A 144,179-nucleotide genomic window follows, 5' to 3' on the forward strand; every position below is an offset into this window, starting at 1 on the left:
AAAAGCGCAGAGCGGAATTCATAGAGGTTAAGCGTAAACTCCAGAAACTGGACATCACATATGCTTTGTTGTATCCAGCACGACTTCGTGTAATAGCACTGGGAGAGATGTTATTTTTTGATTCACCGGCAAGTGTGATAACCTGGATGGAGGAAAGGGGGGATCAGATAGGAAGGAAGTGAAGGAGTCCTTCCCTCCCCCCCCCCCTCCTCTTTTCTCTTTTTCTTTTTGTGATTTGTGTGATTGTTTTTTGTTTTTTGTTTTCTTCTCTTCTCTCCTTTTTTTTGGGGGGGAAGTGAATTACTCCCCCCCCCCTTTTTTGGGGGGGGGGGGACACATATATATATGGGGATGTGCTGTAATTGATATAATTGTCGTAATTGAAATAATGTGCATAATATGTTTGTGGGGAGAGAGGTGTGTCACAAGAAGTAAGATAATGTTGTTGTATAAATGGGGAATAGGGGGGAGGGAAGGGAGGGGGGTAGGATTTAATAGGAAAGGGAAGGTGGGGAGGGGGGGTATGATTGCACAGGATGGTATGTATTGGAAAAGCCCCTAGGGGTAACCTAGAATGGTACAAGGAGGGGAGGGGGGAGGGTTTGAGTAGTAACAAAGGATATAAAAGGCAGGAAAACAGGGTAGATCGCACAGGTGTAACTGATAAATTAAATTTAAAAATTAAATATAGGTTGAAAACACGTACAGAGGGGAAATTTATAGGTTTTATCTTGACGAGTAGTTTAGCACGGGATGTCACAGTAAAATATAAAGGGATAAACAAGCTTATAGTGATTTTTTTTTTTTTGTTCAATGGGGTTCCTCCCTCCTTGTCCCCCCCCCCCCCTTCTTTTTTTTTTCCTCTCCCTCCTGTTGTTTTGCTCCTCTGGTACCTTTAGGGAATACTACCTTTAGGTATGCATGAGTATTTTTTTGATTGTTACAAGAAATGCAGACTAGAGTTTTGAACATTGGGTCATGGAATGTGTGAGGGATGGGTACACCTGCCAAACGAGCAGCGGTGTTTGACATCCTCGAAGGTTGTGATGTTCAGCTGATCTGCCTTCAGGAGACGCATTTAACTGAAGAAACGAAGCTACAAACTCGAAGTAAGAAGTTTCAATTTCAATTCCACTCGGTCCACACCTCCTATTCAAGGGGGGTGGCAGTGTTGGTAAGGAAAGAAGTTGCGTTTGCGTGTCGGCAGATCAGCATAGACAAAGAGGGGCGATATGTCTTTTTGCAATGTGTAATAGAGAACCGGGAGTATATACTTGCAAACATATATATCCCCCCTCCATTTAAGCTAGAAGTTCTTTACTGCTTATTGGAATTTATAGTGGATAAATCTGGAATTCCAGTTATAGTAGTGGGGGACTTTAACAAGGTTATTAATAAAAACCAGGATAGGTTTCCATCAGGAAGACATACGCAGAAGGGAGACGAGAGTTGGTTGTCTTAGTTTTTACAGGAAGGGGGGTTGTCTGATATGTGGAGGGTACGAAATCCAACCTCGTTACAATATTCATGTTATTCAAGCTCCTATTCCTCACTCTCCAGAATAAACCTGGCGCTGGGGAATGAGGAAGCAAACCGAGTAGTGAGGGATATAGTATATCATCCTAGGGGGGTGTTCACCACTCCTTATTGACAGTATCAGTAAATTTAGAAGTAAAAAGAGTATGGAAGATGAACCCAGTATGGTTGGAAATAATTGGTGAACCAGATGGGGTGCTAACTAGGTTAGAAGAGTTCTTAGAGTTTAACAAAGATACTGCAGCAAGAGGAGTGATATGGGACGCATTAAAGGCCTATCTCAGGGGAATCCTCATCCAACATGTTGCGAAAATTAAGAGGACGTTAAAGGATTGGGAGAATAGAGTAAAATAGGAGGTAATGGAAGCTGAAAGAGTATATGTGGAAAATCCCACCCCAGAGAAACAAAATATATTGTTAGAAAAACAACAGGAATATAAAGCGGGGATTATTAGGAAAATAGAGAATTATTATTATTTCAGAGACAAATTGCTTATGGGGAGGGGGAAAGAGTTGGGAGAATGTTGGCACATTTGGTAAGTACCAATTCCTTGCCGTCCGCTGTCCCCGTGATCAGGACAGAGAAAGGAGAAATTACAACACAGGGCTCAGTGATCATAGACACTTTTAGAGCATATTATGAGAAACTATACAGATCGCAGGGGGCGGCGAAAGACAAGGAAATGGATATATGTTTTAATAGAGTAAAAAATAGTGTAGCGCTTCAATGATAATAGATATAATCAACATAAATTATAAGGATGATCGTATAACAGAAATCATATGAATAATAAAGATGCCTAGAGAAAAAAGTCCAAAGTTAGGCCCACATTCCACAATGTAACTGGCACGGGGGTGACCGAACCGTCACAGAAGAGGGAGGGATCACACTAGGCGAATGTATTCATGCAGATCTGCTTGACTGTAAACATCAGGGAAAGTAGATAAATACTTCTTACCAACTCTGTTGGACTCACACAGTCATATGACAGTTGAGTCGGAAAAGGCTTGAGGTCACAATCTGGGACCAAGGAGTATAAGGAGGAAGGTCTGTTGAGCTGATAAAGGAACTCCAAACGGCTGTATGCCCGGTGATATATTTCTCAGATGGAACATCAAGGTTGTTTGTAGTCCAGCTCAGACGCGGCCCGTTGCACTGATACTCCAATCTCCCCCGAATGGGGAGGAAGATAATTGGGGTTTTAGACCAAAGAAACGGAAAAAGAGAACAAAGGGCTCCACATGGTGCGGGTCAAACGGTATAAAAAATGGTAATTTATTGAAGTCAAAAGGTTAATAATGACTTTGTGATCACAAAAATAGAGTAAAATGAAATTAAAAGCAATGTGGGGTGCCAACAGCTAGCCCAACGCGTTTCGACACATATGTCTTCGACAGGGGCATGTCTGGCGTTGGGCTAGCTGTTGGCACCCCACATTGCTTTTAATTTCATTTTACTCTATTTTTGTGATCACAAAGTCATTATTAACCTTTTGACTTCAATAAATTACCATTTTTTATACCGTTTGACCCGCACCATGTGGAGCCCTTTGTTCTCTTTTTCCGTTTCTTTGGTCTAAAACCCCAATTATCTTCCTCCCCATTCGGGGGAGATTGGAGTATCAGTGCAACGGGCCGCGTCTGAGCTGGACTACAAACAACCTTGATGTTCCATCTGAGAAATATATCACCGGGCATACAGCCATTTGGAGTTCCTTTATCAGCTCAACAGACCTTCCTCCTTATACTCCTTGGTCCCAGATTGTGACCTCAAGCCTTTTCCGACTCAACTGTCATATGACTGTGTGAGTCCAACAGAGTTGGTAAGAAGTATTTATCTACTTTCCCTGATGTTTACAGTCAAGCAGATCTGCATGAATACATTCGCCCAGTGTGATCCCTCCCTCTTCTGTGACGGTTCGGTCACCCCCGTGCCAGTTACATTGTGGAATGTGGGCCTAACTTTGGACTTTTTTCTCTAGGCATCTTTATTATTTATATGATTTCTGTTATACGATCATCCTTATAATTTATGTTGATTATATCTATTATCATTGAAGCGCTACACTATTTTTTACTCTATTTGCTGGACTTTGTTTGTTTTTGGTGTTGGCTGCTGTTTTGGCTGTTGTGGCCTTTTACTTTACATACATCTAACTATAGCGCAGTGTTTTCCCCCTAATTATATGTTTTAATAACATTAAAATTCTGTCCCTCACTGAAGACGAGAAGGGGGTAATGGAAGCTCCACTAACATTAGAGGAAATTCAATCAGCGGTGGTAGAAATGGCCAACCAGAAATCCCCAGGTCCGGATGGTCTGCCAGTGGAAACGTACAAATATTACGGGAAAATACTGCTCCCAGAGCTCCTTAAAGTATTAAACTGGGCAAAAGAGGAAGGGAGGTTGCTCAAATCAATGACTGAAACAACAATAGTTGTTCTGCATAAGGAGGGGAAGGACCCACTAGACACGAAATCCTATCGACCTATATCTCTTCTTTGTTCTGATGCTAAAATATTAGCTAAAGTGTTGGCAGCCAGATTTAATAAAATTATTACAAGACATGTACATCCCGATCAAACGGGATTTATCCCTGGTAGATTCACCAGTATGAATGTCAGGAGGCTTTACCTAAACCTACAGCTACCAACAGAAAATGTGGGTAAAAGAGCAGTTATGGCTTTAGATGTGGTAAAGCCTTTGATAGTTTAGAATTGGGATATATATGGCGAACACTGGGTGCATTTGGTTTTGGCCCTACGTTTATTGATTGGGTACAGGTGATGAGTATTCAGATTCTTTCTACTGGAGAGGGGAACAAGGCAGGGGTGCCCACTGTCACCCCTGATTTTTGCTATCGCTATGGAACCATTAGCCGTTGCAATTAGATCAAATATAAATATGGTAGGCTTTCAGAGAAGGACGGGGGAGGAGAAAATTGTATTGTATGCAGATGATGTCCTCCTCTTTCTGGGGGACACAGAGCAGTCCCTTAGGCAGGGGATGAACATCTTGGCTGATTTTGGTAGTTTTACTGGACTGGTCAAAACTGGGAAAAGTCAGCCCTAATGCCGGTGGATCCCCTAGGGAATCGAAGCTTGTTGGCAATCCCGCAGATAGGGTTGAACAAATAAAATATTTAGGAATACTTATTAAAAGAGATCCTAACAAATATATTAGTGATAATATACTTCCACTAATAGCTAAATTTAAAACTAAAATTGAAATATGGAAGAGGCTCCCACTATCAGTTGCAGGAAGACCCAATTTGATCAAAATGTTGTGGATGCCCCAGATGCTGTATTTGCTGCATAATTCCCCGATATGGGTTGACAAAAAATGGTTTAAGAAAATCGAAGAATTATTTAGAGAACTTATATGGAGAGGCGGAGTGTCAAGGATTAGCCTCCAGACCTTACAACTACCAACTAGGAAAGGAGGGGTGGCAGTGCCTCATCCACTGAGCTATTTTTTAGCAGCTCAATTGCAGCATCTGGGGACAAGTAAGGATGGGGAAGGTGTCTCGAGGGGCGTGGCTGGAATGGAGGTGTGTGAGTGAGCGAGAGCGAGATGAGAATGCCCCGGGCTCTCTGCCTTTGCTTCTCCCTGCTCTTTTTGATGGGGAAAATGCACGCTGCCTGTGTGGCTACTTCTCCTGCAGCCTGATCTCCTTGCCCTCGCTTTCTATTGAGTCCCATGGACCTTGGGACGATTGCGGCGTCTATCTCCGCCTATCTCTCCGAGAGCAGCCAAAAGTACCCGAAGGAGGTCTCGCCGCCGGCTCGGGTTATCTCGAGATCCCGAGCAAGCACCCGAAGGAAGCCCGAGGACAATCCGGAAGAGGGTACGCTGCTGACTCGAGCTGACGCGAGACTCCCCGTGGAGCTCGGTGGAGCGGGGCCACCTCAGCCGAATAAGCAAGCCCATTTACTACAGAGCATTGTGGAGGACATGGTTTAAGCCCTGAGCCCTGTATGACCCGTGATTGCCACCGGAAGGTAGCAGTGGAGCGCCTGGATAGCAGAATAGCCTAAGGCATCAGCCTGGGCGAACGGTAACCCGGGAGAGTGAGGAGGGGGAGAGGTGAAAGCTGGGGACTATGGACTCTAATGTTTGAGAGCAGGAAAGTGATTTAATACTCTCCTCCCTGGTGGAATGTTTCTTCCCCCCCTCCCTTCTTCCCCCCTTAGTGGTCAGCTTGTTGGAGCCTTGGACTAAGGACATTACACTCTACTTACCATATTACTGCATTGATTATAGAGGGGGGCAAGCGAGGAATCGAGCAAAATTAACAAGGAAGTAGCTGTTGTGTCTCCCCTCTTCTCCCTCCCCTGGTGGACTGCTTGGTCCTTTCCCCTATTACTGGTTGTTCTCTTCTTTGTTGTGAGGGCTTGTTACACTGCTATATTGCCATATTGTTGATCCAGCCTACACTACGCTGATAACATCATGCTTAGTAAAAGAGCCACTGAGGATGTACCGTATGGGGAGGGGAACCAAAAAACATGAGCAGCCAAGGAAAAATTAAATCAAGCTTCTGCGGCAGCAAAACTTGAGCGTTTTGCTCATGTGACCTCCCCAAGTAGGAAAGGAAACTACCAACCAGCAGGGCAAACAAAGTCGCAGGGGACAACCGGGGATAGGAGAAGCACTGGTCACTTGGCATTATATCCTGTTACTCCATCTTTAGGAAGTAACGCAAGTAATTTACCCCCAGGGGAGGGTAAGACGATATATAGCCCCGTGGATCTACCAGAACCCCCTGTGATGGGGACTGGTGAACCCACGCTGCGAGAGATATTGCAGGCAGTTAACGAATGTAAAGATTTTATTTCTGGCCTTGACAATCAGCTGATCAATATTAAAAATGAATTGCATTCCATGAGCCAACTGCTGAGCAATACCATTGATAGAACGACTGTACTCGAGGGAAGATTAAGTACGGTGGAGGACGAGCTCTTCCCATTACAGCAAAAAATAATTGGATTACAGAAACAAATCGCTACACAGGCATCAAAAATAGATGACATGGACAATAGAAATCGCAGGAATAATGTGTGTTTAATTGGCCTGCCAGAGGGAAGCGAGGGCTCTAATCCCATAGCCTTTCTGGAGAGTTGGTTTAAGGAGCTATTAGGAGATACCCCTTTTTCTCCACTTTTCTCCATAGAAAGGGCCCACAGAGTCCCCTTTAGATCCCGGTCATCAGAGGAACACTGTAGGCCATTGATATTGAAATTTGTCAACTACAACGATCGAATGATCTTGATGCAAAGAACCAGAGAACTGGCGGATATTTTTTATAAAGGGACTAGAGTATCATTCTATCCGGATTTTTCACTGGACTTGCAGAAACAGAGGGCTGAGTTTATCCATATCAAACGCACTCTTCAAAAATATAAGATAACGTATGCATTATTGTACCCTGCCCGACTATGAGTGTTTGCTTTGGGCTCAACCCTGTTTTTTTTTTTTTTTTTTAAGAACAACAAGTTTATTGGTGGACTAGAACAACATGGCATACAGCAAATAATGTACAGAGGGTAACAAGGCAATCAAATCACATACACAGATGTTATACAATGCACATACATACATTATGGCTTCATTGGTCATACTGCGTACAAGACCGCCCCCAACAACCCACCCCCCAGACCCTCCAGGCAACCGCCGATAGGGCCCGGGGAGCAGGGCTGCCCGGGAGGCCGCACTCTGAAGCAATTTAGACCAAGTCTATACCACCAGTACCTCCACACCACACCTCCATCCCCGCCACCCACCGGTCAGCTCCCCCAGTGGACTGAGACTGCGGGTAATAAATAGTTTCCAAACCATGACCACCAGCAGGTCACTTAATGTATTTCTTTAAGTAGACTCCGCACAGGTGTCCGGGCTAGCGAGCCACCTGTCCCATATCCTGGTAAACTTGTTGGGGCAACCCCTATGTGCGTAAATAACCCTCTTCAGAGGCAGCGATAGATTCACCTCGGCTATCCATGCTCTAATCGTGAGAGGTGCTGTGCGTAGCCACAGCCTAGCAGTTTCCTAGCACTAAACAGGGTTTCATGGAGAAAAGCGGTATGACAGCGAGTGTTCCGTGTATCGGGCAGAAGACCGAGTAGACAGATTTTGGGGTCAACCTGTAAAGGAGAACCCATGTGGTCATGTAAAAACTGAATGACGCGTAGCCAATAGGCCTGAACGTCCGGGCATGCCCATATTAAGTGATAGAATGTACACGGGTGATCCCCACAGCGTGGGCACCCCGGGTCCTGTGATGTGCGGAATTTGCTTAGTCTTAGCGGCGTGAGGTATGCCTTGTGTATAATGTAAAGTTGGGTCAGTCGATCCGACAACCTAGGGGAAACCAGTCCAACATTGGTGAGAATGTCCTCCCATTCTTCAGTGTCCAGTGGGCCTACCTCCTCCTCCCATCTATGCTTAGCTACCTCCGCAATCCCGGTCACCGTACGCGTTCTAAGGAGAGTATATATAGTAGAGATGAGCTTGGCGGGATCCTCCCCCACTATAACACCCACCAGTGGCAGCTCTTGGGCACTGGGGAACCCGTCCACGAATTGGGCCCGGAGGGCATGCGAGAGTTGTGCATAGCGAAAAGCCATGTGCGAGGGTATTCCAAATTCCACCTGTAATGCATGGAAACTGCAGACCCCCATCGGGGGGACGACCTGATGTAGGTACACCACCCCCCTAGATGCCCACAGCCCCACTTCCGGTATCGATCTGAGCTCCCCCAGTTGGGGATTGTGCCACAGTGGGGTGTGAGAGTGCACCCTATCGGCCCCGACCATCCCCTGAGCAACATCCCATGTACGCCGGTGTTGGTCCAGTAGGGGAGTACCACTCAACCCTGTTTTTTAATACTCCACTTGAGGTTGCAAGGTGGCTGGAGGAACATAAAGGGGCCTTATAGAGCTATTTAGCATTGCTTTGCTTATAAAGTTAACTTTTGTGAGAGGGAGGAGGGGGGGGGGGAAGGAATGCACTATTAGTATATTGAGTTTATGAATTGATGTAATTAACCACTTAAGGACCGCCGTATTGCCATTATACGTCATCGCAATGGCACAGGCAGGCACAAGCACGTAGATGTACGTGCCTGCCTTCCAGCGGGTGGGGGGTCCGATCAGACCCCCTCCCGCTGTATACGGGGATGGCCGTTGGTTTCTGGCCATCCTCTCTCGATCTCTCCTGGCCAATGACGAACTTCCTCCCCTGTGAAAATGTAAACACAGGAGGAGGAAGTGATGTCACACTCCTCGTGGCGGTCTTTTTGACCGGACAGCGCGGAGTGAAGACATACAAGTAAGTGCACCAACAGTCCACTGACACATAGGTACACATAGGCACACATTTCACCCCAGTCCCAGTGTCCCGCTGCCACCAAGAAGACGAAGACAGGCCCGTCGTACCCATAGTGCCCTTCCTGATTGGGTGCCCACCACTTCTGCAGCACCAGTACTTCCCCCATTCACTGCCCAACCCGGTATTCAGGTGGATACAGATGATTTTACGCCACTCGATTTTTATTCTCTGTATTTCACGGAAGATCTCTATAGATCTATTGTGGACCAAACCAATTTATATGCTGGTCAACACATCGCCGCTAATCCCCAGTTGCCGTCTCTTGCCAGAGATTGGAAACCAGTTACGGTTTCCGAATTTAAGACCTTTCTGGGCCTTTCCCTCAACATGGGCACACATAAATTCATGACGTTGCGGGCTTATTGGTCCACGCATCCGACTGACCACATGCCCGTGTTCTCTAACTCCATGTCCAGGAAACGATACGAGCAGATCTTGCGGTTCATGCACTTCAGTGACAATGAACTTTGTCGTCATCCTGGAGACCCTGAATACGATCGGCTCTACAAAATTCGGCCCCTCATAAACCACTTCAACCAACGTTTTGCAGACTTGTTTACTCCCCAAAAAGTTGTCTGCGTTGATGAGTCCCTGATTAAGTTTACTGGTCGCTTGTCAATCAAACAGTACATTCCCAACAAGCGTACCAGATACGGGATCAAGCTCTATAAGTGCTGTGACAGGGCCACAGGCTATGCATGGAGCTTGACCAGGGTAGTCTAAAGGCCCCCATCATTACCTGTTGCCCATTACACTCCAACCCCCACCCCCCCATGCTATTCCCTAATTAAGAGACCACACCTTGCTTTGGAGTAAAATGGCCACAACAGCCTTTATTATAATCCTCAAAATACTCCAACCAAAAATATATAAATATATATCTCCATAAATATATATATATAACCGAAAGAATGTACAATATAAAATATACTTATAACATAAACATATAACCAATAACACACGTCTGGTAACGAAATAGCATATAGCTAACATGCCCGGTCTGGTGATCTCTGACGGTGACCCATAACTTTACCAACCCAACAAGTCACTGCGGTACCCACTTCCCACTTCTCCAGGCCTCCAGCTGTGACCGCTCGGAGACAACCTCCGCAGCGACAACCATACCGGTATTCCCTCCAACGTTCAGGAATACACCGGAGGGACCCATCTTAGCAATGGGCCCCCCACCCCATATCATATGACTTCTGATTTTTACCGCCAACCGTCAAAGACCACCAGACACACACCGCCAGCATCCAACTCCGACTCCACAGCTGTCATGACATGCGATCCACGGCCCCTGCAAGAAAAAACACAACAACCAAACACCCAACTGAAAAAAAAAAAAAAAAATTATTAGGGAGGGAGGGTGGGACAACTGCCTCCTCTCTGGTTCACCTCCGTCGGACTGGCTACAAGCTCCGCCCCCTCCACATTTTATACCGCTCCGCCCCCCTCCAGCAACAAGTTCTCCCAGCTCCTCCTCCCAGCCTCTGAATCCCAATTAACCCCCTGCTGCCCTTATCCACCCCTGTCATGCCCGGCCCTCCGTTATTCTCCTTGCAGTCATTTCACTCCGGGCCTCACTTGACCAGGGTAGTCTAAAGGCCCCCACCATTACCTGTTGCCCATTACACTCCAACCCCCACCCCCCCATGCTATTCCCTAATTAAGAGACCACACCTTGCTTTGGAGTAAAATGGCCACAACAGCCTTTATTATAATCCTCAAAATACTCCAACCAAAAATATATAAATATATATCTCCATAAATATATATATATATAACCGAAAGAATGTACAATATAAAATATACTTATAACATAAACATATAACCAATAACACACGTCTGGTAACGAAATAGCATATAGCTAACATGTCCGGTCTGGTGATCTCTGACGGTGACCCATAACTTTACCAACCCAACAAGTCACTGCGGTACCCACTTCCCACTTCTCCAGGCCTCCAGCTGTGACCGCTCGGAGACAACCTCCGCAGCGACAACCATACCGGTATTCCCTCCAACGTTCAGGAATACACCGGAGGGACCCATCTTAGCAATGGGCCCCCCACCCCATATCATATGACTTCTGATTTTTACCGCCAACCGTCAAAGACCACCAGACACACACCGCCACGGCCCAAAAGGGTGACTACCTTACCCTTGCGGGCCACCCCACACCCGCAACGCCCTTCGGATGCCCTCCTGTAAACCCAAGGACCACAAGTCAATCCCCACATCAGACAAATGCACCCCATCCCGCCTAAGGTACATGCCCACATTGCACTCCAGTTCCCGGTGGCGAACCACGATCCCGCCCTGACTAGCCACAAATCGCCCAATAACCTTGTTGACCCGAATACGGGTCCTCTGAATGCTCGACACCGAACGAGCCCACCGCCACGCCGTCCGCGCCACGATGTCCGACCACACCAGTACCGTACCCGGAAAGCGGGAACGCAGCCGCAGAAAGTCCGACTTGATATCCGCAAGCAAGTCCCGGATCTTCACGACCCCCAGGTCATTCCCCCCCGCGTGAATCACCAGCACCGCCGGGGGACCCCCCCGAGACACATGTCTCTCAATCTCCGCCACCAAACTACCCCAACGCAGCCCTGGGACGCCCAACCACCGTAAACACGCCTCCCCCCTAGAAATACCCAGTTGCCTGCCCTCTGGACGCTGATCTCCTCTCCTGGCCCCCCAACACACGTAGGAGTGGCCCACGATCCAGACGAGGCGAGCCGGACCTCCATCTGAAAGAAAAAACAACACGTAAAAGCATCCCAACCCCAGCGTAACCCCAGCGAAATTGACACCACCTCAACCACCCAAACAACCCACCCAGCAAAAAACCCCCAGGGAAAGGAACAAAAACATCGAGCAGAGCAAACATTCCCACACAGTAGCAAACAGATATGAAAACAGAACCACACCCGCAATCCCAGCACAGGTAGGGCAGGAAAATCCCCAACAGAGTCCCGTGCCCATCCTACGCTGGATTGCCATCCCCCTTTTTTTTTTTTTTTTTTCTTACATCAAAAGCCCATACCACTATAATTAAAGTAAAACCAATTGCGGCCTAACGTAAGAACGAAACCGCCGCGACTCCCACCTCCCAATCCTGCGAACCGCAGCTTCATCCAAACCGCACCGGGCCGCCTCTGTGGCCGCCCCGATCCGGAACGAATGGGACGCAAATTCTCTCCCATTCAGGCCCACCGCCCGTAAACACTTACGAAAAACCGAAACAAACTGGTATCTAGACAAGAAGGACCCCTCCGCGTGACACAGGAATGGACCCTCCACCCCACCACGGACAGCGCGAAAATCCCGCACCGCCGACACCGGGCACACCCCGGATCCTGGTAAAGCAAACAGCGACACCAGCACCCCTTTTCCCAGCTGATCCGTTTTGGACCTGCGCAGCCAGAGGCCAACTCTGTCCGCTCCTAAGCGAACCTCCCCGTCAAACAACCCCCCGGCCACGTGCTTGGACGGGCTAACCAACTCACCGACGCGAAAAGCCCCATAGAACGCCAAAGAAAAAGCAGCCCGAAACAATCGCACCTCATATTCCGAAGAACACACCCCCCCCAACTGAGCGCATATCGCCTGCAAGATAGCAAACGTCACCGGCCTCCTCGTATCCTGCGCCCCGCCGCGCCTGCGATAACCCTTCAACGCCTGACGCACCCAAAAATCCTTCGTCCAGTCCTCCACCCGCAACAGTTTAAACAAAAAGGCCAAACCCGCCAACTTCCGACCGATCGCAGAGACCGACGCCCCACCCTCCATATTCCGAGCCAGAAAGTAGATTACTAACAACCGCCAATCAGCGCCCTGATCGACCACCCCCGCCTCCCGAACCAGACCATACCATTCCGACCAAGCCTTGGAATAGGCCAACCAGGTGGGCCCACTCACTGACCGCCGAATCCATCCGGCCGCGACTCCAAGGGCAGCTTCCAGATCCACTCCGGGCAAGGCGCCCCGTCCGCCTCCGCGCCCGGCGCCAGCTCCCGGAACCGGTCCCACTGAAAACGAGACAGGGAGTCAGCCAACTCGTTTTCCACGCCCGGGATATGCACAGCGTAAACAAAGACATTAAGCTGCAAACAACGCAGGACCAACTGTCGCATCAAACGAATAACAGGAGGGGAAGAAGCCGACACCCGGTTCACCACCTGCACCACCCCCATGTTGTCGCAATTAATGCGCAACTTCAAATTCCGACACTCCTCCCCCCACAGCTCCAAAGCCAACACAATCGGAAAAAGTTCCAACAGGACCAGGTTGCCCAGGAACCCCGCCGTCCGCCAAGCCTCCGGCCAAGGCTCCGCACTCCACCGTCCCCGGAAAAACGCCCCGTAACCCGAGGAACCCGCCGCGTCCGTAACCAAGTCCAAATCAAAGTTACTGACCGGGCCCGCCATCCACATGGCCCGGCCATTGTAAGAGGCCAAAAATTCATGCCAGACACGCAGATCCTCACGATGCTCCCCCCCCAGCCGTACGAAGTGAGTAGGGACACTGACCCCCGCCGTCGCCGCCGACAGCCGCCGGCAAAATATCCGCCCCATGGGAATAATTCTGCAGGCGAAATTCAGTTTACCCAAAAGCGACTGCAAGGTCCGCAACTGGACCTTACGCCGACCCTGAATCTCCCGAATCTCCCGCTGCAAATCCAACAGCTTGGCCTCTGGCAGCCGACACTCCATTGCCTGTGAATCAATCACGATCCCCAGGAAACTCAGTTCAGACGTCGGACCCTCCGTCTTATCAGCCGCCAGGGGAACCCCAAACCTGCCCGCGATGTGCTGCAACGTGGACAACAAGATCGCACACACAGCGGAGGCAGGGGGGCCCACGCAGAGAAAATCATCCAAATAATGAATGACCGACTCCAGACCCGCCGCATCCCGCACCACCCATTCCAAAAAGGAGCTAAACGTTTCAAAGTACGCACAGGAGATCGAACACCCCATCGGCAGGCACATGTCGACAAAATACTTGTCGCGCCAGCAGCATCCCAACAGCCGAAAGCTATCAGGATGAACCGGAAGCAGCCGAAAACATCGGCTTTGGCCATCAGTGCCCCCCGCCCATACCGCCGCACCCACCGGACCGCGGCGTCAAATGACGTGTAAGAAACAGTGCACACCTCAGGGTCGATGAAATCATTCACCGAGCCCCCCTTCGGAAAGGACAGGTGATGAATGAGCCGAAACTTCCCCGGCTCCTTCTTGGGGACCACCCCCAAAGGGGAAACCACCAAGTCGGGCCAAGGTTTGTCCGCAAGCGGCCCCCACATGCTCCCCAACGCCACCTCCTTCCGCAGCTTCTCGTCCACCACCCCTTGACGTTCCAACGCCGACTTCAAATTCCTGGCAACCCGCGGTACCCCCGGCAACGAGCACGGAATCGGAAAGCCATCCCGAAACCCCGCCTCCAACAACCGAGCCGCCGCCCTATCCGGATACCTACTTAGAAAAGGGAGCATCCTTGCCAGCATCACCGGCGTCCTCCCTCTTCTGAGCGGCATCCCCGGCACGCTTCCCTTTTCGGAAACAACGGGACAACGCGTGGGCCCCACCGCAACCGGAACACTCGTGCTTGAACTTGCACGTGCCCCCGAACTTGCAGGCACCCTCGTTATATTGCCAGCAAACCCCCCACTTTTTTCCGGCCGACAGTCCCGAGGTAGGCGCACTCCCGGCCCCCCCCTGAAAAAACTGTGGCGCAGCCCTCGCCGAAGACATCAGCCTCATCCAAAGGCTGATGTCCTTATGGTCCCAACGCAGTTCCGGCCGCACCGCCTTGCGCTGCCGAAACTGCTCGTCGTACCGGAGCCACGCCACCCCCCCATACGCCCGATGGGCTTCACCGATCGCATCCATGTAACAGAAAAGCGCCGAACAATGCTCGGGGCTTTTCTCACCGATGACACTCACCAAGATGGCAAACGCCTGAAGCCAGTTGGAGAACGTGCGCGGAATCAGCCGATACCGCCGCTTCTCTTCGTCCTCCTTCTTGGAATCGTCGGGCTTGACCCTATCCAGGTTGAACTTCTCCAACGGGAGAAGCGAGAAAATCTCCACAAACTCCCCCTTCCAAATTTTTTCCCGGACGTCCTGTTTCAAATGAGCCCCCAGTGGGCCCTCAAAACACACGTAAACCTCGCACCGCGCCGCGTCAGCCAACCGCACGATGTCCTCACGCACAATCGCCTCCTTCTTCCCTCCGTCCGCCGCCGCCACTGGCGCCGACGCGGGCGCCTCAGGGGCCACCGCGGGAGCTGCCACGGCGGCCCCCAGGGCCGTCTCCGGCACCTCCGCCGGGGGAACCCCCCACGGGGCAACAGGCGGTGGGGCCTGTCCCCGGTCGAAGCGACCAACCAACGCCCGCAGCCCATCCATCAGATCCCGCAAAGCCCCGGCAGGGTCCCCCCCCCCCCCGGCACCCCCCCACCCGAGGCGCCCGCCCCCCCCCCAGCTCCCCCCCCCCCCCACTGGCGGCACCGGCCACCCCGCGCCCGCTTGCACTCCCCTGCAATGCATGCGACAGTGCCAACGCATCAGGGGACTCACCTGGCGGCCCCGGGGCGTTCCTCACCGCCGGACCGGCGACAGCACCGCTAGGATCCGGTATTTCGTCCTCGTCCGAGACCTCCCCTTCCGAGCGATCCTCCGGTCCCCACGTAGGCGGGGGTGTAAGCCCCCCGGGGGAAGAGACCCCGGAGGCCGAAGTTGCAGCCCGCAGGGGAGCAGCCACACGCACGGCCGATCCATCCGCAGCAGCTTGGCGATGCGGACCAGCCCTGCCAGCCCCACGTGCAGCAGACCCCCGGGCGCTCCCTGATCCACGCCGGGTAGAACAGCCCACAGGCGATCCACGCACCTGCCCGGGCCCTGTGACATCCTCCCTGTCCCGAGCAGCCGCAGCCAAAGTTGAGCCACCCCGAGCCACCCTCCCCCCGTCAGCAGAGCGTTCAGCAGCAACCCGAAGTCCACCCCCCCCCGCAGGCATGATGGCCGCCCTCCCCCCCTCTGCAGAGCGTCCAGCAGCAACCAGCAGTCCACCCCCCCCCCCCGCAGGCAGGATGGCCGCCCTCCCCCCCTCAGCAGAGCGTCCAGCAGTGATCACAGCATCTCCCCCCCCCGCAGGCAAGATGGCCGCCCGCCGTCCACGAGGCCCGCCCGCCCCTCCCCCCCCCGGGTACGCGGCGTGAAGGCTGCTCAGCACCCCCTGAAGTCCCCTGGGATCTCTTCGCCGGCGGGAGGGAACGATCCTCCCCGGGGCTGCGAACCATACGAGGCGGCCGAGGGACAGGCCCGGGAGAAAAACGCGCCGGAGGCCTAGACCTCCGCGCGCGCGGCAGCATCTCACCACTCCGATCGTCCGCTCCGTCCGTTCCGACCGCTCCCGCCAGTCCACCGATCCGCGCCCGCAGCCAGTCCGGTCCACGCTCCTCCGCCTGACGCCGCAGTTCCGCGAGTAGCCGGTCCACCTCAGACATCTTCAGAGGAGCAGCGAGACAACTGCCTCCTCTCTGGTTCACCTCCGTCGGACTGGCTACAAGCTCCGCCCCCTCCACATTTTATACCGCTCCGCCCCCCTCCAGCAACAAGTTCTCCCAGCTCCTCCTCCCAGCCTCTGAATCCCAATTAACCCCCTGCTGCCCTTATCCACCCCTGTCATGCCCGGCCCTCCGTTATTCTCCTTGCAGTCATTTCACTCCGGGCCTCACTTTATGGTTTATGAGGGTAAAGATAGTTACGTAGAGCCGGAGAACTGTCCTGACTACATAGCAAGCGCTGGCAAGATAGTGTGGAAATTGGTGTCACCCTTATTCGGAAAGGGGTACCACTTGTACGTGGACAATTATTACACCAGCGTGCCACTGTTTAGTCACTTGTTTGATAATCAGATTGGAGCATGTGGCACCGTGCGACCTAATCGCCGGGGCTTTCCCCAGCGGCTTGTAGATTCCCGTCTTAGGCTGGGGGAGAGAGCCTGCTATCGGTGTAATAATTTGCTCGCTATGAAGTGGAGGGATAATAAGAATGTTTTCGTTCTTACCTCCCTTCATGCAGACACGACGGTCCAAATTTCTACGGCGACTGGTATTGTGGAGAAACCCCTCTGTGTCCACGAATATAACAAAAATATGGGAGGGGTGTACCTCAATGACCAGTTGTTGGCGCCGTATCTAGCTTCCCGTAAGGCCAGACGCTGGTACAAAAAAGTGTCTGCTTACTTATTTCAATTGGCTTTGCTGAATGCTTTTGTGCTATACAAAACTTCAGGCGGGACTTTAACCTTTCTTTTCTTCCAAAGAGAGGTTGTCACAGAGCTTCTGTATCCAGACGGTTCTGCACCTCACCATTCCCAACCAAATGCAGTAAGCCGGCTGCATGAGAGGCATTATTCTTATGTCCTCCCGAGTACCCCTACCCAACGAACCCCCCAAAAAAGATGTCGTGTCTGTACCAAGCGTGGATTTAGGCGTGACACCCGTTGTTATTGTCCACGCTGTCCTGGCAATCCTGGTCTTTGCCTTGGTGAGTGTTTTGAACGCTACCACACACTAGTGAAGTATTAGCGTAGGGTACAGCATTTCACAGGCTAGGCACACTAACACAGAGTCTCCCAAGATGCCATCGCATTTTGAGAGACCCGAAATGTTACAGTTCTTACAGTTCAAAAAAAAGTGTATAAAAAAAATAAAATAAAAAGTAAAATAAAAAAAACAAAAAAAATATAAAATATAAAAACCAAAAATAGTTGTCGTTTTATTGTTCTCTCTCTCTCTCTCGTTTTATTGTTCTCTCTCTCTCTCTCTCTCTCTCTCTCTTCTCTCTAATTTTTTATACTTTACTGTTTACTGTGTTTTATTGTTAACCATTTTTCATGTTTTTAGGTACGCCATTCAGCTGCAGCGTGGATTTATTTATCTTGACAGCAACAGCGTTTGCTCCCACGATACATAAAGCTGCGACTCCAGTGCTGTAGGAGGTGATTTCACCACCACAGTTAAAAAAGAGCATATATGCCGAAGCATGGGGGCATAAGGGGTGGAGGAGCGATTTTGCTCCTAATGCCACGTACATACGGTCAAAATTCCGACGGAGGGCTTGCCCGTGGAAAAGTTTGAACGTATGTACGCGGCATAACTTTTTTGCGGGAGGATGCCCCCATGCTTCGGCATATATATATTTTAGGCACAGGTTGTGTTAATAAATGTTTTATTTTTTACAGTTTTTTTTGGCATTTGCTTTGCAGGTATGGTATGGTAAGGTTTTACTGGGATGTTACTTTGTTTTAACGTTAACCATAATTTGCTTAGCAGGTACGCCATTCAGCTGCAGCGTGGATTTATTTATCTTGACAGCAACAGCGTTTGCTCCCACGATACATAAAGCCGTGACTCCAGTGCTGTAGGAGGTGATTTCACCACCACAGTTAAAAAAGAGCATATATGCCGAAGCATGGGGGCATAAGGGGTGGAGGAGCGATTTTGCTCCTAATGCCGCGTATATACGGTCAAAATTCCGACGGAGGGCTTGCCCGTGGAAAAGTTTGAACGTATGTATGCGGCATAACTTTTTTGCGGGAGGATGCCCCCATGCTTCGGCATATATATATTTTAGGCACAGGTTGTGTTAAAAAATGTTTTATTTTTTACTGTTTTTTTTGGCATTTGCTTTGCAGGTATGGTATGGTAAGGTTTTACTGTTATACTGTAATGTTACTTTGTTTTAACGTTAACCATAATTTGCTTAGCAGGTACGCCATTCAGTTGCAGCGTGGATTTATTTATCTTGACAGCAACAGCGTTTGCTCCCACGATACATAAAGCCGCGACTCCAACGCTGTAGGAGGTGATTTCACCACTACAGTTAAAAAAAAAGAGCATATATGCCGAAGCATGGGGGCATAAGGGGTGGAGGAGCGATTTTGCTCCTAATGCTGCGTACATACGGTCGAAATTCCAATGCATGCTTGCCCGTGGAAAAGTTCGACCGTGTGTACACGGCATAACTTTCTTGCGGGAGGATGCCCCCATGCTTCGGCATATATAAATGGTGCATGTATGTCCATCATTAGAAGTGGGTGGATGAAGGGAGGTATTCTAATGGTGGGCATACCCACCGATCAATCTCTTTTTTTTCGTTCAGACAACATGACTCTCAGCAAATAGCTTGGGGTGTCTACTTTCCAAAATGGGGTAATTTGGGGGGGTTTTGTGCTATTTTGGCATTTTATGGCCTTCGAAACTGTAATAGGTAGTGAGGAGTGAAATCAAAAATTTGCGCCCTTAGAAATCCAGAAGGTGACGATTGGTTTTTGGGGCCCCGTACGCAGCTAGGCTCCCAAAAAGTCCCACACATGTGGTATCCCCGTACTCAGGAGAAGCAGCAAAATTTATTTTGGGGTGCAATTCCACATATAACCATGGCATGTGTGAGCAATATATAATTTAGTGACAACTTTTTGTAAAAAAAAAAAATATTTTTATTTTTTGTCATTATTCAATCCTTGGAACCAAAAAAAAAATATTCAATGGTCTCAACATGCCCCTCAGCAAATAGCTTGGGGTGTCTACTTTCCAAAATGGGGTCATTTGGAGGGTTTTTGTGCCATCATGGCATTTTATGGCCTTCAAAACTGTGATAGGTAGTGAGGAGTGAAATAAAAAAATGAATGTCCTTAGAAATCCTGAAGGCGGTGCTTGGATTTCGGGGTCCCGTACGCGGCTAGGCTCCCAAAAAGTCCCACACATGTGGTATCCCTGTACTCAGGAGAAGCAGCAGAATGTATTTTGGGTGTCATTTCACATATGCCCATAGCATGTGTGAGCAATATATCATTTAGTGACAACTTTGAGCAAAAAAAAAAAGTTTGTACTATTCCCGCAACTTGTGGCAAAATATAAAATATTCCATGGACTCAACATGCCTCTCAGTAAATAGCTTGGGGTGTCTACTTTCCAAAATGGGGTCATTTGTGGGGGTTTTGTGCTATTTTGGCATTTTATGGCCTTCAAAACTGTGATAGGTAGTGAGTAGTGAAATCAAAAATTTGCACCCTTAGAAATCCTGAAGGTGGTGATTGGTGTTCGGGGTGCCGTGCGCGACTAGACTCCCAAAAAGTCCCACACATGTGGTGTCCCCATACTCGGGAGAAGTAGCGGAATATATTTTGGGGTGCAATTCCACATATAACCATGGCATGTGTGAGCAATATATCATTTAGTGACAACTTTTTGTAAAAAAAAAAAAAATTTTTATTTTTTGTCATTATTCAATCCCTTGGGACAAAAAAAAATATTCAATGGTCTCAACATGCCCCTCAGCAAATAGCTTGGGGTGTCTACTTTCCAAAATGGGGTCATTTGGGGGGGTTTTGTGCCATCTTGGCATTTTATGGCCTTCAAAACTGTGATAGGTAGTGATAGGTAGTGAGGAGTAAAATAAAAAATGTATGCCCTTAGAAATCCTGAAGGCGGTGCTTGGAGCAATATATCATGGCATGTGTGAGCAATATATCATTTAGTGACAACTTTTTGTAAATTTTAATTTTTTTTGTCATTATTCAATCCCTTAGGACAAAAAAAATAAATATTCAATGGGCTTAACATACCCATCAGCAATTTCCTTGGGGTGTCTACTTTCCAAAATGGGGTCATTTGGGGGGGGTTTGTACTGCCCTGCCATTTTAGCACCTCAAGAAATGAGATAGGCAGTCATAAATTAAAAGCTGTGTAAATTCCAGAAAATGTACTCTAGTTTGTAGACACTATAACTTTTGCGCAAACCAAAAAATATTCGCTTATTGACATTTTTTTTACTAAAGACATGTGGCTGAATAAATTTTGCCCTCAATGTATGACTAAAATTCAGTTTATTCGATTTTTCTTATAACAAAAAGAAGAAAATATCATTTTTTTTCAAAATTTTCGCTCTTTTTCCATTTATATCGCAAAAAATAAAAATCGCAGAGGCAATCAAATACCATCAAAAGAAAGCTCTATTTGTGGGAAGAAAAGGACGCAAATTTCGTTTGGGTGCAATATTGCATGACCGCGCAATTACCAGTTAAAGCAGCGCAGTGTGAAATTGTAAAAAGACCTCTGGTCCTTAAGGTGTTTATTGGTCCGGGGCTGTAGTGGTTAAATGGATAAGGTGTGTTATGTCACTAATAGGCACATAGTATGGGGAAGGGGGGAGGGGGGTGCGAGATGTGAACACTACTATGGTTATTCATGTTTCTTAGGAACGCAATAGCTGGGCGGGAAAAGTCCGCTCATTTCAAAAGTACGGCGGACTGGCACACACACGGGCGGATTGTCCGCCGAAATGCGAGTCCGACGGACAGTATTACGGAAATTCCGAAATACTTAATCCGCCAGACTGCACGCTGAAAAAGTCCGCTGAAGCCCACACACGAGCGGACTATCCGCTGAAATGTGTTTTGGCGGACTAAGTAGGCCAGACAGTCCGCCCGTGTGTACGCGGCTTAAGTAAGGAAGGGAATGGATTTTTTATGTAAGGAGTCCTCTATTGATGAGGAGGGTAGGTTTATCTTTCTGTATTGTTTGATTGGCAGGCAATACTATGTTCTAGCTAATATCTATATACCCCCCCCCCCCCCCTTCAAGTTGGAGGTTATGTATAAACTGTTTGCGTTTAGCCTAGACAAACCAGGTGTCCCATGGATAATACTAGGCGATTTTAACGAAACACTGCATAAGAGCTTGGACAGATTTCCTAGGCCCGATGGGATTAGAGCAGGTCGACTGCAGGGATTCTTATCAGAAATAGGACTGAGTGACCTATGGTGAATGTGACACCCCCAGGAGAGGCAGTACTCCTGCTTCTCCAACACTCATCATACCCTATCAAGGATAGATATGGTCCTTGGGAATAAGGAGGCATCGAGGCTGGTACAGGATATAGAATATGGTGTAAGGGGGATTTCAGATCATTCCCCTCTGTCCATTACTGTGAGTATGGGAGATAGAATTGGCCCGGGGGAGTGGAGGGTAAATCCTGGTTTGTTGGAGCTGATTGGCAGCTCAAGTGCCCCTTTGGCTAGGATTAGGGAATTTCTCCAAATCAATAAGGGCTCAGCTGCGCCTGGAATAGTCTGGGACTCCCTAAAAGCCTATATTAGAGGTATATTAATACAGCAAATTGCAACAATTAAGAGGAAAACCCGAGAACAGGAGAAGGCAATAAGAAATGATGTCACTTATGCAGAGAGAGCGTATATAGAAGATCCATCATTTGATAGGCAGAAGGAATGGCTGGATAGTCAACAAGTATATAAAATGGCACTCTTGAAGAGGGCGGAGAATAGGCGTATATTTCAACGCCAACATTACCTTGGCGAAGGGGAGAGGGTGAGGGTGGGTCGTGTCCTTTCCCTTTTGGTCCAAACCAACAATTCCTCTACAGCGATACAGGTGATTAAAACGCTGAACGGGGATCTTGTCTCCAGCACTCCTGAGATCATGAAGGTACTTGGTGACTACTATAAAAATCTATATAAATCAGCTACATGGGGTCACGGTAGTTTAGCCATTGATTTCTTACATCAAACAGCTATTCCAACTTTATCAGAACACGATAAAATGAGCCTCGAACTACCACTTACGTTAGAAGAGCTAAAAAACGCAGTGGCTGAAATGCCTAACTACAAATCCCCAGGCCCAGATGGGCTACCAATAGAAATCTATAAACGCTACGGTGAAGCGCTGTTGCTGGATCTCCTGGAAACGCTAAACCAAGCATTGGAAGCGGGCGAACTTCCAGCTTCAATGCTGGAGGCTAATATCACTCTAATACTTAAGGAGGGGAAGGATCAACAGGAAGTTTCCTCATATCAGCCAATATTCTTACTATGCTCCGATGTTAAAATATTAGCCAAGGCCCTAGCGACCCGTTTAAACAGTTATATCCATAAATTAATACACCCAGACCAGTCTGGTTTTATCCCGGGCAGGACAACTAGCATTAATATTAGGTTTTTCTTAATATTCAAATACCCAGGGATAATGATGGGCCTGGAGCTATATTAGCTATAGACGCCATTAAAGCTTTTGACAGCCTGGAATGGGGGTATTTATGGGGAGTGTTGGAGCGTTTTGGCTTTGGCCCTCTATTTATTTGATGGATTAAACTACTTTATAATAGACCCAGGGCAAAAATCAAAATGGGAACTGCATTCTCTGAAGCGTTTCAGTTAGAGAGAGGGACGAGACAGGGATTCCCACTGTCTCACCTCCTGTTTGTCGTGGCTATGGAACCCCTGGTGGTCCTGACGACATCCAGGGATTCTGACGTGGATTGGGGAAGATAAAATCGCCTTGTTTGTGGACGACGTTTTGTTCTTTATTGGGGACATGAACTCTACCTTGAATAATGTGGTACAGATGATGGGGGAGTTTGGGCAACAATCAGGCCTGGCAAACAATTGGAGTAAATCAGCTCTCCTGCCGTTGATCAGACCTGGGGATCAATTACCGCCTATAATTACGTGCTTAGAGGTGGTGCCCAAGCTGAAGTACTTGGGTGTTTGGATCTCTGGAGAAGTAAACCAGTATGTTGATGAGAATCTTGCACCACTATTAATGAAACTGAAACAGAAAGCTAATACCTGGTGTTGCCTCCCTCTCTCCGTGGCGGGACGCTGCAATTTAATTAAAATGATCTGGCAGCCACAGATACTATATATCTTACATAATTCTCCAACTTGGATCAACCAGAAATGGTTTAAGAAGCTGGAATCGCTATTTCGAGATCTAATTTGGAAGAAGGGACAAGCTTGGATTAGCCTACAGACAATGCAGCTTCCAGCCGGGAGGGGAGGAGTGGCGATACCGCACCCGAGATCATATTTCCTGTCAGCCCAACTCCAGCATTTAGCTGGGGCCAGGCTCCAAGGTGGAGGGTGTCCAAATCATAAAATGATGATTGAGAATGCACCCCATAAATCATTGGTTGAGGTCCTGGAGGCCAATTCATTTGCTCATAGGTGTCCTACCAGTGTACTAATGAGGAAGATGTGGCAGATAACAAAGCTACTCATGGGATATGTGGGAGTGACCGATTATAACCCTTTATGGCACAAAGTCATGGCTGAATTAAATAGCATAGATAGATCTTTTGAATGGGAAAGGCAGGGGATTACCAGGCTAGTGCAACTATATGAAGGGAACCTTATGAAATCCTTTGAAGACCTCAGGCAAGAATTTAGTATTTCCAATAAGACGTTCTATATATACTTACAGCTAAGGCATGGAATTCAAGCCCAGTTCAGGTTATTAGCTATTGAGAGGATTGAAACCCCCTTGCTCCAGGGACTTATCGAACGAATGCAAGTGAAAGGTCAGATCTCTAGGCTATATATTAAGCTTAGGGATAAAACTTTGAAGGGAGAGGGACCTGATAAGAGCAGGAGGGGATGGGTAAGGGATGTAGGGCCGATAACTCAGGAGCAACGGGATGAGATCCTTGAACAGGGGAGCTTGGTATCTATATCCCCATCACAGAGAGTGTCCCACTTGCTCTCTATCTATAGGGCATATTACACCCCCCAAAAGATGTGGAAATGGGTAGGAAACCCAGTGATGACTGCCCTATATGTGGGGCGTCGGGGGACCTTCTCCATATGGTGTGGAAATGGCCAAAATTGTACAGGTACTGGATAGAAATTGTACATAGAATAAACAGGACCTTTAAGACTACCTTGAATCCAGAAGCTAAGATCTGCCTCCTGAGGATTTTAGTGGAGGGCAAAATCCCCCCCCCCAATAAGGACGTCCGTATTAAGGTGCCTGTACCAGGCTAGGCGGCTAATAGCAATAAACTGGCAAGCCAGAAATCCTCCTGCATTTGAATCATGGGTTAACGCTATGAATTCCACAATTTGGTGTGAAAGAGCGATGTTTTTAAAGCAAAATAACTTAAAGAAATTTGGGGCGTTATGGAACCCTTGGTTGAGCGACATGGGCTACCCCCTGGGCAGGGTCGCTGAGGGGCAGGCCTAGTATCCATCTGGCTGGCTTGCGGCCGGGGGGGTTGGGGGTTTCTCTCGCTCCCCCCCCCCCGTCGGACCGTCCTCTGGGCGCGTCGCTTCGGGGGGTGGGGTTTTTTTTTTGCCCCCCCTTTCCTGTTCCCGGCAGCCTACATTACCTCCCAACCAGTCAACCATTATTGGAGTGGCTGGAGCTAGCAGTGTGTATTCAAAGGGGGGGTGGGTTGGGTGGGGGGTTGGGGGATAACTATAAGGCGAGTCTGTAACAACTTGAGTGTTGTATACAGCTCTGCCCTTGTGTTATTTATATACGAGATGAAGGTCTTTGTGAATTGTGAAATCTATTGTTAATTTGTGTTTGAAAATGTAATAAAAAGAAATTAAGATAAAAAAAAAAAAGGATGGGGAAGGTGGAATAAACGAGGCATTGATGATAGCAGAGGCTCCTCATAAGACAATAGTGGAAGCACAGGAGGCAAACTCATTTATACATAGAATACCCACAATAAAATTGTCTCTAAAAGTCTGGAAGGCAGTAAAGGCAATAAAAGGGTTAGGAGGTTTGATTAAATATACGCCACTATGGAACAATTTGAATTTACCAGAACTGGAATTGATAGGTAGATATAGACCCTGGGAGATAAAGGGGATTGATAAACTAGCCCAATTATATGAAGGAAATATATTAAAAACATTTAATGTATTGAGCGCAGAGTTTGATATACCAAAGCATTCATTTTATAAATATCTGCAAATCCGACATGCTTTGGATAAACAATTTAATAAACAAGGACCAGTTTGGAACAACTCCCCTTTTTGTGGTAGACTAAACTCCCTAGAAAAGGCAGGTGGACTTATAGCAGAAATGTATCCATATATATGTGAAGGGAACATAGAAAGCCCTGAAAAACTCAAATGTAGAGGGAAATGGGAGGAGGAACTTGGGATAATTTCGGGAAGAGCAATGGAGGAAGATACTGGAGGGAGGACATTTTATCTCAATCTCGCCTGCGCAGAAGGTCTCGCACCTGATGTTGCTGCATAGATCATACTATACTCCAAAGTGATTGTTTGGCTTTGGGAAGAGAGCGGATGATAGGTGCCCAAGGTGTCAGGACACCGGGGACTTGGTCCACATGTTCTGGAGGTGTCCCAGGCTGTTCCGCTACTGGTCAGAAATTATCCACATTTTAAAAGAAACGTTCAGAGTGGGAGTACGGGGAGACCCCAGACTATGTGTGCTGGGCCAGGCTGAGGGAATAGGAGGTTCATCTTATACAACTAAAGCAATACTGAGGTGTATGTTCCAGGCAAGAAAGCTTATAGCACAGAGGTGGCAGGTAGAGAAACACGCCTTGGTAGTAGACTGGGTGAAGTTATTAACAGAAACAGTATGGAAGGAAAGGGTAGTATATATAAAGAGAGGAAATTTGAAAGAATTTGAAAAAATGTGGAAGCCATGGATGGATAGGATGGGATACCCAATGTAGGAACCCAGGAGGTATATATAAGAGGAAAGGAGGGAGAGGGAGAGAGAGGGGAGGGGAGAGCAAGAGGGAAGGTAGAGAAAAGCAGAGAGGAGAAGTATTCTACTTTTTTTTTAATGATCAACGGAGGGGAAGAGGGGGAAGGGAAAGAAAGTAACGAGGGGAAGTAGAATTATTGTTAAACCTATGAAAGAGTGGTTGAATGCTTACTACCGTCATACTCTGTGCTTTAGTTTTTATATTGTTAATAACATGATGTAACTTTATATAAAGACTGTATTTATGAAGAAAATTAATAAAGATTATTCGAAATAAAAAAAAAAGGTTATATAGGCCTCAAGCACCTGTGACCAATTAACCACTCCCCTTAATTAGTAGACTGAAGGAAGCAAAGAAAAAAAAAGCTGTTTAAAAAGTGTCAGGAAAAAGGTGTTAAAAAGCTACAAGGAAAAGACCCAAAAAGAACCTAAAAATGCAACCCAGCAATCACCAGCAGTCAAAAAGCAAGACTTGTTCACTCTTCACTCAAGGTCTCCACTGTTTAGCTTCCAACCAGCAGTTTGGCCACCTAACATGTCATGGACACTGGCTGTGATAGAGGAATAATTGCCTATTTTCTTCAAATAATGGATTTATATACATATATCAGGACTGTTACTGAATAAACCATTGCTGAAGTTCTATGCTAATTAGGAAAGAGGGTGGCATTTTCAGTGAGAATGGGGCCTGCTTTCATGATGTGAATAATGTAGACATGTATAGGATGCCTTTACACTTTCATGCAGCCCTTAGCTGAGGATCAGTTTGTCACTGTGTATCTATTGCACCATGTTCCTATAGGGTAGGATGCATTTGCATTGTTTTGATTTCTCTCTTTCAGTTGCTGTCTTCCTTGGCTAAGGAGAGACAGGGATCTAGCTGGACAACACCAACCCTTTGTATATTTGTTATCACTGTGTATATTAGATAGTTAGGTGGCAATACTATTGCTTGACATTTGTAGGACTCAACCCAGTGTTATATTTCTATATTACCTCAAAAACCCCCATGACAGGCCTACCCCCCTCCAAACCCCGTCCCTCTTAACAAATGACTGGACAGATTTTGGAGTAAATGGCCATCAGGCCTAAACTTTATTAACAAAAATATAATCTTTAATAAATTCCAAAACTTTTAAATATGGTAAACCTTCCCAGCCTTTCCAAGGGGTCATGGGTACGTAGCATCACAACATAAATGGTCACTGCAAACAACTTCAACTTTAACCTCTTGACCTCCAGACAGCAACCCCTGTCTCGGAGGCTATAACCAACTGTTGCAGTGACCTACTCTTTTAAACCCTTCCAGGTTAACCCCTCGTAACCTGGAAGTACATAAAACCACCCCCCATCCCATGGATGGGTACAACAGGCCTTTTACCTGTACCTTACTTCCTCATCTAAAGCCCCAAGAACCGCCACAGCCCGAAAGGGGTAACATCTTACCCTTTCGAGCACCTCCACACACTCAGTCCTGGTTGAATGCCGTCCTGAAGGCCCAACAACCATAGACCAGTACCCACGTCATTCAAGTGGACTCCGTCGCTCCTCAAATACCACCAGGTGTCAACTTCCAACTCCCTATGGCAGATAGCCAGGCCTCCATTCCTGATGAAGAACCTGCTGACTTCTTTATTACCTTCACCCTGGCCCTGTCAACCTTTTTATCTGATAACGCCCATCGCCAAGATGACCTACCCACCATATCTGACCAGACCATGACCATTCCAGGGTAATCAGACTTCAACCGCAGGAAATCACACTTGATATCCCTGATAAGTTGTCTCATAGACCTGGCCCCCATGTCGTTACCCCCAACATGAAATATCAAAACATTCGGAGGCCTATCAAGTCTAGCAAATCTATGGACTTCTCCCAGGACCCTGTTCCAACGCATGCCCAGGACCCCGATCCACCGGACCTGCGCCTCCTGCCTAGGTATGTGGAGTTGTCTGCCGTTCGGCTGAATGTCCGCTTTCTTCGCACCCCAAAAAACAAAAGAATGGCCCAGTATCCATACCAGGCCCAATTCATAACCTGTAAACGAAAAGAAAAAAGGGGGGGTTAGAACAACCAGCACCAATCTAAACATACCCCACAACCCCGTACAAACCCCACAACTTGATCAATTAACTTAACCATTGCGGGCGAACATATAATTTAAAACGGTCCGAATCCCACCTCCCAATCCTCCTGACCACCTCAGCGCCCAAGCCAGCCCTGGAAGCCTCCGTAGCCGCCCCAATCCTGAAGGAATGGGAAGAAAAATTATTCGGGTCAAAACCCGCTTCCCCCACTCACTTACGAAACAAAACAAACAAACAAACTGAAACTTGGACAGCGAAGAACCATCCAAATGAATGAAAAAGGGGCCGCGACCCTCAGCCGCACTGCCAGAAATCTGTCCACCGCCCTTACTGGGCAAATATCTTCCTCCTCAATCTTAGCCACCTCCATCAATACCCCCTTCCCGTCTTGGTCAGTCTTCGACCACCGAATCCAGATGCAAACCCTATCCCGGCCCAGCTCAACATCCCCCAGCGCCAAACCCCCTACTGCATGTCTTGACTGGATGACCAGTTCGTCAACCCTGAACGCCCCAAAGAAAGCGAGGGCGAATGCCGCCCGAAACAGTGTCTGTTCGTAAGCCAAACTACAGACACCGACTACTGCCCGGCACAAGCCCTGAAGAAGGCAAAAAGAAACAGGTCGTCTCCCATCCCTACACCTGTGTGCCCTTCTGTAGCCCTTCACTGCTTGCCTCAACCAAAACTCTTTCGTATGATTCTGTTGCCCCTGCCATTTGAATAAGAACGCCAATGCTGCCAGTTTTCGGTCAAGTGTGGCCGCCGATACCCCCTTATCCATAGCACTACTCAGAAAATAAAATACCGCTTGAGCCATGCCCGCGTTGCCCGGGTTTATGCCGATAGCCTCCAGGCAAGCTGACCACTCTTGCCACACCTTCGAGTAGGCCCTCCACGTAGCCCTGCTCACAGACTGCTGGATCCACCTCGCTGTTACTCCAGCGCAATGCTCCACAACCATGTGGGGCAGTTGATCCCGTGACTCTCCGCCTCTGGCGCCAGTCCCCGAAACCTGTCCCACTGAAAATGAGACAGAGCGTCAGCCAGCGTGTTCTCCACCCCAGGCAAGTGCACAGCATAAATGAAAGCATTCACCTGTAGACACCGCAGTACAAAGTGTCGTAGAAGCCTGACAACCGACCCAGAGGCTGCCGTCAGCCGATTGACCACCTGAACCACACCCAAGTTATCACAATTAAACCTCACCTTCATATTTCGGAATGCCTCCCCAAAGATCTCCACCGCCACCATGATGGGGAACAATTATAGAAGAACCAAGTTCTTCAACAACCCAGCTTCGAACCATTCCTCTGGCCAGGGAGCTGCACACCATTGGCCCTTAAAGAAGGCCCCAAAACCCGTGGACCCCGCCGCATCGGTAAATAACTCCAAATCCCCATTGCTAATGGGACCGGACATCCACAGTGCCCAGCCATTGAACGACTCCAAAAACCCTTGCCAAACCTTCAGATCCTCCCTGTGGTCCCGCGTAAAGGTCATGTAATGAGTGGGAGCCCGGATGCCTGCAAAATACACGTTACATCGGCATAACCTGACACGCAAAATCCAGTTTTCCAAGGAGCGACTGCAACTGCTGCAGTTGCAACTTCCGGATCCCAATGGTCCCACGAATTTCCTCTTGAAGTCGCTCCAGCTTGTCCACCAGCAACTTACACTCCATCTTTACCGAATCAATCACGATTCCTAAAAATACAATGCAATCCATGGGGCCCTCCGTTTTCTCCGGAGCCAAAGGTACCCCGAAACGCTCCGCCAAGTGCTGCAGCGTACCCAACAGAACTACGCAGACATTGGTGCCTGCTGGGCCAACACATAAGAAGTCGTCCAAATAGTGGATGACCGAGTTGATGCCCGACACCTCCCGAACTGCCCATTCCAAAAAGGAGCTAAGCTGAAGAAGGCACACGAAATCGAACAACCCATCGGCAGGCAACGATCCACGTAAAACCCCCCTCCCAAATACAAACCAACAGTCAAAAGCTATCTGGGTGCACTGACAGAAGCCGAAAAGCCGATTCGATGTCCGATTTTGCCATCAAAGTCCCTCGGCCATAACGCCAAACCCACGAAATGGCCGCATCAAAAGAAGTGTACGTCACCGCACACTCCTCCGGGCGATGGCATCATTGACGGAAGCCCCTTTGGGGAACAACAGGTGGTGAATTAACCTAAACTTATTGGGCTCCTTCTTTGGCATCACCCCCAGTGGTGAAACCACCATATCTGGAAGGGGCGCCTCCTTAAAAGGGCCGGCTATGCATCCCAATGCAACTTCTTTCCCCAATTTTTCGGTGACAACCACTGAGTGCAGCAACGCAGACTTCAAATTGTAAGAGAACAAGGGATCCCCCACCTGGTCAGGGTATCTACGAAGGAAAGGTAGCATCCTTTCCACCCGCACCGGAGTCGTTGCCTCTTGTTCCCAAGATCTCCGGGACGTCCCTTTCCTTTCCGGAAACATATTGCCAGAGGGTGAGATCCCCCACAGCCAGAACACGTTGAATCGGCAGTTGGCCCCAAACTTGCAGGAGCCCTCATTAAACTGCCAGCAGAAACCCCAACGTTTTTTGGTCGGTTGCCTTGAGGTTGCCGAACCTCCGACCCCCAGCTGAAAAAACTGGTTAGGTGCCCGCGCCGCCGTCATCAACTTCATCCATAGGCTAATGTCCTTATGGTCCCAGCGAAGCGACGGTCGGACTGCCATCCGCTGCCTGAATTGCTCGTCATACCAAAGCCATGCCGTTCCTCCATAAGTCCTATGCGCTTCGCTGTTGGCTTCCAAGTACACGAATAGTTCGGAACAGTGTTCCGGAGCTTTTTCCCCCACAACGCTTACCAAAATGGCAAAGGCCTGCAGCCAATTAGCAAAGGTACGAGGGATCAACCGATACCTACGCTTCTCCTCGTCCTCCTTCTTCCTCTACTCGGGCTTCAACCTATCCAGGCTGAACTTCTGCAGCGGCAACAGGGTGAAGATTTCGATGTACTCACCTTTCCAAATCTTCTCCTTCACCTCTGGCTTCAGATGTGCTCCTAACGGGCCCTCAAAGCAGACGTAGACCTCGCTCTTCGCCGCCTCCGCCAGCCGCACAGCATCCGCGCTCTTCTCCGGATTCTTAGCCACATCCCCATCCACACTCGAGCCGGCCGGCTTTTCGGTGGGTGCGACTGAAGTGCCCAAGGGCGCCTGCACCCCGGTTACAACCACGCCAGAGGCAGACGCAGTTACCGGACGCCACGCCTGTGCCGGACCACTCGCCTCCCCTTGCTCAAACTTCCGAACCAGCTCCTTGAGCCCCAGCAGCAGGCCCCCCAGGCCGTCCTGCCCCACCCGCGTGTCCCTTTCCCTCACTGCCGGAAGGTCCACTACCGCCCCCCCGGCCCTGTCCCTACTCTGTGAACTACCCCGTGCCAGCAAGTCATGTAACAAAGATGTAATAAAAACAGAAGATTCACACTCACCGGGCTGCCCAGGACCGGGCCTCACAGCCGCCGCCTTCGGACCCAACGCAGACAACCGACAACAATCTTCCTCGCCATCTGACTCCGACAATTTGCCTTCGGACCTCCCGCCCGCGACCTCCTGCTGCTGGTGGGGAGTACGAATCCCGGACGAGCCTGCTCCGTCGGCCAGGGGTCTGGGGCGCTGTGGAAGAGAGTCCCTGCTCCTCCGCCCACCAGCCCCGCCCTCCCGCCTTGGTGAAACGCTCCTGCGCCTCCGGTCCATCCGACTCCCTTCGTCCAGCATCTCCATGACCACCCCCTGGCCCCCTGACCACTCCTCTGCCCACTGACGGTCTGTCGCGGACTGGGGGCTGTTCCTATCGCCTGGATCCCCACCTACTGCACAGCCTGACCACGGCGTCCAGGCCCACCGCCATCCGCACTTCCCCCTGCACCCGATGGCCGCCCCACACCCTGGCCACCCCTCCATTGTACTCCGGCCGGTCTGGGACTGGGGGGCGCACCTACTGCATGGCCCCCCACCCGCTGGACCTCCTGGCCCCACTGTCTGGATGGACCCGAATCCCCTGTCCCTCCTGTGGCTGTGCCTGTCTCCTCCACTGCAGTGTCCTGTCCCGTTCTCCTCGCCCCCCCCCCTTGTGGTATGCCTGCCGCTCCTGACCCCCGATGGGGTGGAGGCCGGGGTGTCCTGCTGATGGGGACGAGCCACCGCTTCGATCCCCCTCCGAACCATCCCAGGAGAAGCTCCCTGGGGGCCACCCAGACCGACATCCGGGCTGTACTGCTCAGGCGGCCTAGAACGCCGCACCCAAGGTGTAAACTCAGCTCCCCCGCCGGCCGCCGCACCTCCGTCCGCCGCCATAGCCGCTATCTGCTGTTGTAGCCATGCGGCACCCTGGGTAGTCAAAGCTGAGCGCAATTGTGCCAGAAAGTCTGCCGCTGCCGCCATCTTGAAATTTTAGTACACAGAGCGGAAGGGTGTGTCTGATCACTTCCTCCTCCGCTCTCAGACTGCTAGCATTACCTCTGCTAGCACGTACTAGATGCTGTGGCTCCGCCCACCCCCTAACCCTTAAAGGGACCAGCCATTCCTTAAAACGGCAACTGTACAGTCCAGCACATGTCATGCCGTTCTTACACCTACCTCCCACTTGTGGTTGTTAGCTGCGGGACTCACTTTATTTGCCTTCAAAAATGTACATAACTATTTTTGATATTAGAATGTCGTATGTGACTAACTATTTTCATGTGGTACGTCACACATGTTTATTTTATATTGTTAACTCTTTCCCTGTTTACCCACCCATCCCAGTTTTTGCATGGGCATTCGCTCTCATGCTTGGGAGCTCAAATTATTTTTCTGCAAACTCTGAGACGTTTCTTTGGCAGGGGGAGGATGTAGCACCCTGGGGTTTAGTCAGGAATGCTGCTCACAAATTTACTTGCCAGGAGTAGTTACCCTGCTCAATTGCTAGTCAGTTGTTAGAGATCCATTGATTTCTCCCTCAGCTTGGCCTGGCTGTACTTTTCTCTTCTACCACTAGGTGGCTGGGCACTTGGTAGTACTAGATATGAGAAGGACAACTCAAGGTCAGGTTATGGGTATATGGGGTATCTCAGCCAATGGGCAGGGGTTTTCTTGAATCCCTTGGCCTGCTGGGAGAGCCTGTATATTTGGATGGAGTCAGGTGATCTATGTTCGGTGCCACCTGGACGGCTGTCTGGGCGGATGTGTACCATGTGCCCTGGGCTGCTAGGCCAGAGATTGGGGCATCTGGCTGCTAAGCTGTGTAAGGGCCTATCCAGAAGTAAGAGCAGCACAGGGTTGGGATTGCAGCTTGTAGTCCAACCAGAAGTGACGGTTCTGCCAGCCAGAGAACCTGTCAGTGGTCAGAGGTAGAAGGGAAGCTGTTGCCACAAAGGGACCAACCACCTTATTACCAGGGACCACAGTGAGTAACCGAAGCAAGTACTGGAAACAGTACTGGAAGCATTCTCCTTGAATGAGCATGGTGGAGAATCGGGAAACTTCAGGGATTAATCAAGTCAGGGACCCAATCAGCAAAGGTAACACTTGCAGAGCAGTCTTGTGTGTCACACTAGGGGCCGAGCCGGTCAGCAACTGTGAAGCTTGAGACGTCTCTGGAATGCCCCTGCTACAGTCAGTGAATCGAGGTCTAGTGAGAGACCTGGAGCTCAGTGTTGAAGAACTACAAGAAGCAGTTGTAGTGAAGCTGAAGGAACTGTTAAGTTGAGTTAGGAACTGTTAAAGACTGTTGCCATAGGAATCAGTATTCCTGCATGTGCAGATGTGGCGCCTTGCTGGTGCCTTTCCCTGCACAGCTGTCCTCCTATTGAAGTCTCGGAGTCTGCCTCTACTTAAGGTTGTCCTGGCCCTAACCTCTTTCCCTCAAAAATATAAAAAGGACTGTTAAGAGAAATAAAACCTTTTACATCCAATAACTTTGTCCACCTTGTACCCACTATGCCTCACAACCCACCACATACAGAAGGATGTTGGCTATCTTTGACCTGGAAAGTTCTCATTTGACTGGACAAGGCCCGAGACCTTGCTACTACTCTATTATATCAGGCAGTTGTGGTGCACTTTCTGAAAGCACACCAAACCCACAAGTAATAACAGAAGTCTATGGCTCAGTGTGGATCAGATTGAAAGCAACCCAGTGACCACTGCAAAACAGATATGCCCATATATACACTGTGATTTTAGTAATAAATGTACCTTTAATAACAGTCTCCCATTCAGGTATCGCTGGCTGTTGTAGTCCCAGGCAGAGTGCATTTGGCATCACTCCACCTGTGACAGGAGCTGGCACTATACAGGAAGCATTGGCTTATGTGGGTCCGATCCGCAGCCGCTTTAATCCTTTACCAGCGCCATGGTAGCTCGTTAAGAACCACACGCTGCTGCTCCAGGGGGGGTGGGGGGGGGGGGTAGATCAGGCAGCATGTGCAGCATTGGGAACATGTTACATATTCCACCCTAAAAATGGATGGAACATGTACAGTACCATGTTTCCAAATGTAAACTTATCCTTTAACATAAACACTTTCCTTGATAGAAAACTTCTCTTTTTGTCAGTCACCCAGAATATTCTCTAACACAGCCAAAGGCCATACGCCTGCCCATTTTACCTGTAATGCCCTGTACACACGGTCGGACATTCCAATGACAAAATCCGTCTGATTTTTTCTGACCCATTTTGTCCCAAACTTGTCTTGCATACACACAGTCGCACAAAGTTGTCGGAAAACCTGATCGTTCTGAACTCGGTGGCATAGAACACGTACGACGGGACTATAAAGAGGGCAGTAGCCAATAGCTTTCGTCTCATAATTTATTCTGAGCATGCGATGCACTTTGTCCATCAGAATTTTATATCCTGCTCTCAAAATTTGTGTGTCGGAAATTCCAACGGAAAAAGTCCGATGGAGCCCACACAACTTTTTCTGACAACAAGATTAGATCGCACATTTTCCGTCGGAAAGTCCGACCGTGTGTACAGGGCATAAGTGTTTATTTTAATAGGTTATACATTTTCACCAATATCATATTTGAACTGGCTGAATAATAATGGATTAACTGAACCAAAATCCACCTTGCCTTCCTATTTGGCTTTAAAATATTTTGGTTTTTCAGCACTTTTTTTTCAGCAGGAAGATACTAATGAATGTTTATCCAGAAAATAAGTGTCCTAATAAAGCTTTGTACGGCCAGAAGCCAGCACGGCCTTCCCTAGATCAATCTGTTCTTTTTTTGGTCCCAGAGTGGCGTCCCCAGCACAGATCCACACCAGTCTCAGCAGATGTTAGCCATTTATTAACCAGTCATGGTTAAATTGGTTTATAAATTAACAGATGTTTTAACTTTATTCTTTCTTCAGGGAGCCGAAACAGCAAACTGGCCCTGAATTCTACAGCTCTCTAGCAAGGCAGGCAGGTGTTAGAGGTAAAGGATCTTGATACAATTTCTTTAAAGAGTTTGAATAGGTGAGCCCTGAATTCTGTTTCATCACATATGGTGAACAATGTGGTTAAAAAAATAACAAGAAAATGTAACACGGTATCAGTGAAAATTGAACTTTAATTGGTCTTTGCATTTTTTTCCTTTATTCATGTGGTTGACGGTTTTTCCACAGAACATTACAAAGAAACATTCAAATTTAGCCCTTGTCCAACTACTATGTTTTTGGATTGCTGGAGGAAACCAGGGCATTAGGAGGAAGCTCATGAGAACACAACGAGAAGAAATTAATTCTGTAGTGGTAGCATTCATACTGAAATCTAAACCCAGGATCCAGTGCCTTGCAATCAAGGCAAAATTAATATGTCTGAATGAAAAAAAAAAAAAACATACAGAGAAACTACAGGTGGAAGGGACTTTTTAAGGTACCATTAACGAACCCAATATATAAAATTAGAAAAGCTTTAACATTGTTAATGTAGTGCTACCCCCGCAGGAGCTGCTGGTGAATGAAATATCTCCCACCCTGCACAGCCAGGCACATGAAATTTCCACAGCACACTGTAGTAGGAAGACAGTCTTTGCAGCTTTGTTTTTGTATTTTATTAGGGGAATTGAACTTGGATAGGGTTGGGGTTATTATGGGATGCCCACTTGATCAAACTCAGAACTCTTCAGAGACACAAACTATATACAGCCTGTATATACACTTCTCCTTCTACCTCCAGCACAATCTTGCTTGTAGAACAACTCCCAAGACCAACTGACACTAATGCCCCGTACACACGAGCGGACTTTTCGACATCCAAACTCCGACGGACTGAGTCCGGCGGACTATCCGATCGTGTGTGGGCTGCAACGGACTTTAGCAAAGCTAAAGTCTGACGGACTTTAGAAATGAAGCATGCTTTAAATTTTCCCGACGGAACTCCGCCGGACCCGGTCCCCTTTGAAAAATCCGCTCGTGTGTGTGCTACTCCGACGGACTAAAACCGACGCTAGGGCAGCTATTGGCTACTGTCTAGGAACTTCCTACGTCGAATCCAGTCGTACGTCATCACGTTCGACTCCGTCGGAGTTTGGTGTGATGGTGTGTGGTCAAGTCCGTTCGGTCGAAAAGTCCGCCAGAACTCCGTCGGAACTCCGGCGGAACTCCTTTGGAGGTCTGTCAGACTTAATCCCTCTCGTGTGTACGGGGCATTAGTATGGTTTGACAAGAGCACAATCAGACCTTAGCGAATGCCCTTTATAGGCAGAGATTGTGGGTCTCTTTGGTTGTATAGCAAACAAAGTCCCAGTGCTCAGCATTCCTACTCCTGTGGCAACTGATCCCAGCACCTCTTCATGCACTGGCAGCCCATCTGGCTGCAGATGCCCCTTTCATTAGCCCTCCTGGCTAAGACTCCACATTCCTCACAGACTCTGCATCCATCTCAGACTGCTTCCACCCAGTTCTCTTAGGCATGCCTCTCAGTCTTCTGACTGTACACTCACCAGCCCTTCTGGCTGTCTTCCTTCCTGGAGATTTGCCCAGCAGTGTTCTCCTGCTGTCCTCAACCTTGCTCCTGTGTCTCTTGATCAGGACACCTCTGTGTGTCATGAAGGGGGTCCCTTCCGCACCTGAGCCTTGGCCTGAGGTCACCCCCAGACTAGGAGGCAACTACAAGGGCCATATACAGCCTAGCACTCCATCTTCCACCCGAACTCCACTGCCCCAGCTGGGATGACCCTGAGTGTTAGGGGGTCTGCCCCCTGCCAACCCATCTGTTGGGGATTTAGTCAAGGCCCTCTTGAATACTGCAGTCAGCTCTAACTTACTTCCCCTCCTATTCTTCTGGCAGTTCCTAGTAAGTTTGAGGAGTAGGGAGGAGGTTTCATTAATGCTGCCTGTGAGTTATCCAGCCCTCCCTGGATCTCTGCCCAACCCAGAAAAAACACACACACGTTTGACTGTCTGCCAAGCCTGAACAGTTTACCTACACTTTACAAAAAAACTATTTACACTTATAGCACACTAGAGGGTACTACATTACATTAAAGCGGGAGTTTTTTTTTATTTAAAAGCCAGCAGCTACAAATACTGCAGCTGCTGACTTTTAAAATAAGGACACTTACCAGCCCAGCTCGCCCGCGATGTCGGCACCCAAAGCCGATCTCTCGATCGTCTGGGTATGGGAATCAGGAAGTGGAGCCTTGCGGCTTCATTTCCCGGTTCCCTACTGCGCATGCGCGAGTCGCGCTGCACAATAAGGATGGTCCCCGCTGTCTCTGGGATCCGTGTGTTTCCCAGCAGACAGTGAGGGGACCTGCGGAAAGGGGCATAAATATCCGCAGATTCTGCGGATATCTATGCTGGAAGTGGGTGCAGATACCTGTACTGTACAGGTACCTGCACCCCCCTCCCCCCTGAAAGGTGCCAATTGTGGCACCGGAGGGGGGGAGGGTTCCAATGAGCGGAAGCTCCACTTTAGGGTGGAGCTCTGCTTTAAATGCAATATAAAAATCTTACACAGGCTGTAAACTGTTTTTTAGGGAGGTCTATCCATAGGTATTGTGAAGGGCACTGTGGTGATCAGAGGCAATTATTGAAGATCTGTTGGTGTCTGGGACTGCACTTTTTTTTTTAACAGACATGGAATCATTTATTGATGGATTGTATATATATTTAAAGGAAACTGGAATTACAAAAATGTATTATATATAGATGATTTTTACACTGTTTTCAGATTTTTATTTATGCACTATAATTTCCATGCACTATATTGAAGGAGAGTGCTGAACCTTTTTTGTGACTATATAGATTCATTGCATTTTGTACAGGTGGCTGGATTCACAGTTGTTAGCTGCTTTCTATAGTGTATATACAGTTGAGTAGGGCATTATTAGGGTGGCACAGTGGTGTAGTGGTTAGCACTCTCACCTAGCAGTAAGAAGCGTCGCTGGTTCAAATCCCAACCGTGACACTATCTGCCTGGAGTTTGCATGCTCTCCCTGGGCCTGTGTGGGTTTCCTCCAGGTACTCCAGTTTCCTCCCACAATCCAAAGACACTCAGGTATCTGTCATCTGTCCAAAATTGGCCCTAGTGTATGAATGGGCACCTTGGATTGTGGGCTTCTTGAGGGTAGGGACTAATGAGAGTGTGCAATGTACAGGGATAGGGACAATTGTAGACACTCACTCAGGTTGAACTGGATAGACTGGTGTCTTTATTCAACCTTACTAACTATGAAACTATGAGTAATAGGTGTTGTCTACACAGGTATAGCATGGAATGTTTTTTTCACATTTATATATTACTTCTAATGCTGCGTACACACGACCGGTTTTTCAGTCAGAATAAACTCTGACGGTTTTTCCGACGGAATTCCGCTCAAGCGGACTTGCCTACACACAATCACACCAAATTCCGACTGTCAAGAATGCGGGGAACAAAAACAGAGTATATATCAATTAACAATTTATTAACCACTTCAATACAGGGCACTTTCACCCCCTTCCTTCCCAGCCCAATTTTCAGCTTTCATCGCTCTAGCGCTTTCAGTGACAATTGCGCGGTCATGCTACACTGTACCCAAATGAAATTTTTATCATTTTGTTTGCACAAATAGAGCTTTATTTTGGTGGTATTTATTCACGACTCAGTTTTTTTATTTTTTGCGATATAAGCGCAAAAAAACGGAAATTTGGAAAAAAAACAATATTTTCTTTTTTCTATTTTAAAAGAAATCCAATAAAATCAAATTTTGTCATAAATTTAAGCCAAAATGTATTCTGCTACATGTTTTTGGTAAAAAAAATTCCGTTAAGTGTATAATAATTGGTTTGTGTGATCACGGACATATGTACGCAAATGATCATGTACATATGTGTGCAGGTGATCACGTATATACGTGTGCAGATAATCATTGGAACATGTGATTTTAGTGGGACATATGTGAGGGACATGTTTTTATTATTAGGGACATGTGTTTTTATTATTTGGGGACATGTATGTTTTGGGGACATATGTGGGGACTGTGTTTATACTGTGTGGTGTGTGTTGTGTATTACACTAGGCTGGTGATCAGTTAGTAAAAAGCTGTAAAAAACAGCTCATACTCACTGATCATCAGCCGGCTGCAGCGATCTGCTCTCCTCTCCTCAGCGATGACTTCTGTGTGAGGAGAGGAGGAGCCAATTGCCTAGCAACCGGCTGTTTGTTTACATCACACGACGGCCGTGATTGGACACGGCCGTCATGTGATCAGGAGGGCCAATCAGAGAGCCCTCCTGCCAATCTGAGATGCGCCGTGTCCGGGTGACACGGGCGCATCGGGATCGCGCCGCTGCGCGGGCACACGCGCGATCCCGCTCCTTCTGGTGGACGTTCCTGAACGTTCTATCAGAAGTAGACGGCTCCCACCCGGCCGTATATGTGCATTGGCCGGGTGGGAAGTGGTTAAAAACAAATATCCACTTACATGAAGGATTACAGCGAAGCATTCAGGAAGAAGAACTACTAGTCCCAACCAGTCTCATGTATGGTAAATGGTTTTGTATCCAATCCTGGATGGGGGCAACTGCAAAGTAGGCTAAGTAGGCTACATAAAAAGTACTTAATCAGCGGGATCCACAAAGTGAGTTATTTGTGACCGGCTACGGGTTCAGGGAGAGGGGCTGACACACTTCTATGGATAAAAGCACGGCGGCACTCCTTTGTCAAGCATACTATGCTTGACAAAGGAGTACCGCCGTGCTTTCATCCATGGCTCGTATACTCGGAAACGCATCGCAGAATTCCTGACGTCATCAACCTTGCGCCGCGGTGCACTCCACGGTGCGTTTCAAGCCTCTTCCATGATCTCCCATTCACGGCTGCATTACATCTGTTTACAGAGACTGAATGAGCCCTGTTTGAACTATGAGGGAGTGCCTTGGCTACAAGGAAGAGTGTCAGCCCCTCTCCCTGAACCAGCAGCCGGTCACAAATAACTCACTTTGTGGATCCCGCTGATGAAGTACTTTTTTTATGCAGCCTACTTTGAGGCTGACTGGTCTCTTCTTACTGCATCTGTGTGGTGGTCCTTGTGAATACAGAGACTAGGTCTCACTAAAGGTCCCCTGTTGTTGATTTTTGGGAGAAAATGGGGGGAAAAGCCTTATGCAGTGCTTGCATCACTTCTTAAGTTAAGGAGGAATCAGCTTCTGTTTGTGGTGATCTGGTTGCCTCTGTAAAAGAACTATATGCCACGATACAAACTTTTCATGACTCATTAGTAAATCCAGCTGCTAGTCAGCCTTCCACTTCAGAGTATTCCTCAGGGTTCTCTTCCTATCACGGAGTTGGAAACTCTTCCTGAAGACCCTTCAAATAGGGAAGAGCATTCCCCTGCTCCTTCTGTTAAAGATTCGGAGGAGGAGGTTGAGGAGGCTGAAACAGTTCCCTCTAAATTCAAACTGTCTCTAGAAGAGGTAGATGGGCTCCTTTAAAGCTATTCATGCTACGCTTGGCTTAAATGAAGAAAAATAATTATCTCTCCATGACCGCATGCATGCAGGGTTAAATTAACCTAAAGGGTGGACATTCCCAGTTCATTCGGACATCTCTGAGGCCATTAGGAAAGAATGGCAGGATCTGGAGAGAAAACCCTTTTTTTTTTCCAAAGCACACAAGAGGCGTTTTCCTTTCGAGGTGGACACTTCTGAGGTGTGGCACAAGGTGCCCAGGTTAGATGCTGCCTTCTCCCAGGTCTCAAGATCACAGACCTGTCTTTTGAAGACATGGGGGTTCTGAAGGATCCAATGGACAAACGCATGGATCTTTTGCTTAAGAGATCATGGCAATCAATCATGAGCAATTTAAAGCCAGCAATGGCCACAACATGTGTAGCCAGGAATCTAGAATACTGGGTTAACCAGCTAAAATCGCATATTGAGGCAGATTCCCCTAAACAGGAGATTTTATATTCTTTTCCTACCCTGGTCTCTGTAGTTGCTTATATTGCTGATGCTTCAGCTGAAGCAATTAAGATGTCAGTTAGATCAGCAGCTTTAACAAATGCTGCAAGGAGAGCTTTATGGCTTAAGACCTGGCCAGGTAATTCAGCATCAAAGAGCAAACTGTGTGGGATTCCCTTTTCGGGTGATCCTCTCTTTGGCCCTGACCTCGATAATATTTTTGACAGGACAGCCGATAAAAAGAGATCCTTCCCAGTCAAAAAGAAAAAGCAGGTTCCAAAATGTCTTTTTCGATCTCCAAAAAGCTCGGGATCAGGACACCAAGTTTCAGGGGAAAAGAAAAAATTGGTCCGCACAGAAAAGGAAAGGTAAAGGCGGAATTCTCTTCCATCCTCCTGCACAGGCTGAAAAGTCACAATGACTCATCCCTGCGGGTGGGAGGAAGACAAGAGTTCCTTCCACAGTGGTCAGAGAACTTCAAATCAGTTTATTCTGACCACTCTCTCGCAAGGCTACACACTCGAGTTTACCAAAAGCCCCCCAAAAAGGTTTTTGATAACAAATACCCCACGAGATCCAGTAAAAGTCCTGGCCATGAAGTCCTCTCTAGTGAAACTGATGCAGCAGGGTGTAATAATCCAAGTGCCACTAAGGCTGCTTTCACACTGGGGCGGGAGCAGCGTCGGCGGTAAAGCGGCGCTATTTTTAGCGGCGCTTTACCGTCGTTTTAGCGGCGGTGTGCGGGCGCTAGCGGGGTGGTTTTAACCCCCGCTAGCGCCTGAAAAGGGGTTAAACCCGCCCGCAAAGCGCCGCTGCAGCGGCGCTTTGCCGGCGGTATTGGCGCGGTGTCCCATTGATTTCAATGGGTAGGAGCGGTATAGGAGCGGTGAATACACCGCTCCTTCACCGCTGCAAAGATGCGGCTAGCAGGACTTTTTTCACCGTCCTGCCAGCGCATCGCTCCAGTGTGAAAGCCCTCCGGCTTTCACACTGGAGTTAAAGGGGCCGGTTTTTTTCAGGCGTTACACAGGCGCTATTTTTAGCGCTGTAACGCCTGAATACCGCCCCAGTGTGAAAGCAGCCTTAGGGAACGGCAGGACGGGTTCTATTCTCATGTCTTCCTGGTAAAAAATCAGAAAAATGTTGGTTAATTCTCAATCTAAAACCTCTAAACGAATCCATCAAATGCAGAAAGTTCAAGATGGACTCAATATTTTTGGTCAGGAACCCACTGACACCAGGTTACTTCATGGCGTCAGTAGAATTAAAGGATGTATATCTGCATATTCCGATCTCACCCCAGTTTCAGAGGTATCTCAGGTTGGCGGTGAGGATGGAAGGCGTGGTTCATCATCTACAGTTCAGGGCCTTACCCTTCGGTCTATCATATTCACCCCGAATATTCACGAAAGTAATGGCAGAAGCATTAGCTCCGCTTCGTCTTCAGGGAATTGCAGTTATTCCATATTTAGATGATCTGCTATTTTTTGCCCCATCAATCGAAGAATTACAGAATAATTTAGGCAGAGCACGCAGCCAGGCTCTGGGTTGAATTTTAAACCTCCAAAAGTCATCTCTAGACCCATCTCAGGGAATTCGGTTTCGAGAGTATCTAATCAATTCTGTGGATCAAAAGATCTTTCTTCCTTTAGACAAGAAGGACAAGATTCACGATGCAGTCTCGATACCGCAGACCAACCAGCGTCTGACGGTAAGAAAAGTTATGTCAGCTTGGGGGTTCTGACTTCATCAATGCCAGCCGTTCAGTGGTCAAGGCAACACTTCAGGTGTCTACAGGCTTTTCTTCTGAGATCTTGGGATCACAAGGTGGTATCCCTAGAAACAGATAAAAATTCCAACTCAGGTGAAAAGATCACTATATTGATGGAGGCAGGATATCCTATCGGAGGGGTTAGTCTGGGCTTTTCCAGATGAGAAAAGATTGACAACCAATGCCAGCTCCTGGGGTTGGGGGGCCCACCTAGGAAAGAGTTTCACTTAGGGAAGCTGGTCCAAGGAAGAGGCTGCAAGATCCTCAAACTGGAGAGAGCTCAAGGCGATTGCCTTAGCTCTAGAGTAATTTTCTCAGGATCTTCATTCTCAGCATGTTCAGATACTAACAGACAATGCCATGGCTGTGGCTTATATAAACAGGCAGGGGGGTAGAAGCAGGGGTCAAGTCCTGGGGAAAAAAGTGTGGGAACTCCCACCCAAGATCCACTCCCCACCAAAAAAAAAAAAAAAAAAAGATACACTCATATGCATATATATTTCACATAAAATACAGTGACTGCAAATGCGACATGCTACAAGAGATGACTAGACTGCGAATGTGACTACAGGAGATGATCAGACTGCGAATGCGACTACAGGAGATGATCAGACTGTGAATGCGACATACTACAGGAGATGACCAGACTGCGAATGCGACTACAGGAGATGACCAGCTGCGAATGCGACTACAGGAGATGATCAGACTGTGAATGCGACATACTACAGGAGATGACCAGACTGCGAATGCGACTACAGGAGATGGCCAGCTGCGAATGCGACTACAGGAGATGACCAGACTGCGAATGCGACATAGTACAGGAGATGATCAGACTGCGAATGCGACTACAGGAGATGACCAGACTGCGAATGCGACTACAGGAGATGATCAGACTGTGAATGCGACATACTACAGGAGATGACCAGACTGCGAATGCGACTACAGGAGATGACCAGCTGCGAATGCGACTACAGGAGATGACCAGACTGCGAATGCGACATAGTACAGGAGATGATCAGACTGCGAATGCGACTACAGGAGATGATCAGACTGTGAATGCGACATACTACAGGAGATGACCAGACTGCGAATGCGACTACAGGAGATGACCAGCTGCGAATGCGACTACAGGAGATGATCAGACTGCGAATGCGACTACAGGAGATGACCAGACTGCGAATGCGACTACAGGAGATGATCAGACTGCGAATGCGACTACAGGAGATGACCAGACTGCGAATGCGACTACAGGAGATCACCAGCTGCGAATGCGACTACAGGAGATGATCAGACTGTGAATGCGACATACTACAGGAGATGACCAGCTGCGAATGCGACTACAGGAGATGACCAGACTGCGAATGCGACATAGTACAGGAGATGATCAGACTGCGAATGCGACTACAGGAGATGATCAGACTGTGAATGCGACATACTACAGGAGATGACCAGACTGCGAATGCGACTACAGGAGATGACCAGCTGCGAATGCGACTACAGGAGATGATCAGACTGCGAATGCGACTACAGGAGATGACCAGACTGCGAATGCGACTACAGGAGATGATCAGACTGCGAATGCGACTACAGGAGATGATCAGACTGCGAATGCGACTACAGGAGTTGATCAGACTGCGAATGCGACTACAGGAGATGACCAGACTGCGAATGCGACTACAGGAGATGACCAGCTGCGAATGCGACTACAGGAGATGATCAGACTGTGAATGCGACATACTACAGGAGATGACCAGACTGTGAATGCGACTACAGGAGATGATCAGACTGCGAATGCGATTACAGGAGATGACCAGACTGCGAATGCGACTACAGGAGATGACCAGACTGTGAATGCGACATAGTACGGAAGATGACCAAGTAGCCCGTTTTAAAATTTAAACCTGTCCTCAGCCCCTTTATGGCACCTCCTTTACATTCCTGTCCTCACCCCCTTTGTAGAACCCCCCTTCACATTCCTGCCCTGCCTCCCTTTTATATCACCCCTCCTCATCCCTTTCAGTTTCTGATACTTTCCCCCTCCCTCCTTCTTAACAGTGCCCTCTTCCCTGTCTTACCTTACACAGGACACAGCACAGCAGATGACATCGGAAGTGCAGCAAAGGGATGGACAGAGGGCGGGACCTGCCCCAGTTAACTGATTGGTTGATAGAATGCAGAGCAGTTCTATTAACCAATCAGTTAACTGAGCCAGCCCCTGCCCTCCGTGTATCACTGTGCTGCTCTTCCGATGTCAGCTCTATGAAGACAACACAGCTAGCAGGCTGTGCTAGAGCCTCGGGCGGCTCTGGTCCTACAAAGGGAACGGCGTTCCTGCTGTGAAAAAAGTGCAGGGACGCCGTTCCCACGCGTTCCCGCAGGACTCGAGCCCTGGGTAGAAGGAGCAAGTTGCTGCAAGTACTAGCCTTAGAAATTCTTGGGTGGGCAGAGGGACATTTGCTGTCTCTATCAGCAGTACAACTAAAAGGGACTCTGAACAGGGTGGCGGATTTCCTAAGCAGGAAGCAGAATTTTCTCTAAACCCAGAAGATTTCAAGATGATTGCCGAAAAATGGGAGCAGCCAGAGGTAGACCTGTTTGCCTCAAAAGAGAATGCTCAGGTTCTTCAGTTCTTTTCCCTGAACAATCACAACAGGTCTCTGGGGACAGATGGGCTGGCGTATCTATGGAAATTACATCTGTGCTACGCTTTCCCCCCATTCCAGTTAATTCCATTAATATTAAGAAAGATTCAGAAAGAAGGGGTACCAGTCATTCTAATCACGCTTTTTTGGCCAAAAAGAGCCTTATTTTCAACCGTTCTGAGAATGGTGGTCAAACCTTGTTGGCATCTGCCTCTCAGGCACAATCTGCTGTTACAAGACCCGGTAAATCATCCAGAAATTGCCAGTCTGGCGCTCACAGCCTGATTTCTGAGGAGCAGCTCCTGAAGAGTAGTGATGGACGAACTTCCGACGGGACGTTTCGCGAAAGCGAAATGCGAACGGACCCAAACGTTCGCGAAACCGAACGTTCACCGCGGGCCCCATTGACTTCAATGGGAGGCGAACTTTGCAAACCTTCATGTCGAATTTGCGGCCACGTGGTAATTATTAGGGGGTAAAACGTAGTCCCACCATCTGGACAATGACATAATACATGTATGAGGTGAATTTGGGATCGATAACTACAAGCATTTTTATTTTATTTGGGAAATTGTTCTAACAATTCAGGACTATGGAGCTAATGAAGGCAATGGAGGAGAGGGAAGGTCAGGGACCAGGGTAGGCAAAGAAGAGGGTGCAGGAGATGATCACCAGCAGCGTGACATACCGGAATGACACATGCACCGTGATAGAGGCATCTGACAGCAGCACCGTAATACAGAGCACTGACAGCAGCACCGTGACATACAGCGCTGACAGCAGCACCGTGACATACAGCGCTGACAGCAGCACCGTGACATACAGCGCTGACAGCAGCACCGTGACATACAGCGCTGACAGCAGCACCGTGACATACAGCGCTGACAGCAGCACCGTGACATACAGCGCTGACAGCAGCACCGTGACATACAGCGCTGACAGCAGCACCGTGACATACAGCGCTGACAGCAGCACCGTGACATACAGCACTGACAGCAGCACCGTAAGCAGCCCCAGGAGGAAGTCAGCACAGCACAGGGATGGTGTGATCCCCTCATAATAAGAACCCCCAGGAGGAAGTCAGCACAGCACAGGGATAGTGTGATCCCTTCATAATAAGAACCCCCAGGAGGAAGTCAGCACAGCACAGGGATATCATAAGCAGCCCCAGTAGAAATATGACACCGCTCAACCTCTTCAAAGAGGAGGGTAGGGGCATATAGTACGGTGTGCTTTTTTGGGTCAAGGAAGTGAGCCAAATGAATTAAGAAGGTCTGTGTGCTTGATTAAAAAAATAGTTTATAGACATATACATGGTCTACTGGTCACATGTGTTGAATTCCTCCGAGATCCATGCCTCATTCATTTTTAGAAATGTGAGGTAGTTAACACTGTCGTGAGCTAGGCGAGTACGCTTATCGGTCACAATCCCCCCTGCTGCGCTGAACGTCCTTTCGGACAGGACACTGGATGAGGGGCAAGCCAACAGTTCGATTGCAAATTGGGCAAGCTCTGGCCAGAGGTCAAGCCTGCCCACCCAGTAGTCTAGGGGTTCATCACTCCTCAGAGCGTCCACATCGGCCGTTAACCCAATGTAGTCGGACACCTGACGGTCTAGGCGTTCCCTGATGCTGGATCCGGATGACACCTGTCGATGGGTCGGCTGAAAGAATGACCTCATATCCGAAGTCACCAACACATCTTCAAACCGGCCTCTTCTTGCAGGCGCTGTTGGATTGGTACCCGCAAATCCTTCTCTGGGAGTGGGAATTGCTCCTCTGCCAGCGCACGCAAAAGCAGAATGCAGCATTTCTCGAAGCAAGGCCTGGAAGTGCTGCATTCTGACAGCCCTCTGCGACGGCGGTAACATTTCCGCCATTTTGTGTTTGTACCGGGGGTCTAAGTACGTTGCCACCCAGTACTGGTCCTTGACCCTCATGCTTTTTATACGGGGGTCCCTATTAAAACACTGGAGCATGAAGGCCCCCATTTGCACTAAAGTGGAAGCGGTGTGGTGGCCTGGCTCCTGCTCATCATCCAGGATAATGTCGTCCTCTTCATTCTCCTCTCCCCATCCTCGCACAACAGGGATCCCAGAAAGGTTTAAAGCATGCTCTTCTTGCTCCTGCTCATCCGCCCCGGCACCATCCTCCTCTGACTCCTCATCAGACTCCTGTTGTTGACTTGTCTCAGATAGAGTAGCCCCCCCTGGGAATTCATCCAGCATTGCGACTTCCTCATCTTCCCGCTCCTGCTCCTCCACAGCCTGATCAATGACACGACGCAATGCACGCTCCAGAAAGAAGGCATAAGGTACCATGTCACTGATGGCGCCATGGCTGCGACTGACCAGTTTGGTGATCTCCTCAAATGGCCGCAGAAGTCTGCATGTGTCGCGCATGAGCAGCCACTGGCGCGGTGAAAAAAAACCCAGCTCCCCAGAACCGTTTCTTTCGCAGAGTTCATACAGGTAGACGTTAACTGCACGTTTCTGCTGGAGCAGCCTATCAAGCATATAGAAGGTTGAGTTCCATCGCGTCGGGCAATCGCAAATAAGACGTCTGACCGGCAGATGGTGTCGCCGCTGAATGTCAGCAAGGCGAGCCATGGCCGTGTAAGATCTTCTGAAATGGGCCGAGATTTTCCTTGCCTGCCGCAAGATGTCCTGGACCCCAGGGTATTTGACAAGGAATCGCTGCACGACCAAGTTTAAGACGTGTGCCATGCACGGCACGTGCGTGATTTTGCCCTGTTTCAATGCGCTAAGCAGATTGGCACCGTTGTCACACACCACTTTACCAACTGTCAAATTGAGCGGTGTTAGCCACTCATCTGCCTGTGAACGCAAAGCTGAAAGGAGTGCCGGGCCAGTGTGGCTCTTTGCTTCCAGGCACAACAGACGCAGCACGGCATGGCAACGTCTCACCTGGCATGTGGAATAGGTTCTGGGGAGCTTGGGCGGTGCAGCGGAAGAGACGCTAGCAGCGGAAAAGGAGGAGGCAGCTGAGGAGGAGAGGGAGGAGGATGGAGTAGGAGGAGGAGAAGAAGAGTCAGGCCTGCATGCAATCCGTGGCGGTAAAACCAAATCTACACGGGTGCCACGGGTTACATGCTTGACGGCCGTCAGAAGGTTCACCCAGTGGGCAGTAAAACTGATATACCTTCCCTGCCCGTGTTTGCTAGACCACGTGTCTGTGGTCAGATGTATCTTGGCACCGACACTGTGTGCCAGAGATACATTCACTTGCCGCTGAACATGGCCATATAGCTCTGGGATGCCCTTCTCTGAGAAATACTTCCTTCCTGGGACCTTCCATTGTGGTGTTCCAATGGCCACAAATTTGCGAAAGGCCTCCGAGTCCACCAGTTTATATGGCAGTAGTTGGCGGGCTATGAGTTCTGACAAGCCAGCCGCCAACCGTTGGGCAAGAGGGTTATCCGGCGTCATCATTTTTTTACGCTCAAACATTAGGCCCACGGAAGCCTGCCTTTTTGCAGAAAAATGTGAGCTTGGCGTGATGGAAGGTGGAGTGGAGGACAATTGTGAGGAGAGAGGAGAAGGAGAAGTAGAAGACGAGGCTGGACGGTGAGAGCCTGCAGTGTGGCTTTGTGTGTTCCGTTGCTCCCACTGGGCTCGGTGATGGCTGCTCATGTGCCTTCTTAAGGCGGTCGTCCCTAGGTGAGTATTGGGCTTACCGCGACTAACGCGTTGACTGCAAAGATTGCAGATGGCAACGCTATTGTCAGCAGCGGACACGTTAAAAAAAGCCCACACTGCGGAGCCATGTGCCGGTGTCCTGGGAGCGCCAGATGTGACCGTACATGGTCGATGACTCGCTCCTGATACATTTGCAGTCTGCTTTGTCCCTCCTGTGCAATGTAAGTTATTCCTGCTTCTCCTCCCTATCTGCTGGTCCATATCTCCCTCTGAACTCCCCTCCTCTTCCTCTCTTGTGGGCACCCACGTGACATCACTAGACACGTCATCATCAACGTCACCTTCCCCACCGCTATAAGTAGAGATCTCGGAGTAGGCAGCAACACCGGGGACCAACCTCCTCCTTGGGCTGATCTGGGTACTGTCGTCAGACTGCTGAGTAGCGCTTGTTGCTACCTCCTCTTCCTGATCCAATACCAAGAGTGGCTGCGCATCAGAAATGTCCTCTTGATATGGATCGGAAAATAATTCCAGTGACTCAAGCGGAAGGTATGTGGTGGTGGTGGTGGTGGTCGTGTTGTTGGTGGTAGTGTCTTTGGGGGTGCACATAGCAGAGAGTGAAGAAGAGGGTGCAGATCGAGAGGATGAGGAGGGTGCAGAAGAGTAAGGCTGAGCGAGCCACTCAACCAAGTCTGGTGCATCCTTTAAAGTAATTGAACGCACCTTCTGCAACTTCCCACTTTGGCTCAAGCCTGTTGCTCCTGCCCTACCCCTACCACCCCTGCGGAAGGGCCTGCCTCTTCCTCTGCCTGTCATTTTTTAAATGACCCTGTGACAAAACTCTTAGTCCCTATACCGATGAAGGACTGCTGCAGTATAGGGCAGCAGTCAGCAGTGGTGCACGTCAACCCTATCTATTGTGGACCGATAGCGGTCCTTACAGAACAGCAGACTGTACCGCACTCAAGCCTATGTACCGTAGCACCCTATACCAAGTTACCAGTCCTTATAAGAACTTTTGTGGACCAAGCAGGTTGTGTATTAGTGTTTAGCAGACTGTACGTCAGTCCCTATACCGCTGAAGGACTGCTGCAGTATAGGGCAGCGGTCAGCAGTGGTGCACGTCAACCCTATCTATTGTGGACCGATAGCGGTCCTTACAGAACAGCAGACTGTACCGCACTCAAGCCTATGTACCGTAGCACCCTATACCAAGTTACCAGTCCTTATAAGAACTTTTGTGGAACAAGCAGGTTGTGTGTTAGTGATTAGCAGACTGTACGTCAGTCCCTATACCGCTGAAGGACTGCTGCAGTATAGGGCAGCGGTCAGCAGTGGTGCACGTCAACCCTATCTATTGTGGACCGATAGCGGTCCTTACAGAACAGCAGACTGTACCGCACTCAAGCCTATGTACCGTAGCACCCTATACCAAGTTACCAGTCCTTATAAGAACTTTTGTGGAACAAGCAGGTTGTGTGTTAGTGATTAGCAGACTGTACGTCAGTCCCTATACCGCTGAAGGACTGCTGCAGTATAGGGCAGCGGTCAGCAGTGGTGCACGTCAACCCTATCTATTGTGGACCGATAGCGGTCCTTACAGAACAGCAGACTGTACCGCACTCAAGCCTATGTACCGTAGCACCCTATACCAAGTTACCAGTCCTTATAAGAACTTTTGTGGAACAAGCAGGTTGTGTGTTAGTGATTAGCAGACTGTACGTCAGTCCCTATACCGCTGAAGGACTGCTGCAGTATAGGGCAGCGGTCAGCAGTGGTGCACGTCAACCCTATCTATTGTGGACCGATAGCGGTCCTTACAGAACAGCAGACTGTACCGCACTCAAGCCTATGTACCGTAGCACCCTATACCAAGTTACCAGTCCTTATAAGAACTTTTGTGGAACAAGTGAGTTGTGAATGTTTAGCAGACTGCAGCAGAAGGGCAGCAGTCAAGTATAATATCCTTTCTATATTTGGAAGAAAGAATATTATACATGTACAAGCCTATTACTGTACCACTGATACCAGTCCTGAAAAGAACCTTTGTGGAACTAATAATAACAGCAAGTCTTTAAAATTACCCTCACTGCCTGACAACACTGCTTCCTTCCTGTCCCTATACAAATTGGCAAAAAAAGAGAACGATTAGTGGTTACTGGAACAGCTCTTTTGTGGACCTTGATAGTAACAGCTAATGATGATGATGATGATGATGATGATGAAAGACTAATCTGGCTGTCCCTGTAGCATACACCGTCCTTTCCCTTTCTCTAAACTAACAAAAGACACTCAGGCTGCTGCAAGAATCAGCAGCACAGCAAACCTATCAACACCTAACACCTATACCAGTCCTGAAAAGAACTTTTGTGTACCAAATAGCTAGTGGTTTATCTCTCCCTACTCCACACAGGAACCTGTCCCTATCGTAACAGAAGAAAGAATGTAAAATGGCCACCGGATCGGGTGTATTTATAGGTTAGGGGGAATGTCCAAGTGTCCATGTGCTGTCATGTCTCAATTGGCTGTCCTGTATCACATGATAAACGTGTCACCAAAGGTTAAAGTTCTTGTATACATTAAACACGTAAGTCCGCCGCGGCGAACGACGGAAAAAGGCGTTCGAACGTGCGGACCGCGAATGTCGGAAATTCGCCGCGAAACGACCGCCGGGCGAAACGTTCGTCCATCACTACTGAAGAGCAAGGGTTTTTCCAGCCGTTTGATTACAACTCTATTAACAAGTAGAAAAAATGTGACAAGGGGCATTTATTCTAAGGTCTAGAAGGTTTATAATACATGGTGTAATGCCTTGTACACACAGTCGGAAATTTAAAAGGAAAAGGTCCGTTCGGATTTTATATTTTCGGAAAATCCGATCGTGTGTGGGCTCTATCGGACTTTTTCCTTCGGAAATTCAGACGGAAAAAATTTGAGGAAGGATCTCAAATTTTCCGACAAAAAAAATCTGATTGAACTTTTTCCGATCATTTGTAGAGAATTCCAATCGGACAAAGTGCGATGCATGCGCAGATCAACTTACGAGACCAAAGCTATTGGCTACTAGCCTCAATGTAGTCCCGTCGTAACAAACGGACGTCATCATGTTCCGAACGATCGTATTTTCTGACCGTGTGTACAAGGCATTATTGTTTCGGGCGGCACAGTGGTGTAGTGGTTAGCACTCTCACCTAGCAGTAAAAAGGGTCGCTGGTTTGAATCCCAACCACAACACTACCTGCCTGGAGTTTGCATGTTCTCCCTGTGCCTGCGTGGGTTTCCTCCGGGTACTCTGATTTCCTCCCACACTCCAAAGACATGCAGGTAGGTTAATTGGTTTCGGTCCCAAATTGGCCCTAGTATATGAATGGGGACCTTGGATTGTGGGCTCCTTGAGGGTAGGGACCGATGTGAGTGTGCAATGTACAGGGATAGGGGCAATTGTAGACACTCACTCATGTTGAACTGGATGGACTGGTGTCTTTATTCAACCTTACTAACTATGTAACTATGTAACTATGTTTCTGCCCAGGATCCAGGGAGCCTTGTTTCCATTTTAGAGTTTTTACAACATGGGTCAGACAAGGGGCAAGCAGTTAATACCCTGAAAGTGCAGGTTGCTGCACTAGCTGTATTCTTAGAAAAAGCTGTGGCCTCAGATCTGCTGGTGATCAGATTCTTTAAAGCTCTTAAGAGATCCAGATCAGCACCTCTAAGCCCACGTACACACGGTCGGAGATTTTGCCAACCAAATCCGTCGGATTTTGTCTGTCGGATTTAGTCCGACGGATTGTGTCCGAAACTGTTGCATACACACGGTCGGGCCAAGTTGTCTGATTTAGCGGTTGCCAAGAACGCGGTGACGTAATTTCGTTATGATGGGACTACATTCAGGCTAGTAGCCAATAGCTTTGATGTAGGAATTTGATCTGAGCATGCGTGGCACTTGGTCCGATCAAAATTCGCTACACATGATCAGATTAGGTCCGACCGGCCCAGTTGGTCGGGAAATATTTCCAACATGTTGGAAAATTGGGTCCGATGGAGATTCGGACGGAATCAGTCCGATGTATACCACACACAGTCGGATTATCTGACGACACGGTCCGATAAGACGCATTCCGACTGATTCTCCGACCGTGTGTACGCGGCATTAGGGTTTTTCCTAAAATGGGATCTGTCGATTAGTCCTACAGTCTCTAACAAAGGGTCCTTTTGAGCCCCTGGAAGAAGCACCTCTCAGATATCTCACTTTAAAAAACTTTTTCTGATTGCCATTGTCTCTGCACGCAGGATCAGTGAGCTTACATAGTTATTAAGGTTGAATAAAGACACCAGTTCATCCTGAGTGAGTGTCTACAATTGTCCCTATCCCTGTGCATTGCACCTCAAGGAGCCCACAATCAAAGGTCACCATTCATATACTAGGGCCAATTTTGGACAGAAGCCAATTATCCTACCTGCATGCACAGAGAGAACATGCAAACTCCAGGCAGGATGTATCATGGTTGGGATTCAAACCAGCAACCCTTTTTACTGCTAAGTGAGAGTGCTAACCACTACACCACTGTGCCACCCGACGCTTAATGCTCTATTAATTAAAGAACCTTATCTGTCTATTTTTCCAGATAGAGTTATACTAAAGACAGACTCTAAGTTCTTAACAAAAGTAGCTTCACTACAGAATCGTTCTCAGGATATCGTACTTCCAACCTTCTGAGCTAACCCTGCAGGGGAGAAGGAGACCCTATTCCACATGTGGGATGTCAAGGGGACTCTGTTGTGTTACCTAGAAAGAACAAAGCTATTCAGACTTTCAGATTTGCTATTTGTACTTTTTTTAGGCAACAAAAAGGGTTGTCAGGCTTCTAAGTTTTCTTTGCAAGATGGCTGAAATTATCCATCTCAGAGGCGTATTCCCATGCAGGTTTGTCTCTACCAGCAGGAATTTGTGCACACTCAACCAGAGCTCTGGCAGCTATTTGGGCAGAGAGAGCTGGTGCCACCCTTGAAGAAATTTGCAAGGCAGCAAGATGGTTTTCACACATTTGTGAAACATTACAGGCTGGACCTCAAAGCTGCCAGCGATCAGGCGTTTGGAGGGGAGGTACTACAAGCTGTTGTCCCGCCCTAAGCGGGTAAGTCTCTGTTATCCTCTCAGGTGCTGTTCTGAAAGATGCCTTAGGAAAAACCAAGTTATACTTGCCGGTAACTTGTTTTCCAGAAGTCTTTCAGGATAGCAACATCCCACCATATTGTATTTGATATGCTACGCTGTGACTAACGTATGTGTTTATGTGTTCCAGCCGGGCCCTGAAAGACTTCTGGAAAACAAGTTACCTGTAAGTCTGCAAGCCTTGCCCCTTCAGAAGAAAATCCATGGACTGTCTGTGTTCTTGGCTGATGGGTCCCACATCAAGTCGGGACAAATAACCCAAGATACCCTACCCCCGATGGCTTGTACCCCTTCCCAGCACAAGGAGCTCCTCACCCTTGATGTGATTTCTTCCCCTCTATTTCCTGTGATCCTTGGCATCCCCTGGCTTCAGGCCCATAATCCCTGCATCAACTGGGCCACAGGGGAGATCAAGTTCCAGTCCAGCTACTTCCAAGAGCACTGTCTTCGTGTGAACTCTGTTGTGCCCTCTACCCTTCTTTGCCTTGATTCTGATCAGGACTTATGCCAACTGGTGCCTGAACCATACCATGAATTTTTAGAAGTTTTTAGCAAGCGAGGGGCAGACACACTTCCACCTCACCGCCCCTATGACTGCCCCATTGAACTTCTTCCAGGAGCTGAGATCCCGTTGGGACGTATCTTTCCCCTGTCTGAAAAGGAGCAGGAGGCTTTAAAGGTTTATATTACATGAAACTTGGAGAAGGGGTTCATTCATCATTCCACCTCCGCAGCAGGCGCTGGAATATTTTTTGTGACCAAGAAAGACCAGTCGCTCCGGCCCTGCGTGGACTATCGTGAGCTTAACAAGATCACGGTCAAGAACTGTTCCCCTCTTCCTCTGATGCCGGAGCTCTTTCAGAAACTGAGATCAGCCACCATTTTCTCCAAGTTGGACTTAAGGGGGGCTTACAACCTGGTTCGCATTTGGGCTGAGGATGAGTGGAAGACAGCATTCAGGACCCATTTCAGACATTACGAATACCTGGTCATGCCCTTTGGCCTTTGTAATGCTCCTGCCACCTTCCAGCATCTCATTAATGACGTGTTCAAAGAATTCTTGGACATTTTTGTGATCGTCTACTTGGACGACATTTTGATTTTTTTCGGGGTCTCTCGAACAGCATCGGGGTCATGTGGGCAGGGTGTTACTCTGGCTCCGTCAGCATGGACTGTATGCTAAGGCTGAGAAGTGTAGCTTTGAGCAACGGAACATCCAATTGCTCGGGCTTGAGATCTCCCCGGCTGGCATCAAGATGGATCCTCAGAAGGTCTCCGCTGTTCTGGACTGGCCTGCACCTACGGATAAAAAGGGGGTACAACGTTTTGTGGGCTTTGCAAATTTTTACAGAAAATGTATTAAGGGATTTTCCGCCATAATTGCCCCCATTACCCAGTTGACAAAACAGTGTGTACGCTTCCACTGGGGGTCGGAAGTCCAGGAGGCCTTTGAGAGACTTAAAAGACTGTTCACCTATGCCCCCATCCTCAGCCACCCAGATCCTTTCCTACCATATATTCTTGAAGTGGACGATTCCGAAGTAGCTGTGGGGGCAGTTGTGTCCCAGAGGCAAGGCGGCAACGATTTGATGCATCCCGCAGGGTTCTTCTCCCGAAAACTTTCCCCTGCTGAGAAGAACTATGATGTCGGTGACCCTGAATTACTATCAAATCTGCCTTGGAGGAATGGAGGTACTTGTTGGAAGGTGCAGTTCATCCAGTGCTGACCTACACCGACCACAAGAACCTCGAATACCCGAGGACTGCCAAGCTTCTGAAGCCCCGACAGGCCCGTTGGGCCCTGTTTTTCTCACGTTTCTGTTTCCACATTACTTACCGTCCCGGATCTAAAAATGTGAAACCAGACGCGCTCTCGCGTATGTACGATTGCCCCAAAGACCTTGCTGCTCTGGACACTATACTACCTGCGAGTACCTTTCTACTTGTGCAACCAGACTTGCTGGCACAGATCAGGGAGGCATCAACTAATTCACCTGCACCACCAGAGGTCACACTGATTTCCAGAGGGGGTCTTCTATGGAAGGAGAGCCAAGTTTTTGTGCCTGAAAGCATCCGGATTAGAGTTCTAGCCCTCCTCCATGATCACCCGTTAGCAGGACACTTTGGGCCCCGTAAGACCTTGGAATTGGTACAGTGTACCTTCTGGTGGCCCGGCCTGAAGGAATTCTGCAAGAAGTATGTCCTGTGTGCATCCGGAGCAAGGCAACAAGGAATCGGGCCTGGGGACGTCTGAAGCCTCTTCCTGCCCCTGATCGGCCTTGGAGGATGATCACGATGGACTTTATTGTCAAGCTTCCCTGCTCTGAAGGTTGCACAGGCCATTTTTGTGGTCGTAGATAGACTGACTAAGATGGCCCATTTCTTGCCCTTGAAAGGGACTCCATCTGCTCCAGAGACGGCCCGTGTCTTCATAAAGGAGATAGTCAGACTGCATGGAGTACCTGCTAACATCGTGTCTGACAGGGGGGTCCAATTCACCTACCGGTTCTGGAGGGCCCTGTGTGAGTGTTTGAAGATCGAGCTGGCTCTGTCATCTGCCTACCACCCCCAGACCAATGGACAGACTGAGCGTACCAACCAGACCCTGGAGCAGTACATTAGATGTTTCACGTCCTTTGTCCAGGATGATTGGGTATCTCTGCTACCCCTTGCGGAGTTTGCCTACAACAACGCTAGTCACTCAGCCACAGGGCAGTCCCCATTTTTTGCTAATTACGGGTTTCACTTAACCTTTCTGCCTGACTTTCTTCCAGAGTCACCAGTTCCAGCAGTCCAGGACACTGTGACCTTCCTCAGTCATAACAATCGGGTGTTACAAGAGGCGGTATCCAAACCTCAAGCAGACAGCAAGAAGACCTTTGATCGTAAGAGAAGAGGGGAATTGAATCTGCAGGTCGGAGATCAGGTATGGCTTTCTACGAACAATCTTAAATTAGCCTTTTTTGCTAATTACGGGTTTCACTTAACCTTTCTGCCTGACTTTCTTCCAGAGTCACCAGTTCCAGCAGTCCAGGACACTGTGACCTTCCTCAGTCATAACAATCGGGTGTTACAAGAGGCGGTATCCAAAGCTCAAGCAGACAGCAAGAAGACCTTTGATCGTAAGAGAAGAGGGGAATTGAACCTGCAGGTCGGAGATCAGGTATGGCTTTCTACGAACAATCTTAAATTAGCCTGTCCTTCTAAGAAACGGCGTGCGCGAGCGTGTGCGCGTTAGCATGGTTTGGCGCCAGTGGGACTATTTAAAGGAGGCTGCTGCATCTACTCAGTGCTGTTTGTCTGCAGCTCTGTACCTGAACTACCTGCTATCTGCCTGCTGTTGTGATATCTGACCCGGCTACCGTCTGACCTCGCTGACCTCTCCTGCTCTGACCCCGGCCTGCCTGACTTTGCTTTGGACTGTACCTCTGTTGCCGAACCTCTGCCTGCCTGCACTTCTCTTCTGCCTGCTGTACTTACCTGTCTGCTTATCCGTTGTGACCCGGCCCGCCTGACTATTCTTCTGCTGTTCAAGTGTGCTGCACCCGGTCCTTGCTGCCGCTGCCTTGCCTGCTGATCGCTGCCTGCCAGTCTACCATCTTCTCTGTAGTTCCAGCATCCAGAAGTAACCAGCCGCTGCTTCCAGTCAGACACTCCTACCCCGCTACGCTCACGGGGCCACTGTCTCCATTCCAGTGGTCCCTGAACCAAAGCTGTAAGAGAAGTCTTCTTCCATCAAGTCGGGCTCATCACCAGGTACCTAACAGGTTAGATAATTAGCTCATGCTAATTAGGTTAGGTTTTAGTCTTCTATTGTATTATAAATACTTGTCTTCTTGGTTCTAATAAATGAGTCCATGTTGAGCAGCTAAGCAAGTGTCATCTTGTTTTGTGCTTGTGAGCGGTTGGAATATCTGATATCTATATTCATACTTAGGAAGCGGTATACTAATGGAGGCACTCATTCGGAGTGTGGGATCGGTTCCGTCACATTGGTGGCAAGCAGTGGGTTGCTTCCTGCAGTCTGGGACATCCAAACCTCCACTGGGATCCAAGATCAGGATAGCAGACTTAAGTCACCCTAGCGGAGATATGGACCTGGCATCAGAGTTCCTGGGCTGCTGCGGATCGTCCTTTCAACATACACCAGGACTGTGTCTCAGGATGAATACCTGGAGCTCAGGCAGCGGATTAGGGTAAAGCTCTGGATTGGAGCCCCCCAGCTCGCTGGTAAAAAAACAGGGCAAGTGCTTTGCAACCCAAGAGCAACGGGCCAGTGACCAATGGACATTGCGGATGGCATTCCTGGGAGAGCGGCCCCAGGAGCAATGGGTGACTGAGTTGGACAGGCTGGTCCAGCAGTAGATAGAGCTGGACAATCATTATCGGGCTCTGCAATGGCATGCAGAGCAGGGATATTTAGGGGAGACAACAGAATGCTCTCCAGAGGGATATGACTTTGGAGGCCCTGGATTGCTGTGGGAGAGCCTTACAGATCGTTTTGTGTTTGGCGATGAAGGGGAACCTACCCTTGAGGAACTGCTAGAATATAGAGAGGCTATGCTCGGTCTTGCAGGGGTCTCAGAGCTTAAACCTGATCTGGACCATTTGTTAAGGAAGGAACAGCATCTGTAAAGGGCATATAGGAAACTGCTAGAACACGTTCAACAGCATGCCAGAGAATCGGCAGTGGAAACTCCGGAGATTGTTGTCCCCAAACCTGAAGTGCTGACAACAGGGCAGAGCTCTGCTAACCTCTGCTCAGCACCGATAGCATCTTCTGGGTTCCACGGACAGGAAATGGTGAAACTCTATCCCCAGACACCAGTTGCAGTGACAGGGGATTTGATAGACTTTTATGCTGAGGAAGAAGAACCTGATGAGCCTCCAGCAGAAGAGCTGGTATTAGCGCCAAACCTCACTGTGCTCTGCCCAGCACCAACAGCAGTATCTGTGGAGTTGCAAGGAACTTCCCCAGCTGAAGCGCTGGTCACCGGACAGAGGGTCCAAGACCTCTGCCCCACACCTGTGGCAGTTCCAGAGGCTCAGGGTGAGAAGGTAGCAATCACTTCCCTGCAGCAGATACAGGGGGAGAAGGGAGAGAAGATGTTGGTTCTCCCTCCTCAACCATCAGCCAGAGTGGAGAAAGCAGTCTTTCCTCCCCAGCAAAGATCCGTGCACCTGGGAGACAGTACCACAGACATGTCATCCCAGCAGCCAGATGAGGGAACGGAACGGGAAGCAGCCAGCTCACCTCCCCAATGGCAGCTACACAGTTTGGGAGTGGAGGAATCCAGCCTCTTGCCCCAACAGTTAGCCAAAGCGGATGATGTGGAGCCCCCAGGAGAAGGGCTGGCAACAGGGCAGAGTGCTATCAAACTCTGCCCAGCACCGGCACCAACTGTGCAGTTCCAGGGAGCTGGGGCAGTTTGCCCTTCTCTCCAACCACAGATTACAGAATTTATGGACTTAAAGTGGTTGTAAACCCTTACAACAGACTTTGACCTACAGGTAAGCCTAGATTAAGGCTTACCTGTAGTTCCAAGAAATATCTCCTAAACCTACATGGTTTAGGATATAATTACCGAAAGACAGGCACCGCTGTCTACGGCACATGCGCCATAGACAGCGGCGCGCAGGCGCACTGAGCGCGGCACCGTAAACTGCGAATATGCCACACGTGGCGGCTCCCGTGCGCAATGTGTGGGAGTGACGTCATCGAATGATAGCAGCGGAGCGGCGAGATCCACCGAGAAGATGGATGCGCCGGACTACAGGGGACAGCGGTGACATCGCTGGCTCCTGTGTCAGGTAAGTGGCACATAATGGACTACTATGTGATGCATAGTAGTCCATTATGCTTCACCTTTGCAGGGAATGAAAGAGGAAGTAAACTCATCAGGGTTTACTTCCTCTTTAATGGACTGTTCATCAGAGGATGTTATAGATTATGCATCACCTGCCCAAGTACTTGCAGCAGGACAGAGTACTGCAGACCCCTGCTCCACACCCGTGGCAGTTTCTGAGGCCCAAGGTGAGAAGGTGATTGTCCTCTCCCAGTGGATTTCAGAGATGAAGGGAGGAGAAGCAGACATTTTCCCTCCCCAACAAGGGTTCATACACCTGGGAGACAATACCAGTGAAAGGGAGTTCCAACAGCAGACAGCGCCCCAGAATGATGACACCAACCCAGCTGAAGTGCTGGCAACCGGGCAGAGTGCTACCAACCTCTGCCCAGCACTGGTAATGGCTGAAGAGTTCCAGGGAGCCAGGGCAGTCGGCCTGACTCCCCAAAAGTCAGCTGGAGTGGATGATGTGGGGTCCTCAGCTGAAGTGCTAACAGGACAGAATGCTACTGGCCCCTACACACAGCTGCAGCTTTAGCTGGTATCGATGGATGGAACTTCAGTCTCCACTTTTATACCCCAGGGATGCTGGGCGGTTGGCCCACATCCCCAACAGCTTGATGGAGTGAGCCCAGTCACCCTGTCTTCTCTCCAGCGGCTGAAAAGACTCCAGGGAGAAGGGTCAGTCCAGGCCTCTCCTCAGCTGTGGATATGTTCTCTGAGAGAGGCAGAGGTTGGCTGGGTGAGGAATACTCTGTTTGGACCAAATTGTTTGGGGTACTGTGTGGATACCGGCATTGGGGGACTGGAATCACTGACTAACTTTGGAGTCAACCCGTCTGGGGTCTCCTCCTGTGTTAGTCTCCTGCCAAAAGGGGAGAAATGTGACGGACCTAGCCGGGACAGAGGCTGTTGGAGTTTACAAAATGTGAGCCTCTTGCCTTGCAATTATGGGCCCTCGCATTTGGGGGAACGGTGCTCTTTGTGAGCTGTATGCCTGGGGACCCCTGAGGTGGCGTTGCTTAGATTCAGATCCATGTCCCCCCCGGACACACAGACTCTGGGTATGTATTTGCCGTGTTGGCAATGGACTGAGTAGCACTGTTGGGACACAAACTGTTGGGTGCTGGTGTCATCAACTCCAGCCACCTGTCTGTTGTGTAAATTAGTCTGGTCTGGCTTGTGGGAGTATTCCACACATTGTTGGTTGTGCTAATTGGCCCTGTGTTTATGTTTATGGTAATGTGTATTGAATAGTCAGTCAGTGAGCTAGCAAACCAAGTCTTACCCTGAAAAGTCTTATCTCGCAGACAACTAGTCTGGGTCAATGGTTAGATAATTAGCTCATGCTAATTAGGTTAGGTTTTAGTCTTCTACTGTATTATAAATACTTGTCTTTTTGGTTCTAATAAATTAGTCCATGTTGAGGAAGCTAAGCAAGTGTCGTCTTGTTTTGTGCTTGTGAGCGGTTGGAATATCTGATATCTATATTCAGACTTAGGAAGTGATACACTGACGGAAGCACTCAATCGGAGTGTGGGATCGGTTCCGTCACACACCCCATTTGGGGTCATACTATTTTAACTATAAGGGGTTTCATAGTATTGTGTTGGTGGTGTCGGCGACAAACGAGTTTTTGTATGTGGATGTGGGGAGGAATGGGCAGATGTCGGATGGTGGAGTATTTTGCCCAGACCGAGTTCTACCGATGTGTCAAGTGGTGGCATGGGATTGCCACCTCCGGAGGAGAACATGGAAGGACTGCCATTTGTGTTCTTCTCAGATGAGGCATTCGGTCTGGGTGACCCCATGATGAGGCCATTCTCCCAGAGGACCCTCACCCCGGAGAAGAGGGTTTTTAATTACCGGCTGGCCAGAGCCAGAAGAGTTGTGGAGAATGCATTTGCGATCCTGGCCAGCGGGTTCCGTCTGTTTCAAACGGCCATAAATATGGTGGAATACAAACTGAACTATATAATTTTGAGCTGCTGCATTCTGCACAACTTTTTAAAAATAAATAATGCTAATTATGTTGCAACAGTTGGGCCTGAGGCCGGACTTGGTAATGAAACACTGACGGCCCTGGATGCGGGCTGTCCTGGCTTGCCCCCCCAAAGCACCCGTGAAGTGCGGCAAAAATATTTGGAATATTTTGTGGGTGGAGGGGACATTGCTTTGCCACCCAATTTAGAATGAATTTTATTTTTTATCAGATAAAATCTGGATTTTAATTTACTGCTTGGGTTTATTTTTGCTGTCTCCTACATTCTCCTATTGCACTTGTAGTGCCAAGTGGTTTTTCCATTATTAAATAATACGCATTGTCACTGTAAACACCAACTTAATACAAACACTGGTATTGATCATTAAAAAAAAGAAGCCACACATTTTTAAGTATAAAATCTTTTATTCTGTGCACATGTACAGGTGCGTTTGTAAAACATTTTTGGTAAAAACACCAATTGTTGGTTTATTTTTTTATTTTTATTTTTTATTTTTAGGGTATATAAACAGGCATGTTTCAAAACATAACATACACAACTCTGGAACTTACAAAGTTCAACATTTAAACACTGAAGATAATATCAGACATTATAGTGTCCAAAATGTCTTGATATTGCCTTCATCAGATGGGGTGAAGTGACCCCTGTAAAAAACAAATTTTTAAGATGAACACAATTTGGGAGCCAAACTGGGGATTTCCCTCCTGATCCCATGCCTAATGTCAACATGTGCTATCTCCCATCATGGGGGATCAATGGACAATATTCTCCTTGAGTTTTGAGGAAGGTGTTGCAGCCACAAAACACGTACATTGAAATCCCCTGATGGCAGATAGCACATGTTGACATACTGTGTGCATCTTCAAAATTTGGCTTTTAAAATGTTCAAAAAATTAGTGATATTAAAAAATGGTGACGTTTTTGGTGTATTTAGATTCTTCCTAGGACATCAATCATGTTCTTCAGTTTTTGTTCAATCTCAACAGTTTTTTGCTTTATGCAGTCTAAATCCCGACTACAACACATTATCTCTTGGATTAGCCTTTGGGCACTGTCACTGGAAAAATTATGACATTCCTCTTTCAGAACCTGTACATCACCTAAAAAATAAAATATACACCATGTATTATAAATATGTATTCATACCCTCTATTACCTGAATCTTGGGTGTCAGACACTCACATGTTGTGGTGACAATCTCCACCACCTCTCCTTCCTCCACATCCTCTGGAGTGCTCAAACGTCCCGAGTCTTTGCTACCCTATGAGAATGAGACACAAGGTATACTTAGCACACAAATATTTGGGGCCAGAAAAAGGAATATGAAACATTGCTGGGAAGCGGGGTAAAATTGTCTGTTTGGGCAGAGATCCAAGTTGAAGACATGATTAATTCCCTTAACCAAGCTGGAATACTTTTTTGGACAAGTTACATGCATGTACACACCTGTGTGGGACACCATAAAAAATGTTCTCTGGTGTCCCACACTATTGCTCCTGAGTCCACATGTGTAAACAGCTGCTGACTGTCCTCTCCTTACATTCCACTAAATCTAGTTTGCTATTCCTTCTAGTTTCAAACACATCTAGACAACAATGTCCTAAACTTCTTTTTAGACAAATTATCATGAGCAAATGTATCTGTAACCCTGTATCTGGCAAAAACGTTGTATTTAGTTGGCAAACAAACAATGTTTACTACAAACGATTACTGTGTCGCTCGCGAACATGAAAGTAGCAATTTTAAACTGTACAACAGTAAATAAAAGCACATGGCGCAGCATGCAAGTAATAATAATAATAGGAACACATGACAAATACTTACTTTTTAGAACAACCTTTCTTGATCCTTCTGAACTGATCCTGCTCCCTTAATTTGAGGTCTGACCAGGGTTTCCTCAATTGCTCATTAGATCGTCGTACCCCAAAATTCAGCCGCAGACTCTTCACAACTTTAGTCATGATCATGGGCTTTCTCATATTTGGGTTTAGGTAAGGTCCATACTTCCCATCATAGTCAGCCCTCTTCAATATGCCCACCATCTCTTCAAAGGTCATATTTGTGGCCTTAAATCTTCTCCTCCGGTATTGGGATGTTTCTTGCTCCGGGCTTTTCTCCTCCTCCTCCCCATTACTGCTATTAAGCACCTGCTGTGTCTCCGCCATGTCGTCTCCCACTGCAAAAAAAGAGAAGGGGCGGGGAATATTTTAGAAAGAACATCAGGGGTGGGCGCCAAAAGCGGAGTTTCATGCATGCGTAGTGAATATAAAGTGTAACACGTGTGTGTCGTATGTACGATCTATGAGCGGAGAACAACTTAATGGGAGCAACGATCATTATAACGAAGGTACAATTTGAAATTGGTGCCTCAATGGCCTATACTGCTTATAGATTGAGGCCTATATTGGGTAAAGATTAGGAGTGTTTCACCTAACATTAGGGTTTGTCTTGTGTTGTGTCTTGCAGAGAAATTGAATCCCTTCAATGATGGGGAATTTCTAGCAAGATTCATTGATATGTACAGGGAACTGCCCTGTCGGTGGCAGCTGAAACACCTGTTTTTTAATAATAAAACAAAGAGGAAGGCAGCGCTGGATCAGTTGGTGGAATTTGTGAAGCCGGTGATCCCCCACAGCAGACATCCCCTATTTTGAAGTCCCTAAATGGTGGCCTGAGGAGCACTTACAATTGGAAGCGCAAGAAGGTCCAGGATTCTCCGAGATCAGGAGCTACAGCAGATGACATTTATGTACCCAGGCTGTGGTACTATGGCAGACTGCATTTTTTGGCAGGCCACACTGAACCCAGGCCAGCACTCTCCAGTTGTCCTTCAAGGCTTCCTTCCCCCCCTCAGCTGAGGCTTCTGACACCCAACCTGGGCCTTTCCCTGCAGCAAAATGTGGAGGAGCCCAGCTTGAGTCAGGTATAGCATTCTTCAAAATATTTCTGTTTGTCAAATTAATGATGTTAAATATATGTTAGATTTGATCATATTTTAAACAGTATCAATAAACAGTAGTAGCCACAAATGATTGTGGCAAGAATGAAAAATGCTGGGGTCAGAATGATAGTCTTTTCTATTTATTAACATTCAATGCATGTCATGAGCTGAAAATTGTGTGTGATTGATGAACCTTTTTTCATATACAGGAAAGGCCAGGATGAGGAAAGTGGCAGCCAGGAGATGGCTGGGCCCAGTAGCCTGCCAGAATTGCAGGTCCCTCCCCTCTGCCTTCCACAAAAAAGTATCAGGAAGAGGAGTCATGTGAAGGAGACAGCAATTGGCCTATTTCTGAAGGCTACTGCTGCCCTCACAACCCACCACAGTGTTCAAGAGGACGTTGCCTACATTACAGCATGCAAAATGCTGGAAATGGAGGAGGGCCAATGGCTCTTATGTGAGGAAGTGATCTTGCAAGCCCTAAATAAGGGGTTGAGGGGCCAACTCACAAGACAAACCCACATTTGTGAGTTGAACCACGGTCCTCCTCCAGGTCCTACTCCTCCTCCACCTCCTGACACAGCTCCAACACCAGAGCCACAGCCTTGAATGGAAGCATCTAAGGAAGACCAGAGAGTGATGGCCTAGGTTCAGTCTGGTCTGACAAAAGATGCAGGCTGTTGTCATAAGCTTCTTGAATACAGCAAACGGCTTTACTTTTTATTTTATTCTTATTTATTTTTTTGCAAAAAAGGTTTATTGGTTATGCCAAAGTACATACATGTTATAACATATCAAACATGTAACAAGAAATTTACACATCCTACATGGGTGTGGGTGATATTTGTATGCATGGATTGGAACAAACTTTCATTACTTTGATTTGTCCATACATAAAACAATAAGAGATAATGCTGAATAACATTAATTCCATGTTGTGTCCTCAAGCTTTATTATGTTTATCTGCAGGGTTAAGACTCTATGTCTCAATGCTTATCCACCAAAGGTTGTATACATTATACTACTATGAGCAGGTGTCAGATTCCTGTAACCATCTGTCCCAAATGTTATTGTATTTCGCAGAACAACCTCTATTGTTATATATGAATTTATTGTATGGCAGAGTATTATTTATTTCTACCTTCCATTCTATCATCTTCGGTGGCAAGGGTCTCATCCATTTCCTTGCTATTACCTTCCGCACCAAGAAAAGTGTTTTATGTAGGAACGTCTTGGTATACTTGTCAATAGACTCAGGAAGTATCCCCAAGAGACACATCTTTGGGTCTAAGGTTACGGGGTTCCCATTTTATCATGTAGGAATGGCACCACCTGTGATCACAGTCCCTGTAGTTTAGAGCATGACCACAAACCGTGAACAAATGTGCCTGTTTCCCTAGGGCACATCTTGCAAATAATGGATTGGGAGCTTTTGTAGCTAGCTACTCTGAGAGGTATAAGGTATGCTTAGAGAAGTATAAAGTTGTGTCAATCTGTCTGAGAGTTTAGGAGAAGCCACCTTGCAGGAGTCCAAAGCTCCCTCCCATGTCTCATCCTCTATAGGTCCTAACGCCCTTTCCCAACGAGGTTTGCAAGATTAGTGGCGGCTGGGGTAGTAAGTATTCTATAAAATGCTGATTACTTTTATTAAAAATATATACAGGTATTATGTCTGACAGCATGGAGTAACATGAACAAATGAGTGCACTACCTGCTGGCATAGATAGGTATAATGCGCATATATATGTATATGTATATATATATATATATATATATATATATATATATATATATTGTGACAGAGCGAGGCTCTGTCCCTATGAAATTAGAGGTAAAGGAGACACAGAGTTTGCATATCTGCGGACTGCAGGACTACAGAGTGTAGAGTTTAAATGGAGAAAACTGCTCTGTCAGTTTTCTCCAGGTTTTGCTAGCTCCAGATGGGATTCTGTAGTTTGGAGATCCCTGAGAGTTATGGGTAGGACGGGATCTCCAACCCTGTGTCCGGGTCTTGAGGCTAGCGAGCAGGGTGTGTGCCCAGCTGCACACAGCCCATATAACGAGGGGATTTGTGTAGGATGGTGGTGTGTGAGCAGCTTGCTGCTTGAAGCTGTGCATGTCCAAAGCTGTGTGAAGGACTTGAAGCTGTGTGCGTCCAAGGAGCCGTGTGCTGTGTGTCGAAGGGTTGGAAGCTGTGTGCGTCCAAGCAGTTTGTTGGACGGGGCAAGTACCTATAGCAGCAGTACTGCTGAAGAGTAGCCAGGTGGGCTAGCATTTTCGTTCTTATTTTGCTGTATTTAATTTAAGCTTGGACCCCTGCGTGGGATTACTGGATGGACTAATATTTTGTTTTCTTCTAATAAACGTGGGCTACCAGGCCCTTAACCATACACGCCTGACTGATGTGGACTAAAAAATGCATCTACCAATTGAGCTAATCACCCCAATGTCACAAGTGGTGCTCGAATGCGGGCATGTAGACGGTGGAATCCGGGTCCTTGCTCCATGGTGAGTCGCATCAGGAACTACTGCTAGCTGTGTGTGGCAGCCAGGCGAACAGCATTGCGTATACGTTTATTTGATGGACTGTGTTGCATGCGGGTTGTGTACCTGTGAAGGAAGAATCAAACATCAGATTTTTTATTTTATTTTTTTCTTTCTCTGCTGAGAACTGTTACAAGCTGCTGTGTGCATGTGATTGCAAGGATGGGACGGTCAAAGCAAAAAAAGGAAGCAATCCTTGCTAAAGCCAGGGAGCGGCTATTGTGGCTAGAGGGTATTTCACCACATGCCCCAGCCACACCAGAGAATTTGTCTGAGTCTGACATCGCTGTGATCTGGGGTAAATTGATCATGTCACCCCGAGTTAAAGGAGAAGTGAAAGAGGATGTTGTTCCTGGCAGCCTGAGCCCAAAGGTGCCACAGCATGACGCAAGGAGGCCTCTGCGCTGCATTAGTTGTAGTGAGTGGGGACATGCTGTTGCCCATTGCCCCTTGTCACAGGAATGTTTGTGGAATAACCAAGCTGGATGGGAGGTTGATGAATTCTGGAGCTCATCTACTAATGATTGTGATCAGCTGTGTTTTCAGAAGTGGTATCCAATGGCAACGAGTGAGAGCCAGTCATGGAGGAGATGCCAAGAAGTGAGCTCAGCATGGCCTGAGAAGATGTCTCCACCTTGTAGGACCAGTAAAAAGGGGCCAGTGACATGTGAGACAGCGAATGAATGGTTCAAGCGGAATCGCAAAGAGTCGGGTGCACTGCAAGGGGCTGAGATCTTGGCCTCTGACTATGTGCAACCCATGCTGCCAGGGCCGCTGATAGGCCAGTACAACTGGCCCTGCTGTACCGGGCCTGACCAGCAGGGGGGCCCGGGCAACCTGAACTGCAAAGTAAATTTTTAATGAAAAAAAAATAAGATTCTCCTCCACCGATCATCGTCCGCACCCCCAGCCGCTCGGTAACGTTTTTTTTTTTTTTTTTACAGATGTGCTTAATCTGTTCTGTATGCGGCTGCAGGGAGGGGAGGGACTATTTGTTGTATTTCGGGCGTGGAAGAATACGTCTTCTGCGCCCGCTCCTCATGCTCCGCACACCGCACAAGTCCCGGCCAGCATATCCTATGGTGTTGCGGAGTGATATTCCTCTCTCTCTCTCTCCCCGCGTGAGAAGAAGTAGCAGAGTGAGAGGAGCAGAGAGAGCAGGGGCCGGGCGATCGAGCTATTGTGGACACTCAGGAAGAGGGAGAAAGTGATCTCTGCTGGGGCCAAGGCAGCTGAGCTAACAATTACACAGGTGAGGTGTATGCTTGCTTGGGGGGGGGGGGCTTGAAGTTCAACATCTACTACTACTCTGCAATACATACCCTGCCAATACTCTGCCAATACTCTGCAATAAATACCCTGACAATACTCTGCAATACTTACCCTGACAATACTCTGCAATACTTACCCTGACAATACTCTGCAATACTTACCCTGACAATACTCTGCAATACTTACCCTGACAATACTCTGCAATACTTACCCTGACAATACTCTGCAATACTTACCCTGACAATACTCTGCAATACATACCCTGACAATACTCTGCAATACATACCCTGACAATACTCTGCAATACTTACCCTGACAATACTCTGCAATAAATACCCTGACAATACTCTGCAATAAATACCCTGACAATACTCTGCAATACTTACCCTGACAATACTCTGCAATAAATACCCCGACAATACTCTGCAATACATACCCTGACAATACTCTGCAATACATACCCTGACAATACTCTGCAATAATACCAAAAATACCATTTTATTTATTCATTAATGGTTTGTATTACATATAAATATTAAAGAGGTATGTTCTCATCTGAAAACAGTATTTCTTTTGGATAATCAAACCTATAACTGGCTGGAGAAAAACAAATATCACTTGTAGACAAACCTACACTTTGTTTCAAGGCGGGGTCTGGGAGGGGCAATGGATGGGGTCAGGGGTGGGGCTGAAGGAGGGGCCAGGGGCGGGGCCAGGGAGGAGCTGAGGGGGGCCCCGTCAGGAAGGCTGTACGGGGCCCCATGATTTCTATCAGCGGCCCTGCATGCTGCCTACAGAGGAGGTGGGAGACTTCCTTGTAAGATTTGAAAAAGTTGCTGTAAAGAGAAAATGGCCTAGGGACCGGTGGCCAAAACTGCTGCAAACCTTATTGCGGATAGAGTTCCGATCGGTTTACCATTTGATGGATGGGGACCAGGATGACTACAGCAAGTTTAAAGAGGAAATCCTTCTTAGAGGAGAGTTCCATCGTATCACGGGCCGCCAGCAATGCTCCAGGACGGGAGAAGTGTCGCCGGAAGACCTAGGATTTGGAAATCCAGAGAAACGTAAAGTTTTCTGTCATGGCCGCTTAGGCAAAGGGGTCAGTCCCGAAAGGAGAGTACATCAGCCTGAATCCTGCATGAGTTATAGCCAACCAGCTTTGGAGCGCAAGTCTGCAGTTACCCCTATCAACAAGGATCTTGTGTTACCTACAGGGGGCGTCAGTGGGTTCAGAAAGGCTGCAGTTTTGCTCCATGGCCACATGGGGGAGTCAGCCTATAGAGACACCACACCAGTGAGACAACGCACTCAAGTGAAGGCTATGACATCAGCTGCAGGAACTGGTAAGACTGTTTCAGTTTATGATGCTGAACCCAGTGAAGTGGGAGTATGTCCAGTGGGGAGATCCGCAGTACAAATGGACATAGACTTTCTGCATTGTGCTACCCAGAGCAGTGGGGAGGCGCAGCGTAAAGCCCAACTAGACGCAGGGCTGAAGACTGAAAAGGACATGGGGACTCTGCATATGCCTGCTATGATCCAGCAGATGGCTGGGAAAATTGAGCTAGGGGTGACCAAAACAGTGCTGGTACCATGTTCCCTAGTGACAGCTGCTGCAGGGTTGCCCAGGGAAACTTCCAAGGAGCTTGCAGTGTTGGAGCAGAGAGTTTCCCAGGTCAGCTATGGAGCTGCCCAAATAGGCAAAAGTGCCCCTTTACAGAGAGCGGGTGCTGTGAAGAGTTGCTCAGAGGTTATGGTGGCTCATAGACAACCCACAAAAGCAGTAGTTATGTCAACACATAATGAGAATATTGATGGTCATGCTGACAATAGTGTTGGCCAATGTGATGTGATTGGTGATTATAATGCTGAAAAATGTGTTTCCTGTAATGTTACGACTGAGCCACACAGTGAGAGAGTGTGGGCGCAGCCCCACAACCCTACGTGTAGCCCAGTAGGCAAGGGGTTAATTCAGCCTGCAAAAGTTGAGGGTACAAAGCTGAATGTGTCTGTAGTGCCACCAGAAAAAGGTGTTCAAAATGGTGTGCTGCACCAAGCTTTAGGTGAAGCATCACCCCAATGCAACGTTGATAAAAGTGTGGTGTTACAAAATGATGTATATAGAAGTGAGGAATGTGCAGTTAAAGCTAATGAATCCCAGGTTTCTGTGCGGCTTTCTACAGCAGGTGATGCAACGCTGTGGAACACCCATGGTGGAACCACAATGGACTGGGACAGCTGGGCCAAACAATTGCTAGCCATGCTGGGTAAGGCTAGCTTAAATAACAAGGGTGTGGACACAACTGCTATGCCAGACAGGGGGATCGCAGAGCCGCCGGTGGTTGAGGGCGTCTTGGTCCCTGCAAAGGTTGCTGCCCTCCACTCTGAAGAAACAGTTCAGGGCACTGACATCGCAGATGTGTTGTCCACAGCTCCACAGCTAAATGATATTGAGTATCAAAGTGATAGTGTGACTTGTAATGACCTGCAGAGGCTCACCAACACTGGTGCAGAATGGATAAGTGTGAGACATGTGTCTGACAGCTCTCCAGGGGAACAACAGGCCGTGATGATGAGTACCTCCAAGGAGGATGAAGTCTCTTCAAATGTCTCATCCTCTCAACCTGCAGTCGCTGAGCCCCTCCATGTCTTGGACAGGGTAAAAGACCCTAGAAAGTTCTGGTGTTTAGACATGGGATGTTTAGAGATGACCGAAACCTTACTGGAAATGCTAGAGTTGGTAAAAATGAACTTGCTGTATACTGGGGTATCTCCGCCACAGTTGGACCAGGTGGTGCTGCGTAGCACCAATGGGTGGAGCCAGGTGGTACAGGCAGTGCTGGGAAACCATGACCAACAGTGGAATTGGTGGGACCAATGGTTAACCATTTGGCACAGGATCTCCAGATTCTCTGTGAGCGTACTTCTAGTTATTGATTGGTATGGAAGGCACGCGAGAGAACTGCTTGAGATATCAGAGGTCTCTCCGTCTGGGGCGGTGACTAGAAAAATCTCTGCTGGTGTGGTCCGAGGTGCGGCGGAGCAGTGGTCAGTAGAGGGCGCAGATACTGCCTTACCCGCTAGGCCTCATGAGAAGGAAGGGCCCAGAATGGACTCAGCAGTAGCAGAGATGCTTTCTGTCACTGGCCCAGGGGTACAAGTTAAGGTGCCCGGAGACACTATGGGAGAAAGTGTTAATGTTGGTTGCCGTAACAATGTAATGTGTACACCTGGAAAAAATGGTTTATGCTTGGGTCAGGGTAGTTTGTTAGAACAGGTACCCATGGAGTGTTTGACAATGGGTGAGGTGGAGCTGTGCTATGGTCCCGTCAGACGTAGTCCCTCCTCAGGTCTTCTTCTAACAAACACTGAATTGGAAAGCACTGATGATATGGAAAGCTGTGATCTGTTAAGAGTTCGTTCTGTAAACAATGATTTGGTTGCAGTGGGTACCAAGAAAAACTGTTTTGAACCTGAAATACCGATGGGGAAGGGTAAAATGGGTATTTGTAAGTTGAAAGGAGGGCTCAAGGAAGGCAGAGTTCCCCCAAGAAAAGTGAATAAGCCCAGGGACCCCAAAAGAAGAGGAAGGCTGAGTATAGGACAATATAGGAACCTGTTAAGATCCAGGGGGGAATGTTCCTGGAAGCGCACCCGGAAAAAGGGTTGGGCCTACGTGGCTGACAGCCAGCACAGAGGTGTCCCAACCATCATGATGGGTGCTGGTGTTCCTCCCTCCGGATCGAAACAAAGGGGGGGGGATATGTGACAGAGCGAGGCTCTGTCCCTATGAAATTAGAGGTAAAGGAGACACAGAGTTTGCATATCTGCGGACTGCAGGACTACAGAGTGTAGAGTTTAAATGGAGAAAACTGCTCTGTCAGTTTTCTCCAGGTTTTGCTAGCTCCAGATGGGATTCTGTAGTTTGGAGATCCCTGAGAGTTATGGGTGGGACGGGATCTCCAACCCTGTGTCCAGGTCTTGAGGCTAGCGAGCAGGGTGTGTGCCCAGCTGCACACAGCCCATATAACGAGGGGATTTGTGTAGGATGGTGGTGTGTGAGCAGCTTGCTGCTTGAAGCTGTGCATGTCCAAAGCTGTGTGAAGGACTTGAAGCTGTGTGCGTCCAAGGAGCCGTGTGCTGTGTGTCGAAGGGTTGGAAGCTGTGTGCGTCCAAGCAGTTTGTTGGACGGGGCAAGTACCTATAGCAGCAGTACTGCTGAAGAGTAGCCAGGTGGGCTAACATTTTCGTTCTGATTTTGCTGTATTTAATTTAAGCTTGGACCCCTGCGTGGGATTACTGGATGGACTAATATTTTGTTTTCTTCTAATAAACGTGGGCTACCAGGCCCTTAACCATACACGCCTGACTGATGTGGACTAAAAAATGCATCTACCAATTGAGCTAATCACCCCAATGTCACAATATATATATATATATATATATATATATATATATATATATATATATATAATATACAGTATCTCACAAAAGTGAGTACACCCTTCACGTTTTTGTAAATATTTTATTATATCTTTTCATGGGACAACACTGAAGAAATTACACTTTGCTACAATGTAAAGTAATAAGTGTACAGCTTATATAACAGTGTAAGTTTGCTGTCCTCAAAATCACTCAACACACAGCCATTAATGTCTAAACCTCTGGCAACAAAAGTGACTACACCCCTAAGTGAAAATGTCCAAATTGGGCCCAAAGTGTTAATATTTTGTGTGGTCGTCATTATTTTCCAGCACTCCCTTAACCCTCTTGGGCATGGAGTTCACCAGAGCTTCAAAGGTTGCCACTGGAGTCCTCTTCCATTCCTCCATGATGACATCCCAGAGCTGGTGGATATTAGAAACCTTGTGCCACCTTCCATCTGAGAATGCCCTACTCAATAGGGTTTAGGTCTTGAGACCTGTTTTCCCAGTCCATCACCTTTACCTTCATCTTCTTTAGCAAGGCCATGGTCGTCTTAGCCCTTGTACACACGGTCGGATATTCCGATGGACAATGTCCGATAGGACCGTGTTGTCAGATAGCCCGACCGTGTGTGGGCTCCATTGGACTATTTCCATCAGAGTATCCGACGGACTAAGTTTTCCAACTTGTCTATAAAATTTTCCAACAACATAGTCCGATCATGTGTAGCCTACTTCGACGGACAAGGTGCCACATATGCTCACAATCAAATTCGGACACGGAAGTGCTCGCTCAGGTAAAACTACCGCTAGTAATCCATATAGCACATTCGTCACGCTGCAATGTTAAAAATTCTTTCATGCAGTGCATTCTCTTGTTCTTTACAATGCTGCAAGAATGAAGTTGTTTTGATGCTCATATTCACACACACTTCTCCCGAACATATTTCTTTATTCTTTTTACTCATTTCAGCAATACAATATTTTAAATCGTCACTTCTACCCAATCTTTTTCTTTTGTTTTTTTTTATTTTGTGGTTGTTTTTTTTAATCAACATCTCCTTTTTTGACAGTTTGATCATCTTTGCATTTTTTTTGGTGTGTTTTGTGTGTCAACTTACCACAACACCATTATTATCTTTTTAATTTTGTTTTTCTTTTTTAATCTACAGAAGGTTGTTTGGTGTTGGTGCCCCTTGTTGTTCATTTCACTTTGTATTTTTGAATTGTACCTGCCTGCTCACAAATAAACTGTCCTTTTTTAAGTAAAACACATACTCAAGTATTTCTTCAACTAAAAAAAACCTTTATTTAGGTGTCATTAACAAATAAAGAGGGAGGCAGCGCTGGAGAAACTGGTCAATTTGGCAAAGCCTTTGACCCCCAGGGCAGACATGAACTCATTTTAAAATGCAAAATTGTTGGCCTGAGGAGTACATATCTCAGGGAGAGCAGTCTGGTCCAGAAGTCCTAGAGATCAGGAAGAGCAGATGCCATCTATGTCCCCAGGCTGTGGTTCTACAAGAATCTGCATCTTCTGTCAGACCAGACTGAACCCAGGCCATCACTCTCTGGTCTTCCTTGGGCACTTCCCTCCAAGCTTCCTTCCAGGCTGTGGCTCGGCTCCTGTAGTTGTGGCAGGAGAAGGAGGAGGAGGGCAATGGTCGACCTCCTGGCTGCCACTTGCCACAGCCTCCTCCCGGCTGAGGTCTTCCTGTGTATGAAAATGGGACATAGTTTTAGTTTTTTGGTCATCAATCACACAGTTTTGTGCTCATGACTGTTGCAAATTGAATGTTACCAAATAGAACAGACTATCATTCTGAGCCCAGCATTTTTCATTCTTGTCCCAATCATTTTTGGTCACCACTGTCTATTGAGATGTAAACCACTTTGTTAAATCACAACTTATTGATCAATAATAACATCTAGTTAACATCATTAAATGTACGACAATAAATATGTTCAACAATGTTATACCTGTCTCAAGCTGGGCCCCTCCACATGTTGTTGCCTAGAAGGCCCAGGTTGGGCATTGGAAGCCTCAACTGGGGGTGAAGGAAGCCTTGAAGGAAGACGGTCGAGTGGTGGCGTGGGTTCCCCCTGGTCTACCAGAAAATGCAGCCTCTCGTAGTACACCATCCTGGGGACATAAATGGCATCTGGATCTCCTGATCTCAGGGAATCCTGGTGCTTCTTTCGCTCCCTGAGATATGTACTCTTCAGGGCACCAATTTTAAACATCACATAGGTCATGTCTGCCGTAGGGACCATGATCCGCACCAAAGCAAGAAGTTTCTCCAGCGCTGCCTTCCTCTTTCTTCGGTCATTATAAAAGGGGTTGTTCTTCTGCCACAGGCAGGGCACCTCCCTGAGCAGATCAATGAATAGCCCCATAAAATTGGAGTTCTTGAAGGGATCCATCTTGTCTGCAAGACACAACACAAGACAAACCCTAATAATAATAATGCCATGCTAAAGTCTCCTAATCTTGTCCCAACAAAGGCCTATATAGAAGCAGTATAGGCTAGTGATGTACCAAGTTAAAAATTGTACCTTCGTTTGCACGATCGGCGCGTCAGCTCCTCACTCTGCTCACAGATCGTACTTACGACGTACGCATGTTGCGTTTTATCTACAGTGTGCATGCGTGAAACTCCACCCACCCCTGACGTTCTTTCTAGACTATTCCCCGCCCCTTCTCTTTTGACGCAGTGGGGAGAGCACGTGGCGGGGAGAATGCAGGTGCGCAATCAGAGTTCCACTAACGAGGAGGAGGACGAGGAAAGCTCGGAGCCGGAAACGTCCCGATCCTGGAGAAGAAGATTTAAGGCCTCAAATATGTATTTTGGAGAGATGTTGGAGATGGTGGACATATTGAAGAGGACCGACTATGATGGGAAGTATGGACTTTACCCAAAACCAAATATCAGAAAGGCCAAGATCATGACTAAAGTTGTGAAGAGTTTTCAGAAGAATTTTGAGGTACGACGATCCAAGGATCAACTGAGAAAACGCTGGTCAGACCTGAAACTGAGGGAGCACGATCAGTACAGAAGGATCAAGCTACTTCTTCAAAAAAGTAAGTAGTTGTCTTGTCTTCATATGATTATTATTGCTTGCATACTGCTCCATGTGCTTTGATTTAATGTTGTACAGTTTAAAATGGCCACTTGCATGTTCATGGGTTCAATCGTTCGTAATAAACATCATTCGTTAGCCCACTCCCAAAACTATGTTTTCCCAAATTACACTTCACTACATTTCTTCACACTGCAGGTAAGTATTCCAGCTTTAGAAAGTGTCATAAATAATGTTCTCACCTTTGAACTCGGCCAAAAAACACAATTGTACAATGCTTTCAAGCAATGTTTCATGTGTCTATTTCTGCCCTCTGTGTACTAAGTATTCCTTTTTTACATTCTGAGAAGACTCGGGAAGTCTGAGGACACCAGGGACCCCACACCTCCCAAAGAAGGCGAAATTCCAACACCGGAAGCAGAGGAGGAGGAGGAAGGAGAGATTGTTGAAGCTGGTCAAATTGTCACCACAACAGGTGAGTGTCGGAGACCACAGCTTACGGTAAGCTAATCAATGTATGTCGTCATATTTATAATACATGGTGTGTTTATTTTGGTTTTTTTAGGTGATGTGGAAGAAGAATCACATTTTACCAGTGAAAGTGCCCAGATCCTGATTGGGGAGATAATGGGGTGCAATTGCGATTTAGAAATTATTCAACATAAAATGAAGAACATCATTGATGTTTTGGGGAGAGTTTGAAACACCCCAAACTAGCTCGGTTTTTTTTTTCAAACAAACAACTTTTGTATTTTACTAAAAGCCAAATTTGGAAGATGCACACAGTGTGTCTGTCAACATGTGCTATCTCCCATCATGAGGGATCAATGTACGTGTTTTGTGGAAAGTGGCCGAGATGAAGGGGTTGCACACCCAAATCATGTACATTGATCCCCCATGATGGGAGATAGCACATGTTGACACACTGTGTGCATCTTCCAAATTTGGCTTTTCCAGGGGTGACATCCCATGTGATGAAGGCAATATCAGCCCAGTTTGTACATACCCATGTCTGATATTGTCTTCACTTTTCAAAGTTGAACTTTGTAAGTTCCTGTGTTCTGTATGTTATGCTTTGATACATGCCTGTTTACACACAAAAGTTACCGAAAATAATGTTTTCCATACACCCAATATGTTGATTTGTTGTAAAACCCTTTTCTTTAAACGCACATGTGAATTTGCTTTGATTAAAAAGTGAAATTATCAACAATTATCAATGTGTGGCTTCCTTTTTCAATGTACAAAAGCAGTATTTGGAGTAAAGATGTTGTTTTCTGTGGCAATGGGTGTTATTTACTAAAGGCAAATCCACTTTGCACTCCAAGTGCAGTTTCAGGTGCACTTTTGCAGTGCACTTGTAGTGCATAGTAGATGTGCCTTTCGTAAATTTCCCCAATCACGCCATTTTCCTGACCCCACATATTTCTGCCATGGTGCTGAAAATGAGCAATAGTTTGGTTAGTAATGCACTACATACATTAGCAACAAAAACAAGGTGTGTGTAGCAGACCCACAACATAATAAGATTATCTGAAAAAGGAGACTGTCACCTCATCTCGCTCAGAACTTGGGTTTGCACTGTTGTAGAAAAAGGCCCACAAAAAAAAGCAAAAATACCTATGAGACACCTAAAACAAAGCCAAGCAGTAAATGAAAACAAAGATTATTGTAGTTTCAAAGAAAAATGTATTAAAAAAATGCCTCTCAGACATTGTCTGGCATATCAATGGCCCCCCTACCCACAAAATACACTGAGACCACATAGTTAGCTGAATGTCTTTTCAAAAAATTGTGCATAACACAGCAGGCAAGCACTATGTGATTGAGTTTATATTTCGCCATGTGGATTGGCTTCAAAAATAGGCGGAACCGGCTGGCCAGTATTCCAAAAGTGTTCTCCATGACTCTTCTGGCTCTGGCCAACCGGAAATTAAAGATCCTCTGATCCGGGGTGAGGGTCCTCACTGGGAAAGGCCGCATCAGGTGGTTTGCCAGGGCAAACGCCTCATCCGCAACGAATACGAACGGGAATTCTTCGACATTCTCCTCTGGGGGTGGCAAGCCCAGACTGCCACTCTGGAGACGCCAGTAGAATTCTGTCCGTGAGAACACTCCACCATCCGACATCCGGCCATTTTGCCCCACGTCCACATAAAGGAAGTCATAGGTCGCTGACACCACCGCCAACATCACAATACTATTAAACTCCTTGTAATTATAATAGTAGGACCCCGAGTTGGGGGGTGGGACGATGCAGATGTGTTTCCCATCAATTGCACCTCCACAATTGGGAAAGTCCCAACAGTTGGCAAAGTGGGAGGCCACAGTCTGCCATTCCTGTGGCATTGAAGGAAACTGTGGAGTGAAACAAAAGACAAAAAATTTGTCATTTGGTACATCAACATTGCAAGCAGATTAGACACAAACATTTTTTGGCCAAGGATTATTCTCCTGGATCTCACGGAGCAAAGGCATGTGCAAGAACTGGCCACGCTGGCGCAACCAATTCTTGGTCCACAAACGCCTCCTCGCCCTGTTCATGGACCGGGCTTGTGTGAAAGCTAAAAGCCCAACACCAAGCCCCTGCACAGCACAAACTCTACGATGAGTGTGTACACGAAACATGGCTTGAAAACAGTCGGCTGGTGAGAACGGACAACAGAAAGTACCGATAAACAGCAATGCCTGAAAGAACGACCTGAAAAGCAGAAACAAGCAGACAATAAGCAATGCAAATCAAAGCGTACTATACCAAGATATAGTCCACAATGAGAAACAAATGCTTACTGACTACACGCACTGATGAGCAGATACGCATGGACAAGCACAAACTGAAGAGCAGTAACGAACTGAAGCACAAATCTGAAAATCGCGAATCGTCTCTCACCAAACTTCTACTAACACGCGATAAACATGAGATCAGCAGAAGGAGGCCAAAGGGTGCCGGACGTGGTGCTGAACTTCCCTTTTCTAGTCCCGTCGTACGCGGCTTACGTCACCGCGTTCTTGGCAACCGTAACTTAGTCTGACCATGTGTATGCAACACCTCTTCTGGACTAAATCCATCGGAATTTATCTGACGGATTTGGTTGCCGGAATGTCCGACCATGTGTACAAGGGCTAAGAGGTGTGTTTCAGGTCACTATCATGTTGGAATACTGCCCTGTGGCCCTGTCTCCGAAGGGAGGGGATCATGCTTTGCTTCAATATGTCACAGTACATGCTGGTATTCATGGTTCCCTCAATGAACTGTAGCTCCCCAGTGCCGGTGTCCGATCAGATAGTGTCCCCCATCACATAGTGTCCGCCCTGTACTGCGCTTGCCCAGTATGGGGGACAAGGAGAAGCCAAACATCTCCGAAGATAAATGGTACCTGTGCACTGTGTCCAGGTTCTAGCCCCACCATCCAAGTGGACATAGAGTTAGAATAAAAAAGAGCTGAGCGCAGCGAGGCTGTGCCCGAAGCGTGGCGAGCGAAGCGAGCAACCATATGTCCCCTTGGATGGAGGGATTTCAACCTGGACTCTTCGGAGTCTCCTTTTCCTCCGTACTAAGCAAGCGCTGCACCTGCGCAGTACGGGCCGGACACTATTCGATAGGCAGACACTTTTGGTCAGAACACTGGCAGCACTCATGCAGCCCCAGACCATGACAATCTCACCACCATGCTTGACTGTAGGCAAGACACATTGTTTTTGTACTCCTGACCTGGTCGCCGCCACACACTTGACACCAACTGAACAATGACAGACTGACCCCCCTCCCCCACACATACACACCCCTACAACCTTTGCAGCATTGCTGGCAGCACTCATATGTCTATTTGCCAAAGACAACCTCTGGATATGATGCTGAGCATGTGCACTCAACTTCTTTGGTCAACCGTAGAGAGGCCTGTTCTGAGTGGAACCTGCCCTGCTAAACTGCTGTATGGTCTTGGCCACCGTCCTGCAGCTCAGTTTCAGAGTCTTAGCAATCTTCTTCTTGCCTAGGCCATCTTTATGTAGAGCAACATTTTTTTTTCAGATTCTCAGAGAGTTCCTTGCCATGGGGCACCATGTTGAACTTCCAGTGACCAGTATTAGAGAGTGAGAGTGATAACACCAATTTTAACATACCTGCTCCCCATTCACACCTGAGACTTTGTAACACTAATGAGTCACATCACACTGGGGAGGGAAAATGGCAAATTGAACCCAATTTAAACATTTTTCTCTTAGGGGTGTACTCACTTTTGTTGCCAGAGATTTAGATATCAATGGCTGTGTGTTGAGTTATTTTGAGGGGACAGCAAATTTACACTGTTATACAAGCTGTACACTCAGTACTTTACATTGTGGTAAAGTGTAATTTTTTTCAGTGTTGTCACACGAAAAGATATAATAAAATATTTACAAAAAAAATATGAGGGGTGTACTCACATTTGTGAGATACTGTGTGTGTGTGTGTGTGCGTGTGTGTATATAATTGCCAGCTCCTATATCTCCACAGTTACTCAGCTGTTGATGATATCCTGCTCATCAGTCCTGCCTACTTAAGCCCTCCAGGTGTCAGGGTTGGCTTAGCCCTTTCTTCTCTGGGCTGGCTGCTAAACTGTGGGCTAATTGCCAGCTCTAATCTCTCTCCACAGTTACTAGCTGTTCCTGATCATGCTTGTCTGACCTGCCTACTTAAAGCTGTCCAGCTCACTTTATCTCTGCCTTCGCCTTGGTCACATCCAGCTCACTCTTTCCTTTGCCTTCGCGTTGGTCACATCACAAGGAACCATCTCCTGCGGTTCTGTTTAAAGACTGGCTTGCTGACATCCCTTCTGGCTCCTTATCCTGCTTGCTGTTGCTCCACTTGGATCCCTGACTTCTGGCCTGGCTGATTACCCGATCTGGTTATTGAACTCTGGCCTGGCTGACTACTCGATCCGGTTACTGGACTCTGGCTATGCTTTGACTACGCTTTCTCTATTTACCTTTTTATTTTTATTTAATAAACAAGTGTGATTTAAGTGTACTTCTGTCTCGGTCTGGTTCATGGTTTCTGACACCAGCCCAGAGGATCTCTGCCTTCGCCTTAGTCAACATCACAGAGATTCTCTTCTGCATTCCTGTTAAAAGACAGATCCTGCTTGCTGTTTTACTATGCTCACCTCTGGCTCCCTGATGTTTGGCTTGTCTGACTATCTGTTCAGGTTCCTGAACTCTGGCTATATTTTGACTACGTTTGTTCTTTTTACTTTTATTATTAAACAAGTGTGATTTAACTGTACTTCTGTCTCGTTCTGACTTCATGGTTTCTGACACCAACACAAAGTGGCTGCACGTTAGGTGCCCAGGTTACTGATACCTTTCTAAAAACAGCAAGGAGTGGAATGTGCACAAAGCAGTTTTGACCTTACCAACTGTACAAACTTTTGTTTGCGGTTGTGGCTATTAGGGATGAGCTTCGTGTTCGAGTCGAACATACGTTCTACTTGAACATCGGCTGTTCGCCCGTTCGGCGAATACCGAACGTTATGGGCCGTTCGCGCCAAATTCGTGTGGCGCTCACGGTCCACAATGCACTGCACCATCGCAGTGCATTGCTGGCTCATGATTGGCCAAGCATGCACTGTGACCCTGCATGCTTGGCCAATCACAGCGCCGGCAGCTGGTAGCTCAGGCTGTGTAGTACACGCCCCACACTATATAAGGCCGCCAGCGCGGCGGCCTTGTGTAGTGTGTTGGCGTCTGTAGGAGTTAGTGGGTGTTCTGTGTACCTTCAACACAGTATACACCGTTTGTTATCGGCCGATTTTGCGTTCTTGCTCTTCTGTAGTGGTTGTTGTCTGCGTGCCCTGACCGCAGTATACACTGCTATATCCACCTATATAGCTAGCTATCTTGCTCTTTTCTAAATAGAGCTTGCAGTCAGTTGTAGGAGATTTTGCATGCTGTCTGCGTGCCCTGACCACAGTATACACCGTTATATCCACCTATATTGCTCTTTTTAAATAGAGATTGCAGTCAGTTGTAGGTGATTATGCGTGCTGTCTGCGTGCCCTGACCGCAGTATACACCGTTATATCCACCTACATAGCTAGCTATCTTGCTCTTTTTAAATAGAGCTTGCAGTCAGTTGTAGGAGATTGTGCGTGCTGTCTGCGTGCCCTGACCGCAGTATACACCACTATATCCACCTATATAGCTAGCTATCTTGCTCTTTTTAAATAGAGCTTGCAGTCAGTTGTAGGAGATTGTGCGTGCTGTCTGCATGCCCTGACCGCAGTATACACCGTTATATCCACCTACATAGCTCTTCTCTAATTGAGCCATCTGCCATCTGCAGGAGTTAGTGGGTGTTGTGTGTGCCTCCAGCACAATATACACTACCCAATTGCTGGTTTTCCCATCTCCCTTCAGGCTATTACCATGTCTGGAAGGCCAACAAGGAGAGGTAGACAGGTACGAGCCGATAAAAGAGGGCTAGCAGGCTCTGTGTCTAGAGACAACAGTGCTGGTCGCGGACGCGGTGCATCGTCATCATCAGCACGTGGCCATGGGAAATGCTTGTCCTTCTTTTCGGCAGCTGGACATGTTGAGCCGCAACATGCAGAAAACTTAGTAGAGTGGATGACCAAGCAATCTTGCAATTTTTGATGCAATGCTTTGCAGCAGGGCTCATTCCTGCACCACAACTAGAGTATATGGGAGAGGTTGCAGTGTCGTGGCACCAGCACCAGTGCCTAAGGCCCAATTTTTCAGCCCCTGTTTAACAGGGGCATGTAATTACAATTCTTGATATAATAGTTCACAGGAGGGCCCGTTCCTGTGCCCACCCAGAGTAACTGTGAGGACTTATAGTGTTGTGGCACCAGCATCACAACCACCAAAGGTCAATTTTTCTACCACTGTTCAACAATGGCATGTAATTACAATTCTTGATATAATCGTTCACAGCAGGGCGCTCCAGCGCCCACCAAGAGTCACTTTGAGGGCTTACAATGTTGTGGCAACACCAACACCTTGTTCCGCCATTTCTGCAGAGCATATAGGGCACGCCCCTACTTTAAAACATCCAACTTACAAATGTCTCCTACTTGCAAACTGAAGGAGACAACAGGAAGTGAGATGAAAAAATACTGACGGCAAAACAAATTATACAGGGGTGAGAACCCTTCCCTATGTTTTCCAAAAAGCTTAAAAATAGATTTTTTGACTGGAGCAACACTTTAAAAATGTACCAGTTCAAAATTACACACAGATTCTACTTAACACAACAAACCTACACAGTCCCTGTCTTGTTTGCACTGCCTGTATACTGCTGTTCTGAGTATATAGGGCCTGGGTACAGGGTTCCCCTTAATATCCGTACAAGACCCAAAGGGGCTGGTAATGGGCAGGGGGGGCTACTCATGCCATTTTTCTCAATGATTTGCATCCATATTGCCGGAACCAGATATAACATTAAAACCACAAGCAGTTTTAAATGACGTTATTTCCATTAAATGTCATTTTGTGCAGGGACTGTTCTAAACACGGGAAACACGTGGCACTTCACAGGCATACTATAGACACTCCCCAGGCACGATATTTAAGGGAATATTTCACTTTTTTTTTTCACTTTAATCGTCATTAAAATCAGTGCTCCCGCCAAAACGGCCATTTTTAAAAACATTTTAGGCATTGACCCATGTCCCCTGGGGCAGGAGCCAAGCCCCCAAACCCTTTTTAGGACAGTATCTTGCATATTAGCCATTACAATTAGCACTTTTTATTTCGAACGTTCGAGTCCCATAGACTTCAATGGGGTTCTAACGTTCGTACGAATTTGCGGTCCGTTCGAAAGTTCTGATGTGAACCGAACCGGGGGGTGTTCGGCTCATGCGTAGTGGCTATGAATCTCTGCACCATCCACCTTACTCACCTGACCTGGCACCTTCAGACATCTTCCTATTTCCAAATCTGAAGACAAATTTACAGGGAAGACGTTTCAACAATGATGAGGCAGTCATTACTGAAGTTGGAAGCTGGTTTTCCTCCAAATCTGCATACTTCTGTGCAGATGGTATTAAAGGTTTGTTCCACAGATATAGGAAGTGTGTAACCATGGAAGGCGGATATGTAGAGAAGGAAAAGTCAGTGGACTCAATTTTAGATCCCTAGCACATCTGGATCTTGGTGAGGGTAAGAACTTATTGGCCTCTCCTCGTACAAAATGATTCCTAGTCTACATTTCATAGAACCTGGGAAACTTGGCTTGATTTTTAACAATCTTTGGTTTAAATAAGATATATGAGCAACAAGAACGCATGACAGAAGGGGAGGGAGAGCGAGGTGGATGAAACCTTATAATATGTTAAAAAGATGATAGGGGTGAGAGGGGTGATCAGATTTGCCCTGCCTGGTAATACTTTTTTTGGAGACTCCCCCTCTCCCCCCCTTTTTTTTTTCCTTTGTTGAACCCACAGTAAAACCCACAGTAATTTGGAACAGTGAATATGTACACCAAGATAGAATGCCCATTTGGAGCCTGAATAGGTAAATGGGTGGGAGAGAGGGATTGGGGGTATTGGGGGGATAGCTAAGAGTGACTCCCCCTGATTCTTCCTCAATATCACTATAAAAATGTCCACACAATTTTTCCTTGGTTTCCTTGGCGTGATTTTTTTTATTTGTGTTTTTTTTTTGGTGCTTGGGATTTGTGCTTTTCTGCTTGTTTTTGTTTTTCTGTATTTACAGTAATTTGGATTAGTGAATATACTCACTGATATAGAATGCTCATATTGGGCTCAATTGGGTAAATAGGTGGGAGGGTGCGTAGTGGGGATGACTTTGTGAGCATGGTGTGGTAAGGGAAGGGCAGAGTCAGAGGAACTTCAATATGTATCCCCCCCCCCCCCCGTTCTTTTACCCTAAATTAGTAAAGATTTTTTTGTGCAACACAGGGTGGAGATTGACACTATAAACAACTGCCAATTTTAAGCTAAGACCCACTGGGATGTTTTTGTACAACAATTGTATGACGGCTAAACATATTCTCCTTAGGCTCGGTTCACAGAGGGGCGACTTGTCCAGGCGACTTCGCCTCCTGACAAGTCGCTCCCCGTTCTGTACTACGGAACCGTTCTAATAGGAGCGACTCAAGTCGCTCCAACTTAGAAAAAAGGTTCCTGTACTACTTTTGCGGCGACTTCGGGCGACTTGCATTGACTTCTATACAGAAGTCGTTTTGCAAGTCGCCGCTGAGGTCGCGGCAGGTCGCGGCGCTGCAAGTCGTGCCGTGTACTGTGTGAACCGAGCCTTACTGCACAGCCTACAAAGGGGATTTGCAACAATGATTTTGAACTCCTCTAGTACATTCGATGTTGGCTTTTATAAAGGAAAATGCCAAAGGGGTAAAGGATTAGTGTCAACAGTGACCTCTGCAATCCTTCAATGATACTGTACTAGATTTTCACATGCACACATTTTCTATTTTTAAATTCCCTCAACAGCCCCCTTAATGGGGCTCCCTTCCACACCCAGGGCCCATAGCAACCATGTGGGCTGATATGGCTATTTTATTGCCAATGCCTAGAGGTGCAGGAAGTATACATCCAGCCCAAAGGTTTCTTCTATAAAGGCAATATTCCCTATATTTCCAGTATCTGCAAAAAAAAGTTCATTTTTAGTACCTTACTGCAAGACATAGTCTTAGGCCTTGTTCACACTGGTGTACTGCAGCATACACCTGTGTGAGGGCCATGTTTGCCCACTCAGGCATGCGCACTTGTACCCACACAAATGTTGAATTGGGAGCAGCAGCAGGCCCATCTGACATGAATGGGACTGACTGCACAGGGATGCATGCAACACCAGTGCATTACCATGCGGGCATACACAGCCATCTCATGGGTGTATACTGTAGTAGGAAAATGTGAATGGGGACTTAGAGGCCTGTGTATTCCTGGTGATGACATGCCAGCCTTCTATTTTTTTTTGAAATATTTGACAATTTCAAGACCTGACCGTTTCACGCCTTTCCTGCGCAGGCCGTTTTTCTGATTTCGGCACTGTCAATTTGAATGACATTTACTCTGTCATGGAATACTGTACCCAGATGAATTGTATATCATATTTTGAGACAGATAGGGTTTGGCTGCTGAGACAGATAGGGCTTGACTGCTGACAGATAGGCTCATTTATCATTTACCAACTAATAAACCAATATCTTGTCCCCCCAAAAAGACACAGAAGCTGATTAAGTTGGAAATAGTGCAAGGCCACAGCTTTATTGAACTTTTCAAAAGTACAACTTTCCAAATGTACCAAACAATGGCAGTCACAGTATACCATGAGCACACATAAATAAAAACTCATAGTCTAAGAGGCCTGCCCTTACCATCAGTGCCAGACAGACATTAGACTGATCCCAGAATTTAACTTGGGGGCATAGCCCATAAAGCAACATCAATTGCTGTCAAGGTCAAAACCACCACACACAAATCTGTGGTACACTGACAAGTACCCCACCACAGCCAGCACCTGCTTGACACCAAATTGTAGGCCGAGGTGAACGTATTTAGGCCAATCATTTTACATTAACCCCATTAGGTCTTAAAAAATACTGTTATCTCCCGCGAGACCCCAGCAGCAGACAACAATGCCACCAATCCTGTGGACAAACTTGAAAAATGAAACAGCTCCAAACAACAACAAAGTAAAGGGGAACAGAGATGGCTTTTAGGTAGATGGGAATCATTAAAATGTTTGCTATATGTTCGTCGTCATCTTTTGTTCTGATTTCATGTCCCTCCCCAGAATTACTTTGGATCATCATTGACTCCTTTGTTTATTGGGCCTCTTGCCATGCTGAATTTTGATACTGTGGGAAGAATTTTCCCTTGCAGTTCACAAGAATTACTTGTTGTGGTTTTCATGGCCTACACTGGCTGCTGGTATTACCTGAGACCATTTGTTTTAGGCCCCTTTATTCTTATCATTCATGTATGGAGTAACAATGCAGGGCATTACCAACCTGTAGATTCAACCTCCTCTATTATGCAAGCTCCATGTTTTGCCAGTTTTAGCTATCTATTGTTTGGTCCAACATTGTTCCCCTTTTCTGGTTTTGGCCCATCACATACTTTGTTCTTGTTTATAGTTCCTGTTTGGAGCTGTTTCGTCACAAGTAGGGATGAGCTTCAAGTTCAAGTCGAACCCATGGGTTTGACTCGAACATCGCCTGTTCGGGTGTTCGTCGAATTGCAAACATTATGGGCCGTTCGCGCCAAATTTGAGGTGTGTCACTGACGCTAATTCACTGCGGCATTGCAGTGCATTGCTGGCTGATGTTTGGCCAAGCATGCGCTATTACCCGCATGCTTGGACAATCACAGCGCCGTCTGTACAGAGAGCCGTAATTGGCCAAAGCCAGAGTGGCTTTGGCCAGTTATGGCTCAGGGGGTTTAGTACACGCCCCACACTATATAAGTCCGTCTGCGTGGCGGCCTTGTGTAGTATGTTGCGCCGGCAGAGAGAGACAGAGACAGTGTAATTTGATTGAAGTTAGATAGAGTAGCTAGACGAGTCAGTTAGCTGCAGTTACAGTGTATGGAGGATATATATGCATCCTAGGTGTGTGTGTGTGTGTCTCTCTCTCTCTCTCCCTCTAGCTAGATCCGTTCCTGTTTTTCTCTTCCTAATATACTGACAGGCAGTGATTGTGGTAGTTTCAGTATTTACAGTTAGTGTACTGTGTCCTCTGCACACTGTGCACCTTAAGCTACCTGAAGACAATTGCTGGTGTTCTTCTGATCCTAATTAATACCTGTCATGTATCAGATAAGACCAGAACTGTGTGGACTGCAACAGAGGAAACCCAAACATGTATAAGTGAAATCCTGAAGATATTATTAAGGGAAGTGAATAATATAAATACAACCACACAATGTAATAAACCAACCAACACACAGAGACCCCCAAATAACAACAGACAGATATGTACAATAAATGGGAAATACCAGGATCCTAAACTATAGCCAGGCCAGGGTCATGCACAGAGGATCAACAGACAAGCAAAGGGCAATTCCAGAATCAGAGATGCAAGCCAGGCCAAGGTCATACATGGGGAGATCGGCAGATGGGGTAAGAAACACAGGACTGGGAGAGGTTGGACGAATCAGACTGCAGCGCAGGGATGACTGTAACAGGTGGGACAGGATAGGGACCAGGACAGGGAAACAGGAACAGAAACACAGGTCACAGGTTCAGAGCGCAGGAACAGGTTCAGAATCAGGATCAGATCACACAGCAGTGGGTCAGGGAGCAAGGACAATACCAAGGCAAACGTGAGTATTTGTCGGGTATTCATATGCATGTAATTGGTCTCAAGTGTCACTTAATTGTAAGAGGTGCTGACTGCTACACACTGCCAGGATCCATCCGCTGGTGGACACCCAAAATGACATAATACTATCAATAGGGAAAAGCTCCCCTGGCAGTTCCAGCCTGCCAAGAGACACCTGCTGGTGGACCACAGTACTGCATGCCAAATATCAGACAGTGTCACCAGCGGATGGTACCTTCCCTGACAATACCACAGGCAGGCAGCTGCAGTATTTACAGTTGGTGTACTGTGTCCTCTGCACAGTGTGCACTAAAGCTACCTGAAGACAATTGCTGGTGTTCTCATACTACTACAGGCAGGCAGTTGATTCTGCTAGCTGCAGTATAATCAGAGTGTGTGTGTATATATATATATATATATATATATATATATATATATATAAAATATATAAATCTATACATCCCAGCTTTGTGCAGCTACATCTCACTGCAGGCCATCAGTCACAAGCCAATAAAAGAGGACAAGCAGGCTCTGTGTCTAGAGGCAACAGTGCTGGTCGTAGACACGGTGCATCCTCATCAGCACATGGCCATGGGACACGCTTGTCCTTTTTTTTCGGCAGCTGCCCGTATTGAGCTGCAACATGCCGAAGACTTGGTAGAGTGGATGACCAAGATGTCCTCATCCTCCTCATCCTCTCTCACCCAGGCTCAGGATACTTTGTCTGGCAAAGCAGCTGCCAACGCGGCCTCTTCCCTCGGCTCAATGGCATAAGTCACTCCTTCCTTAGCCCCACCATGTCCTACTGAGGAGTCCCCCGAACTGTTTGAGCACAGTGTTGGATACATGCTCCAGGAGGATGCCCAGTGTTTTGAAGGCTCCGATGATGGTACCCAGCTAGAGGAAGGCAGCAACGTGAGCCCAGAGAGAGGGGGTTCCCAAGAAGGACAGCAATCTGGCAGTTATGTTCCCCCAGCTGCAGCATACTGCTAGGTTTGCTCCAGTGATGAGGAGGGAGGGGATGATGGGGTCACTGACTCCACGTGGGTGCCTGATAGGAGGAGGAAGCACATCTCCAACGAGGCAGGATGACCTCCAGGGGCCAGCTTAAGGGCAGCACACAGACTGCATCACACCGCAGAGCTCTGCATGTGCAGGGCGCTGCTGTCTCTGCGCATTATTCCAAAAGTTCTTTGGTGTGGGCCTTTTTCTTGAGATCGCACTGCTGCTATTTGCAACATATGTCTCAAGCGTATCTCGAGTGGCCAAAACATCACCCGCTTGGGCACCACATGCTTGACCAGACATATGTCGACCTGCCATGCAGTTCGTTGGCAAGTGTACCTAAAAGTCCCACACCAAAGAACAAAGCGGACCTCTCCTTGCTCTTCATCAGCTGGGATCTCCAACACCACTATACCTTCAGTCCTCTCTGAAACCTGCACTGAGAGGAATAAAGGTGTAGAATTAGGTGTGTCACAGCCAAGTACTTGTGGGCAATCTGCTAACGGTACACCAACGTCAGATTGTACCAGGCAAATTTCCCTGCCCCAGCTGCTGCACCGCCGAAAGAAGTTCGCTCCCAGCCATCCACATGCCCAGCTGTTGAATGCTAGCTTGGTTAAATTGTTAGCACTTCAACTGCTTACTTTTCAGTTAGTAGACTCTGCCCCCTTCTCTGAGTTTGTGGAATATGTGGTTCCTCAGTGGCAGTTTCCCAAACGCCTCTTTTTCTCATGGAAGGCGATTCCGGCGCTCTACCGGCATGTGGAAGGCAATGTCTTTGCCTCGCTGGACAGGGCGGTATGCGGTAAGGTGCATATTACCTCTGACTCATGGTCCAGCAGGTATGGACAGGGATGTTACCTATCTTTCACGGCACATTGGATTACTCTGCTGGCAGCTAGGAAGGATGCAGGACATGGTGCGTAGTGTTGGAGGTTGTTCCGCCACCACGCCCCCAAAATGCTACTACTGGTGATTCTGACATGCCTCTCTCCTCCACCCCCTCCTCTTCTTCTTCCTCCATGGCCTCTTCCTGTGCTTTGTCCATGGAACAAGCGGTGCTCCATAGGTGTTCAAGGGGCTACGCAAGTACACATGCACAAAGATGCCATGCAGGGCTTGAGCTGGCGTGCTTGGGGGACAGGAGCCACACTGGGGCAAAGATTCTGTCAGTTCTGCAGGGGCAGGCTCAGAGGTGGTTTACAGTCCCAAGAAACCCATGGACTTGTACATGGCTGGGAGGAGGTGGCTGCGGATCGTGTTGTCCTTAGTGACCCAGAGGACTCCGGACCGAATGCCTCAGCAAGCCTATGCTACATGGCCACCCTGATCTTGCAAAGCCTGCGGAAAGATCCTCATATTCGTGGTATCAAGGAGAGGGATCATTACTGGCTGGCAACCCTCCTTGATCCATGTTACAAGGGTAAGGTTGTGGACCTTATCTTGCCATCGCAGAGGGAGCAGAGGATGAAACATCTTCGGGAGGCCTTGCAGAAAGGTTTGTGCAACATGTTTTCAGAGCCTGGGAGGTTACAAATTTCTGGTCCTGGACAACATGTTGTCGAGGCTTCGGTCAATCACAGAAGGAGCGGTGGAGAAGGTGGCCGTCTGACCGATACGTTCAGACAATTTTTTAGTCTGCAGCCCCAAGGTATGATTGGTTCCAGCAACCATCGCCAGCGTCTGATTTACATGGTGCAGGAATACCTAGGGGCAAGATCAGACTTGGGCACCTTTCCCACCGAAAATCCTCTGGGTTACTGGGTCTTAAGGATGGATCACTGGCCAGAGCTTTCACAGTATGCAATTGAGCTACTGGCCTGTCCTGTATCCAGCGTTCTTTCAGAACGCACATTCAGTGTTGCTGGAGGCTTTGTAACCGATCACAGGGTGTGCCTGTCCAATGACTCGGTCGATCGACTGAATCGGTGTTGGATCACCACCAGCTACCAAGCACCTGATGCTGATGTAACCAAATATTTTTTTTGAAATGTCAGATCCCTTCAAGACTGCCTATGCTGATGCTGAGTGACTATCCTGTTATGCTGAGTGACTATCCTCTTCCTCCTCAATGATCATGCTGATGTAAGATCATTTTTGGTTCTGGGTGCTGCCACCAGTGGCTAAGGCCCAATTTTTCTTTGCTCATTTGCTCATTCCTGCGCTCAAGCTAGAGTATCTATGAGGTATTGCAGTGTTGTGGCACAAGTGCCTAAGGCACAATTTTTCTGCCCCTGTTCAACAGGGACATGTAACTACAATATTTTATCTGATATTTTACAGCGGGGGCCCATTCCTGCGCCTACTAGGGATGAACACCCCCCCCCCCCCCCCGGTTCAGTTCGCACCAGAACCTGCGAACGGACTAAAAATTTGCCCAAACTTTAGAACCCCATTAAAGTCCATGGGACTCAAACGTTCGAAATCAAAAGTGATAATTTTATAGGCTAATATGCAAGTTATTGTCCTAAAGAGGGTTTGGGGACCCGGGTCCTGCCCCAGGGGACGTGTATCAATGCAATAAAAAGTTCTAAAAACTGGAGTTTTTTCGGGAATACTGATTTAAATGGCGCTTAAAGTGAAATTTTTTTAAAATATTCCTTTAACCACTTGACCACTGGGCACTTAAACACCCTTAATAACCAGACCAATTTTCAGCTTTCAGTGCTCTCACAATTTGAATGACAATTACTCGGTCATACAACACTGTACCCATCTGAAATTTTCGTCCTTTTTTTCCCACAAATAGAGCTTTCTTTTGGTGGTATTTGATCACCTCTGCGTTTTTTATTTTTTGTGCTATTAATGAAAAAATACCGAAAATTTTGTAAAAAAAAGCATTTTTCTTCATTTCTATTAAAATTTTTTGCAAATAAGTAATTTTTCTTCATAAATTTGGCCAAAAATGTATACTGCTAAATGTCTTTAGTAAAAATAACCCAAATTAGTGGATATTATTTATTCTGCGTGAAAGTTATAGGGTCTACAAGCTATGGTGCCAATCACTGAAAATGTATCAATTTGATCACAGCTGATGTACTGACAGTCTATCTCATTTCTGGAGACCCTAACAAGCCAGTAATGTACAAAAACCCCCCAAATGACCCCTTTTTGGAAAGTAGACATTCCAAGGTATTTAGTACGTGGCACGGTTAGTTTTTTGAAGTTGTAATTTTTTCCCACAATTCTTTGCAAAATAAAGATTTTTTTTATTTTAATTTTTTTTCACACTGATGGACACAGGCGGCACTGATGGACACAGGCGGCACTGATGGGGCACTGCAGTGGCACAGGTGGAACTGATGGGCGCAGGTGGCACTGATGGGCGCAGGTGGCACTGATGGGCACAGGTGGCACTGATGGGCACTATAGTGACTTTGGTGGCACTGGTGTGGCTCTGGTGGCACTGATTAGCACACAGATGGCACTGGTGGGCACAGGCGGCACTGGTGGGCACAGGCGGCACTGGTGGGCACAGGCGGCACTGGTGGGCACAGACGGCACTGATGTGGCACTGCAGTGGTGCAGATGAGCACTGATGGGCACAGATGGCACTGATGGGCACAGGTGGCACTGATGGGCACAGGTGGCACTGATGGGCACAGGTGGCACTGATGGGCACAGGTGGCACTGGTGTGGCACTGGTGTGGCACTGGTATGGCACTGGTATGGCACTGGTATGCACTGGTATGCACTGGGGTGGCACTGGGGTGGCTCTGCTGGCACAGAGGTGGCACTGGGGTGGCTCTGCTGGCACAGAGGTGGCACAGAGGTGGCAAAGGTGGCACAGGTCGCACAGGTGGCACAGATGTGGCACAGGTGATAGATGGCACTGGTCTGGCACTGGTCTGGCACTGTTGTGGCACTATTTGGGCACTGCTGGGCACTGCTGGGCACTCACGGTTATCTTTTATTTTCACTGGAATGTTCTCCTCTCCTCTCACGCTGCATCGGTGTGAGGAGAGGAGACTGATGACCTTAGCTTGACCCGGCAAGCCGAATTGTTTACATTTGTGATCGCTCCGTCATTGGACGGAGCGATCACGTGGTAAAGGACCGCTGCCATTGGTCCTTTACCGCGATCCGTGTTGCGCCGGGTCCCGTGAACTCGGCGAGCACGGATGTTCCGGCGTGCGCGCCCCAGGGGGCGCGCACGAACGATTCTCCGGGAGGCCGTTAATTAACGGCCTCTCAGAGATAGCAAACCGACCTATAGCCGTTAATCGGCTATAGGCCGGTTATTAAGTGGTTAAATATCGTGCCTGGGGGGTGTCTATAGTATGCCTGTGAAGTGGCAAGTGTTTCCCGTGTTTAGAACAGTCCCTGCACAAAATTAAATTTCTAACGGAAAAAAGTGATTCAAAACTGCAGTTTTAATGTAATGTCTGGTCCCGGCAATATGGATGAAAATCATTGAGAAAATTGGCATGGGTACCCCGCCCCCGCCCATTACCAGCCCCTTTGGGTCTTGTATGGATATTAAGGGGAACCCCGTACCCAAATTAAAAAAAGAAAAGGTGTGGGACCCCCAGGCCCTATATACTCAGAACAGTAATATACAGGCAGTGCAAACAAGACAGGGACTGTGTAGGTTTGTTGTAAAGTAGAATGTGTAATTTTGAACTGGTACATTTTTAAATTGTAGCTCCAGTCAAAAAATCTATTGTTAAGCTTTTTGGAAAACATGGGGAAGGGTTATCACCCCTGTAACATTTTTTTTTTTGCTGTCTGTGCACCTCTTCAGAAGATTTCACCTCACTTTCTGTCCCAATGACAAATGTTTTTTGAAAATTTGGGTTTTTTAGTAAAACAAGGATTGGGATAAAGCATCAGAGGAGAGGAGACACGTTTTCCCCATATCAACTCTTACAGGAGAGAATTTCCCTTCCTAGGGGTAGATTTCATCTCACTTCCTGTCATCTCCTTCCGTTTGCAAGTAGGAGACGTTTGTAAGTTGGATGTTTGAAAGTAGAGGCCTGCCCTATATGCTCTGCAGAAATTTGGGCCTAAGGTGTTGGTGTTGACACAAGACTGTAAGCCCTCAAAATGACTCTGTGAACTGCTGTGAACGATTATATCAAGAATTGTAATTACATGCCATTGTTGAACAGTGGTAGAAAAATTGGGCCTTTGGTGGTGGTGGTGCTGGTGCCATAACACTGTAAGTCCTCACAGTTACTCTTGGTGGGTGCTGGAACAGGCCCTGCTGTGAAATATTACATTAAGAACTGTAATTACATGCACCTGTTAAACAGGGGATGAAAAATTGGCCCAAGAATTCTAATTACATGTGTAGCACTAACCCCCGAAGGAGCTGCTGGTTTTATTTGGGCTTGCCCCACCTGCTCGCTTCTCCGTCACAGGGGTCCCGTTGGAAAGTAGCCCAAATGATGTTGAATCCGACATAGTCCTTTTTTTAACATTTACTCAGGATAAGCACAAAAGTCCTTCAATAGAGGGTCAAAGGATAAAGGGGGTGTTCAGGCACCTTGTAATTGCGTGTTAGAGGTATTGGTCAGATCCAGAGGACAAACAGCTCCACAGACTGGATCAAGCAATCATCGGACAGCCCCCTCTCACTTGATCTAGCAGCCGATGACATGCTCAACAAAGTCTCCACAGACTTGTCAATTAAACTAAGAAATCTTGAGTTTTGAAGAACTACCATACAGTACCAGTTTCTTTCAGCCGATATTGTATGGGTGTTGATCTGGGTTGTGTCCTCTAATTGAGTTTCCAGGCTCCTCCAGTGATACCAGCCTTGCGCTCGGTCCTCTCCTAGAAAAGTCCTCCCCTGAATCCTCCAGTTTTCTTGGCCTCTCCCCGCAGGCGAGACAGCACAGGACCACCCCTGGACCAGTAGGCCCCAAGACTTTTCTGGGCCTACCCTCTCAGTTGCAAAGCCTCGGGCCAGCCAGACCTGAGGCACAGGACCATGCGACATAGACCCCAAGCCAAGAGGGCCATGAGGTCGGAATAGTGGACCCCGGAAAACAAACCACCAAAAATGGCGTCAGTACCTTAAATACCCTCTTCCAGAATGCACAGCAGGGAAACCACTCCCACTGAGCTATTTCCGAGCAAGAGGTAGTATTCAATACATCCAGCCTGTTGCATTTCCACACTTACCGGCGGTGACAGCGACACCTACAGTTAAGTGGGAACCAGTGCAACCCAGCTGGACTGGCACAGAAACCAGAACTTTTTGGAAAAATTAGCCTGAGCCCAACTGCAGCTTCAGACAACTAAATTTGAAAAATAATAGTGTCTACCCATTAGGAGCAGGGCGCTACACATGCACCTGTTGAACAGGGGCACAAAAATTTGGCCTTAGGCACTGGTAACACAACACTGCAACACCTCACAGAAACGCTAGTTGAAGAGCAGGAATGAGCCCTGCTGCAAAGTATTGGATCAAAAATTGTAATTACACACCCCTGTTATTAGGGGGCTGAAAAATTGGGCCTTAGGCACTGGTGCTGGTGCCACAACACTGCAATCCCTCACAGATACTCTAGTTGGAGCGCAGGAATGAGCCCTGCTGCAAAATATTGAATCAAAAATTGTAATTACACTACCCTGTTAAACAGGGGCTGAAAAATTGGGCCTTAGCGGTGCCCAGAACCAAAAATGTTCTTACAAGATATCAGCATGATCATTGAGGAGGAAGAGGATTTTCACTCAGCATAACAGGATAGTCACTCAACACCAGCAGTCTTGAAGGGATCTGACATTTAAAAAAAAAAATTATTTGGTTACATCAGCATCAGGTGCTTGGTAGCTGGTGGTGATCCAAGACTGATTTATTTTTATGAAGGTCAGTCAATCAACGGTGGACAGGCGTACCCTGTGATCGGTTACAAAGCCTTCAGCAGCACTGAATGTGCTTTCCGAAAGAACGCTGGATGCAGGACAGGCCAGTAGCTCTATTGCATACTGTGCAAGCTCTGGCTAGTGATCCATCCTCAAGACCCAGTAACCCAGAAGATTTTCGGTGAGGCTTTTTTGGAAAGGTGTCCAGGTCTGGTCTTGCCTCTAGGTATTCCTGCACCATATAATTCAGACGCTGGCGATGGTTGCTGGAACCGATAATACCTTGGGGCTGCGGACTAAAAAATTGTCTGAACGCATCGGTCAGACGGCCACCTTCTCCGCCGTTCCTTCTGTGATGACCGAAGCCTCAGCAACACGTTGTCCAGGACCAGGAATTTGTAACCTCCCAGTCTCTGGGAACGCATTGCACAGACCTTTGTGCAAGGCCTCCCCAAGATGTTTCATCCTCTGCTCCCTCTGCGATGGCAAGATAAGGAGGGTTGCCAGCCAGTAATGATCCCTCTTCTTGATCCAACGAATACAAGGATCCTTCCGCAGGCTTTGCAGGATCAGAGGCCATGCAGCATAGGTGAGCTGAGGCATTTGGTCCGGAGTCCTCTGCGTCACTAAGGACAATATGATCCGCAGCCACCTCCTCCCAGCCACGTACAAGTCCACGGGTTTCTTGGGACTGTAAATGATCCCTAACAGACTGCTGCTGATGCTGAGTGCCACCACCTCCATGCTGACACAATCCTCCTCCTCATCCTCCTCGTCCTCTTCCTGTGTGATCAGCGGGCCAGCAAGAACACTGTCTAGATAAAGGGGTGCCTTGAGAGTAAGGAAGTCCTCCTCTTCCTGCCTCTGTTCTGCCTCAAGTGCCCTGTCCATTATTCCATGCAGCGTGTGCTCCAACAGGTGGACAAGAGGCACAGTGTCACTGATGCATGCACTGTCACTGCTCACCATCCTCATGGCCTCCTCAAATAGTGACAGGACAGTGCATGCATCCCTGATCATGGCCCACTGGCTTGGGGGAAAAAAACAAGCTCCCTGACCCTATCCTGGTGCCGTAGTCGCACAGGTACTCATTGATGGCCCTCTGCTGCGTGTGCAGCCGCTGCAGCATGGCCAACGTTGAGTTCCACCTGGAGGACATGTCACAGATTAGGCGGTTCTTGGGCAGGTTAAATTCCTTTTGGAGGTCAGCCAGCCGATTACTGGCATAATATGACTGGCGGAAATGCACACAGACATTCCTGGCCTGCCTCAGGAGATCCTGTAAGGCCGGGTACCTGCCCAAGAACCGCTGCACCACCAAGTTAAGGATGTGAGCCACACAGGGCATATGGGTCAGTTGTCCCTGTCGGAGGGCGGAGAGGAGGTTGGTGCCATTGTTGCAAACCACCATTCCTGGCTTAAGCTGGCATGGCGTCAACCACCTCTCAGCCTGCCCCTGCAGAGCTGACAGAATCTCTGCACCAGTGTGGCTCCTGTCCCTCAAGCACACTAGTGCAAGCACCGCATGGCATCTTTTTGCCTGTGTACTTGCGTAGCCCCTTGACCGCCTACGGAGCATCGCTGGCTCCGAGGACAAAGCACAGGAAGAGGCCATGGAGGAAGAAGAAGAGGAGAGGGGTGGAGGAGAGAGGTGTGTCAGAATCACCAGTAGTAGCATTTTGGAAGCGTGGTGGCAGAACAACCTCCAACACTACTGCACCTTGTCCTGCATCCTTCCCAGCTGCCAGCAGAGTAACCCAATGCGCCGTGAAAGATAGCTAATGTCCCTGTGCATGCCTGCTGGACCATGAGTCAGCGGTAATATGCACCTTACCACTGACCGCCCTGTCCAGCAAGACCAAGAAATTGCCTTCCACATGCTGGTAGAGAGCCGGAATCGCCTTCTGTGTGAAAAAGTGGTGTTTGGGAACCTGCCACTGAGGAACCGCACATTCCACAAACTCATGGAAGGGGGCAGAGTCTACTAACTGAAAAGGCGGCAGTTGAAGTGCTAGAAATTTAGCCAAGCTAGCATTCAACCGCTGGGCATGTGGATGGCTGGGATTTAACTTCTTTCGACGGTGCAGCAGCTACCAATAGCAGATTGCCCGCAAGTACTTGGCTGTGACACACCTAATTCTACACCTTCATTCGTCTCAGTGCAGGTTTTAGAGAGGACTGAAGGCATAGTGGGGTTGGAGATCCCAGCTGATGAGGAGCCATGAAAGGTTTGCTTTGTTCTTTGGTGTGGGTCTTTTAGGTACGCTTGCCAACGAACTGCATGGCAGGTCGACATATGTCTGGTCAAGCATGTGGTGCCCAAAAACTTTAAAATAACACGCAGAGGCAGTGCCCTGCACATGCGGAGCTCTGTGGTGGGATGCCCTTAAGCTGGCCCCTGGAGGGCATCCTGCCTCTTTGGAGATGTTCCTCCTCCTCCTCTCTCCTATCAGGCATCCACGTGGAGTCTGTGACCTCATCACCCCCTCCCTCCTCATCACTGGAGCAAACCTAGCAGTATGCTGCAGCTGGGGGAACATGACTGCCAGATTGTTGTCCTTCTTGGGCATCCCCTCCCTCTGGGCTCACGTTTACTGCATTTCTCTAGCTAGGTATCATCATCCGAGCGTTCAAAATGCTGGGCATCCTCATGGAGCATGTACCCAATACTGTGCTAAAACAGTTCAGTTGTAGTTTGCACTTGTAGTGCAAAGTGGATTTGCCTTTCATAAATAACCCCCATGGTGTTTTTAAAATTATAATTTTTTGCCACAATTTTTTGGAAAATGAAAAAATTTAATAAAATGTGTTTTTTTCAGAAAGTTGTCATTTTAACAAGTTATTTCTTGCACACCTCTCGAGTATAAGGCCGCGTACACACGAGAGGATTGTCCGTCCAACTTAGTCCGCTGAAACGTGTTTCAGCGGACAATCCGCGGACTTTTTCAGCGAACAGTCTGGCGGACTAAGTCTTTCGGAATTTCCGTAATATTGTCCGTCCAAACTTGGTTTCAGCAGACAGTCCGCTCGTGAGTAGGCTAGTTCGACGGACTAAGTATGGCGCATGCTTAGAAAGGATTTACAGGTTGCATTGCAGTGTATTGGACGTCGAATTTCTAGTCCCGTCGTACGTGCCGTACACGTCATCGCGCAAGCTTTCAGCGGACTGTCTGTTCGTCGTGTGTGGTCAAGTCCGTTCATTCAAAAGTAGGATGGACTGTCTGGCGGATTGTCTGACGGACTTAGTTGGACAGACAATCCTCTCGTGTGTACGTGGCCTAAGGATACCACATATGTGAAACTTTTTCACAGCCTAATTGCATAAAAGGGCCATAAGTTCAAGGAACTCCTTTAGGCGTTTAAGGAGCATAAATTATGTGTTTAATTTCTGCCCCTAATCACATTTTTAGAGGCCCCAGCAGAGTGGAAACAATCACAAAATGACCTAGTTTTGGAAAGGAAACCAAGAGGCCAGATTTGCTGGCTGGAAGCTGAAGAGTGGGAACTTTGAGTGGAGAGTGATTGCCGTGTTTGCATTTTTAGGTTCTTTTTGGGGTCTTTCCTTTTTAACACCTTTTCTGTCACTTTTTTTTGCTTTTTTTCCCTTTCTTTCCTTCTGTTATACCTGAAGGGTTCCACATGTACTGTCACTTTAAGGCTGGCTCCACCCAGGAGTGATGACAAGGGTCAAGGGGCATAGTAGCCATCTTGGAGCACATGTAAGGAGCATAATAAGATGTAATGTCCTGAGAATGCATGTTGCAGTGTACAGTGAGTACTGAAATAAACATCCATTGTTCCAGACCAGAGTCTTGTGTCTCTCACAACTCAAGGATATAACACCTTCAGACTACTAATTATGGGGAGTGGTTAATTGGTCACAGGTGTTTCCTATATAATTGTCCATAGAACTCATTTCTGAGCTTCCTTGAGCGTGCCACCTTTTTTGCTTGCTGGAACTCTGATCAACTGGAACTGGACTAAGTGGTGAGTTCAAAACCAGAGTTGAAAACAGGAGATTATAACAGGAGTCATCAAACCTGTAAGTAACATCTGAAATTTCCTGTTAGTAATATTATAATTGTAACTGGGAAGATGGGGGTTGGCAAGATTGAAAGTTTTGTGCAGTGCACAGTGTGTCACATGTACTGTATACAGCAATGGATCAACAGCTCCAGGATGGATACCGCTGCTACAGATGTGAGCATGTTGCTCTTCTGGAAGCTCGCATTAGGGATCTGGAGGAGCAAATTGCAACACTGGGCAAAACTGACAACCTTGAAAGGGGCTCTCTAAGTAGGTGGCTAGTGGGGTTAATGGGGAGGGTGGAGGGGTAATTTAGGATTATCAGGTAGGAAGATGGGTTAAGACAGTTGGAGGGAGTATTAGGGGCTCACAGAAAAGGAATGCTAGCCCTGGGTTTCAGCACCCTAACAGATTCGCCAAGTTGGTTGAAGATGTGGGGGTATCAAGCTTAGAGGTGGCAGCCCTAGCTGTCACTGCTCCCCCTAACAGCCGGGAGAGCAGCTTATCTAGTAGGGGTGGCTAGGGGGAGTGCACATAGGCCTAGACAGTTGGTGGTAATAGGGAGTTTTATAATCAGAAGGACTGATAAAATAATTTGTTGCCAGGATTGCCTCAAAAGAATGGTTCGCCGTCTCCCTGGTGCAAGGGTTCGGCATGTGGGGGACCGGGTTGATAAATTGGAGCCAATGACAGAATATATGGAAGGAGGCTCCTTAAGAACCAATTTAAAGAACTAGGCTTCAAGTTGAAGGGAAGGTCCTCCAAGATGATAGTCTCTGAAATATTGCCTGTGCCATGTGCAACATAGGAAAGGCAGGGGGTGATTAGAGAGCTGAATGAATGACTGAAGACCTGGTGTAAGGAGGAGAGATTTGGGATTTTAGAGCACCGGGCTGACTTTTCATTGGGGTGCAACCTATATGCTAAAGATGGTTTGCACCTAAATGGAAGGGGTCTACTGTGCTAGGTGAGAGGTTTTTGGGAAGGCTGTAGGAGTATTTAAAGAAGGATTGCAGGGGAGGGTGAATTTGATTTTAATGGGGCAAACAGGTCAGACAGGGATTAGCCCCTATTGGTGGGTGGAATGGGAAAAGATGTGGGGAGGGCTATGCCAGATGATATGAAGGTTCCTATGTTACAAACAACCATTGGAAATGGTACTAGTTGTACTAAAATAAAAAATATGCAGCATACATTTGCAAAATAGGACAATGAATTACACCAATGCCAGAAGTCTGCCAAGCAAAATAGGTGAGTTGGAAGCTCTGGTGCATGAGGAGAACTATGATCTTATTATTGCTGAATCATCGATTCATTCTTCTCATGACTGGGCTATTAATATTCCTGGCTATGCTCTCTTTTGGAAAGATGAAAAATAAAGGGGTGGTGGTGTCTGTCTCTATGTGAGAAGTGGTCACAAAGCAAGTGTGAAGGAGGACCTAGTTGATGGAGAGTGTGATGAGTCTTAAGCATTATGGGTGGAGTTGTACATGGGTGTGCCTAGTACAGATGTTGTCATTGGAGTTTGTTATAGACCTGTGAGGAGGTAGAGACTCCGCTCCTTGCACAGATGGAAAGGGCTGAAAGGGCTAGGACAGTGATAATAATGGGGGATTTTAACTACCCAGAAATTGACTGGAGTAATGGCACTGCTGGGACAATTAATTGGTTCCAGACTGACTCATGGCGATATATGGCAGCAGAATGGCACCACTGTGTGAATCGCTGTACCCATATGGCACTCGTGCACACGGGCAGGGTGTGTCCCCGCCATGCCTGCGATGATCTGATTTGGTACAGTCTTCAGGTCCAGGCCAATGATTTCTGCCCTGAACATGCTGATCAGTTCTAACAACTGAAATGCTTCCCCTGCCTGTAAGTGTAAACACAGGCAGGGGAAGTGATGTCATCTCCCCTTGTGGGATTATTTTCAGTTCCAGAGAGAGAGGAGAGAGGACATCTATCGGTGAGTTGCGCCAACACTACACTAACACCAGTACATGTAGGCACACTTTTCACTCCCGGATCACCCCCCAGTTAACCCCTTCACACCCTGTCACGTGTCACCGAGTGCAGTTTTCAGATTTTTCACTGATGACTGTACTGGTTAGACATGTTTTGTTTCTGAATTTCGTTTTCGTCCGAAAAATACACTTATTTAGTTACTCCTGAAATTTGTTTTTTGTTAAAAATTTGTCCGAAAATTAAAATGATTTAAGGTCGAATCTGTCATTGAAGGCTTATGGTGTCTGTCGAATGTTCAAAGAAGATTCGACGGAGCAGCTAAACTGTATGACTCGTTTGTATGTTTTTTGCTGCTTTGTCGAATCTTTGTGATTCATGTTGAATGTATGTAGTTCAAACAGAAAATGAACTGGTGATAGTGATCACTGACAGGTAACAAGATAGGGTATGTAGAATCTATATAGAATCTCAATCTATAATATAGAATCTATAATAATAAATCACCCCCCCCCCGCCCACAACACGGGCAGCCTCTGAGGCTATCACAACACTAACAACACTAGTATCACTATCAAGTTCACAACACTAAGACCCCTTTCACACTGGGGCGTTTTTCAGGCGTTTTTCAGGCGCTTTAGCGTTAAAAAAAGCGCCTGTTAAGTGCTTGAAAGAAGCCTCATCTGCAGTCCCAATGTGAAATGTCAGCGCCCGAAAAACGCTCGTAAAGCGCCGCTTAAACTAGCAGCGCTTTACCAGCGTTTTTTGAGCGTTAATGGGGCGCTTTTAACCCCTGCTAGTGGCCAAATAAAGGGTTAAAAGTGCCCACAAAACGCTGCTGCCAGTAGCGTTTTTCAGGCGTTTTTTGGGCGTTTTACAAGCGCTTCCCATTGATTTCAATGGGAAGGGGCGTTTTAGGAGCGTTGTATTCACCGCTCCAAAAGCGCTGCAAAGAAGCTGCTTGCAGGACTTTTTTTGACGCTCTGCCAGCGCAGCGCCTCAGTGTGAAAGCACTCAGGCCGCGTACACACTGTTCGCCCAACCTTGTTCGTCAAACAGTTTCGGCAAACAGTCCGCTCAAAATTAGCATGGACGGACATGGCCACACACGACGAACGAACAGTTTGCTGAAACCGTGCGCGATGACGTGAACGGCACGTACGACGGGACGAAAAATACGACGTCCTATACACTGCATTATAACTTTCGGCGTGTAAATCCTTTCTGAGCATGCGCGGAACTTAGTTTGACGAACAAGCCTACACACGGGCGGACTGTTTGCTGAAACAAGGTTTCAGCGGACAGTTTTTCGGAAATTCCGTAAAACCTTGTTCGTCAAACTGTCCGCTGAAAGCCCACACACGAGCGGACTGTCCGCCCAAACACTGTTCAGCGGACAAAGTTGGGCGAACAGTCCACCCGTGTGTACGCGGCCTCAGGCTTTTACATTGGGATTGCAGTTGCAGCTTCTTTCAGGCGCTTTTTTTAACGCTAAAGCGCCTGAAAACCGCCCCAGTGTGAAAGGGATCTTGGTGTGAAAGCACTCGGGCTTTTACATTGGGATTGCAGTTGCAGCTTCTTTCAGGCGCTTTTTTTAACGCTAAAGCGCATGAAAAACGCCTGAAAAACGCCCCAGTGTGAAAGGGGTGTAACACAATAGCAGCAGATTATTATGAAAAAGTTAAGTTGAACTCAGGGTCGTACTGACAACTCATGGGGCCCCCAGGAAATAGGATATTATGGGGACTCCGGGCAAAAGGAAAAGATTATGCGGCCCCTGGGCAATAGGAGATTATGGGGGGCTCCCAGGCAATAGGAGATTATGGGGGCTTCCAGGCAATAGGAGATTGTGGGGTCCCCAGGCAATAGATTATGGGGCCACACAGTATACACACACAAACATACAATATACACACACAGAATACACATAACACACTGAAAAGGTACTGGAGAGGCGGGGCAGCTATAATCTTGGGATTTAAAAAAAAAAGCACAGATTTTTACATACTGTCCCTGGTTTTATTGAGGCTGGCAACCCTGATGGGGACAGTGCACGAGTGCCCCAATGGTCAGTCCACCCCTGGTTGAACTGTAGTTTGATTCACTATTGTTCTGCTTCTGTGCTTATGCTTAATTGCTAAATAATTTAGGTTCTCTGACAAACGGACCAGCTAAGGCCACGTACACACGGGCGGACTGTCTGGCCAACTAAGTCCGTCAGACAATCCGACAGACAGTTCGTCCTACTTTTGAATGAACGGACTTGACCACACACGATGAACAGACAGTCCGCTGAAAGCTTGCGCGATGACGTGTACAGCACGTACGACGGGACTAGAAATACGACGTCCAATACACTGCAATGCAACCTTCGGCCGTGTAAATCCTTTCTGAGCATGCGCCATACTTAGTCCGTCCAACTTGCCTACACACGAGCGGACTGTCCGCTGAAACCAAAGTTGGACGGACAATATTACGGAAATTCCGAAAGACTTAGTCCGCCAGACTGTCCGCTGAAAAAGTCCGCTGAAGCCCACACACGAGCGGGATGTCCGCTGAAACACGTTTCAGCGGACCAAGTCCGTCAGACAGTCCGCCCGTGTGTACGCGGCCTAAGATTGACTGTCTTCTGAAATTATTCAGTGTCTGTGTCTCTCTCTGCTAGCAATTGTAAGTGTAAGTAAGTTGGCTGTACATGTACTTAGTTCTAGCTATTTTACTGCTCCTCCTCTTTGGTTACAATCAGCCAATAACATTCATCATCATCATCATTTTTATTTTACTTCCCCCACCCAATTCCAGCAGTAATCTTTTCTCTCTCTGTCAAATCTTTTTTCTCTCGGTCCAATAATGCTGGACTAATACAGTTAAGGTTAGGTACATTCGACCACAGGTTAGATAGACACAGATTACTATTGTCAGTGTCATGTCGAATCTCCTATCTATATCGAACTGTTGTCGCAACAAAAATGAAAATAAAGCATTTATTTATGTTTGATCTTTAATTTTTTGGATTCTGCACTTTCGTTATCGTTTGTTAAATACCTGAAATTCAGACGAAAATGCATTCGGACCAAAACAAATGCACATGTCTAGTACTGGTGTTATTTGTGAGTCTAATTGGTGTTAGGGTAGTTAGTAGTACATAGTTAGTCAGGTTGAAAAAAGACACAAGTCCATCCGGTAGGTCCAGGTAGCTTTAGGGTACCCCACTAAACCCCCCTAATAAAGGTTTAACCCCTTGATTAGTACATCCTGTTCACACATCCAGTACTGCAGTATCACGTGGTGATGTGGCGAGTCCCATAAGTGCATTTTAAGCTGGTGCGGTGGCTGGAACACAATACAAGCAGATCTTGCGGTTCATGCATTTTAATGACAATGAACTCTGTCGTCCTTGGGGTGACCCTGGATACGATCGGCTCTACAAAATTCGGCCCTTGTAAACCACTTCAACCAACAGATTGCAGCCTTGTTTACTCCCAATCAAGTTGTCTGTGTTGATGAGTCCCTGATTAAGTTTTCTGGCCGCTTGTCTTTCAAACAGTATCTTCCCAGCAAGCGTGCCAGATATAGGGTCATGATATATAAGCTCTGTGACAGGGCAGCAGGCTATACATATAGTTTTATGGTTTACGAGGGAATAGATAGTCACGTGGAGCCCGAGAACTGCCCAGACTACATGGCGAGCACTGGCAAGATTGTTTGGGACTCACCGTGGTGTCACAGTTATTTCAGAAAAGGATACCAGTTGTACGTGGATAATTATTACACGAGCGTGCCACTTTTTAGTCACCTTTTTGATTGTGGAATTGGGCGCATGTGGCACTGTGCAATTTAATCTCCGGGGCATACCCCGGTGGCTTGTATAGTCTTTGCTTAGACTGGGGGAGAGAGCCTGCTTGAGAAGTAATAATTTGCTCGCAGTGAAGTGGAGGGATAATCGGAATGTTTTCGTTCTGTCCTCCTTCACGCAGATACGACAGTCCAAATTCCAACAGCGACTGGTGTTGTGGAGAAACCCCTCTGTGTCCACGAATACAACCTAAATATGGGAAGGGTGGACCTCAATGACCAGTTGGTGGCTCCATACTTAATTGCCCATAAGGCCAGATGCTGGTACAAAAAAGTGTCTGTATACTTATTCCAATTGGCTCTGCTAAATGCTTATGTGTTATACATAGCGTCAGGACGAACTGGATGTTTCCTTAAATTCCAGGCAGGAAGATATCATCACAGCCCTTCTGACCAAATTTCCTGTGCCTTTGTAGCTCACACATCCCAAAAAACATCAGCAATACACCTCCATCATTATAGGCCTTGTTGACTCATCTCCAAATGTAGCGTTTATGGTTGTGGTCAAAAAGCTCAATTTTGATCTCATCACTCCAAATGATTTTGTGAAGAATATTTGAGGCATGTCTCTGTGCTGTTTGGTATTTTGTAAGAAGGATACTTTGTGGAATTTGCGTAGTAATGGCTTTCTTCTGACAATTTGACCATGCAGCCCATTTTTCTTCAAGTGCCTCCTTATTGTACATCTTGAAACAGCCACACCACATGTTTTCAGAGAGTCCTGTATTTCATCTGAAGTTATTTGTGGGTTTTTCTTTGCATCCCAAACAATTTTCCTAACAGTTGTGGCTGAAATTTTAGATGGTTTACCTGACCGTGGTTTGGTTTCTACAGAACCCCTCATTTTCCACTTCTTGATTAGAGTTTGAACACTACTGATTGTCATTCTCAATTCCTTGGATATATATTTATATCCCTTTTTATATTTCCTTTCCCTTTCCTCTAGTTCAACCACCTTTTCCTGCAGATCCTTTGACAATTCTTTTGCTTTCCCCATGACTCAGAATCCAAAAAAAGTGCAGCACTGGATGAAAGATGCAAGGGTCTCTCAGGAGTACAGAAACATATTGACCTTTTATACACACAGGGGCATGGCAAGGACCGGCATGTGAGAGGAAACGTGTTTCACAGCTCCGCTCCAACATAGTCAAACGATCCTCTCCCAGCAGTGATCCGACGGGGAATAAGGGCTTTCCAGCTGGCTACTCACCCTCTCACCCTCCAGGTCCACACACCAGCCCTCTACACCCATGGGAAAACAAAGAAAAAGGAGGAACTCGTGAAACCCAAAATCCAAGATGGTGCCGCAGCAGCCCTGGCACAGAGCACACTGAGGGGAACTAAGAAATCCAGAGAGGGGACCGGCAAAAGGACGCAGAAAAGACAAAGTAAGGAGTGATCGAGGAACATTCTCTTTTATGCCCAAAAGCTGGAGGTACAGAGCGTGGGGAGACTGCAGAGTCATCCCACATAGCAGCACAAGACATATCACGACAGCCTGCAGTGGAGGGAGCTACAGGAGGAGAACTGAGGGGAGAGGATATTTCCAGCCTGGACTTGGATAGTTCAGAGGATTTCGCCTCAGCCTTTCATCGGTATTTGGCCAAGTATGTCCCCCCGCATATACACAAGCTACAGTATGTGCAGCCACAATTGGACAGGTAAGAAGAGCTGGCACAGGATAGTATCTTCACCCCTTTGGAGTGGTACCTGTTTGGAGAGGACCCTAATGTCTTTGTGGAGAAGTTGCATCAGAACGAGGCACCTCCCTTGTGGATCCCACCTGTGTGCATTGTATTAACTGCTTCCAGAACAAGAGTCATCGCTACAAGATGCACTCTTCAATGGGAGGGGGGTTTAAGCGATTGTGGTGACACAGAAGCCTGGAAAGCTGGATTCTGGATTTTAATTACCAGATGAGATCTTGACCCAGACTAGAAAAGTGTTGTCATCCTCAAGTACATTGTAAACATGCAGGTAGGTTAATTGGCTTCTGTCCAAAATTGGCTCTAGTATATGAATGGGGACCTTGGATTGTGGGCTCCTTGAGGGTAGGGACCGATGTGAGTGTGCAATGTACAGAGACAACTGTAGACACTCACTCAGGTTGAACTGGATAGACTGGTGTCTTTATTCAACCTTACTAACTATTAAACTATGAAACTACTGTATATCCAGGAGGAGGAAAAATGTCTGCCTGGGTATTTAAATACAGGCCAGAAAAAGTCAAAGCAGCATTGCTGTGTGCTCTACAGTGATGATCACCACTCCAATGACTACTTCATCTACAGTCTACAGAAATCTCTAGGATGTGATGTGAAAGAATCACAGACAATAACAAGTGCAGCAGAGAGGGAGGGTTGCACAACTTTGAAATAAGGAAATTTTCAGAAACCATGAAACAGACTGAGACAGAATTACAATCAAATCACACTTGTTTATTAATAAAAATAAAAAAGTAAATAGAAAAAAGCGTAGTCAATCATAGCCAGAGTCCAGTAGCCAGATCGGGTAGTCAGCCAGTACAACGTTCATTAACCAGATCGGGTAATCAGCCAGGCCTGAAGCCAGGGATCCAAGGAGAGCAACTGCAAGCAGGATAAGAAGCCGGGAGGGATGTCAGCAGGCCAGTCTTGAAACAAACAGCAGGAGATGGTTCCTTGTGATGTGACCAACGCGAAGGCAAAGGAAAGAGTGAGCTGGAAGGCTTTAAATAGGCAGGTCAGGCGAGCATCATCAGGAACAGCTGGTAACTGTGGAAAGAGAAGAGAGCTGGCAATTAGCCGACAGCTGAGCGGCCAGCCCAGAGAAGGAAGGGCTAGGCCAGCCCTGACAAAAATTTAGAAGAATGCAAAAAAACTGCAGATAAAATGAAGAAACACTCAGAAAATGTGTCTTAGCAACCTGTGTATGTTGAAGCGCTGCATTCTTTGGTCTTGGCACATCAGAACTTTGCATGCAATCTTGGCACACTCAAGTGACTTCCGACAGATCTTTTGTCGCGTGTGTCTGGAACCAATCAGAGCTACCAGAGCAAGGGAATTGTGCTATGTCAGTTTATTAATTATGTGTGATGACAAACTTCATAAAGGTTTCAAGAAAGCGCTGCATGATCTAATCTTCAGCAGTTTCTTTATGGAGATGGAGTATAAGAAACTGTTTGCCATTGAGTTTGTAAAGTATTACAAACAGGTTCAAAAAGAGTACATGGATGATGATCGTGACCGAAACATCGCAGTTACTGCTATTTCAGTTCAGCTGTTCACTGTCCCCACCCTGGCTCGGCTGCTCATAGAAGAACAGAATGTAATCAGTTATCACTGAGGCCATGCTGGAAGTTCTGCCCAAACATCTAGACATATACGACAAGCTTAACTTTCAGGGCTACAGTCAGGACAGATTCTGCAGAGTATATGCTATCATTTGTGACCTCAAATATATCCTAAGTATATCATAAGTAAACCCAAATTTTTCAAACTTTCAAACTCTGCTTCATATGTTAACATGTATGCAGGGCATGGAAGCAACAGGTCGAATGATAGGACAACATGTCGAGATGGACTTTGACTGGGAGACTGCAATAGTCATGCAACTGAATAACGTCTTGATGTTACTGCAGGAGTGGTGTGCCAGTAATGAAGAGATGCTGCTCCAGAATTACAAGGACTGCTATCAAAGAGTTCTTCAGTGTTTTAAACCTGTTAACTCCCAACAAAAGACTTGCATAGATTTGTGTGTTCATTCCTTTGAAATCTACCCATTTAGAGTTTCAAGAGATCCCGTCTGTGTATATATATGCCTGTCGCCTGAATGCTGGCAGGCTTGCATTCACAGATGAGTTAAGCTGGTGTCTTTACCAAGCTCCATGAGTATATTCCCCTTAAAGACTTCCAGGTAGAACATCTCAAGCTCACTGAGGTGCCTGGTGCATGTCGGGCAAGTGGCTGCTGAAATGTGGAGGAGAAATGGCGTCACCATTATTAGCCAGGTTTACTACTACCAAGATGTCAAATGCAGGGAGGAGATTTATGATAAAGACATTGTAATGTTACAGGTTGGTGCTTCATACATGGATCCAAACAATTTCTTGCTAATGTTACTTGAAAAAATATGAGCTTGTGGAAGCCCTCTCAAACATTTTAATGCCCACCAAAGACATGGACTTGTCAAGACAATGGAACATACTTATTAAGGAGATGCTGCATGTTCTGATCTGTGAGCGTTATGTGCCAGGAATCAGTGATATTACCAAAGAAGAATGCATGATGAGAGATTATCCACCTGCTCTGCATTGGACCCATGGCTCAGTGTCATTAACAAAGCATTGCCAGATACTGAAAATACAAACATTTGCTTGAATACCTTGATCAACAAAGTGGCCAATTTTAAAAGGCTACGGCTAGGGGGTCATGGAGTTTATGAGCTAAAGGAGGAATACCTTGAATCAGTTCAACATTTTCTTTTTTCATTATACAAAGACCCAGCGCAGTAAGGCTGAGCACGCACAGAAGAAAAGACGGAAAAAGGGAAAATAGCCCTTAAGCATTACCACCACCTCCTCCTCCAGTCTTCAGTACAGCTTTACACAATATTAACAGGCTCCTGTGCTGCGATGTTATGATGCACATTTTTCGGACCATCCTGCAGAGGAAGATCCAACAATGTGGACTAAAGGCATGATACAGCTGGTTTTGCAAATTATAGCTCTTGGTCTGATTGAAGAGAAAGGCTGCAGAGGAAGAAGTAACATTTTGATTTCTATTACAACACGACAAGAGCAAACTACACTATATTTGGCTGTTGTCTTTCCCTATATATGGAGTACTTTTTGAAGATGGGGTCAGTCAAGGTTGCTGTTCAAATCTAAAAAGGATCCAAGCAGATGACATTAAGCTGGAGAATTATTGCACCATTAATGTGGTCCTGGTATGCTTGATTGGCCTATACTTGTTTATGGGTCTACTTGCAAGGAATCAGAAGTTCAGATCCAAGCGCGTCAAGTGTTGCGTCCCTGCTTGACAAGCTGAAAACTGTAACACAATTAGATACTCAGAAGGACATGATTTGCTGGGTTCTGCAGATGCTGGAAACTGTGAAACTGCTGCTTGAGATGTCAGGACAAACTGCAATTGCTGGATGAGGGACAGAGCCCTCAAGAGAAGGCAACAAGAAAGTGCAAAGCAGAGGCAGCAAGACTACATTGGAAGAAGATGTTGGACCAGATGACTGCTCTACATAAAAACTTTATCGAAACAAACAAGTTGCTATATGACACTACTCGGGAAGTGCAAGAGGCATCTACGCCAACTGAAGAGATCTCACTGACAGCTGCTAAATTCTCTAAGATTGCCATAGGTCCTAATGGAGGCCCATCAATACCAGAAAAAGAAGCACTGACTTGCATCCTGTGCCAGGAAGAACAAGAAGTGAGACTGGACAAATCCACAATGGTGTTAACTGCCTGCATGCAGAAATCTATCACCTTGTGTCAGAACCGAGGAACGACTTTTGATCCACTTTTTACAATCCTTGAGTTTTCTGCTGGAACCTTTACAGGAAGCCGTGGTCATGTAATGCATGTGACCTGCTGGCAAAAGTTTTTTTGAAGCCATGCAAGCAAATGGTCAATGACTTCATATGGACCTAATTTTTGATCTGGGAAATGGAGAGTACTTGTGTCCTTTGTGCAAATGCCACACTGTTATTCCTATCATCCCCATTATAGCACAGCAAATTAACAGTGCTTATGCTGAATCTCTGAGACAAGTGTTATCACTTTCATGCTGGCTGGATGTTGTGGCAACCAGCATATCGGGATGCATTTTGAAAATCCTTAAAGGAGATAAATCTATATCCCCCTGAATTCCTGAAGAGTGGGGACATTCCAAGCCATGAGTTTCGCTCCATCCTCAGTTTTGGGGTACAAGCACCAGAATTTACTGCAGGATAAAGAAAAGCCTTTGTTTGGCTCCTTGCAAAATCAGCAGCATGCTGGTGTTAAAGCTTTAGTAAAATTTGCCGAGGCACAAAGAGTTACATGTCACCAGCTCATAATACAGAACCATCTTGTTCAGTTACTGGCAGTGTTCCTGCCAAATTCAAAGCATCAGGGAGCTTCATCCTTACTGTCTGTAGATGTGTTCCATCTCTTAGTGGGGTCAGCTTTGGCCTTCCCATCTTTATACCGGGAGGAAGGTGTGAACCTCTATCCTTCACCCCTGGTTTCTGCTTACAAGCTTCTCTACCTCTTCCATCTTATTACTATGACCCACATCCTGCAAATCATTTTCACATTTGCTGCAGGCACTGTACCAACTTTGTCCTTGGGTGATGGTGAAGAAGGTCTTAGTGCTGCCAATTTGTGTCGGGACCTATCACAACTTACTAATGGTTGCCTAGCAGCTGATGTTTCTGGCAGGTACGTCTGACACTGTGTAATGAGGCATTCTCCCCTTCTTGTGCTGTGCTGTTGTCTTCTTCTTTCTACTACTTGCTGGGAGTGATGCCACCTGATGAACTGCAGACATTGACGGTTCCTGAACAGTTTGAGGCTTTGTGCAGCTACCTCTGTTTACCTACCAATTTGTTTCTACATTTTAAAGAGCACTGGGATACCATGAAACCATTTATCCAGAGGTGGTGCTCTGATCCAGCTGTTTTGAATGTCTTTACATGTGAAAAAACAGCACTCAGGTATCCAAGGAAATGCAACACTTTAACTGAACTGCCTGAAGACTATAGCATTCTGCTGAACTAGGCCTCTTTTCAGGTGTCTGAAGTCCCAGGATGCTGAACGCAAGCACCCAGTGATGTGCCTCCTGTGCGGAACTGTCCTCTGTTCTCAGAACACTTGCTGTCAGGAGGTGGCGAGGAGCTGGGGGCTTGTACAACACATGCAGTACAATGCGGAGCTGGAATCTGCATTTCCCTCAAGATAAGAGAATGTACAGTGGTTCTTATTGAAGGGAAAACCAGAGACTGCATATACGCTGCTCCCTATCTGGATGAATATGGAGAAACAGACCCCTGTTTAAATTTGCACCAAAATTAAATCTGTTATGGATGGCAGAGCAGACTGACTTCAAAGAGCCATACAAGGAGGACAGTGAGGCAGACAGTCTGCATGAGCTGGTCATAGTAGTCCAGTAGAGCCTCCCTACAGCCGTGGAGCCAGATGTTCAGCTCTTCCACTAGCTACAGAATCCTGGAAGGAAGGCAGGGCGAATAAGAAAGTAACCAGGAGCAGTGAGAGCCGTGACAGCATAGCGCTGGAGGACTTTGTTTTACCTATGGCCACTCTTTGCATTTTTTTTTCTGAGCTATGTTTGTGCCATCATCTACCGAGCTGTGTACAAGCCTAGAGTGGAAGATTCATCCAGCTACGTTTCGAGTCAGACGCCCTTCAGATGTGGTGACTGTATTGGTGTCAGAACATCATTTGAGGAGAAGGCCCTGGCTGGGTGTTAACCACAGGCATTTCTTGCCTGTGCAGCTGCCTCTGGGTAAATGGAAGTCACCTCTGGGAGCCAGATGGTCTCTGCTGACGAGAGTTCTGCCTAGCAGCTCCAGCACCAAGTACAATGAGCGGGGGGAGTGAAGCAGACAGATATCCTCAGCGTAGGAGTCCTGGTAAAGGAAATATGGAAAGTGATTTCAAAAAAATGACAAGGCTGAGACAAAAGCAGCTTGAAACGGCATCTTAAAGCAGATCTCCAGCAATCTATACTTTTTATACTTTCCCCTGCATGCTGTGTACTTTCTTCCTTTAACATATTATCTAGAATTTTCTAGCTTTAAAATAGAAAATGTGGTTTAAAAACAGTGATTGACATTTAGCAGACCTCATGCTTGTCAAAATCTTATACACACCGCTTTACCTATGTGTGAACTGTAGAAGACCGTAACTAGATGCTGTCTGTTACATATGTTTGAAGTCCAGATCATACTGCTGACACTGGTTGTTCTTCCATACTCTTTAGGCCTCATGCACACTGAACATTTTGTGTTCCCAACCAGCACAAACCTTCCTAAGACATTCATTTCAGAAACCCATGTTGTATAGTTATTGGCCTTATCCTAATAAAGTGTTTACTCCTCTCAGGTGTTTTGCCCAAGAATATCCCACTGATGGGGGGGTTCCTCAAAGTGGTCTGTCCCTGTAGTGATCCAGCCATTTCCTTAAAAAGACGTATGCCGCGTACACACGATCGGAATTTTCATCGGAAAAAGCTCTGATGGTTTTCTCGACGGAATTCGGCTCAAGCTGTCTTGCCTACACACAGTCACACCAAGTTCCGATTGTTTATAACGCGGTGACGTACAACATGAAAAAGGAAGTTCAATAGCCAATAGCTTTTCTCTCGTAGTTGAATCTTAGCATGCGTGATTTTTGGCATGTCGGAATTGCATACACGATCGGCATTACCGATAGAAAAGTTTTCCATCAGGAAAATTGAGAACATGCTATCAATTTTTGGCTGGCGGAAATTCGGACAGCTAAATTCCAATAGAGCATACACACGGTCGCATTTTCCAATGAAAAGCACTCATCTGTCTTTTTCTGGCTGGAATTCCGATCGTGTGTACGTGGCATTAGATTGTCCTGTGGAGATTATTCTGGTGCATAAACAACTAGAGACACTTTGCAAGGACGTATTCTCCATCATGGGCCCTATAACTGTCAATGTTTGCCAGAACTTGTGTCTAGCCCAAGGGTTTGTCTAGAGGTCCTGGTTCCTTTCTTCATGGATCCCTCAGCTAAGTAGCGCTGGTGGAGCTGGTGGTCCAAATCATTTTTGGGGGGGGGGGGCACGCAAACAAACTGAAAAAAGAAAACATCAATTGCAGCCACTGTGCCCATCAATTGCCGCCACTGTGCCATAAAACGCATGGATCCCTCAGCTAAGTGGTGCTGGTGGAGCTGGTGCTCCAAATTTTTGGGAGGGTGCAAACAAAATGAAAAAAGAACATCAACTGCAGCCACTGTGCACAACAAGCGCAGCCACTGTGCCCAACAAGCGCAGCCACTGTGCCCATTAATTTCCGGCACTGTGCCCATTAATTGCCGGCACTGTGTCCATTAAACGCAGCCACTGTGTACTGTGACAGTGGGGGAGGGGTCTCTTAGCATGCAGTCAGCGTCCTCCCATGTCTCAGTGTAACACACATAGGCAGACATGTACAACTCCCCCCACCTCCTCTCGTAAGGACTTGTTCCCAGCTCTCATAGCCAGGTATGAGTCTTCCAGAACAGCCACACATTCCAAGCAGGGAGGTTAGGGAGAGGGAGGGAAGTGGAGAAAGTAAGAAGCTGCCCACTAGGGATGAGCTTCATGTTCGAGTCGAACATACGTTCGACTCGAACATCGGCTGTTAGCCCGTTCGGCGAATTCCGAACGTTATGGGCCGTTCGCGCCAAATTCGTGTGGCGCTCACGGCCCACAATGCACTGCGTCATCGCAGTGCATTGCTGGCTCATAATTGGCCAAGCATGCACTGTGACCCCGCATGCTTGGCCAATCAAAGCGCCAGCAGCGAGGAGAGCCATGATTGGCCACAGGCAGGATGCCTGTGGCCAATCATAGCTCAGGCTGTGTAGTACACGCCCCACACTATATAAGGCAGCTAGCGCGGCGGCCTTGTGTAGTGTGTTGGCGTCTGCAGCAGTTAGTGGGTGTTCTGTGTACCTTCAACACAGTATACACCGATCGTTATCGGCCGATTTTCGATCTTGCTCTTCTGTAGTGGTTGTTGTCTGCGTGCCCTGACCGCAGTATACACCGCTATATTCACCTCACCTATATAGCTAGTGATCTATCTTTTATAATAGAGCTTGCAGTCAGTAGTGTTAGGAGCTTGTGCGTGCTGTCTGCGTGCTCTGTACCCAGTACACACCGCTATATCCACCTACATAGCTCTTCTCTATTTGAGCCCACTTGCCATCTGCAGGAGTTATTGGAAGTTGTGTGTGCCTCCAGCACAGCACAGTATACATCTGTATATACCCCTTTATCTCGGGTGTTCTATAATAAAGGCATCTGCAGGAGTTAGTGGGTGTTTTTTGCCTCCAGCACAATATACACCTGTATCTACCCTTTATTGCTGTTCTCTAATAGAGCCATCTGCAGGGCTTAGTGGGTGTTGTGTGACTCCATTACAGTATACCCCTTTATCTCTGGTGTTCTATAATAAAGGCATCTGCAGGAGTTAGTGGGTGTTGTGTGCCTCCAGCACAATATACACTACCCAACTGCTGTTTTACCCAACTCCCTTCAGGCCATTACCATGTCTGGAAGGCCAGCAAGGAGAGGCAGACAGGCGCGAGCCAATAAAAGAGGGCAAGCAGGCTCTGTGTCTAGAGACAACAGTGCTGGTCGTGGATGCGGTGCATTGTCATCAGCACGTGGCCATGGGACACGCTTGTCCTTCTTTTCGGCAGCTGGACATGTTGAACTGCAACATGCCAATGGCTTGGTAGAGTGGATGACCAAGCCCTCTTCATCCTCCTCATCCTCTCTCACCCAGTCTCAGGGTACTAGCAAAGCAGCTGCCAATGCATCGTCTTCCCTCGTCTCAATGTCATCATCAGTGACTCCTTCCCTAGACCCACCACGTCCTCCTGAGGAGTCTCCTGAACTCTTTGAATGATTGGTGACAGAGCTGTTGGCAATCTCACTCAGCAGGTGAAAATTTCTTGGAAAAGTAGCCACAAGGATGCATAGCACTCTCAGAGGTAGGACGTTGAGACAGAAGGGCGCCAAAACCAGTCTTAGAAGCATCAACCTCAAGGATAAAAGGTAATGTAGGATCAGGATGTGCCAACTCAGGAGCAGAATCAAAGGCAGCCTTGAGAGTCTCAAAGGCCTTAATGGACTCCAGAGACCAACTCTGTGGGTTACCGTTCTTTCTGGTCATATCAGTCAGGGGCTTGACCAGAGACGAGAAGCTACGAATAAACTTCCAATAATAGTTGGCATGACCCAGGAAACACTGCAGAGGACGTAACCCCACGGGTCGAGGCCACTGTAGGACTGCCGAAAGTTTAAGTGGGTCCATTGAAAAACGAGCAGTGGAAATGACAGTAATTTAACCTGTTCCTGATGGACTTCACACTTCTCCAGTTTACAAAAGAGATTGTTCTCTCCATTTCTAAAGCAAACGACAGACATCTGTGTGGTGGCTCTCCAGGGACTTGGAAAATATGAGGATATCATCGAGATAAACCACCCTACATAACTGCAACAAATCTCAGAGGACATTGTTAAAATTCCTGGTCACCATCCCTAATCCTCACAAGATTGTAAGCAACTCTCAGATCAAGCTTGGTGAAAACCATTGCTCCCTTGAAGTGGTCATATAACTCTGTAATCAACGGGATCGGCTAGGCATTCTTAATCGTGAAACGATTGAGACCCCTATAATCAATTCACCGCTCTTCTTCACAAAGAAACCAGCACCAGCAGGAGACAAGGATTTGCGGATGAAACCCTGTCTGTAACATCTTCCTCCCATGGCTTTATCCTCCAAGGCCGACAAAGGGTAAACCCAGCCACGAGGGGAAGTGGCACCAGGTTGAAGGTCAATTGCGCAATCATACGCCCGGTGTGGAGGCAAATTACCGGCTTGAACTTTGTTAAAGACATCGCTAAAATCACAATACTCCTCTGGCAGGGAGGAGAGTGAAGAGGTACACAGGACCTTGACTACCTTCCAGAAGCATGTCTCACTGCATTGTGGTGACCAGGAGAGAACCACAGCACGGAGTTAATCAAAAGAGGGGTTGTACCTCTGTAACCAAGGATAACCAATAACCAGAGGAAATTTAGGAGAGGAAATCACTTGGAATTGGATTATCCCATGGTGAAGAGGCCCTACGGCCATGGACAACAGAACCGTCTCATGAGTCACATTGGCAAGCTGTAGAGGTCTCCCGTCAAAAGCCTCAATGGCAAGTGGCGTGTCACGCAGCTGCAGCAGAATTGAGTGCTGTGATACAAAGACAGCATCCATGAGCAGGCCTGCAGCCCCAGAGTTGATTAGGGCCTGTATCTCAATAGACAACTTAGCCCAAGAAAGGGTGGTGACTGAAACCAGGAGCTTAGCCTTCTGGATAACTGGGGATGACACAACGCCACCTAAGATCTGTCCATGACAGGACCTCAAGGTTCAGGTGTTCCCAGGATGGGTAGGACAAGACTTCAAAAAGTGACCTGCCTGGCCACAAAGGCACAATCTCTCCCTCCTCCTAAAGGCTCACTCATCCGCAGAGAGACACGTGAAGCCTAAGTGCATGGGTTCCTCCTCAATGACCAACTCGATACCAGGAGGCATGGAAGTTGAGGGAGGCACAGGTGGGACTGCAAAGCTCTGGAGGAGGCTTCCACAAGCGATCCTTAAAAGTCTCCAGCTCAGTGGGTATATCTCGGGCTGCTATCTCATCCTCGATGGAATCCGAGAGACCGTGACTAAAAGAAGCCACGAGGGCATCATTGTTCCAAGAAACCTCTGCTGCCAGAGTACAGAATTCAATGGCGTAGTCGGCAACAGTTCTCGTACTGTTTGGACATGAGGCACTTGGCAGCAGAAGCAGAGCATGTGGGAATGTTAAATACCCTTTTAAAGGAGCCCACAAACTCAGGGTAACTCAAGACAACAGGTTTTTGTGTCTCCCATAGAGGGTTAGCCCAGGCCAAGGCTCTCTCAGAAAGCAAAGATATCACAAAACCTACTTTGCTTCTGTCCGTGGGAAACGCCTGGGGCAGCATCTCAAGGTATATCTCAACTTGTTTGAGAAACTCTCTGCATTGAACTGGATTGCCCCCAAATCACTAGGGAAGCAGGGCAGTACCAGACATACCTCTTATAGAGGTAATACTCAAGGCGGGTGCCTGCACAGAGACTGGTGCAGCAGCAGGGATGGCCTGCAACTCGGGGTGTACCGGAGCAGCCACAGTGTGGGATTCCAGGTGAGCCGTGTGACTCAGGAGTGTTTGTAACGCCATGTCAAACTGATCCATGCGGTGATCTTGCTCATCCAATATGGAAACAAAATTACCAACAAGTGGATTGACTATATCTTCTGAATTCATAGCCTTCGCCTACTGTCAGAAACCATGAACCAGAGATAGAAGTACAGTAAAATCACACATAAATAAAAAGGTAAATAGAGTAAGCGTAGTCAAAGCATAACCAGAGTCCAGTAACCAGATCGGGTAGTCAGCCAAGCCAGAGTTCAGTAACCAGGTCGGGTAATCGGTCAGGCCAGAAGTCAGCGATCCAAGTAGAGCATCAGCAAGCAAGATAAGGAGCCAGAAGGGATGTCAGCAAAGCCAGTCTTTAAACAGGAATGCAGAAGATGGTTTCTTGTGATGTGACCAAGGCGAAGGCTGAGATTAAGTGAGCTGGACGGCTTTAAGTAGGCAGGACTGACAAGCAAAATCAACAGCTGGGTAACTGTGGAGAGAGATGGGAGCTGGCAATTAGCTGACAGCTGAGCGGCCAGCTCAGAGAAGGAAGGGCTGAGCCCAGCCTGACACAGGTGAGGGGTGATTTGCCCCTAACGAGAGCAATTTTTACACTTTTTGGCACGTTTTGTTTTATTGTTACCATTGTTTGTTTTTCAGGTACACCATTCAGCTGCAGCACTGATTTATTTATCATGACAGCAACAATGTTTGCTCTCACGATATGTAAATCAGCAACTCCAACGTTGTACGTGATTTCACCACCACAGTTAAGAAAAAAAACAAAAAACAGTGCATGTGCGCCCATCATTAGAAGTGGGTGGATGCAGGGCAGTATTATAATTGTGGGCATAACAATAAAAAACAAAAAGTAAAACTTGCGCTTGGTAAAAAATTAGTTGATATGAAAGAAATCAATTTAAGAAAAACAGCAGCTAAGCACAAAAAAACAGATACTAGGTCTAAATAACAGAAATGTGAAAAACAGTGCAGTGCTTGATGTGTATAGATGTAAAACGTGACTGAATACAATGAAGCAATAGATCAGGAAAAAACTTCAAAGATAATGTTTCCAAAAAATAAAACATCAATGGTAAAGAATATAAGTGTGCATACTGTGCAATGAACAAAGAAGCAATAAATTAAAATTGGTTATTGAACCAAAAAGATCAAAAATTTCGTGTCACGCCAACTTGAAATTTTCGAACTGACCGGAACGGACGACGTTCAAGGAACATCCGAAGGTGTGGGTCAGTTTTCACCTTCCTGCCCCCAAAGGTGATTCGAATCATCCATTTATACGAGGAGTGTCGGAGGAACGATCTTGTCCGATCCTAATCGTTTGGGAGTTCGTATCTGCGCACACTAATGGTTGCTCTGGTAAGCCTTTACTACTTACTTAAGTTGTACAGCGAAAGAATTTACGTGGTCAAGCACCTACACCAGTGATACCTGGAACCAACTTTAACGTTTTATTCACTTACGTTTCACTTAATGAACTTTTATCTTCACATATATGGGGCCTTGTAAATCACTTCACTCATCCAAGGCATGGGACTTGTTTTGATTTGTTTTTCATTCTTGTTGTTTATTTTTTCACTTAATTATAAGTTTGTGCCTCATAGCAATAAGCTGTAGTTTAAACAACTATTTGCTTTTTTAAAGAAATTTTTGATCTTTTTGGTTCAATAACCAATTTTAATTTATTGCTTCTTTGTTCATTGCACAGTATGCACACTTATATTCTTTACCATTGATGTTTTATTTTTTGGAAACATTATCTTTGAAGTTTTTTCCTGATCTATTGCTTCATTGTATTCAGTCACGTGTTACATCTATACACATCAAGCGCTGCACTTTTTCACATAATTGTGGGCATACCCACCAATCTTTTTTTTCATGCAGCCCACAGGCTGCATGAAAAAGAACATTACAATATATGCCCAACAAGGACCAGTAATGTACTGGTATGTTGCTGGACTTTGAGTGGTTATACCAGAATGATGCCTGCAGATTTAGGTATCTTCTTGGTATCGTGTTTTTTTTTTTTTCAGCCAGCGTTCAGCTTTCATTAAAAAGAAATCCTAGCAGCTAATTAGCCGCTAGACTGCTTTTACAAGCAGTGGGAGCGAACAGTGTAAAAATAAAATAAAAAGGCAAAATAAATAGAAAAAATAAAAGCACCCCTGTACTTGCTCGCAAAGTCGAATGCAAGGGTCGGTCTAGTGCCATATGTAAACAGCAATTGCACCATGCATGTGTGGTATCATCAGATCGAGGGCAGTAGAATTCCTCTGTAAATATAAAGTGGTAACCTGTAAAGGCTTTTAAAAATTATATAAAGTGGTAACCTGTAAAGGCTTTTAAAAATGTATGTAGTTTGTTACCGTTGTACACAATTTTAAAGCATGTCGTGTTTGGTATCTATGTACTTGGCATAAGATCATCTTTTATATTTTACTAAACATTTGGGAAATATAGTGTTTTTTAGTCAATTAAAATTCAAAAAAGTTTCCCTCCAAAAAAAATTTGTTTGGAAAAATCACTGCATAAATACTATGTGAAAAATAAAGATTGCAATACCTACCATTTTGATCTGTAGAGCCTTTTCTTTAAAAAAAAAAAAAAAAAGTGTATAATGGGGGTCCAAATTTTCTAGCAAAAAAAATGTTTTTTTTTTGTTTTTCACGAGGTTGTCACTAAATTATATAATGTTCACACATGACATGGGTATATGTGGAATTACACCACAGAATACATTCTGCTGCTTCTCCTGAGTAAGGGGACACCACATGTATGGGACTTTTTGGAAGCCTAGCCGCGCACAGGACCCCAAAATCAATCACTGCCCTCAAGATTTCTAAGCCCCGAAACTGTTGCATACACACGGTCGGACAAAGTTGGTGAAAAAATCCGATCTTTCAGAACGTGATGACGTAATTTCGTTACGATGGGACTACATTCAGGCTAGTAGCCAATAGCTTTGATGTAGGAATTTGATCTGAGCATGCGTGGCACTCAGGGCCGGATTAACATAGGGGCTATTGGAGCTGCAGCTCCAGGCCCCTTTCTCAAGATAGGCCCATTTGCCCAAAAAAAGAAAGATTGACTTCCAGGATTGTATATGCTAGAAAATTACTCAGAACCCTCAAGCATTATATATTGTTTTAGCAGACACTCTATGGAAAAAAAATTGTGGTCTTTGCAACTTTTTATGTTACATGACATTTGCGCAGCAATTTTTCAAACTTTTTTTGGAAAGAAACTGTTTCATTCATTAAAAAAACCCACTAAAGTTAGCACTATTTTTTGTTGTGTACTAAGCGATGCTTTAAATTTTTTTACAGGTTACACGTTTAGAGTTACAGAGGAGGTCTAGTGCTAGAATTATTGCTCTCGTTCTAACGATCGTGGCGTATGTAACCTGTGTGTATCTGGCTCTGATACTAACCAGTGCCTACCCAGGGACTGAATAATATCTCTCCCCAGCCTGTCCCCACACACCCTCTCACCTGCTGACCTGTGAATGGGGCAATCACTCCCGCAGTGTTATTGTGTTCTGCCAGTGAATACAATACAATGATTAGTGTTGCTAACTATAGCTGGCAGCACTGATTGTTTTGGGGAAAACCTGACAGGCTGGTTGTACTCAAGTCGGTTAATAGGTTGACTTGTGTAAAACCAGATAGCCCATACATAGATCGACTATGGCTGGGCTCTGCTTAATTGGTGTAATTTCAATCCATGTATGGCCCGATTAACCACTACGCAGTCCCTAAACATCCTTCCACAAACCTTTACATTTTTCCTTCCCAGATTACTTCATCCTCCTCTCCCATACATAGTGCCCATTGTCATACTCTCCACACTTCTCTCCTATACATAGTGCCCACTGTCATACCCTCCACACTCCTCTCCTGTACATACTACTCACTGTCATACCCTCCATACTCCTCTCCTATACATAGTGCCCACTGTCATACCCTCCACACTTCTCTCCTATACATAGTGCCCACTGTCACACCCTCCACACTCCTCTCCTGTACATACTACTCACTGTCATTCCCTCCATACTCCTCTCCTATACATAGTGCCCAGCGTCATACCCTCCCTCCACACCCCTCTCCTGTAATTACTGCTTACTGTCCTACTCTCCACACTTCTCTCCTGTACATAGTGCCCACTGTCATACCCTCCACACTCCTGTACATATTGCCCAATGTCATACCCTCTACACTCCTCTGCTGTGCATACTGCCCACTGTCATACCCTTCACACTCCTCTCCTGTACATAGTGCCTTCTGCCATACCCTCTGCACTCCTCATGTACATAGTGCCCACTGTTAGACCCTCCACATTCCTCTCCCTCACCTGCACATACTTCCCACTTTTATACCATCCATACTCCTCCCCTATGCCTCTTACCCACAAAAACTGTTCTTTAAAATTATACTGAATATCCTCAATGTTACCAGCTCTAGAATGGGCACACTTTTGTCAGTTCAACTAAAGGAAATCTCACAGTCCTCATATTTGTTCTGCTCCATTATTAGTATTTATTTAATTTTGTAATTACTATTGTGATGTATAGAGGAACATAGGGGATGTCAGCTACTCTAAATATAGCAATTGTAAAAAAGCGTTCCTGAAAATATTTTTGAAATGTTGACAACTATGCACTTAGGCACTGCCCAAGGGCCACAGGGTCAGTAGGGGGCCCCATGAGAGGCTCGTGATATTAAAGCGGTAGTAAACTTTTCGAACATTACTACTTTTTAGAGGCCCTGGGGTAGGTTATGCCATAATGTACAAGTATGCCCAGCATATTAGCACATTAGGATACACTTAAATTGTCATACTGAGCCCTCCAGTGCTCTGCTGTGATCAATCCGGTGGGGCCTGGGCACTAACATCTTCACCCGGTCTTCCTTCTGGGTTCTGTGCCTTCCGTCACTTGCCTTGGCCAGGCTGCATTGATGTCATTCCCACACATGCTCATGTGCATCCTCTTTCATCCCCTTTCTCTCTCTCTCATCCTCCCTCTCTCTCTTTAATTTAATTTGTTATAACAAAAAATGTTTGCATTTTTATTTACTTATTGTTTATAAAAGGCCCTACCAAAATCCTCAGCACCAGGCCCATGATGTTCTTAATATGGCTCTGGTGGCACTTGGTCCGATCAAAATTCTCTACACATGATCGGAGTATGTCCGATCGGCCCAGTTGGTCGGGAAATATTTCCAACATGTTGGAAAATTGGGTCCGACGGATATTCCGATGCATACCACACACAGTCGGATTATCCGACGACACTGTCCGATAGGACACATTCCGACGGATTCTCCGACCGTGTGTACAAGGGCTTAGAGTGTAAAATGGTGATTTTACTCCTCACCTATCAGTTTCGGAGGTGCTGAAATGTCAAGATTGCAAAACACCCCCCCCCCCCTCAATGACCCCATTTTGGAAAGTAGACACCCCAAGGTATTTTTTAAGAGGTATGGTTTCGTAAATAACCCCAAAGTGTCTCAGATCATTGACCAGAACAGTACAATGTCACCATAGTGACACTACAGGGCTCTAGTGCCAATTATCGGTGACAGATTTTGTTTTCTCACTTTTTCAGTATGTAGTACAGTGTCAAGCACTGTACTACACACTCTCTACTCATATGTGATCGCTGTGAGAGAAAAGGCTAGACAGGCTGCAGGCTGAACATGTGTGATCGCTGTGATTGGTCAGGGCAAATTACAGCAGCCCTGTACCCTGATCTGGGATTCACTGTATCTAGTGGACATGTTTTACAGATTGTGCAGCTGCATGAGACAGCACACGCTTGCCCAGAACAAGAGGATGTACCCAGAACAGGAGAATGGCGCTTATCCCGCCCAGCCAATGTACATATACACTTAAACAGTTACATACTTCACCTTTTCTTTGATTCAACTGGCATGTAGGTAGGCTTACTGTTAAAAACAAAAACATTTTCTTGCTCATATTGGTTCTTTCTGGTACCTGAGTATATCACCTCAGAAAGAAATGTGTGTGCATATGTATGTATATATATATATATATATATATATATATATATATATATATATATATATATATATATATGTATGTGTGTGTGTGTATATATGTATATATATATATATATATATATATATATATATATATATATATATATATATATATATATATATATATATATATATATATATATTATAATGAGATATCGAAAAGCAAATTTAAATCCTGGAGCATGACCGTGGAAACTAGAAACAACAACGCAGATAAATATTAGGTAGTAAGCCACATTGCTATTGAGGTGCTAGACTCGTTAGAGCATAACAGATTAAGTAGATCTGCTAAAGAGCAAATAAAGATTTCACAACACCATATCTCATCCCACCTACCTATGCTAGTTCACTAGTAAAATCATTAGTGCCAAACACTGTAAAAAATTTGACAAATATTTTCCTAAGTATTTGCTGCCATCTGCTGGCCAGCATGAAAGTAACAAGATACAAACAAATTATTAAAAATTTTAGAATTCATTAACATATGCACTGACGATGTGTATTGAGATGCCATTTTTTGTCCATGCATTACCTTGCAGTTTTTGTTGTTTTCTTTTCCTTTTTCTTTGTTGGGACACATTGCTTTTTCTTTTACTTAACTTGTGTTGAATCGAATTGTGCAAACAATAAAATGCTGCTCAGTGTGTTAGGATACATTGCTTTTTCTTTTACTTAACACGCAAAAAGTGTTTCACAGTGCTAAACCTTTCATCCAAATTCTAAATTTCTGCATTTGTAAATTCTAAAAGCCAATATAAAGGAATAGTAGTGGTAAAACAAAGTCCCTTGTAGATTTAATAAACCTTTGATGGGGGGGGGGGGGGGGGGTAAATTCTCCTTTAAGGGGTGTGGCAGGGTGTGTCCTATGCCTAAATATGTTTACTAGTAGGTGTCTCTCATTCCCATCTCAAAATGTTGGGAGGTACGGGACAGTTGAGAGATATGATTACAGGGCTGTGTTTTGCTGGCCCAGGGATACACAAGGTGTTGCGTACATCCCCATGCCGGCAGTTCCATTTACGTCTATTGGGACAAAGCAGCTACACGGGCAGCTGCATCCCAATATGACATCCAAGTGAATGCAGGTGTGTGTCTCCAAACGTACCCTGAGTGCATCCAGATCTCATATTGGGACACGTGGACTATGCAGCCACTTTGTCCCATTAGACTTGAATGGGACTGCTGGCATGGGGATGAACACCACACCTTTGCATCTCTGTGCCTACAAAACATGACCCAGTGCGGGGCACATATGTAATGGCCCCATGTGGATTAGGCTTAAAGAGGAAGTAAACCCCGGTGAGTCCTTCCTTTTTTTTTTTCCTGCAATGTAAAGTCATAATGTGCTAGTATGCATTGCATACTAGCACATTATGTGACACCTACCTGCAAACAAAGCCCGAGCCTTCCCCCGATGCAGGCCGTGTCCATCTTCACCCATCTTCCTTCTGTGGGCCACGGACTCCAGCTGTGTGACTGGAAGGAGCCTCATGAGGTCACTCACGCGTATGCAAACGGGAGCCACCGGTCACAGCATTGACTAGTGAAGTAATGCCATGAGTGGTCGTTCCTTCAGAGCGCATGCGACGTTTAGAAGATATTTACAGTACCCATAGGTAAGCCTGATTCTAAGTAAAAATTGAAAAGAGGTTTACAACCTCTTTAACTCATGGAGAAAAAAGGGATTACTCTAGAAAATATATTTTGAACTATTGTCAAATTCAATTAGTTAGAGGGTGTCTGCATAGGTTATGATGTCCATAGATATACAAAAGTCTGTTAAAAGTCTGATCATTTCACTTTTAAAGCTGGCCTTAAGCCTAGTACACATTACAGTTTTTCTTTGCACGAAAAAAAAAAATGACAGCTCTGGTTGGGAGCTGATGTACTAACTATGCAAGGTTAGTCCGGCGATCTCCTCCACTGAACTGTTGTGTTCTGACAGGGGAACGGCCCCCTGCCAGAACACTCCAATCAGCGATGTCTGCCATTGGCCGAGAGCACTGATTGGGAGTTGGTTGGCTGCTGGTTTTCCAACATGCATGTCGGACAGACCACATACACACGGGGAGAATGTAGGCTATGAAAGTGTGGAATAGACTCCCTCAAGTGCTGGTTCTGTCCAGCTCAGATTGCTTTAAAAAAGGCCAGGATTATTTCTTAAATGTACATAATATAAGTGGATGCTAAAATGTAAAGGTAAAAAAAATATTTGCCCCTTTTATATTTTTGCATATTTGTCACACGTACAGTAAAGGATTCAGATCATCAAATACATTTTAATATCACACAAAGATAGCTCGCGTAAATACAAGATGTAGTTTTTAAATGATGATTAAATTTATTAAGGGAAAAAAGCTGTCCAATCCTGTCTGGCCCTATGTGAAAAAACAATTGCCCCCTAAACCTAATAACTGGTTGTGCCACCCTTGGCAGCAACAACTGCAATTAAGCATTTGTGATAACTGGCAATGAGTCCTTCACATTGCTGTGGAGGAATATTGGCCCACTCTTCTTTGCAGAATTATTATACTTTAGCCACATTGGAGGGTTTTTAAGCATGAATGGCATGTTTAAGATAATGCCACAGCTTCCCAATCGGATTTAAGTTTTTAATTAGGCCACTCCAAAACCTTTTTTTTTTTTTTTTTTTGAGCATTCAGAGGTGAACTTGCTGATGTGTTTTGGACCATTGTCTGGCTGCAAACTGATGGCTGGACATTCTTCTTTAGGATTTTCTGGTAGAGCTCAGAATTCATGGTTCCATCAATTATGGTAGTCACCCAGGTCCCGAAGCTGCAAAGAAGGGGCCATCACACTACCACCACCATGTTTGACTGTTGGTATGATGTTCTTTCTTTGAAATGCTGTGTTAGTTTTTTGCCAGATGTCACAGTATGCACACTTTCCAAAAAGTAAAATTTTTGTCTCATCAGTCCACAGAATATTTGCCTAAAAGACGTAGGGATAATCAAGATGTTGTTTAGCAACTATTGTTATTATTGCTATATAATTATTGTTGTTGTAATTTATTTCTACCACAAATATGTAGAAGAATACATATTGGCCTAAACTGATGAAGAAATGTATTTTTATTTATTTTTTTGGATATTTATTATAGCAAAAAGTAAAAAAAAAAAAAAATCTAAATTGTCTGTCTTTTTTTGTTTATAGAGCAAAAAACAAAAGGTGATCAAATAAAACCAAAAGAAAGTTCTATTTGTGGGGGAAAAAAATTTCAATTTTGTTTGGGTACAGCATTGCACCATCACGAAATTGTCAGTTTGAGGGATGCAGTGCCATATCGCAAAAAATGGCCTGGTCTTTAAGGGAGAAAACTTCCGGTTCTTAAAGAGGAAGCAAACCCTGATGAGTTTACTTCCTCTTTCATTCCCTGCAAAGGTAAAGCATAATGGACTACTATGCATCGCATAGTAGTCCATTATGTGTCACTTACCTGACACAGGAGCCAGCGATGTCACCGCTGTCCCCTGTAGTTCGGCGCATCCATCTTCTCAGTGGGTCTCGCTGCGCCGCCGCTGTCATTCGGCGAAGCCGCGATGACGTCACTCCCGTGCATGTGCACGGTAGCCGCCACACGCGGCATATTCACCGTTTAAGGTGCCGCGCTCAGTGCGCCTGCGCGCCGCTGTCTTTAGGCAAATATCTCCTAAACCGTGTAGGTTTAGGAGATATTTCTTGGACCTACAGGTAAGCCTTAATCTAGGCTTACCTGTAGGTCAAAGTGTGTTGTAAGGGTTTACAACCACTTTAAGTAGTTAAGTGATTTCTTGATTCAACAGGCCTGGGTGTGGCAAGTGAAATTTAAGAGTAACTAGGTGTCCTGGGAGCCGCATATCAAGTCAAGACCTACTGTATGATAGTGAATGGCAGGATTTAAGTCCATACTTTGATTAAGCCACTCCAAAACCTTATTATTATTAATTTTTTTGAGCCATTCAGAGGTGGACTTGCTGATGTGTTTCGGATCATTGTCTTGTAGCAAACTAATGGCTGGACATTATTCTTTAGAATTTTCTGGTAGAGTGCAGGATTAATGGTTTCATCAATTATGGCAAGTCACCCAGGTCCTGAAGCTGCAAAGCAGCCCCAGACCACGACACTACCACCACCATGTTTGACTGTTGGTATGATGATCTTTCTTTGAAATGCCTTTGGAAAACTCCCATGGATGCCATTTTTGTCCAGTCTCGTTCTTATTGTTGAATCATGAACACTGACCTTAACTGAGGCACTGTAGTACTTTAGATGTTGTCCTGGGTTCTTTTATGACCTCCTGGATGAGTCGTCGTGCTCTTGGAGTAATTTTGGTAGACTGACCACACCTGGAAAGTTTCACCACTGTTCCAAAATTTCTCTGTTTGTGAATAATGGCTCTCCCCATGGTTTGCTGAAGTCCCAAAGCCTTAGAAGTAGCTTTGTAACCCTTTCTAGGCTGATGCATGTCAATTAGTTTGTTTCTCATCTATTTTTGTATTTCTTTAGCAGCATGATGTGTTGATATTTTTGATCTTTTAGCGTGCTTCACTTTGTCAGACATTTTCTATTTAACCACTTGCCGACCAGCTGCCGCCATTATACTGTGGCAGGTCAGCTCAAATCACTGTAGCTGTATGTCGGCTCTTGTAAGAGCTACAGCAGGCGCGTGTGCGCCAATAAATGTCAGGGGAGCTGATGCGCGTGGCCGGCAGCCACGATGTCCGCCGGCAACCCACGAACGCTCCACCGAGAGCCAGAATGGGGATCTGTCAACGTAAACAAACATATCCTTGTTCTGACAGGGGAATAGAGAGTGATGTTCTGTTCCTAGTGCTCAGGAATAGGGTTGAGCAAACCCGAACTGTAAAGTTCGTACCAGACTTTTGGGTTTTTGGGTCCCGAACTTGAACAATTTACTGTATGTTCGGGTTCGAGTTCAGTGTTTGGTAATGTAATGGCGCTTTTTAAACAGCTGCGGGGCAGCCAATCAACATTCGTTTAACTTGTGTGCCCTTAGAAGCCATCACAGCCATGCCTACTAATGGCATGGCTGTGATTGGCCAGTGCAGCATGGCAGCATGTGACCCAGCCTCTATATAAGCTAGAGGCATATAGCACAGCACCTCACTCTGCTTTAGATAGTGTAGGGAAAGGCTGCTGCTGCTGCTTTGAGGGAGAGAATTAGATAGGAGTCCTGATTCAGAAATCAAATTACTCAGAGATCTATCTTGATTTTCTTGTGTGGGTGCAGTGCACAATCTTTTTACCCTGCCCTGAGCCCAGTGCCAGATAAAATATAACTTTTATCCGTCTGTTAGTTGGGTTGGTCATCGGCAGGTATTTTATGCAAGCTCAGTGCATCAGCACTGCGTATGTTACTGTGAGATACACCCTTTAGATACTGTTGGTCTATTCTGCTGTTCTAAAAAAAAAACATTTAGGGCAGATAAAAATATTTTACCGTGTTTCCTACATATCTGTACGTGTGAGATACACACTTTAGATACTGTTCTTCCATTGTGCTATTCAAAAAAAATAATTCAAAATGCTAATTTTCTGCATATCTGTACATGTGAGATACACCCTTTCAATACTGTTGCTCTATTCTGCTATTCTAAAAACACCCATTTAGAGCAATATCCTAAATTTGAGAAATATGAGAACGTCAAAGAAGGAACGTGGCCCCGGTCATGGTGCTGCTGGTGGAGCACCTGTTGCATGGAGAGGATGTGGTCGATCTGTGCAAGCTACACACACAAGTGAAACACCTTCCACAGGTGCGAGTAGTCGACAGAGCCTGCAGTGGTATTTGGTCGGGCCTAATGCGGCTCTACGAATGTTGAGGCCAAGACAAGTACAGGTGATAGTAAATTGGGTTGCTGACAGTGCCTCCAGTTCCTTCACATTGTCTCCCACCCAGTCTCCTACTGAAAGATCAGAGTTGGCACCTGCAGCCAATGTCCATCAGTCTTTCACCTCGCCCCCTTGCAAATCAGCCAAGCAGTCTGAGTCCCAAATCATACAGCAGTCTCTTCTGCTTTTTGATGACTGTTAGCAGGGTTTCCCAGGGCCATCCACCTAGCCCTGCCCCAGAAGTGGAAGAGATTGTGTGCACCGATGCACAACCACTTATGTTTCAAGATGAGTACATGGGAGGACCATCACAGCACATCTCGGATGATGACGAAACACAGGTGCCAACTGCTGTTGCTTTTGCAATTGTGCAGACCGACAAGGAGGGCAGGGGGTCATGCAAGGGACCTGTGTAGTTAGTAGTAGCAGGAAGAGGCAGTCGTCGCACAGAGCCACCAGCACAGCAGAAGAGGGAGCAGGGTGCAAAAGCGGAGTGTCCGTCCCCTAGACAGTAAGCCTGCTACTGCCCAATGCAGCAAGGACCGAGCTTACCAAAGCCAGGTCCAAGGAGTTCCTTAGCATGGCAGTTCTTTAGACAATGTGCTGATGACAAGACACAAGTGGTTTGCACGCTGTGCAATCAGAGCCTGAAGCGAGGCATAAACATTCTCAACCTGAGCACAACCTGCATGACCAAGCATCTAAGTGCAAAGCACGAAGCTGCAGTGGAGTAGACACCTCAAATCCAAGAAAGGTCTCTGGCTTCTCCTGCTTCCTCTTCTGCTGAAGTCTCGGCCTATTCATCCACCTCTGTAGTGACAGTGGCACCTGCCAACCCGCAAACAGAGGATCTGCCAGCAGCACTACCACCTGGGTCACCAACCATCTCCACAATGTCCCATGGAAGCGTTCAGCTCTATCTCCCAAACACTGGAGTGGAAGAGGAAGTACCCCCCACGATCCCTGGCCCTGAATGCCAGCATTTCAAAATTCCTGGCCTTTGAAATGCTGTCATTCTGTCTGGTGGAGACACAGAGTTTTAAATGCCTGATGGCATTGGCTGTCCCACATTACGTCACACCCAGTCACCACTACTTTTCCAGGGGAACCCTTCCCTGCACAACCAAGTGGGGGACAAAATCAGGTGTTCACTGCGCAATGCCATCTGTGGCAAGGTCCACCTAACTACGGATACGTGGACCAGTATGCACGGTCAGGGATGTTATATCTCCCTAACAGCACACTGGATAAATGCAGTGGCGGCTGGGCTTGAGACGGATAGAAGTTTGGCGCATGTCATTCCACCACAAGGATTGCAGGGTGCTTCAGTTTGCCTCCTGTTTCTAACTCCTCCTACTCCGTTTCCTCATCCTCTACCGCCTCCTCATGCGGTCAGCATAACACCTTCACCACCAACTTTAGCACAGCCAGGGGTAAACGACAGCAGACAGTTTTAAAACGTTCCTGTTTGAGGGGAAAAAGCCCACACCTCGCAGGAGTTGTTGAGGGACATGGAACAACAGACAGATGAGTGGTTGGTGGCAGTGAGCCTCAAGCCCAGCCTGGTGGTGTGCGATAATGGGTGAAATCTCGTAGCAGCTCTGGGCCTAGCCGGTTTGACGTACATCACTTGCCTGACGCATGTGCTGAACTCGGTGGTCCAGAGGTTCCTTAAAAATTACCTCCATATGCCAGAGCTGCTGCAGAAAGTGTGGGCCGTCTGTGTGCACTTTCAGTGTTCTCATCCTGCTGCAGCTCGCCTGTCAGTGCTGCAGCGTAACTTCGGCCTTCCCGCTCACCGCCTCATATGTGATGTGCCCACAAGGTGGAACTCCACCTTGCACGCGCTGGCCAGACTGTGCGAGCAGCAGCAGGCGATAGTGGAGTGTCAGCTGCAGCATGCACGCGTGAGTTGCTTTGCAGAACAGCACCACTTCATCACCAATAACTGGGCCTCCATGCGAGACCTGTGTGCCTTGTTGCGCTGTTTCCAGTACTCCACCAACATGGCCAGTGCCGATGACGCCATTCTCAGCGTTACTATCTCAGTTCTAAGCCTCCTTGAAAAAACGCTTCGGGCGATGATGGAAGAGGATATGGTACAGGAGGAGGAGGAGAAGGAAGGGGGATCATTTCCAAGGCTTTCAGGGAAGTCATTCACAAGTGGCTCCGAGGGTGGGTTTCTGCACCAACAAACGCCAGGTACACCAGGGGTTGACAAATTTGCTTGGAATCTAGGAGCCAGCTAAAAAAGTTAGGAGCCAGGTCCATGACGGCGATCTAGACCTGTCCCTGGCCTGACATGGAGACGAGTGAGGGGAAGATAGCCCCCAGCCCCCCACATATGAGATCGCCTCTCATTGGACACACCGCTCAAGTGCTAAATGGTCGCTGTGATTGGCCATTTAGCATGATCTGTGATTGGCTGTATCCAAGGGACACGGCCAACACAGAACTTTCCCGATGCACGCCCATGGCGGCGTGCAGAGGGAAAGTAAACAGGAGGATGTCCAGGGACACCCTCCCGGCAATTGGTGTCCGCGCTGTAGACATCTTTCATCTATAGCACGGGCACGAAGTGATTAACAAAAGAATGTGACTTCTTTTATTTCCGCCATATTCCCGCTTATTTACTGCCATATCCCCGCTAAGGGTTTGATCAGGTCCGCCTGAAAAACTGACAAGTGAACCTGATCAGACAGCCCTTGTGAAAGGGGCCAAGCAGATAGGATTACAAATAATAATTTTTTTTCCTTAATTAAAATTTTTTTTTTTTTACTTTTAAAAAATAAATAAAAGCTATTATGAAAAAAAAAAAAAAAAATATATATATATATATATATATATAAAGCTATTTACCAGCCACCATACCAGCCACCACACTCATCGTTGGGCAAAAGGCGCCAGATGACGCCCGCAATCACTTCCTTCTCTTCACTTTGGGAAGGAAATGGGCGGGCAGTGAAAAACAGGCAGAGCTTTGAAGCTCCATTAGGATTAGCATTATTGGATGGGTTGTAATTTCAACATCCACCACAAGATGGTGCCAGACTATGGAAAGACTTTAGAAGGCCGCAAAGCCGCGGCCTCAATTACTGGCTGGCGCGGCCCGATGCAAGCGCACAGCGGAGTTCGGGGTCCACACGGAGACAGGATACCCCAGCTGTGTTGCGCCAGGACGCGAATTCTAGTCGCAAATGCGACCTGGCGCCCGGGGTTTGTCGAGCCCTGAGGTACACAATTGTCCAGCAAGGGCACAGTTCTGGAGGATGACGAGGTGGAGGATGAGGAGAAGGAAATGGAGGAGGAGGAACCATGTTCACAGCAGGGTGGCACCCAGACCAGCTCATGGTCATCACTGGTACATGGCTGGGGGGATACAGAGGACACAGACAATACACCTCCCACAGATGACAGCTTTTCATTGCCTATGGGCAGCCTGGCACACATTACATGCTGCAGTGTCTCCGCAACGACTACCGAGTTTCCCACATTCTAACTGGTGCTGATTACTGGGTGGCCACGCTGCTGGATCCCCGTTACAAGGACAACGTACCGTCCTTAATTCCCACACTGAAGCATGATCGTAGGATGCACGAGTACAAGCGCACGCTGGTAGACTCGATGCTGGTGGCATTTCCACCTGACAGCGGGGGCACGGTGGAAGCACAAGGTGAAGGCAGAGGAGGAGGAAGAGGTCGCCAACGCAGCCGGGTCCCCGCCAGCACCTCAGAAGGCAGGGTTAGCATGGCCAAAATGTGGAAAAGCTTTGTCAGCATGCCACAACCAGCACCACCAGCTGAGATGGAACGTCTTAGCAGGAGGCAGCATTTCACCAACATGGTGGAGCAGCATGTGTGCACACGCCTACACGTACTGAATGACGGGTCTGCCCCCTTCAACTTCTGGGTCCCCAAATTGGGCACATGGCCTGAGCTTGCCCTTTACGCCTTGGAGGTGCTGGCCTGCCCTGCAGCCAGTGTATTATCTGAACTTGTATTTAGTGCGGCAGGGGGCGTTATCACAGACAAGCGCAGCTGCCTGTCCAGAGCCAATGTGGACAAGCTCACGTTCATTAAAATGAACCAGGCATGGATCCCACAGGACTTGTCCATACCTTGTGCAGAATAGATATGTATACCGGTGTTCTGACAAAAACTGTCCACCCATCTTGTGCAGTACAGAGGACAAGGAGTTCCGAAAATCTCTGAAGATGAACAGCGCCTTCGCAGTGGGTGCAGGTTCAAGCCCCACCATCCAAGTGGACATACGGTAGCACATAGTAACAGGGCCCCTCGCGGGCTTGCTTTGCTTGCCACGCTTCGGGCACGGCCTCGCTTCGCTCAGCTATTTTTTATTTTAACTCTATGTCCACTTGGATGGTGGGGCTTGAACCTGGACTCACAGCGCAGGCGCCGTTCGTCTTCAGAGATTTTCGGAGTCCCCTTGACCTCCGTACTGCGCAAGCGCAGTACAGGGTCGGACACTATCCGACGGGGGACAGAATTAGACACATCACCTGCCTTACCCAGCCATTGTTGTATTTTTGATCTTACTCACTCACTTTTGGGGTGTACCCTAATTAAAAAACAAATTTTAAATTAAAAACAAAAACCAGTGTTGGCTACCTTGTCCTCCTTCACCGACGCTTCTACCTACACCACCACATCCACCACCACCTCAACCTCCTAGTCCATATGGACCTCCTCCTCCTAGGTGAAGATTATTATTTTTTATTTTTTTTATTTCAAAGTATTTGATTTTGTATCAAGAATAATACATTTGAAAGTGACATTCAGAATACCGATTCAGTCAAAACATAGAAAGGTTACAGTCAGCGCAACAAGATGAATCGAGTGTAACACGTCAGATATAAAATGTAAAATAATTTTAGACAGACATGGTAGTGTTAGAGTGAAGGGTTGGTATTTCTGTTAATGGTCGGAGGTGTACCTCTTTCCTGGACACAACCAATGGGAGCTATCTGTGCCAGAGAGGAGGAACTTAACCACCGACCCCTAAGAGTGAATTTAAGGAGAGGGACGGAAATGACCATGTGTCTTTTTCCCTAACATAGGAATCTGTGACTAGGCATCAGTGTTTGTCGTCTGCAAACAGGCCACATTTGTGAACCTGAGAGCCACATTGAACTCCTTGTGTGTTGGGGTCCCTGTAAATGGAGATGGCGAGTGCCTCAATTGCTATTGCAAAGATTAGCGGAGATAAAGGACAGCCTTGTCTGGTGCCTTTGGCTATATGTATGTATTGGTTTGGAGTAGTGGACTAATATAGGCTTTAGGATTTGAATAAAGAGCTCAGATCCGGCCCATAAACTTGTCGCCAAAGCCCCAACGTTCAAAGATTGTAAAGATGTATGGCCAGGAGACCGAATCAAATGCCTTTTGAAGGTCCAGTGATAAAAGCATGCCTGATTGTTTTGGACCTCCTTACCAGTTTGTCTGGAGGATGGAGACTATGTCTATGGCTCTTCTGATCTGATCAGGGCCCTGTCTGCCTGGGATGAACCCCACTTGATCCTTATGAACATATCTTTTAATGAAGGTAGCTAGACGATTTGCAAGGAGTTTGGTAAGGATTTTTAAGTCGCTATTGATGAGGGAGATGGGTCTATAATTACTGACTACTTCCGGGTTTTTATCTGGTTTCGGTATTACTGCAATGTAGTCTGTGTTTAGGTGAGGATCAAGTGGGGTTCCCTGTGTCTTTGCGTTAACATTTTTTGTCAAATGTGGAGTCAGGGTGGTGGTAAATGTCTTGTAATAGGGTTAGGGAGACCATCGGGGCCTGGAGCAGAACCCAATTTGAAGTTCTTAATGACTTCCTGTACCTCCTCTTCTGAGAAGGGGGCCTCCAGCATATTTTTATGTATTTTAAGTTATTTTAAGTTATTTCCCTAGCCACATTGCCACTTGCCATGCTCTTAACAACATTTTGCTGCCATTTGCAACCCTCTAGCCCTTTCCATTACTTTTTTAGAGTCATTTTAGTCCTCAAATGTTCAGGTCCCCATTGACTTCAATGGGGTTGGGGTTCGGGTCAAGTTCGGTTTCCAAACTCGAACTTTTTTTGCGAAGTTCGGCCGAAACCATTAAACCTGAACATCCAGGTGTCCGCTCAACTCTATTTAGGAAGAGCGATCTCTCTCCTCCTCCAGTCAGTACGCTACCCCCACAGTTAGAAACACCTCCCAGGGAATGCATTTAACCCCTTGATGATGACTTGTGTTAACCTCTTCCCTGCCAGTGTTATTTATACAGTAATCAGCGCATTTTTATAGCACTGATCATTGTATAAATGTCAGTGGTCCTAAAACAAGTGTCAATAGTGTCCGATCTGTCCGTTGCAGTCCCGCTAAAAATTGCTGATCACCACCATTACTAGGAAAAAAAGTATAATAAAAATACCATAAATCTCTTCCCTATTTTGTAGACGCTATAACCTTTGCGCAAACCAATCAATATATGCTTATTGTGTTTTTATTTTATTTATTTATTTATTTTTTAACAAAAATATATAGAAGAATACATATTGGCCTAAACTGATGACAACATTTTTGAGATTTTTTTTATAGCAAAAAGTCAAAAATTGTTTTCAAAATTGTCGGTCATTTTTGTGTATAGGGCAAAAAATAAAACATTATCAAATACCACCAAAAGAAAGCTCTATTTGTGGGAAAAAAAGGACATTAATTTTGTTTGAGTACAGCGTCACACAACCAAGCAATTGTCAGTTTGAGGGACGCAGTGTTCTATTGCAAAAAATGGCCTGGTCATTAACCACTTAAGCCCCGGACCATTTGGCTGGTCAAAGACCAGAGGACTTTTTACAATTTGGCACTGCGCTGCTTTAACTGGTAATTGCGCGGCAATGTTGTACCCAAACAAAATTTGCGTCCTTTTTACCCACAAGTAGAGCTTTTTTTTAAAGGTGTTTGATTGCCTCTGCAATTTTTTATTTTTTGCGATATATAAATGGAAAAAGACAGAAAATTTTGAAAAAAAAAGTTATATTTTCTTTTTGTTATCAAAAAAATCAAATTTTAGTCATACATTTAGGCCAAAATGTATTCAGCCACATGTCTCTGGTAAAGGGCAGTACAACCCCCCCCCCAAATGAACCCATTTTGGAAAGTAGACACCCTAAGGAAATTTCTAAGAGGCATGTTGAGTCCATTGAATATTTCAATTTTTTTATCTCAAGTGATTGGATGACAAAAAGTTGTCACTAAATGATATATTGCTCACACATGCCATGGTTATATGTGGAATTACACCCCAAAATACATTTTGCCACTTCTCCCGAGTACGGGGATACAACATGTGTGGGACTTTTTGGGAACCTAGCCGCGTATGGGGCCCCCCGAAAACCAAGTACCGCCTTCAGGATTTCTAAAGGCATAGATTTTTGATTTCACAGTTTTGAAGGCTATAAATTGCCAAGATAGCACAACCCCCCCATGACCCCATTTTGGAAAGTAGACAACCCAAGCTATTTGCTCACCCCAAGATATCTGGGCATTCCATGGCCTCCGAAACTGTGATAGGTAGTAGACATGTGCACACTGAAATATTTCATTTCGGAATTTCGTTTTCGTCCGAAAAATACATTTATTTAGCTAGTCCGAAAAACCAAATTAATTAAGGTCGAATCTGTCATTGAAGGCTTATGGTATCTGTCGAATGTTCAAAGAAGATTCGACGGAGAAGCTAAACTGTATGACTCCGTATAGTTTAGCTGCTCCGTCTAATCTTCTTAGAACTTTCGACAGACACCATAAGCCAAAGATTCAATGTTTGTTTTTTTTCGCTGCTTTGTCGAATCTTTGTCGTTCATGTTGAATGTATATAGTTCAAACAGAAAATAGACAGGTAACAAGATAGGGTATATAGAATCTCAATCTATAATATAGAATCTATAATAATGAAGGCCCCCCCCCCCCCCCCCCCACAACACAGGCAGCCTCTGAGGCTATCACAACACTAGCAACACTAGTATCACTATCAAGTTCACAACACTAACTAACACAATAGGAGCAGATTATTATGAAAAAGTTAAGTTGAACTGTAGCTTGCTTCACTATTTTTCTGCTGCTGTGCTTATGCTTAATTGCTAAATAATTTAGGTTCTCTGACAAACGGACCAGCTAAAATTGACTGTCTTCTGGAATGATTCAGTGTGTGTGTGTCTCTCTCTGCTAGCAATCATGAGTGAAAGTAAGTTGGTTGTACGTGTGTACTTAGTTCTAGCTATTTTACTGCTCCACCTCTTTGGTTACAATCAGCCAATAACATTCATCATCATTATTATTTTTATTTTACTTCCCCCACCCAATTCCAGCAGCGATCTTTTCTCTCTGTGTCAAATCTTTTCTCTCTATGTAGAATAATCCTGGACTAATAGAGTTAAGGTTAGGCACATATTCGACTACAGGTTCGATAGACACAGATTGTTATTGTCAGTGTCATGTTGAATCTCCTATCTATATCAAACTGTTGTCACAACGAAAACGAAAATAAAGCATTTGTTTATGTCGGATCTTTCATTTTTCTGATTCTGCACTTTCGTTATCGTTTGTTAAAACGATAACGAAAATACCTGAAATTCGGACAAAAATGCATTTGGACGAAAACAAATGCACAGGTCTAATAGGTAGCAAAAAACTAAGATGAAGCGATCAAGATTAAAGGTACCATTGGATTGATTCTATTCGTTTTACCTAACTACTACTCAGGTAATCCCTGTTGGGTTGATATTTGGGTTTTTTTTTTCTCTTTTTTTTTTATTGCAGGGTAGTAAATATCATCCCATTACTATTTTTTACATTTCTCTAGTCATTTTCTTCTCTTTACGTTTATGATTTTTTTATAATCATATATTGTCCCTCTCTGCAGGCTCTCTGGGGTATGCATTATGTAGCGGCCACTAGGGATGGCCGAACTGTTTGCCCGGCGGTCGTTTCACGCCAAATTTAGCGTGTTCACGATTCACCCGATCGGCGGACTATTGCCACTGTTCGCCCAGCGGACATATGTGTTTATAGAGTGAAAGAACTTTGACCCATGATGACACATCCATCATGGGGTACAGGACAGCCAATTGAGACATTTCAGCACATGGACAATTGGACATTCCCCCTACCTTATAAATAGACCTGATCTGGTGGCTATTTTACATTCTGTCTTATTCCAGTGTAGGGACAGGACGCTGTGTGGAGCAGGGAGAGACTGTAGTGACACAAATCGCTAGCTATTAGGTCCACAAAAGTCCTTTTAAGGACTGGTATGGTATAGGTGTAGGGTGCACTGCTGTGCTGGTGATTGCAGCAGCCTGTCTTTTGTCAGTGCAGGGAGGGACAGGATGCTGTGTGCAGCAGGGACAGTCGGCTTAATCACTAGCTATTACTATTAGGTCCACAAAGGTCCTTTTAAGGACTGGTATAGGTGTACAGTATATAGGGTTCAGTGCACTGCTGTGCTGGTGATTGCAGCAGCCTGTCTTTTGTCAGTGCAGGGAGGGACAGGATGCTGTGTGCAGCAGGGACAGTCAGCTTAATCACTAGCTATTACTATTAGGTCCACAAAGGTCCTTTTAAGGACTGGTATAGGTGTACAGTATATAGGGTTCAGTGCACTGCTGTGTTGGTGATTGCAGCAGCCTGTCTTTTGTCAGTGCAGGGAGGGACAGGACGCTGTGTGCAGCAGGGACAGTCAGTTTAATCACTAGCTAGCTATTACTATTAGGTCCACAAAGGTCCTTTTAAGGACTGGTATAGGTGTACAGTATATAGGGTTGTACACGTATAATATACTTTCTTCCAAATATAGAAAGAATATTTTAATTGACTGCTGCCCTATTCTGCCGCAGTCCTTTATCAGTGTAAGGACTGAGGTACAGTCTGCAAATCACTAGCTACTTGGTCCACAAAGGTCCTTGCAAGGACTGGTATAGGTGTACAATATATAGGGTTGTGGTGCACTGCTGCAGATTACTACCCTATTCTGCAGCAGTCCTTTATCAGTGTAGGGACTGAGGTACAGTCTGCAAATCACTAGCTACTTGGTCAACAAAGGTCCTTGTAAGGACTGGTATAGGTGTACTATTTGGAGGGTTGTGGTGCACTGCTGCAGATTTCTGCCCTATTCTGCAGCAGTCCTTTATCAGTGTAGGGACTGAGGTACAGTCTTGAAATCACTAGCTACTTGGTCCACAAAGGTCCTTGTAAGGACTGGTATAGGTGCACTATTTGGTGTGCAGTATATAAAATACTTGCACATATAGAAAGCATAGTATAGTGCATTTCCACTGTGCAGCATTGTGACTGCTGAGCGGTTCTGCAGCAATACTACAGAGAGCGACAAACGCAATAAAAAGTATTAAATATTATAACTGGTGTGATAGACTAGTGGCCCCCAAAAACAACAGATTGAAGCGGGGTGTTATATACCTTCTTCCACATACATACTGCACTTCTCTAGAGACTTTTGTCACAGGGTCATTTAAAAAATGACAGGCAAAGGAAGAGGCAGGCCCAGGGCTCGACAAACCCCCGGGCGCCAGGTCGCATTTGCCACTAGAATTAGCGATCTGGCGCCTGGGGCAGCACAGTGGGGGGTATGCTGTCTCCTTAACCCCCCCCCGGCGTGATCGCATAGGGCCGCGCCGCCGCCTGCCGCGGCTTTGAGGCCTTCTGCGGTCCTATGTTTCCTTATGTAATCTGGTGCCATCTAGTGGTGGCTGTTGGTATGACAGCCAGCAATGTTAATGGAGCTTTCACTGCCCGCCCATCTCCTCACCTTTACTTAGAATAAAAAATATATATAATGTTTAGGAGTTCTAACAACCTAGAGAATAAAATGGTGGTCGTTGCAATACTGTCTGTCACACTGTATTTGTGCAGCGGACTTACAAGCGCATTTTTGGGGGAAAAATATTTAATTAAAAAAATAAGACAACAGTAAAGTTAGCCCAATTTTTTTTATATTGTGAAAAATAATGTTATGCCGAGTAAATTGATACCCAACATGTCACGCTTCAAAATTGAGTCCGCTCATGGAATGGTGACAAACTTTTTTAGCCTTTTAAAATCTCCATAGGTGACTTTTAAAAAATTCTACAGGTTGCACGTTTAGCGTTACAAAGGAGGTCTAGGGCTAGAATTATTGCTCTCGCTCTACCGAACGTAGCGATACCTCACGTGTGGTTTGAACACTGCTTTCCTATGCGGGCGCTACTCATGTTCGCATCTACACGCAAGCTTGGCGGGACAGGGCGCATTTAAAAAAAAAATTTTTTCTTAATTTTAACTTTTTATTTTTTCACGGTTCTTTTAAAAAAAAAAAATTGTCACTTTTATTCCTATTACAAGGAATGTAAAAATCCCTTGTAAAAGAAAAAAGCATGACAGGTCCTCTTAAATATGAGATCTGGGGTCAGAGAGACCTCAGATCTCATATTTACACTAAAATGCAATTTAAATTTTTTTTTTTTAAATTGTCATTTGAAAAAAAAAAAAAAAAAAAAAAATATGTCCCTCTAAGAGCTATGGGCAATGACTTGCAGACAGGTGGGGGCGCGCTATCTTCCCCTCACTCGTCTCCATGTCAGTCAAGGGACAGGTCCGGATAGCTGTTACCGACCTGGCTCCTAACTTTTTTAGCTGGCTCCTAGATTCCAAGCAAATTTGTCAAGCCCTGGGCAGGCCCTTCTGCAGGGGTGGTAGGGGTAGGGCAGGAGCAACAGACTTGAGCCAAAGTGGCAAATTGCAGAAGGTGCGTGCGATGACGTCAAAGAACGCACCAGACTTGGTTGAGTGGCTCACTCAGCCTTGCACTTCTGCACCCTCCTCATCCTCTCGATCTGCACCCTCTTCTTCGCTCTCTGCTATGTGTACCCCCAAAGACACTACCACCAAAACCACCACCACCATATACCTTCCGCTTGAGTCACA

The 144,179-nt window shown here is 46.7% G+C and overlaps 1 pseudogene; it reads left to right on the forward strand.

The window, feature by feature from the left end:
- Window positions 1–43,130: 43,130 nt before the first annotated feature.
- On the forward strand, window positions 43,131–114,493 carry LOC143934795 (E3 ubiquitin-protein ligase UBR1-like; annotated as a pseudogene).
- The last annotated feature ends 29,686 nt before the right edge of the window (window positions 114,494–144,179 follow it).

Source organism: Lithobates pipiens, unplaced genomic scaffold, assembly GCF_037356315.1.
Source record: "Lithobates pipiens isolate NorthernLeopardFrog02 unplaced genomic scaffold, aLitPip1_a1.2 Scaffold_28, whole genome shotgun sequence".
Classification (NCBI taxonomy): Eukaryota; Metazoa; Chordata; class Amphibia; order Anura; family Ranidae; genus Lithobates; species Lithobates pipiens.